Source organism: Dermacentor andersoni, chromosome 6 (genome assembly GCF_023375885.2).
Source record: "Dermacentor andersoni chromosome 6, qqDerAnde1_hic_scaffold, whole genome shotgun sequence".
NCBI lineage: Eukaryota > Metazoa > Arthropoda > Arachnida > Ixodida > Ixodidae > Dermacentor > Dermacentor andersoni.
The window spans coordinates 115,204,140-115,309,475 of record NC_092819.1 but is presented as its reverse complement, the minus strand read 5'-3'; the positions used below and the strand labels follow the sequence as shown (position 1 = coordinate 115,309,475).

General features: G+C 47.9%; 1 protein-coding gene across 1 annotated transcript; it reads right to left on the bottom strand.

Moving 5' to 3' along the window:
• Nucleotides 1-9,298: 9,298 nt before the first annotated feature.
• LOC126522267 (decapping and exoribonuclease protein-like) lies at nt 9,299-68,805 on the bottom strand. Its single transcript, XM_050170986.3, has 6 exons — nt 68,235-68,805; nt 55,142-55,371; nt 33,942-34,164; nt 15,131-15,266; nt 12,024-12,109; nt 9,299-9,640 (listed from the first exon to the last, which is right to left on the bottom strand). Exons 1-6 carry the CDS (start codon nt 68,648-68,650, stop codon nt 9,520-9,522), a joined length of 1,212 nt encoding a protein of 403 aa, XP_050026943.1. The 5' UTR covers nt 68,651-68,805; the 3' UTR covers nt 9,299-9,519.
• Nucleotides 68,806-105,336: the final 36,531 nt, after the last annotated feature.

Genomic DNA, 105,336 nt, shown 5'->3' with positions numbered 1-105,336 from the left:
CCGGACCAGGCACACCTTCGGGCATGGCTTATACAATGCTGGCAGTTGCCAGAGTATTCTTCTGTCACAGCAACTCACGCGCATGAAAGAAAACCGCTGTTTAAGATTATTGTAGTTATACGCGCTGTATTTGTCTGTTCTCCACATTTTCTACCATGTTGCTGTTCCACCTTCATAATATAGCCTCAATGCCGGCTAACAGATATCGAAGGCCAAAATAGCTGCCTACATAACTAAAGGCCTCGCGCAAAACTCCTCACATTTACTTACGTTCAAGGGTGTCGCGACTGTCAAGGACATCATTAAGTAGTGCTGGCGATTCGAGGAAGGTGACAGTTCGTACGTGAGATAATTTGTTCGCCTCATCATGGCGCGACAATCGGTACCAGCCGTCGAAGGATGACACTGTAGAGTGCATTGTATTTCATGTGATGGAGTCCGGGTCCCAATTTTCAGACCCGACTCACCCTGTAGCGACTGACGACCACGCATCTCGCTTATATGTGCAGTTGCCCGACTTGAAGAATTTATTGAACACTTAACCAAAATAAAGCAGAAAATTAACTACGGGATAAAGGTACTTCTAAATTACGAAACATATTTACCCTCAATTATTACTATCATTATATTTTCATTTATTCCTTTCCGCATTGACTACTGCGTTACTTGCTGGGGAAACACTGACGTAAGCCATTTAAACTCATTGCAAATCCTACAGAATCAGGCGATGAGTATAATTGCATTTGCCCTTATAACAACAACGCCTCATATCTTTTACGAACTAATTACATTCTTTCTATCACACAACTCATTAAAGATAACCTAGGTACCCTTTTTGTTCCGTCACATCAATTACACAAGATGTGACAGCTTCATACCACAGTATTCTCTAATAAATACTAATATTACCAGGTTTGCAATAAATAGGAACTTCATTTTACCCAAAATGCACACTAATTATGGAAGCAGAGCGCCCATTTTTCATCTATCGCATTCTGGAACACACTACCTTTAGATATAAAAACACTTAAAATTCACGAATTCAAGAAACAACTAAAAGAATACATTCCGTCAAATACTAATGCCTACTTCATACTTACAATCATTCTTCAGGGTGCCTTCATTTCTTTTTCGTTGTCATACCATAATGTTTCTGTTTCTGCCTTGCATATTCATTCGAGTTAGCAAATTATACTGTGTTCGTCACGTCACTTACGCTGTCACGTTATTACTTGTGAACGAGTTTTTTTTTCATGACATTTATGCACATGTAATTCTTCACTCATGCTACTCATGCTAAGACCTGTAATTCTTCCATGTTAACGACTTGTTGAAACGGCTGTAATTTGTGTTTTACTTTGTAAAGGAGTTCCCATTGCAGTCTTTGACTTCGGGACCTTCTGTATATTAACATCTCGTAATCTTTCTAATCATCTCAATAAAAACCGATTCTGATTCTTATGTTTGACACTAGTATTTCAAACACAGGGGACAGGAGCTTTAGGGCTATCTTTGCCTTAAAGCAAATTCTGGATGATATAAGTTTGAGTAAACGACCCCAACTCGAAGATATATCTAATCAAAATTAACGATAATTTTTTCAAATAAAAATTTCTATCTTGGGTGAAGCATGTTTTTTGTAATAAATTATATCAGGGTTTCATTGAATGGTAAGACAATTTAAATTGGCGTAAGCAGCAAATATTTAACGACAGTTCAGTTGCAATACTCTCAAGGACCCTATATTGAGGATGGTATTGCAGTAGCAACTACTTTCTACGAAATGTTCTCCTTGACAACCTTACTGGGCTTTTGGACTTATTCAGAGGGGAGATAGAAGAAGCTGGGTTCAATGGGTACCGGCTCCCTTTCTGAACCCATGTGTAGAATTAAATGTTTGTGTTGAAGTGCAAGTCTAGCGTAGGCTGTTGGCCAGGATTCGAGGACGACTCGGAGGTCTCGTGGGTGTCTTGCGAGATAGACACGCCAGCGTAATTTTTCTCTTTAACTTCTCTATTAGGTCGCAGTGTAGAGGTGTCGGAAGTTGGTACTGGAGTTATCTGCAGATTAGAAATCCGCGTACTGACCACTTGAGATATGCATTTTGATATGTTAGCTACTAATCGCTACATTGTGCTTGCTTTTTGAACTGCATCGTCAAGTGCCTGCGAAATAGTCGTGCCTGTGAAAGAAGGCTAACGTGCTGAAATGCCAGCGTACCCGAGAGCCCTCTCTTAACAGTGGCAATTTCGTCGCTTCTAAAGCAACTCCTCTTGTCAATTATTTCTAACACTTGCGTTTCTTGCACTCGAGCTGGGCAGTTTCAATAGCCAGCAGGGTGTGATCCACCAAACAGATAACACTTCTCATCTTTGCCCGTACAGTCACCGTTAGAGTGGCCCTCAAGTGTGCAGCATCGTGAAGCAGATTTCCAGCCGCCAGCACTATGGCCATATCCCCAGCGATTCCAGCATTGTAGGGGACGTGACGCCAGAAGATCGACTCTGAACGCTGAAAGCCACTCTTTAAGTTCCTATGGACAAGGAGTTCAGGCTGAAGTCGCAATCACTGACTCAGTGCAGATTCTATTCTTGTCCACAACGCGATTGCAGATATACGCAGCTACTACGCCTGCCGTAGACAGCTACTCCAAAGTACAAGATTGGCTTAGTGGCGAGTTGACACCACGCACAATGCCCTTTGGGCATGCGAGGTCTGGTGGAATATACGCAATCACCGAGATGGATGCAAACGAGGAACACTTCAGCAGGTTCACTACACATGCCTAGATGGACGATCTATGCACTATCCCACCTGGACCAAACTGCCGGACATCAGTGATGCTCTGGTACTTAGGAGTGACCGCATTTAGTTCTTGGAGAGATTTAGGGTTGTTGAACCTGATTGAGTCCCCACCCGGAGCCACCAGCATGACAGGAATGCTGCTCACTACGCTGCGGACAAAGAGGTAAAGAGATAGCGCATAATTTTGAAGAGTGGCTATCCAAAGGCAACTACATTGTCCAGTACAATTCCTGGACATCAGTGTGATCTCAAATACAACAAAAGGAAGAAAGATGGCTGCGTCCACCTAAAATGACAAAATAAAAAAGTAAACGCAGTAATCAATAATCTAACTAACACTACCCGGTACTTAACCAACCCGGCCCAAAGTGCAAGCCAAGAGGAGCTAGGTCTGACACGTCAGCATCCGGCCTATTCTTACACCCCGGAGAACGAAATAGAATCGTTTTCGTTTTCCCGGTTACGGTATAGTTGCTGGAACGGTAAAATAATTTCTCGACAAATAATTTAACTCGTAAAGAGGAAAACGCTTTCTCGCCCAAAAGATAGTACATCTTGTACAAAGAGATAGAGAAAGGAAGGCGCAGACAAGAAGGGAGGTCAACCAGACGAGCGTCCGTTTTCCTACTGGGGGTGGCAAACCCCAGTGTTACAATGCAGTGCGCTGCAATGTATTGCACAATAACGCGTCAATAAGCTCTTGTGCAGTGCTAATTTGGGCTTGCTGGTGCATGTAATGAATGGATAAGGAGTTGTGTCATAAATTCTTCTCATGGGTGATATAAAGCTCATGGAATAAATGGTGTTGTATGTTGGCTTAAAAAACAAGGTTGCAACATTACGCCAGCTGGGCACTGGGAGTGTCTCTTGTTTTTTTTTGTTTTTTTTTCTTCTTTTTTAGTACCCGCAGTACTAGGTCCCTCGTCTTCGGTCACCATCGTGTAGCTTGTACACAGTAAATATCGCGCACGTTCGCGAACTTTATTGTGCCATACAACAACATACGTGCTCGCCGGTCTTGTTTCAAAATAAAGTGCGCTAAAAGCTTGCGATTACATCTAACCGTAAGCATTGACAACACATGAACAGTGCAGACTATGCGTATTCTTGGTTTGCCAATGAATGCACATGTACACTTATTGACAGAGATGGGGTATGTTGAACTACTAAGTGGTGGTTGAAATCATATGCAACAACTGTACAGTGCATAATCTGTACAGTACACAATCACAAGATTGACTAGGACAATGCCACTGTTGTTGCCACAGAAAAGTTCATGTCATCCCGGTGGCTGCTAGAATCGCTAATCATTCAATCGACGCCAGCTACGACGAACCGGACACCAGGGACTATGCCTGCCATTTACGCACGTTCGTTACGCCACAAGCTGGCTACATAAGTGACGGCGATTTCCTGTCCAATTCAGTGAACAAGGAACCCGTACGCGGTTTAGAAACGTCGGATTATACATCAGACTTGGTCAGCGACCGTGATCCCCTTCATTTCTATGCCTGACCAGATGAACTTTCGTCGAACCCTTGATTATACTGTACTATGCAGTTCAGTAAAGCCATTTCACTCTTGCTTTTTATTATTATAGAGTTTTACGAGCCAAACCCACCGTCTTACTACGAGGCACGCCGTAGTGGGGGACTCTGGAAGTTAGGACCACGTGCGCTCCTTTAAGGTGCACCTAAATCAGATCTAATGTACACGCGTGCTTTCGTACTTCGCCCTCATCGAACACTCGGGTTGTTTCCGGCATTTAAAAATTTCACCTGGCCGCTGCACTTGGGTCGATAGGCCGCCAATTTTCTCCGAGACCAGTTGTTACTAAATGTAAACGCAATTATGGTCATTATACCACTCGCTGCGCTTCGGTACTTATTAATAGTGTACACGAACACCTGAGCGGCGCGAGTTTGTTTACATGGGCACGTATGCGCGCCTCTTTGTTTGCGTAAACATATATGCTGTATCTTAAACTGGAAAGCGCTGAAACCAAATAATGTAAAAATTGCAATTACACGCATACATTTGCCCATATGATCATCGTTACAAGGCCCGAGTGGACGGCCAACTGTGACCGGAATAGAAGGTGCAAAAACACAAGTTTGAAGATATGGTCGTTATGGCAGCTTTTGGCAGAAAGCTATAGCTCTCAAACGTTGTAGGTCTTTTCATAATGCGTACAGTTTGCGTGTTGAATAAAATAGTGTTAGATGAAACTGAGTACAAGTGCTCATCCAGAATGCGTGCAAGCTTCCCTCGCAAAAAAAAAAAAAAACAACAACAGATGTTCACATAGCAAGAAATGTGCGGTGGTTGAACACGGTTAACCCAATAAAGACCAGCGTGACCATATGGTCACGTTTCACTGCACAGTGGATTTCAATTATTTAAGATTGACAAAACGGCACCAAAATCACCTTTGACATGCCGTTAGACAGATGAGATTTCCCTTTATGGATATCAAGTGGCAGCAGGTGTCAGTCGTTTTGTGGGAGCCCCTCGCAAAGGCGGGAATAAGTGTTGTTGTGCGAGTAGCGTCACCATGCATCACTCCAAGGGGTAATGTGTTTTTTTTTTCACTACTTATTTAAGAAAAAGTCGGATATGCTTACCTCCATATTGCTCTTTCAATATGTGACCTTCGATGATCATTTGTGAAAGGTGAATGTTTGATTTATCCATGAACGAGCGTGTTATCTTGCGCGTTGCCATATGGACACGCTGGGCCTTTAGGCTACCTAAGTTTTTATTTTATTTTTAAACTGCATTCTCATCTCTTGAACGGCTACTGGCGCGTTCCCACAGTGGTTATTTCTTATGTTATTGTCTGAATATGTTGATGTTGGAATAAATAGCGAAGATACACGAAGAAGACGATGACGACGTGTCAGTGATTTATATCGACCCGCGAGAGGGTAGCACCTATACGGATGAAGAGTCGGCCGATGAAGACTCAGGCGGGCTCATCGACAATCTAATTGGGCGGCAGCTATGAGCCGGCGCTGAAACTGTTTTCTCTGACGGACGCCGCATTGGTGGATCCCACTCGGACGATGACGACCCCGGCAGGCAAGGTGAGGGAACATGAGAGGTTTCTTCTGCTGTAGCTGATGTGGCCATTTCTGCGAAATTATCCACTGCTTCTAAGTGGACGAACGGTGATCTCCAGAAAAGCCTTGGCATATTTCCCTACCCAAACATTGTTGCTTACAGGGACTTTTCACCTGTTGAGTTTTTCGAAATCTTTTTTGACGAAGCCGTCGTGGAGCTGCTAGTCGAACAAACAAGAAAGTATGCGTTATTTTTCAATATGCCCGATCCGGAGGTTACCAAAAAAGAACTAGGTTTTCATCTAGTGCTCGTTTTGTCCGGCTATAACCGCTTACCAGGGGAAAAGTGCTATTGGGACAGCGGCTATGATATGTGCAACACGATGGCCTAAATTGCTATGGGAAGAAATCGCTTCGTACAGATAATGCGATTCCTGCACTGTGCGAAATGCAAGCCTAACGCTTAGTGACAAGTTGGCAAAGTCACGTCCATTGATGGCATTATTGAAAGCAAGGTTTCTGGAGCACTTTCAACCTGTGCGTCACCTGAGCTATGACAAAAGTATGATTGAGTATTATGGTCGTCATGGCTGTAAACAGTTCATACGCGGAAAGCCTATCCGCTTCGGGTATAAAGTATGGTGCCTAAATGCCAAGAACGGATACCTTGTAAACTTCAAAGTGTATCAATGCAAGCAGGGCATCCCAAAACATCTGAAAAATATGAAAAGGACAACGCCACTTCTTCAAATGGTGGATGAACTCGCAGCAGAGACGCACGACGTTCCTTTCTTATTATATTTTGATAATTTATTCACAGGCATGCCGCTACTCAGGCATTTCAAGGCACAGGGCTACGAAGGTATGGGCACAGTGACGCAGAACCGTGTTCCCAACCGTGTTCCCGTGTTCCGCTGGATGGACAATTCTGTAGTAACGATCGTAAGCACCATTCACGGCGTAGATCCAGTGTCATCTGCAGACAGCTACTCTCGTGTTCAGAACAAGCAAATCAAGGTGGCCCTCAAAAACACTGTTGCTCAGTACAAGTTTTATGGGCAGTATGGACCAGATGGATGCAAATGTAGGCGCCCACAGAATTGTAATCTATGGCAAAATGTGGTGGTGGCCAATTTTCACTTGACTTTGTGATGTATCTATCAGCAACGCTTGGACGCTAATTCGTAGAACAGGGTTCAACGTCACGCAGCTGGAATTCCGCAGGCAAATTGCACAAAGCTACGTGATGCGATGGGATCATAAGCATAGAGGACCTGGTCAACGCAGAATCCCAAGGACTGGTGATGTCCTGAATGGTACACGGTATGAACAAGTGGCCCACTTTGTTGCACCAATACCTAATGACAAGAGGTGGAGGTGTGCATGAGATAATTGCAACAGCGCCGTGCACACACAATGCACAAAGTGTGACGACGGCATGTGTATTCCATGATTTAAACCATATCACACTAAATAAGTTCTCGCCTATTCGCTATGTATGTTTTTGTGACGTTTCTTGGCTTGAAATAAATGTTTTTCACTTCGCGTATTTTGCTGTAGCGTAAGGGCCCAGTGTGACCATATGGTCACGGGCTATATTTCAAAAATTAGGCAAGAGTAATAATTTTTTGCATGTGAATTATTAGTATAAAGGTAAGTTAATATATTAGATTTATTTCAATATAGCAAGAAAAAGAAGAAACCGGTCCCTAATGGGTTAAACCAAGTTTGTAGAGTGATAGCACGGTTTTGTTTGCCTTGGGAAAGGACACAGGCGTTGCTCGGCGCCGTCAGCAACTACCGCATCTACAATTTCACCACAACACACAGACGCTGCTCGGAGCGGCAGCAGCAGCAAGCGAATTCCCCTTCATGCTGCGTCTCGCTTCAGCGCGAGATATGCGTGGAAAGCACAGAGCGTACGAAGCTACCAGCGCCCGAACTTCGTACAAATCGCAAATCGCTTTGGAAATGAGGCCCGCGTGACCGCACCCTTTGTCTGCGTCGCAGATCGCTTTCAAGATATGGGCGCCCACGTGCGTACGCAGGAGCCGCCGGTAGTGGCAGCCTAAGTCCCAGTTTGACGTTGGCCGAGCTTGAAGGTCAGATTTACGGAACCACGTGTTTTCCGAGTTTGTACCTGGAGTAGAAGTGCGATCGCTCTAAAATACAAAATTCTGCCTGCTTCATGCAGAATAGCGTAGCGGACGGGTGAAGCATACCAAAACTTAAAACTTTTCAGCATTTCAGTATTTTAACGGAAACGTTTGCAGTATTTTCAGAAAACGACATTTTTCGTATTTTTACCTGCAGTTCCTCTGTATAACGACGGGAATTTTTTACACTACACTGTGTAGGAGAGCTGCCGCTGGCATAAACCATGCGGGGTAGACGGCAATGAAAGCGTTGAAATACAAGCAGGAAATCGCTTGGGAAAATAGAACCTACAATCTGACAATAGAAATTGATATTGAACAATGAATCATGCCTACGTAATCGACTATAAAACTGGGAAGATCGAAGAATATAAGGAATTCGTTTATGGCCTACCCAGATTACCAAAAGGAGTTTGATTTAGTAAAGGTACCAGCAGCCATGACAGTCGCAGAATTATAGCATATTGAACGCTTAGAGGATTACAATTTCACGTGGCGCAGAACAATCGCCTAACTTATTTCATTACGTATTCTGTTCTCCGATTACAAGAAAAATCTTTCTTACTTGCGGCACAAACTTGTCGCAGCGTTGACAGGTTGTAGTGTAAGCTGCCAAACACCGAAAACGAGACAGCTTTCTCAAGGTGCGTATTTTGTGCGCGCCTTGAACCGCCTGGCACAAGGCAATCTCAACTTCATTGTGGTACACCAACCCCTAACCTACCGTGCATAATTGCAGAATCGATTTCGGGGAGCTAATGAAATCCGATACGCAAAAATATGGTTCCATATAACTCAAACTTGTCAAACGTAGTGCAATTCTTGCAATTAAAACCAGTCCAACGTAGCGCCCGTACACCACGAACACTGGTAGTTCCAGGGAAGAGAGAGCACACTTGTGACATGTTAAACACGTCGACGCTTTTTCACGCAAACCATTCCTCAAGGCACAGTATACTTAAGCATTACTGTGAAATAACTGTTAGCTTCGTAGGCGCCCTTCCTCACCCCCCACCTTCCACACACACACAGATAAACAAAGTCGGGGGCTCTTATAAGAATCAATTATTAATTTTATTTTCACCAGTCGGATTTGGTAGAAGGATGCAGAAAATTATGCGTAAACATTCCGTAGTTAACAGAATCATTGGCTGGTTTCAGGGCGTTGGCGATCGAGTTGCCACATTAATAACCCGAGGTCCTCGGAACATTATATATATATATATATATATATATATATATATATATATATATATATATACATATATATATATATATATATATATATTAAAGAAAAATAAATTACACAGAAAAATATCTAATTTTGTGAGAAATCACAAGAAGCCAGCGTTACGAGCAGCAAAGTTACGGTAAGCTGTTATGAACTATAAGGGCACAATAAAGTTTTTTCTCCGGAAGATGTAAATGTTTCGTAAGGGCTGCTACTATCAAATGCATCATGTCGGGTGCGGCGACTCGGAGCTGGAGTGAACACTTCAGCAGCCTTCGAACGCCTCCAGAAACCAATCCGGCAAAGCAAAGAGCTTCCCGGGATCTGTCAGACGCGTGCAGACAACCTCGCATGATGACGGCACATACTCGAAGCAGTAGACAGTCCTGCGGGTAAGGAAACACGAAAAGCGGAGACTACGTTACTGGTAAAGCGCCATTCACGTCTGTCCCTGTTCACTCTCTGGAGATTGTCTCTCCCGTAACACAAGCGACATATCCATGCTGTACCATGGCCTCAGCGAAGACATCTTCATAGACAAGGCATAAGACATCTTCCGGACAACAGAATGTCAGCGCATTTTTAGCTTCTCAAGGTCAGTACTGTTGGGGTTCCTTTCTGCGTGCGGTAGCGTTTAAGGCGAACTCCTGATCTAGCCCCACACAGTCGCTCCGGGGTACTCCCCAACCCGTAGCGCGGGAATCGCGGCTACGTCTGATTAAAACGAATAAGGCTACGAGTGGCGTCAACTCTAACAACGTTGATTGCTACAAGCAGTATAAAGATCACTGGCAGAGGGAAGGCCTCTCTCTAATGACTAATAATACGCTGGCCTCGTTGCCCGGGATAGTAATGCAAACTGGGTGACTCAGGGGGTGGCGGCAGGTACTCCATTCCCGCAGGTTGGGGGTCCGGTGTTAGAGGGCGAAGGTCTCCCCCAGTGGCGCTGTTTCATACTTTTTTACCTCTGCGAGGGAAATGTCCTCCTCGCCCGTCAAATACCTTCACGCGAGCTTGGGAGGAAGGGTTCGTGCGTCGTGAGAGCGAGGGAGAACAGGGAAAGGACGTAGTGCACCGCTCCGGTGTCTACGCCGGCTCTCGACGCGACCGCGACGAGGCGGGGAAAGATGGACGCGTGTGTTCCCCACAGCACTAAATACCATTCCTCGAAGCCCCCTCTCAAAATTAACACTCAGTGTCAAAAGATCACTATGACTTAAGGCTGCTTATGAAATTGTATTCATTATTTACAAATCACCGTCAGAAACAACAGAAGGAAAGTGCAGCGCGAGTAGTTGCAGCCACTTACGGCAATTTCCACACTGCGCGGGGATTTTTTCTCAGACCTGTGGAAAAACATTTATGTAGCACGTATTCAGCACTAGAAAAAAAATTAAATTATGGGGTTTTACGTCTGATTACGAGGCACGCCGTAGTGGAGGATTCCGGAAATTTCGACCATCTGGGGTTTTTTAACGTGCACCTAAAGCTAAGTGCACGAGTGATTAAGCACTAGAAAGTTGGATGAGAAAATTTTCAGGATGGTCTACTGCAATTTTCTCATTATTACTTTTGTTCTGCATATAATATTTGAGAAGTGGGTTACCTAATACTGTTCACGAAATTAGGCCAAATGCAGGTAATAGTCGGACCTGCACCAAGCTACGGCAAAACAAGGAACGAACGAACGAACGAACGAACGCACACGCACACGCACACGCACACGCACACGCACACGCACACACACAGGGTGTCCCAGCTAACTTGGACCGAGGTGTTAAAAATACCCAAGAGCTCTAGAGAAATCGTTCCAACTACATAGTAGCCGTAGTCGTATGTACTTACGGCCAGTCTTTTTTCATCGCTAAGTAATAAATTACTTTTAAATAATTAACTTTCTAATTAATGCTTGAATCGCAAACATATCAATTGCAAAGTTGTAAGGCACCTTAAATAACCTCCGAATCAAACATTTATTTCGGACTGAAGTGGTCCTGGTTGTTTTTTCGAATAAAAAACAAAATCCCGCGAATTACGCCAAATATGAAATAGATGCGCACTCGCACGCCTCTACTCAAGCACCTACAAGCAACCATTGAAAGATATACGGCCGCATTCTCTTATTGCCGCATCCTACAAGGCTCCACTACACTTATCAATGCGTCAGCGGCGTGTTTTCTTGATGCCGCGACCATCACATGGCGTGAAACCCTGTATCGAGCTGCCGCCGCTGGTAAAGCCGTGTATCCTTGGCTATTCGCTTGGGAGCGCTTGAGTAGGGGCGCGCGAGCGCGTATCTATTTCTTATATTGGATGTTTTACGCACTTCTTTTTTTCTCGGAAAAACAAACGAGACAAAGCTGAGCACTAAACAAATGCTTGATTCGGTGGTTATTTTAGGTGCTCTACAAATTTGTAATTGATATGTTTGCGATTCAAGCAATAATTTATAAGTTCACTCATTAAAAGTAATTAAGTAATACTTTGTGATGAAAAATATATTGGCCGTATGTACGTACAACTACGGCTACTATGCAGTCAGTACAATTTCTCTAGAGCTCTTGAATAGTTTTAAAATCTTGGTCCAAGTTAACTGAGATACCCTGTATATATATATATATACACCTTGCTGCTGTCCAGCTACGGTCGCACTTGTACATTTTTAACTTGGGACGCGTAGTATTAGCAGACATAACGTCGGAGGCACGGTGAAAGCAGGCATGCAAGCTAGAACGAAATAGGACAAAGAGAGTGGCAATACTCTCTCACCTTCCGTCATCCCCTTCAACGTGTTCTTTAATAAAGGAAAGCAGCCGGTCGCAGAATTGCATGCAGACGTCTTCTGACCACTGCCCCTGTAATAATAAGGGAAAAATTGACGTTTTACAGCCGACATTTTATACTACAGACTTTACAGACGAAAAGTAAAACACTGCTATGAAAATACAATCTTGTAAAAAAAATACCTGAAATTAAAAGTCCAACGCTCCTGCCTAAATTGAAAAATTCCTCTATGTGCTGCTAAAATATGCATTAACCTCATACCAAGCGTTCTGCGGTCCATTCGCAGTGTTTACTGACTGGTTCCTTTTGAAGACTCATTTCTCTTCCTTGGTGAGTTACTGCGAGTTATCCTTGTAGGGTAGGCCTGTTTCTAAATTTTGATCCTAGCCTCTTTCGTGGGACGATCCCGAAGATTGTCCGGTCCAGGGTTGCCAGATTGGGATAATAATAGCCAAAGTGGGCTACTTTTTCTCCGAGTTGGCGTCCGAATATTCCTTTTGGCTATGTGGCTATTGTCGGGCTACATTTTTTTCCTGGGTTAAAAAAAGTAAATATAGTTAAGCAGAAATGAAAAGCACGTTGGAATCAAAACGCAGACGACAGCAGGTTATAGAAATTGAGCGCGTCTGCTACAAAATGAAAATTTGCAAGTTTTGTGTGAGAGAACACATATGCACGTCAAAACGCCAAGGATCGAGGCCTTTTGATAACTTTAATTAGGAAAGCTGGTCTCAGGAAACACGTCTTCATCCGCGAACTAACGCTACCCTTGCGCGCGTCAGCGAACATAGACTATTCCTGTCTCCACATGTTTAAAACGTAGAACGCCGAAAGCTTACATGAGAAATTTTTAGCTCCCGTTGACGCTGCGCCGACGGGGGAACTCGGCACCAGAACGGAGGGAGAACACCGAACAGAACCTAATCGAAATTTGCCGAATTTTTCTGCCTGCCGCATGGCGCCTACGTGGCAATTCGCTCGGACCCTTCCAGCCCAAATTGCCCCTGCTGCAAGGCCAATGTAGAACATATCCTCTTCCGTTGCCCCACAGCCATCCGTTCCCTACACAGCTCCAAACCTTCCTCCTGTCTTTGCTATCACTACCCGTATCAAATGCCGCCGTCGAACGAATGCTTAGCCAGGTCTCGCTCATTAAAACAGACCATCGAAATAGAATGTCGAACGAGACATTGGTAGCGCTCCTCCACGTGAAGTCTGGCCTGGCCAGGAACGGAAGCTGCCGCAATGATTTTAAACCGGGCAAAGAATTTTTGTCCCGTTTCAGCTCTGACATTTTGTCGGACCAAGCAGTTCCACTTCGCAATAAGCTCGTGATGCTTAATCATAACATACTTTTTATGTCTATATGTTGTGCTGGATTTTGTACCAACCGCCATCTATTGTGTTAGACTGTCTTGCAATTTTGGTAGTTTTTAGTTTAGTGCATTGTGTGGTGCTAAGCGAAATTATCATGAGCTGTAAGTAATAATACTGAACGCGTGAATACATGCCATTGCTTAGCGAGTTTAGTGCGCGGTGCTATTTGTGTGTTGTTCTTTTCGTGATTTTTTGGTGCTCTGGGAAAAATAAAACAGTGCATTTGCAATGAAGACCGCATTTGCCTTATGAATTTGCTTGCATGCCGGCGTTCCTGCGCTTGTGCAGCATCTGTTTTCCTTGCCGCATTCCCTCCGTGACGATGCGCACTCAGGTCATGCGTGGTCAAGCGTGGTAATCTTGGTAATATGTAGGTAAGCGTGGTAATATGTAAGCGTGGTAATATGTAGGTAATCTTACCTACATATATGCTTAAGAAATAACTTCACAAAAATACAAAGCTTTTTGGCTACTTTTGGGCTACCCAAAAGTTTCGCTTGTGGCTACATTTGGGCTACTGCGGAGGCCAATTTGGCTACCTGTGGTTGGAGCGATCTGGCAACCCTGGTCCAGTCTCAACATGTGACAAATCTCATGACGATGGCTGATGATGAGCTAGATAATTTATAATGAGCGCTGATGATGACTATGATGAAGATGATAAGTGATGAGAAATTTTGAAGGCGATGAAAGCCCAAGTTGATGCAAATCAAACGCTGCAGCTTCAGCGTGGCTCTTCCACTAAATATATGCTTCATAAGGTCATTGTATCCCCAACACCAATGGAAGAAATTTTTAAATTTTTTTTATTTCATTTCACAATAACCATAAGGACCTTCTACAGAGGGTATTACATGGTATAAAGGTTACATCAGTGGGGCAAAAAACAGTGCATAAATCTAAATACAACACAAAAACAAAATTGAGAATAAATAATTACAGTCTCTCAACGTAAAAACATGGAAGAAACCAAATAAAAATAGTTATCAGTACAGCAACGTTACACGATTTGCCCAAACAATGACAACGTCACGGAGACTGGTTATCAATGTATGGAAAAAAAGATTCAGTTTACAAATCAGAGAGTGAAACATACATTAGGTATGCACGTTACTGCGCAGAGCGTCTTTAAATTCCGAGGTATTTGTTTCCGTGACAATGCGCGATGTCAGATTATTCCACTCTATCGCAGAGCGACGTATAAATGAATCACCAAATGCGAGCGAACGACACATGATGCATTCGACTTTGTAAGAATTATCACGACGCGGAAAAATGGCTGATGGTTCACACATGAACTCGTTATGGAGAGATACTAGATAGTAAAGCTTATGGAATAGTGTTAAACGAGATATATAACGACCAATGGATAAAGCTTCAAACTCGGCGCGCTTTTTTAATGCTGTTATTTTGTCTGTGCAATACTGCTCTTCATCGTCTACAACTTAGAAGTGAAATCATCATTACGGTTTTAGAAAGTTCATTCCGGCACTGAGGCTGCAACTTTTGTATTGTATACAATATTTAAAGAAGTATATGCCTTCCAGAAAAATATCTAATGAATATTCCGACCTCACCATCTCCAGACACCCACCTACAGTTTTGACTCTACGTAGCAAGGTGTCTATGGAGCAACATGGCTGACGGACCTTCTTTAGTGATTGGCGCGGCTCTACGCGTGTACGGAATTGCGTCCGAAGCGGAAATTAACGTACCTCGGCCTTGTCTGGCATCGTCATGACGTCGAACTCCTTGATATTCATCAGCCAGCCTTCGTCATCGCGGAAACCGCACAGCGCCCTCGGGACGCCTCCGAGGCGCGACTGGGCCCACCAGCTGAGCAGCTTGTGCCTGCCGTGGAAAGGACGCAAGAAACAGGCAAATCTGTTGACGACTAAAGTTAGGGGTGTGACATCACTGCGCGTACACACGTAAATGGGCAATGGAACAGATATCGTCATGAAAAGAAAGACCTAGTAGGAAATAGAGTAATTACAGATCTTAGCATGAATAGATATTCAGAGTCACACAAAACATTGAATTATTTAACACAGAATTACACAGAAGCCTATTTAATGAGAGTGTCACATTTGTTTCAAATGTGAAATAATTGTGTCACATAACGTTCATGTGAAACAAAATTGGCCTTTTACGAAAAAGCGATTTGCAGGCACACAATCCAGGGGTGAGCTAAATAATATAAACGATTTCTAAGTGTTGCACAGAATGACCATACGTGTCACATACGCAGCCTCGGTAGCCCACTGTTTACCACGCCTGAGCCGTATAAATAAAGAACATGTAGGGTCATCGATATGAAGTGTGGACGCTTTCCCAATAAACCGCCTTCCCAGCTTCAGCCACTAATTAATACTTGTGTTTAAAATTCAATGGTGTTCTTTGTCTGTTCATGCGGACCACAATTTCGTACATGAAGTTTTGACTTTTAATTGTTTTCCCTGTCTACTCGGTACAGGAGTTTCAGTTGTCAACGCAGACTAAACGGCGCACCATATACCTGATACAAACGATTATAAAACTGTGAGCTTTTGAGCATCATAAATGTCAGCTGTTGTGAATACACTCAGATATTTCCCAGGCTGATGGCTCTCTTCAACATCTGCGCAACTTTTGAGAGCAGATATTACTGATTAAGTTGGTAGGCTGTACAAATTTTTTATATAAATAGGAAGGCAGCCTTCGCACGTTATTGCAGGAAATAACCAGGGGCGGAATTCTCGAATTGAACTTACGAACAAATGTTGGCGTCAGAAAAATCTTACAAAAGAAAAACTGAGCGCCATTCCACTTTGTGATGAAGGATGACCAGCGAAGCAGTCTATGTGAGCGCCGTAATGACAAACTGCACCTCGGCCGCGGGTCGTTCCGGCATTGCACTATCTTCGAGTTGGGTCTACGTATAGGGAGTGCTTAACGCCTTCTTTTCCTGCGCCTCTGTTTGGTCCGGTATTGCACTATCTTCGGGATCGGTCCACGTATAGGGAGTGTTTACGCTTCAATCACCTCCGTCTCGGGTCAGCCGGCATTGCACTATCTTCTGAATTGGCCCACGTATGAATAGATTGAAACATTGAAACAAAAATTACTGGTCTCCAAAATCGCTTAGATTTACTTGAAGAAAAATCTAAAAACGTCGACCAAGTAACCAAAGCAATCTCAGAAGTAAATGACAAGGTAAACAGTACGACCTGTCGCTTGGAAGCGCTTGACTTACGCCTCGTTGACATTGAAGACAGATCGCGCCGTGATAACCTAATATTTCGCGGTATCCCTGACACAAAAGAATCATGGCAAGAAACCGAGACCAAGCTAATATCAACGATTAAATCATTCTTCGATACATTTCCTGATGACGCCCTCCATCGCGCACATCGCCTCGGCCCTTTCGATCCTAACAAGTGTCGCCCCATAGTTGCAAAGTTTTCACATTCGAAAACCCGGGAGAAAGTGTTCGCGCTGCGCGATCAATTCAAACAAAATAACCTTACTATTAGCGAAGACTTCTCGGTTCCCACCCGCGTTGCTCGCAAAAAGTTAATCGAGTTCGGCACCAGTCACCCCGGTTCCCCCAACTTTAAACTCCGCTACAATAAATTGTTTCTGAACAGTAAATGTTATATTTACGACGCATCTACCTATAGCGTCCGTGAAAGAGCGCAGAGTGCATCTGGCACATTACAGAATCATTCGGTTCCACTACGTGCGTTACAATAGGGAAGCGTAAGGGGTAGTGGCCTAACATCACAAAAAGCTTTACCTTACTTGCCTATTCTTTTTACAAATATAAGAAGTCTTGTGAATAAATTTCATTCTTTATCTTCGGCAATCGACACGTGCGATGCAAAAATTATTGCCTTGACAGAAACTTGGCTTCCTGCACATGTGCGCGATTATGATACTTTCTGTGGCGCCGGCAATTTCGCTGTCTACCGCTGTGACCGATCTGCACGTCGAGGAGGAGGCGTCCGTCTCGCAATTTCTAAAGATATTCCATCAGTTCATATAAATATTAACACTGAACTTGAAACCACGTGGGCTTGCCTAACTCTCGGTCACACAAAGATAATCCTCGGCGTTTGCTACCGCTCACCCTCGTCATCTGCCACTTTCACGGAACAGCTACACGATGCTATTAATCTAATTTTTTCCCGTTTTCCTACAACACCGTTATTCTTACTTGGCGATTTTAATTTTCCAAATTTAATATGGAATACGCATCCACCCACCGTAAAGCCTTTTTCCGTTCAGGCTAAAGATTTCTGTGAACTGTGTTCCCTATTTTCATTTTCCCAACTTGTGACTCAGCCTACCAGATCATCAATCAGAACCGCTAATACGCTTGATTTAATCCTAACTAATCGACCAGAACTTCCTTCCTCTATAACATACCTACCTGGTATTAGCGACCATACCTTACTGACATTCGGTTTAAAAGTCTGCTATCCCAAAAGGATAAAAGTTAAGAAAGTAATACGCGATTACAAGAAAGCCAACTTTGAAGCCATTAACAATGAACTATCGTCATTTATTCAAACATTTTTTGTTGATTTTGAGAACCGTACGGTCCAGTCAAATTGGGATATATTTGTAGACCAAGTACGCCTATTAACTGAAAAGTTCATTCCTAATCGCATCATCACTTCTAATCCTCAATCCCCTTGGTATAACTCTTATATAAAGCGTCTATCTAACAGAAAAAAACGTCTCTATCGCTTAGCTAAATCATCTGCAAGTAAAACAACTTGGAAAACCTATAACGTTGCCAATCATCTATACTTAACTGCGCTAAAAAATGCTAAAGACAATTACTTATCCCATACATTACCTGACATGTTTACGACAGATATCCGAAAGTTTTGGCGCCTCATTAACCCGTCTTCTGATAGCTCGATCACCTTGAAAGATGCGTCTGGTGAAGTTATTCCAAATGAAGCTTGCGCAAACATTCTCTGTGAATCATTTGCAAACAATTTTTCCACTTCATCGCACATTGATCTACCACACACAGAGCACTACAACTATCTCATTATGCAACCCATAGCCCTTGACTTTGCAGGTATTGCTAGGCTGATTGATGATTTGCCTTTAAACTCAGCTCCCGGTTATGACACCATTAATAGTAAATTTTTGAAAAACACTAACACATACTGTTCTGTAATACTTGCTAATATTTTCCAGCAATCAATAAACACTTGTACTCTGCCTGCTCAATGGAAAATAGGGAAGGTGGTTCCGTTGCACAAGTCTGGTAACAAAAACTCACCCCTGAATTACCGCCCGATTTCGCTTACCAGCACCTGTTGCAAACTTCTTGAACATGTTATATTTACTAATCTCGTTAACTTTCTTGACTCGAACACATTTTTTACCTCTGCTCAACATGGTTTTCGCAAAACATTCTCATGTGAAACCCAACTAATATCTTTCACTCATAGATTACACTGTATTTTAGACCGCGCCTCCTGTGCCGACTGTATATTTTTAGACTTTAGCAAAGCATTCGACAAGGTTTGCCACAAACTGCTCCTATTCAAGCTGAGTCTTTTAAACCTTGACAGTAACCTGCTGAAATGGATTGAGTGTTTTCTTACTAACCGTCATCAATTTGTTACTGCGAATAATTATGATTCATCATTGACTGAGGTTCGTTCTGGTGTGCCTCAGGGATCAGTACTAGGGCCCCTACTTTTCCTGATTTATATTAATGACCTACCTTCTTCATTGACATCTCATATTCACTTGTTTGCTGACGATTGTGTGATATATCGTGAAATAATTACTAACGACGACACTAATGCTCTTCAGTCTGACTTGGACTATGTGATTGATTGGTGTAACACTTGGCTCATGGAACTTAATAATAATAAATGTAAAATGCGCGTGCAGAGGAACACCAGTACTCTTCCTACTTACTATCTAGATAATATTCCTCTAGAACCCGTTAACTCATACAAATACTTAGGAGTTCATATAACAGCAAAACTAACCTGGAACATTCACATTCAGTACATAATAAGTAAAGCTAATAGCATGCTCGGTTACTTACGCCACAAGTTTTCCAAAGCTCCATCATCCTTAAAATTATTACTTTACCAGTCATTAGTGCGTCCTAAATTAGAATACTGACACGTGTACTTATTTTTATCGGGCAACCACGTTTCGCCGCTTAACAACTGTAATCGCACAGCGAGGGACGCGCCTGCATGTATCCGACGTTTCTGGAAAGTTATCGACGCTTCTATCCGCGTGTCTGTTGTCGCCGAACCTTGTGTTATCAGATTTCATCGCGTGACACGAATGGTGTAGAACTTTGTGGAAGACACGCGGGTCCCATCAGTTAATCTGGAACATTCGACGACTGATCTATAAAAGCCGACGCGCTTGACCCGCTAATCAGTTTTTCCGACGATCGCCGACCGTGTTCGCCGCTATCGTTGTGCTATAAGTGTAGCCTGTTTTTGTGGGCACAGGTTCGCCCAATAAAAGCTAGTTTTGTATTCCACCGTATTGCTTCTTTCTTCACCGTCACTACCACGTGACATCTGGTGGAGGTGCTTTTCGTCCATGTACAGGACGCCCCCGACAAGCCGTGATCCCAGCCCAGACCACAAAGAGAACACCAACGTAGTCCCGGACCACCGAGCAAGCCGCCGTCTTCAACAGCTGCCCCCGGAGCATGGACTTCTACCTGAGAAGACCAAGAAGATTGTGGCCAAGGCAACCGCAATGGCAGCCCCAGCGTCCCCCATCGTGCTGCAGCAGCCCAGGGAACCACCAACGTTCCGCGGTTCCACATTTGAGGACCCGGAAACCTGGCTGGAAACGTATGAGAGGGTCGCTACGTTTAACAACTGGGCAAGCGACGACAAGCTACGACATGTCTATTTCGCATTGGAGGACACCGCCAAGACGTGGTTCGAGAATCGAGAAGCCACCTTGACGACGTGGGACCTCTTCCGAAGCGGCTTCCTGCAAACATTTCAAAGCGTCGTGCGAAAAGAGCGAGCCCAAGCTCTACTGGAGACAAGAGCGCAGCTGCCGAATGAGACGATCGCGATTTTCACTGAGGAAATGAGCCGTCTGTTCCGCCACGCCGACCCAGAAATGTCCGAGGAGAAGAAAGTACGTCTACTGATGCGTGGTGTAAAGGAGGAACTTTTCGCCGGTATGGTAAGAAGCCCACCGAAGACCGTCGACGAGTTTCTTCGTGAGGCGACGAGCATCGAGAAGACACTGGAATTGCGGAACCGGCAATTTGACCGACGCACCAAGCCAACAAGCTACTCCGGAATTCAATCACTGGCCACGGACGATTTATGCGAGACCATCAGGGCCATCGTGCGCGAAGAACTGCGCAAGGTCTTGCCATCGTCGCAGCCTCAAGTGGCCTCGATCGCCGACATCGTGAAGGAAGAGGTGCACCGATCGCTAGGAGTTCCTGAGGTGCAACCACAATTACCGCAGCCCCAGCCAGAAGCGATGACTTACGCCGCCGTCGCACGCCGTCAAGCTCCCCCTCCGCGACAACGCCAGGGCCCTGTAACGCCACAATTCCGTCGTCCACCGCCGCCGCCGCCAGCACGCCCACCCGTCGCCCAGCGCACCTACGCGAGGAAGACGGACATTTGGCGCGCCCCCGACCACCGCCCGCTCTGCTACCACTGCGGCGAAGCCGGCCACGTGTACCGCCGATGCCCATACCGCGACCTGGGATTGCGAGGCTTCGCCGTGAACGCACAGCGCCCGAGGGAAGGTGAACGCCCTCGTGACATCGCCGACTACCTCGCCGCTACTCAGTGGAGCCCTCGACGACCGTCCCGTTCGCCGTCACCAGGTCGCTACCTGTCGCCGCAGCACCGACCATACACCGGCCCAGCCCGGGGCCGCTCTGCGAGCCCATATCCGGAAAACTAAAAGCAGCAACCGATGGAGGTGCGGTTGCTGTTCGTCGAACTGACGAAGATCCTCCGCCGCCGACGAAGACGACGACGAAGAAACCATCTCGACGACCTAATGATGACACGCCGCCGTCCCGACGAAGTCAGGAAGCCAAGACTACACCGACGAAAGACGACTTGACGAAGCGACGTTCCAGCTTCAGTTCAACACGATGCAGCCGTGATCCGATGCCACGACCTAACTGCAACGCCAGACAAAGAACCACCGACCTTGACGTGCTTCTCGACGGCCACGCAGTCACTGCCTTAGTCGACACAGGGGCCGATTACTCCGTAATGAGTGGACACATCGCCGCCCAGTTGAAGAAGGTTAAGACTGTATGGGAGGGCCCCCAAATTCGGACCGCTGGAGGACACCTCATTACGCCGACTGGAGTCTGCACGGCAAGAATTACCATTCATGACCGGACTTACCCTGCCACCTTCGTTATTCTGCAACAGTGTTCACGAGACGTCATTCTCGGCATGGACTTCCTGAACCAACACGGCGCAATCATCGACCTGAAGTCGCAGTCAATAACGCTGTCGGAAGATCAAGCGATACCATCGGAGAGCCCTTGTAGTCACCACGCCTTGAGTGTGCTCGAAGATCAAGTGAGCATCCCGCCTCGCTCCAGCATCGTTATTTCGGTCGGCACCGAAGCACCCGCTGATGTAGAAGGCGTCATCGAAGGCGACCAACGTCTACTGCTCGAAATTTGCGTCGCAAGAGGGATCGCTCGACTGCATGGAGGGAAAACTGAAGTGTTGCTGACAAACTTCAGCCAGGAGTTCAAGCACATCAACAAGGGCACGACGATCGCATTCATCGAGGAAATACAGGAAACCAGCGATGCCTTTGTCCTCTCGGATTCTGTTGCATCTACCCCGACGACCGCAGTTCCCGAGCCAGACTTCAACATAAATCCAAGTCTCCCCGTGATTAAGCAGCAACAGCTCAGAAGTCTGCTTCGACGATACAAAGACTGCTTTTCGACGTCATCAAGGATTCGACAAACACCAGTCGCAAAGCATCGCATAATCACCGAAGAGAGCGCTCGACCACTACGCCAGAGCCCTTACCGAGTTTCGACGCGAGAACGCGAAGCTATAAGACAACAAGTCGACGAAATGCTGCGCGACGACATCATCCAGCCGTCGAAAAGCCCGTGGGCGTCTCCAGTTGTTTTAGTGAAGAAAAAGGACGGAACCCTACGTTTCTGCGTCGATTATCGTCGACTGAACAAAATCACGAAGAAAGACGTATACCCCCTCCCACGGATAGACGACGCATTAGATCGGCTCTGCAATGCTAAATACTTCTCATCGATGGACCTCAAGTCTGGCTACTGGCAAATAGAAGTCGACGAAAGGGATCGCGAAAAGACCGCCTTCATCACGCCAGACGGCCTCTATGAATTCAAGGTTATGCCATTTGGACTGTGCTCGGCGCCTGCAACGTTTCAGCGCGTGATGGACACGGTTTTAGCAGGATTGAAGTGGCAGACCTGTCTTGTTTACTTGGATGACGTCGTCGTGTTCGCCGGAAATTTCGACGATCACCTTAAGCGGCTTGCGACAGTATTAGAGGCCATCAAGTCATCAGGGCTCACCCTGAAGCCGGAAAAGTGTCGCTTCGCTTACGATGAGCTTCTATTCCTAGGCCATGTCATCAGCAAATCTGGAGTGCGCCCCGACCCGCAGAAGACAGCTGCCATCGCAAAGTTCCCGCAGCCAATCGACAAGAAGGCAGTGCGCAGATTCCTTGGCATGTGTGCCTACTATAGGCGCTTTGTCAAGGACTTTTCGCGCATCGCGGAGCCGCTAACACATCTAACGAAATCTGATGTCGAGTTCAATTGGGAAACGCCGCAGGCCGACGCATTTCAAGAACTCAAACGACGCATGCAGTCGCCGCCGGTACTTGCACACTTCGACGAGGACGCCGATACTGAATTCCACACTGACGCCAGTAGCCTAGGCCTCGGTGCCGTCCTAGTCCAGAGGAAACAAGGACTTGAACGGGTGATATCGTATGCTAGCCGGTCGCTGTCAAAAGCGGAAAGTAATTATTCTACGACTGAAAAGGAATGCCTCGCCATCATTTGGGCTACACCTAAATTCCGCCCTTACCTCTATGGCAGGCCATTCAAAGTCGTCAGCGACCACCACGCGTTGTGTTGGCTAGCTAACTTAAAGGACCCTTCAGGACGGCTGGCGCGGTGGAGCCTCAGACTACAAGAATATGACGTAACGGTAATATACAAGTCCGGAAGAAAACACTCCGACGCCGACTGCTTATCACGCGCCCCAATCGATCCCCCGCCGCAAGACGACGTGGACGACGACGCCTTCCTTGGGATAATAAGCGCAGAAGATTTCACTAAACAGCAACGAGCAGACCCGGAGCTAAAAGGCCTCGTCGAGTATTTGAAAGGGAACACCGACGTTGTCCCTAGGGCATTTAAGCGCGTGTTGTCTTCGTTCACGCTACGAAACAACCTGCTCGTGAAGAAGAACTTCTCACCAGTCCACGCCAGCTACCTTCTTGTGGTGCCGTCAGCGCTCGGTCCAGAAATACTGCACGCCCTACACGACGATCCAACCGCTGGGCACCTCGGATTCTCCCGGACGCTGTCGAGGATACAGGAAAAGTATTACTGGCCGCGTCTGACCGCCGACGTCGCCCGTTACGTCAAGACATACAGAGACTGTCAACGACGCAAGACGCCACCGACAAGGCCAGCAGGATTACTACAGCCGATCGAACCTCCTCGTCGACCATTCCAGCAGATTGGGATGGATTTGTTGGGGCCGTTTCCGATGTCAACATCCAGGAATAAGTGGATCATCGTGGCGACGGACTATCTCACCCGCTTTGCTGAAACCAAAGCTCTACCAAAAGGCAGCGCAGCCGAAGTGGCGAAATTTTTCGTCGAGAACATCCTGCTGCGACATGGTGCCCCAGAAGTCCTCATCACCGACAGAGGAACGGCTTTTACAGCAGAGCTCACCGAAGCCATTCTGCAGTACAGCCAGACGAGCCACAGGAGGACAACTGCCTACCATCCGCAGACGAATGGTCTCACGGAGCGCCTGAACAAGACCCTCGCCGACATGCTAGCAATGTACGTCAACGTCGAGCACAAGACGTGGGACGCGGTCCTGCCGTATGTCACCTTCGCCTACAACACGGCGGTGCAAGAAACAACACAGATCACGCCATTCAAGTTGGTTTACGGCAGGAACCCCACGACGACGCTCGACGCCATGCTGCCGCACGTCACTGACGAGGAGAATCTTGACGTCGCTACCTATCTCCAGCGCGCCGAAGAAGCCCGACAGCTCGCCCGCCTACGGATCAAGACCCAGCAGCGTACCGACAGCCGACACTACAACCTCCGACGACGCTTCGTGGAGTACCAGCCCGGCGACCGTGTTTGGGTATGGACCCCGATACGCCGGCGAGGACTCAGTGAGAAGCTGCTGCGACGCTATTTCGGACCCTACAAGGTCATCCGACGTATTGGCGCACTAGACTATGAGGTCGTGCCAGACGGCATTTCGCACTCACAGCGGCGCCGCGCACGATCTGAAGTGGTCCACGTGGTGCGCCTTAAACCATTTTACGGACGCTGATGAACTTCCTTAGTTTGTTGTTTTCTTTGCTACGAGTGCTTTTCTTTGTTACTTTCGTTTGTTAGCAGCATCGGGTCGATGCTTTTTAAGAGGGGGGTAACGACACGTGTACTTATCTTTATCGGGCAACCACGTTTCGCCGCTTAACAACTGTAATCGCACAGCGAGGGACGCGCCTGCATGTATCCGACGTTTCTGGAAAGTTATCGACGCTTCTATCCGCGTGTCTGTTGTCGCCGAACCTTGTGTTATCAGATTTCATCGCGTGACACGAATGGTGTAGAACTTTGTGGAAGACACGCGGGTCCCATCAGTTAATCTGGAACATTCGACGACTGATCTATAAAAGCCGACGCGCTTGACCCGCTAATCAGTTTTTCCGACGATCGCCGACCGTGTTCGCCGCTTTCGTTGTGCTATAAGTGTAGCCTGTTTTTGTGGGCACAGGTTCGCCCAATAAAAGCTAGTTTTGTATTCCACCGTATTGCTTCTTTCTTCACCGTCACTACCACGTGACAATACGCTGCAGCTGTGTGGGACCCATACCATGAAAACCTTATTTCTTCACTCGAGCTTGTCCAAAATAACTCAGTCCGATTCATATTTTCAAATTATAACCGTAACGCTAGCGTAACATCAATGAAAGACAATCTATCTCTTCCATCACTTGCATCTCGTAGAACAATAGCACGTTTGACACTGTTTCACAAATTTTATTACCATTCCTCCCTTCACAGTAACTTCATTTCTCAACCTCATTACCTATCGAGCCGCATCGATCATCACCATAAGGTCAGACTTCAAACAGGCAACACTAACACTTTCAGTCAATCTTTCTTTCCCAGATCATCACGGCAGTGGAACCACCTTCCCTGTGAAATTGTATCTATTGTCGACAACAAACTGTTTCGTAAGGCTTTAGCTAACATTGTATAATTAGGAATTATTAACATGTTATTTCATTTACTTGCCGTACTTACAAGTGACTAAGGACGACACTGGTTAACATTGTAAGAACAGGAATTATCAAGATGCTACTTTTTTTACATTGTCTGTCGTACTTACAAATTTTGGGCAAGATATTACATAGTATTGTATAATTAGTAATTACTAACACACTGTATTGTTTATTTTCCGTACTTTATTGTTATACTTCCCGTTTTCCCACTCCCCTCTGTAATGCCTTCGGGCCTTGAGGGTACCATAAATAAATAAATAAATAAATAAAATAAATAGGGAGTGCAATACCGGACCGCGAGTCGGTCCGGTATTGCACTACCTTTGAAATTGGCCCACATATAGGGAGTGCTTAACACCTGCTTCATCTCCGCCGCGAGTCGGCTGGCATTGCACTGTCTTCGGAATTGGCCCACGTATAGGAAGTGCTTAACGCCTGCTTCACTTCCGCCGCGGTCGGTCCGGTATTGCACTATCTTCGGAATGGGCCCACGAATAGGGAGTGCTTAACGCCTGCTTCACCTGCGCCGCGAGTCGGTCCGGTGTTGCACTACCTTCGGAATCGGCCCACATATAGGCAGTGCTTAACGCCTGCTTCCCCTCCGCCTCGGGTCAGCCGGCATTGCATTATCTTCGGAATTGGCCCAGTGGTTCAGTGGTTGAGGATGCAGTGCAAAACTAGAAGTTGCGATTCCGACTCCAGGAACAGCAGCCACGTCCTTGTTATTCTTTATAGACCCATGCGAGAAGCTTTGAGTGCTGCGTGGATAAAGGTTTCGGTTTACCGCCGTCATTATGGGATCAGCGATTGTTTATTGGAAACCCGAAGTATTTAATAGCAGCCCAGTGATCCGGGACGACAAAGACGAAGTGACTGCGAGCCAGAACGCTAATTTTCTAGCTCAGCTATTTTCGATTGCAGCAAGCTGCCAGGAGCGTGCTGGTATCAAGTTTCAAGGTGGGAAACGTTTTTTGGCTACTTTAGAAAGCGCTTCCGCCCGAGCAACGCCGACGCCGCGCTCAGACGCTGGGCTCGCCTGGAGGCAAGCCTAGGCGAGCTACCGCCCGCCAGGCCTAACAATACCCAAGCCCTAAGAATCACTTTTTGCCAAGCATGGAGGTCCAGGTCGAAGGAGAGGAGATGTCTCCCGAGGAATTCGGTGAAGATGCCGGCTGGTGCATGATCGGCTCCAAAAGCCGGTCCGGCCCCAGCGCATCGCGGGATAGACCTAAGAACGAAGCCTACTCCCGCACCGGCGAGGGAGACGGTCGACAACCGCCACGACGCTCACGGAACGTAAAACAACAAATACTCAAGGCCAGCAGAATGCCGGCTCTCCCGAGGAACGACATCAAGACCGTCGTTAGACCCAGGGGCGGCCTCAACACCGCAACGATCGGCGCAGTCAGGATTGCGTCAGCTATATACCGGGCTGCAGGAGTGTCCGATCAAGACGCCAGCGAAGACACCGTCTGCCCCAACACCCACCAACATATCGTCGTTATCAGCACACCCAGCAGCACCAACGCAGAAAAATACAGGAAGCTCGAGGTCATCAGGATCGGCGACCGCCAATACGAGGTCAACGCGTATGAAACGGCGCCCGATCATACGGCCAAGGGGGTCATCCGAGGCATACCTCTCGAAGAAGACTCCAGGACAATTAACTCCAAGATCGTGAACGACAGGAACCCGACAGCCCTGGCAGCCAAGCGTCTTAGCAACACGACCACAGTCATCATCGCCTTCGAAGGCCTAAAAGTGCCCACTCTCGTCAGGTACGGAGGCACTCTGCTTCGCTGTTCGCTGTACAGGAAGCAGGTCGACATCTGTCACCAATGCGGTAGACTGGGGCACCGTATGGACGTCTGCCCAAATCCCCAGGACAAGATCTGCAGGGGCTGCGGTGCCAAGAACCCAGACCCCAATCACCAGTGCACGCCAAACTGCCGCTTATGCGGAGGGAAACACCCTACGGCAGACAAATCCTGCCGAGCAAAGTTCAAGACCCCGTATATAGTCAAGAAACGAAGATGGGAAAGGAAAAGAGCCGAAGCGGAAGCAGAACTCGAGGCGGTCAAGGAATCCGGAGAAGATCAAGCCCCCACCCTGCAAAAGCCAAGATCCAGATCCAGAGGCCGGGCCAGGTCCAGATCGACGTCGGCTACCGGGACCCCTCGTTCCCGCCAGCACAGCCAGTCGAGGAGCAGAGCTCGCAGTCGCACCCCAGGACCGGGCCGAGCGAGGTCCAGATCCATCCAGGCCCTCCCAGAAAAGGTGAGCTGGGCAGGCGCGGTCAAGGGTGCGCCGAGGCGCGGGGTCTACGGAGTAACTGCCTCAGAACCGCAAGTCACAAAGAACATAGACAATGAGATTATTGCAGAAATAAAACGTGAGAACGCCATGCTCAGGAGCCTTGTACAACAGCTAACCCAAGAGGTACGCGAACTGAGAAAGGTCGCGCCTCCCGCGCAAATCCCCAGACCCACTCCCGTCAGTACTCCTGCTCCGAGCAACAATGGCGAGGAACAGGACAAAGCAACCCCACCCGCGAAAAAGCGAGCCGTACAAAGCCAAGACACCAGCCGCGCCGAACAGGCGAGATCAGAAATAAAAGCCATGCTTACCGAACTACAAAGTGCAATCGGCAATGTGTCTTCCGCCATATCCGGCCTCACAGCCAGGGTGGTCAAGCTCGAAGAATGTGCGATGTGGGCACCGTCTCTGTCGCAATCACCACAGCCAAACATGGGAAATCATAATATAAATCCCGTAATCTCAGACGCTCCCATGTTGGCACCGCCCCCCGTGCACCGCTCCAGTTTTTCAACAGCTTCTTCTTCAAGACTCCAGGATGGCCAGACACGATAAAGAGTTATTGGTCTGGCAGTGGAACTGCAGAGGTATAGCCGGGAAAAAACCTGTCCTACAACAATACGTAAGAAACATCCAACCCAAACCCGATGTGATAATGCTACAAGAAACCGTGGGCGCGTCGGCCAACATCCCGGGCTACCACGCCCTCGTCCCTAAATTCCAAAACGATAGGGGCATCGCCACACTAATCAGAAAGGGTCTAGTACCCATTGAACATGAGATTAAAGGGTCGCAGGCCGAGCATATAATGATAGAAATTATTCCTAACAGAACGCAAAAGAATAGCATCTTCATATTGAAGATATACAGTAGCCCATCGAAAAGACGGCAGCGTTTTCTCTCCCTGCTCAAAAAGGCAGCCGAGCTCGCCGGCCTGAACCCGCTAATAGTGGGTGGGGACTTCAACGCGCCGTGCCATGCCTGGGGATACGGCCACACCACAACCAAGGGCAAACAGTTATGGCAGGACTCGCAAGACTTGGAATACACGCTCATCACGGATTCCAGCGCCCCAACGCGTATGGGCAATTCGGTTGCAAGAGATACCACACCGGACTTAACAATGGTCAAAAACATCGAGAGGGCTACCTGGAGAAACACCCTAGAAGACCTAGGTAGCGACCACATGATCATCGAGATCACGATCCCCCGAGCGGGAACCACCCTCCCAGTCAAAAGCTTCAAATGGACAGACTGGGACAAGTTCCGCAAGCACCGGGATATCAGGCAAGACGACGGGCCAATCGGTGACATTGACAGATGGATCGCAGACTTGACCAGGGATGTCGGGGAGGCCACGCAAACCATCACTCCCGATTTCCTGACGGAGAAGATGGACAGTCGCCTCGCCCACCTCTGGGAAGCCAAGAAATCCATACAAACCCGATGGCGAGGCCAGCGGTTCAATCGAAAGCTGAGAAAAAAGATAGCCGACTTAAACAAACAAATCGAAGAGCACTGCAACACCTTGAGCAAGCAACAGTGGGACGAAGTTTGCAATGCCGCGGATGGCCAACTCCACAACGGAAATACGTGGCGACTGCTGAGGCACCTGCTGGGCGAAACCCAGTGCAAATCCAAGCAAAGAGCCGACATGCAGAGACTTCTGCACAAAGAAAAAGGGGCGGCGAGCGAGAAGCAAATCGTCATGAAACTCTGCGACGAATACCTCCCGCAACGACCGACGGTCGAGCACGGCCGGTACACTGGCAGTCCTAGTCCCAAGTTAGATGAAGACTTCAGTGAGGCGGAAATCAGAACGGCACTCCAAGGACTCAACAGTAAGTCAGCCCCAGGACCGGATAGGATTAACAACAAAACGCTCAAAAACCTGGACGACAAATCTGTTACCAAACTCACGGGCTATATGAACAAGTGCTGGAAAGAAGGCCGCATCCCGGAGCAGTGGAAGAGGTCCAAGGCTATCCTCATACCCAAGCACGGAAAGCCGTTGAGTTTGGAGAACCTACGCCCAATATTTCTCACGTCGTGCGTGGGTAAGGTCTTGGAACACGCCTTCCTGCACCGTATCAACAGCCATCTAGAAGAGACGGAAGCCTACCCCCACACCATGATAGGCTTCCGATCCCGCCTGTCCACGCAGGACGTCATGTTACAACTAAAGAACCAGATCCTTGACGACAAGACAAGAAACACCAGAGCCATCCTAGGACTAGACCTGGAGAAAGCATTCGACAACGTCGCTCACGAGTCGATCCTTAAACAAGTGTCTAATCTGAACCTGGGGGAAAGGTCCTACAACTACGTGAGGGACTTTCTGAACGATCGCAAAGCCACCCTCACGGTTGGCGACCTCGAGTCCGAAGAACGAACCCAGGGAAGTGCAGGTACCCCCCAGGGCTCAGTTATATCTCCGCTCCTTTTCAACTTAGTCATGCTGGGTCTCCCCAGCAAACTACGTGAAATCGAAGGAATCCACCACGCTATATACGCAGATGATATAACGATATGGGCAGACCGCGGCAGTGATGGGCAAATTGAACACGCACTACAAACGGCCATTCACAAAGTGGAAGAGTACCTCGAAGGAACGGGCCTCAAATGCTCCCCGAGCAAGTCCGAACTACTCCTTTACCGGCCCAAAGAGCTACACAGGACCCCGGGAGTACGAGAAAATCGGCCTGTACACCCAAGACGGAAACGCAATCCCCAAAGTAAACAAGATTAAAATCCTCGGAATGGTCATTGAGGCCAACGGAGCTAACGGTGAAACCGTGAGGAAGATCAACGGCAAAGTCATCAGCGCCACGAGACTCATAAAGAGAGTAACCAATAGACACGCGGGCATGAAGGAAGACAACGTCATTCGACTGATCCACTCATTCGTTATCAGCCACATCGCCTATGTAGCCGCCTACCACAACTGGTACGTCGCGGAAAAGAACAAGATTAACACGCTCATAAGGAAAACGTACAAGATAGCCCTGGGCCTACCGGAATCGACAAGTACCGAGCTCCTGACTCAGCTGGGCATATACAACACCATAGAAGAAATAGCCGAAGCACAACGCATCTCGCAGCTCGAACGCCTGTCGACCACCACGACGGGAAGACACATTATGAACACGCTCGGCATAACGTACCACAACCAGCACGGCCAGAAAATGCAAATCCCCAACAAAATCAGAGAGACCATTACGGTGGCAACCATCCCAAGAAACGTGCACCCCGATTACAACCGAGGTAGAAGAAAGGCAAGAGCCCAGGCTCTGCTCCGTTCATTCGGCAGGGAGAGAAACGCGCGCTTTGTCGACGCAGCCGAATATGCGAACGGCCAAACATACGCCGCCGTAGTCGTAGACGCAGAGTCAAAAATCAGAACCGCATGCAGTGTATACACCAAACACTCGGAAATAGCGGAGGAAGTAGCGATTGCGCTGGCCCTCACAGAACAGGAATGCGAAGTTGTACTCAGTGACTCGCAAACGGCAATAAAGAATTATGCCAAAGGTCGAATTTCCAAGGAAGCCCTGTCTATTCTGGCCAAAGCGGGCAGATCCAAAACCGCGAGCTCGAGGATCATATGGTTCCCCGCGCACGTCACCACGGAAGGCGACGCGCTCCCGAACCTAAACGAGACGGCGCACCGGACGGCGCGAGACATGACCCGCCGCGCTGAACAGGGCAACGCCTCTCGCACAATAGCGAACGCTTCTCGAGCAGAACGGGACAGGCTCACCAGATACAACGACATCACCAGTGCATATTTGAACGCCAGAAGGATATACCCACCGCCGAGTCCCAAATTGAACAGGAGGCAGGCCGTCGCCTGGCGACAACTCCAGACAAACATGTTCCCTAATCCATTCCGTCACAAACGTATCTTCCCAGATAAGCATCAGGACGACACGTGCAAATTGTGCCAGGAAGGACCAGCAGCACTCAAACACATGCTGTGAGAGTGCAATGTAGTTATAGGAGGGATGGCAGTTACTCCGGAGACCCTGTCGTCGAGGTGGGCCGCCGCTCTGCGCAGCTCAGACCTCGGAATTCAGATGTGGGCAGTCCAGCAAGCCCGTGAAGCGGCGTTGAGGCAGGGCCTTGACGTTCCTCCGTGGGAGACCTGAGCGCGGGTCGCGTTAAACCTTGCCGGACATACAAGAAAGTTGTATCCATCCATCCATCCATCCATCCATCCCAGTGATCCTTACAAGAATCAGTGGAGACGTATTTTGCTGTCAAATGCAGCTTATGAATGAATTGCTCAGATGCAGCAGGAGAAAGAGAGAGAGAGCGAGAAAAGGGAAGGAAAGACAGGGAGGTTAGCCTGTGCAAGTACCGGCAGGCTACTCTGTACTGGGGAAAGGGGTAAAGGGAATAAAAGAAGAAAAAGGAAGAAAACGAAGGAAAATTCACACAGCAAAATTTCAAGGGCATATTCAAAACAGAGTTTATTAATTAGAAACATCATGAATGTATGCACACGGCATGCATAGCTTGGACGCCTCACTACCTTCAAAGCGGCATAATCAGTAAGTTGCTCTGTCTCTCCGGGTATTTATTATTAGATTCGTGATCGGCGAAACGTGGTGCATAGGCTGTGGTTTCGTAGTCAGCGCGATTTCATATTGTATCACAAACATTGTAACTCCAAACTATCAGTCCCAAGCAAAGAGGCCGATATTTGACCTCTCGATCAATTAGCTGCTTCTTTAGAGAAGCAAATCAGCGCCTAGATGCTTCAGCACGATCAACAACGAGAGTTTATGCTAAACTGCAAACGGATCGTTTTTGCGCAACTGCGCTGGGCGGGCAGTCTAGCACTTTTCAAGGACGGACAAAGTCAAAATCACGTTCACTGTGCCTTGATAAAGTTGTGCACAGGTCGTTGTGGTCCTTCTAGTCTCCAACCATACGTTGTATCACCATTAGTAATAAATACAAACCTAACGTGCCTTCTACAGCTACGGCTGCCAAGCACTAAGAAAGCGACGCCATTTATCAGCGACTCGTATCTTGGTTAGGCGCATCCGCGTACCTACTACCACTCGTTTTAACCTGGTCGAGGACACCGAGCTTTCTTCGTTCCCTGTGTCCTCCTCGCATATGTGTGTTTTGCGGCAGATCTAGTTTCAGTAATGAGCTTTCCTACCTCTTTATGGCCAGCTTTTTGACCTCTTATGTAGCGCTGGAATGGGGAACCTCAACAAAAATGTTGAGTCAGCGGAGCCCCAGGAGCAATGTTTCGTCCACAGCACACAAAGGGCATGGCTGAATTCAGAAGTGCAAGCGTATCCGCCGACGTGGCAGTAGTTACTGGCCCATACCCAACGTTTGTACCTACTCTTCCCCACAATGTAATTTTTAGCCGTGATAATCTGCCACGTTGGCGTGCTGACTGAATAAGTTGTTTGAAAAAATGGCGAACATATTGAGTGCCTACAACGGTCCTATATGTCTGAACCATCATTTTTTCCTGTACACATTATATTCGACAACACTTAATAAATAACGGTTCCGATTTATTTCCGAGAAAATTGTGATTAGGCTAACCTTTTCCGCTAGGGTTCTTTTTCGACATCCAGGTCGCAACGGATGTTAAGAAAACTGATATTCAATACGGTGGACACTTACCTGTAGAAGTCGGAACGATGCCAAGGAGGAGATAATACGCGATTCGTCTTAAACTCCACGTAGCCAGCCGTGGAACCCGACTCGCATTTAACAGAAGGGTCCACAGCTTTCACTTCTGTGGCCATCAGCAACGAGTGCGACCCAAGCTGGCCGCGGAGGACGGCGTTGTATGTGTCTCCTTCCCTGACCAGCTCGTCTTCATCGGGAACAACCTCTGGGTCGGCTGCATCGCAGAAAAATGTGCCTGCTGTATTTTAAATGCCGAGCATTTCTTGGCGAACATTTCCCGCTTTCACAGTATCTATCCACATCTACGTCTATCTACATCTACTTCTATCTACATCTACTTCTATCTACATCTACGTCTATCTACATCTACGTCTATCTACATCTACGTCTATCTACATCTACGTCTATCTACATCTACGTCTATCTACATCTACGTCTATCTACATCTACGTCTATCTACATCTACGTCTATCTACATCTACGTCTATCTACATCTACGTCTATCTACATCTACGTCTATCTACATCTACGTCTATCTACATCTACGTCTATCTACATCTACGTCTATCTACATCTACGTCTATCTACATCTACGTCTATCTACATCTACGTCTATCTACATCTACGTCTATCTACATCTACGTCTATCTACATCTACGTCTATCTACATCTACGTCTATCTACATCTACGTCTATCTACATCTACGTCTATCTACATCTACGTCTATCTACATCTACGTCTATCTACATCTACGTCTATCTACATCTACGTCTATCTACATCTACGTCTATCTACATCTACGTCTATCTACATCTACGTCTATCTACATCTACGTCTATCTACATCTACGTCTATCTACATCTACGTCTATCTACATCTACGTCTATCTACATCTACGTCTATCTACATCTACGTCTATCTACATCTACGTCTATCTACATCTACGTCTATCTACATCTACGTCTATCTACATCTACGCCTATCTATATCTACGTCTATCTATATCTACGTCTATCTATATCTAGATACGTCTACGCTACGTCTAGCTATCTAGCCGCATACGTCATGGTTGTGCTCTCATTTGCGTTTCGTTACATTGGTATGTACCTAAATTGGCATGGTATGACAAGAGTATGACGAAAATAAATCACTGTTCATGGCATGAATATCATGATGATAATTTATGGCGTTTATTGGCGCGAGGGCCAGCTATGGCCAAAGAGCGCCATGGCATATGGTAATGGGTTCTTTAAGTAATATATATGAAACGATCAAATTGAGCTGTAAATGTAGATGTTATGTGGTTGTAAGGAGGCCAAAAAAACGAGTCACTGTAAACTGCGTAAAATATATAAGCAGCAGAGTAATGACAATGACTCAAGATAAAAAAGGGCCTAAACGTTTCAGTGTGAAGCCATATGAAAGGATGCATACACCCTCCACAGGGCTGTCGGTGTAAAGCAAGAACTGGGAGGCAGGTGCTACAGAAACTTATGCCAGTGAAACTACAGCTTCAAAGGCCAGGCTGTACTAAACACGACCTGGTTCAATGATTTATAAGATGCAAACTTCATATAAAGAAGTAAAAACTGTTTCCAGGCTAAAATGCGGTTCGTCTTTTTTTAAAAATGCTGGGTCAAGTAGGAAACGCTGATGATTCGCAGAACGAAAATACCTTTTACGCTCAGTTTCTATTTCTCTGCACTGGACCAGGACACGGAGAACTGTAAGGCTGTCGCCACGCCTTCGACATGAGGCAGGATCACTTACATTAAGCAAAAGTGGTTGCCGAAGGTATGACCCATTAGACGACAAAGAAGCACTTCCTTGTGTCGTGTCGTTTCCTCGAATATCCAGTGCCCTAACTTGGGTTTGATCAAGTGCAGCTTATTGAGCACCTGGGAATTCCACTCTTTCTTTTAGTGTTTCCTTAGCTTGTGACGTAAGCATGGTTTAAGGTCCTTGGCTGGAATGGGTAGGTTTGTGTCGGTGTCCCTAAAAGCTACTGAGGTGGCGTTCTCGACAGCAGCTTGATTAGACAGACTGGGTGCCACTGTAGACAGGCACCCAGCAAAGGACCACGACTTGTTTATCCGTATAAGCAGAGTGTAGCAATGAATACAGTTGATTAAAAATATTGTTTTTGCGTTTTCGTCAACTCATTATTGTTCAGACTACACTCAATGAGTCCGTAAATACCACAGCCCTAGTGAGACTTGTCTGTTTATTATGTTTAACTACAGAGAGGATCGCGTGTGCATCCGCCGTAAAATATACTACTATATGGATATGATGTACCGGTTATTAAAATCGATGGTCCAAGAGCTGCATAAGCAACACCATGAGGAGACTTCGAAGCATCTGTATAAAACTGACGACAAGAATACCTCTCCCTAAGTTCAACAAAATGCGAATGTATGTGTGCCTGAGTTGCTCCTTTTGATACTTCTGAAAAAGAGGTGTCGCACTGGATAGACTGTCACCCGTAAGGCATAAGAAGCCTATTAGGAGCGATTAGAACATTCTCTAAAAGAGGGACGCATGTTTCGTCTGACTGCTTCCAATCGAAGGGACAAATGAGGCTTAGTGGCTGAGGTGTTACGGAACAGCCTACCCGTGGACAAGTGAATGATTGAATGACATGAATGCCCTACAGCTGATTTTACCATCAAGGCGTAGGAAAAGCTTCAATATGTCCTTTGGAAATATGAAGACCATTTCTTAGATTAAACGTACAGGCTTTGCACAGGACTAGTCGTGAGGGCGCCTAGATTTTCAAAGTACTAGGCATAGCAGAATTATATTCTATGGCTCCGTAGTGAAGACGTGATAATATTAGACTTTGTACAAGCTTACAAAGAATATCCTGTCGCTTCTTCATGGTTGTGCGTGACAATAATTTTAGCAAATTCACAGTCTTGAGGCACTTTGCCTTAAGATACTTCAGATGCGGGAGAAAACCTAACTTGCTGTCAAAAAGGATCCATAAAAACTTGTATTCACGGCTCACGGAGAGCCGTTCTCCATTGAGATCTATTACTGTGTCTGGCAGTGTACCTCTCTTGTTAGAGACCAAAACGCACGTACTTTTTTGAGGGTTTAGTTTAAAACGGTTCTCGTCTGCCCACTTAAACAATTTAAGCGAAGCTGTACTTACCAGTCGCAGATACTTAGATTACATTATTTCTATTACATTACATGATTACATGTCATCCACACATACAAAATAAAACAGTACGGTGTTTGACAGCATGGAGCGAGTTCATTTTGAGAATAAAAAGAGCACCTTAGCACACCACCTTGTGGAAAACCAACCTCTTGCGTAAAAGCACGATAAAGAACGTTACTTACCCTAACACGGAACGTGTGATGGGAGAGGTAACTCTGAATCACATTCAGTAAGTTGCCTAGGATTCCCGTTCCAGTGAGATCACGGAGGATTCCGAAGCGCCAAGTTCTGTCCTATGCCTTTTCCGTATCTAAAGACGCTGCCAAAAATCTTTCGTGGGCAAAAACTTCATGAATTTGTGTCTGAATACGTATCAAATGGTTAGTGGTGGATCGGCCCTCGCGAAACCCGCCCTGGCATGGGTCAAGCAGCTTGCTCGATTCTAGGAAATGCAGTAGGAGGCGGTTTATCATTTTTTCGAAGGCTTTTCAGGGGCAGCTTGTCAGTGCTGGAGGCCCGTAATTTAGAAACAGACGACGGATCATTTCCCTCTTTCAGAACAACAATTGTAATGGCCCCAATACAGCGTTGTAGAGGGAAAGGAGGGTTTTTCATGTTTCAGGGCGTACGTGCTACATTATTTCATATGTTACACGGTCGGCGCCTAGGGCAGATTTATTGGAGCTGTTTATTGATGCCTATAGCTCAGATAAACAGAATGGCTCATGACATGCTTTGCATGTTTTGCATTTTCTTTCCGGCTTATCTTTTTTTTATTCTGGCTTTGTATCGTTTAGATGTTTCAGATTAGTGCGATGAGCTATGTTTAAAATGTGGGCCCTGGAAGTTTGCTTGGTCTTCCAAGCTATCGCCCAGTGTGTTTACCAAAGTGAGTGAATATGTTTGTCACCCTCTTACTTTATTAACCCTGTTCCAGACGTTCGCCTCATCTGTATACCAGCTGACACCCGATGAAAGCTTCCAACTCTCTCTTCTGGCCTGTCGATGCGTTCTCCTTTCTTGGGACTTTACCTTCTTAAAATTGATAAGCTTGTGCGCAGTGGGCGTTCCCACATTCATCGTTCCACCACGGGATACGCCGTTTGGACGCCACACCACTTACTTCAGATATGCATTTAGAAGAGGCACCTATTATGAAGGCTATAAAATACTCCACAGCAGCAGCAGTTCCTAATGAAGACATGTGAGCCCATTAGATAATAGTAAGAGTTCGAAATTTCTCCCAATCAGCTGTATCGACCTTCCACTTCGCCTGCGGTGCAGATTCGTTTACTTTGGATGTACTCAGTAGCATTGGGCGATGATCACTCTCGCAAGCATTTTCGGTAACTTCTCAATTAGGTTCAGGTAATACAGGCGAGGAAACAATGCTAAGGTCAATAGAGGAATAGGTTCTGTGTGCTAGACACTCATATGTAGGTTGCTTATTATTCAGGAGACACGCACAAGGGTAGAAGTGGAACTGTTCAACAAGACGATCTCGCACATCGACACGAGTGTCGCCCCACAAACTGATTCGCGCATTCATATTGCGAAGAACGCGATAACGTTGTAGCAATTAATCCAGAAAGAACTGAAATTCATCATTGGGTAATTGGTAATGGGGGAGTATGTAATGCGAGCAAATGGTGATGAATTTGTTTAGCAGAGCAACGCAAACTGCCACTGACTAAAGGGGCGCTTCTAGATGTAAACCTTGACACGCTATGCTTTTATGATTTACAGTGGCAACACCGCATGATGATGCGAAAGCATCGTCGGGATCTTTACGGAATGTAACATAGTCGGAGGAAATTTGTGTGTTTTGATTTTAAGTACGTTTCCTGCATACGCAGCACTTTTGCATTCTGTTTATCGATAAGTCCTTGTACATAACAGAAGTTTCTAACAATACCTCTGACGTATGACTGTATAGTTTGGTTATTCATACTGAAATTAAATTGGTGTTGTGTGTACAAAAAAGGAAGTCTTGCCATAGATCACAAAGCCCTTTCGAGGGCCTGTAACGCGGGGTTTGTGTTTACCGGAGCGGTCGAGGGGGCCTCGCTGCTCCTTAGGCGCTTGGTGCGCCTTGAGGATAGGTGTAGTGTTCATTTCCTCTTCTTAGGCGCCGGACCCGCGCTCTTGCAAGCGAGAAGTTCCCTGAGAGTCTCGCCTCAGAGGACGAGACCCCTGTCTTCCCCAGCCCGGAGGTCAATGGGGCTGCCTTTGGGTCTGAGCTGCGCTGGCTATTGCCAGCGCCAGGTGGGGCTGGAGAGGGTGAGACAGTTTTGACTGCGCCCATCGCGATGGCTCCTGGTAGTCCTGCGGGATCACTACGGCTAGTGCAGGTTGGCGCCGAAACATTTGTGGTGCTGGCCACCCTAGCGGAGCCGGGCCTGTTTGCTGGTTAAGTGAAGTATGCTGAACTACTGCCACCCCGGAGGAGGAGCCACAAGTGACAGCTCGCTACGCCGGCACTAGGCTGTGGCCGCTGTGACGCTGCCCCCCGACGCGCCGCATCAGCTTAAAGGGGTGGAGACATCACAATTTTCGTTCATGCGTTTGTTGATTCAAACGTTGTGTCATGCTTCAGGGAGCACGATACACACAGCGGGATTCATATATATCCGATAAATAATTTAATAGCATTATTATACCGAGCGATTTCGGTTTCGGTTTCTGGGCTTCGGGGGATGCTATGACGTCACAGAGGAGGAAACTCAACATGGCTTGGTCACGTGGGCCACAAAAAATAGTGACGTAAAACTATGCTGCGTCGTATGCTTGCGCATACGCGTGCTCTGCCAGCAGATGTCAACAACTGGCGATTCGAAGTGCATGTCGCGATTATTATAATTATTGCGAAGAGCGACAACAACGGTAAGAAAATATTGCGGCTTGTGAGAGTCGGTGATTCAATCCGAAGCGCCGTACGCTTTAGCTTTGAAGTGAACCGGAAAAGGCCTAGCGACGATATCGGCGGCGCCGAACGATCAGAGGCGGTGAAGCTGCCCTCGGTGCCAGAGTGACCACTCCTTGGTTGCTGACTGGCCGCTTCGCCGTACGGCTGGCGCACAAATGGGTCCCGGGCCCGTCCTCTCTACGGCAAGGAAATCTCGCCGTTCGCGAGCGAAACCGCCTTCGCGTGTGGTCGCGTGCACGGGGGCCCGCGAACGGCAAACGGCGTGCGGCGAGTTTCCGTGCCGGTAACGTGGACAGGCCCTCACATTGAGAAAGGCCAAGCGAACGAGAGACCGCTCCGAGCTGCCGAACTATGCGACTATGCGAAGAGAGAAGCGGACAACACGAACGCCGCATACGTCCCTTTCGGACTCGGCCGGCTCAAACGTAGGCCCGTCCGCTCGGCAACTCGCCGCACGCAGTTTGCCGTTCGCGGGCCGCCGTGCGGCGCTCGTGTTGTCCACTTCTCTCCTCTTGTGTCCGTGCCTGCACGCCTTACTCTTTCTTTGCATTAAGAAAGGATTTCTATATGCCTGTAGCTCGGTCATAGTGGAGGCTATGCTTGGTCGCTCGGCTCAGCATGCTCCGTAATCGGCATTTCATCGCTACTCATCATACGTCACGTTTTTGTGCTAGTGTGCTATGACGTCAATATTTTCGTTCCTCCTCTGTGACGTAGTAACTGCCGCGCTAGCGATGGGTCTCGACTACGAGAAGGAGTTTTTAATGACTTTTTGGAGCTGAATTAAAATTATTTTAAAATGTTTGCAGCGTCCAATACTTCGTTCTGGGTGTCCTTGCATACGGAAGCAGCCTACAACATGCTTTTTATAGCCTCAAAATTTGGTGTCCCAACCCCTTTAAGGTGTGCTGTGGAAAGGTGAGCACCGCTTACGGGCTTCCTTGAAAGAAATATTTTCCTTGACTTGTAGGCTGATTCTCTTCTTTTATTTTTTTGCAGTTTGGACAGGAACGTGAGCAGGCTGCATGGTCGCGAGTGAAGTTTACACAGTGAGGTGTGCCACATCACTTCTTGGACGGGTTGCCCTCGACTCCACACTTTGCACAAGTTATTTGACGACGACAGCTCTGCAAGCCATGACTAGAGTTTGGAGTATATGGTCAAAGAGTTAAATTAATGTACCCTGTGTCAATGGTTTCAGGCGAAATGCTAGACACAAATGTTAGGATAAGATATATGGTGGAGATTCCTTTGTTGTCCTATCTAATGATGATACATTTGCATTGGTGACATTTTGATATTTTCACCCTTCCAGGAGTTCAATTAGGAGGTCGGCTTCTGATGCGTCTCCGCGTGAGCTATTCATTGATCGGTGTGGTGTGACAGAAATTGGTATGTTGCCAAACTTCACAAGATTATTGAGCTTCTCGTACTCTCGTTTCTGAGGAATCAAGATGAAGGTCACCGCGAGTCATTTTAATCACTTTATAACCGGACCCTTATACTTCGGTCAAAAGTTTAGAAACTCTGAGTGACGAAATGAATTTCGCCTGTTTTTCAGAGTTCTCACTGTGTACAACATGGAATTTCGGATAGGTCTCTTGCTTGGTTGAAGCATCTGCTTAGCTCATCGGTGCGGCCCCTCTTTAGGGTGACGATCAAGTAGGCGGGGAAATGCGGGTGTTCCCATAGTACCTCGGTTTCTTTTCGGCAGCAATAGCGGCCACCCACCATGGAGACCAACTAAGGGACGCTGCAACGCTTAACACCTAAGGCTGCAGGCACCAACGCCTGTTGGCACCTTGTTGGTGATTTTAATAATGATCTGCTATTACTTAGCCCGCATAATAGACAATTTTTAGATGTCATTGAGTCATTCTCGTGCACAAACTTAATAGGATTACCCACCAGAATAACAACTGTAAGTGAAACCCTACTAGACCTATGTATAACCACGATAGAAATGAAGTCAATGCTGGTGTGCTAACAACTGATCTGAGCGATCATTTATCAGTGTATTGTTTTTTCACTGCGACAAAGAAAGAAAAAATGATGTTAACGATGCTCCTGTTGCATATCGCTCCTTCAATAGTATGCCTTGTCTGCATTTTATGCTAGTATTGAAAGTATAGACCGGAATGATGTGTACAGTGACCAAAACCCTAACTTATCGTATTATCTGTTCCTACAACATGTAAAGAACTGCTATTATGCTGCCTTCCCACTGCAACACTACAAAAGGCACAGCAAGTCCAGGAAACCATGGATTAACAGAGGTCTTTACAATAGAATTAGAGAACGAGATAAACTATACCATAACTTCATTAGACTAAGATACATATCTATTACATGAATACAAAAAAGTTCGCAACAAATGAAACTCAAGTTTGAAGAGAGCTCGTATTCAATATTATCAGGTAAGATTTGCTGGGGTCTGCTGCAATCCCAGAAAAGCTTGGAACTTGGCACGTCTGCTCATAAGAAAAACAAAGGCTAGCCTTCCTACCACACTAACCATTGACGGCGTTGAGTTCACTCAAGCCGACCTAGCGGACAAATTCAATAATCATTTCCTAACTTCTCGTGCAGCAGGTAAGACAAATAATACAATAAATGACTCGGAACAATACATTTCTTCTTCCTGCTCACATTCTATTTTCTTGACTCTATGTAGGGAATTAGAAATAGTTATATACCGGAAATCGTTAATTAAAAATACTGCCGCTTAGACGTTTAGACGCTGGCTATGATGACATTAAGGCTGACCAAATTAAACATGTTGCTGAATTACTGTGTGGCCCACTTCAGCACATCTGCAATCAAGCGTTCGCCACGGGTACCTTTCCTGAAGGCATGAGGATAGCCAGAGTAGTAGTCATTCACAAAGGTGGCTCTCCTAATGACTCGAATAACTATCGGCCTATATCTGTGCTACCTTTATTTTCGAAAGTGCTGGAATATACATTAAATCACGAATAATGACGTTTATTCGTAACCACCAAGTGATTTCCAAGCAGCAATTTGGCTTCCGTGAAAAGAAAGCAACCGAAACGGCGCTCTTAAATATTAAAAAAAAATTAGTTAATATTGACAATAAGCAATATATTCTTGGATTATTTCTAGACTTTAAGAAGGCGTTCGATTCTATTAAGCATCCCATTTTGTTTCACAAACTCCCACACGACGGTGTTAGAGGTTTGGTATTAAACCTGATACGCAGTTATCTATCCTACAGGGCGCAATTTACTGGCATAAATGGTTACCGTTCCCAATTACAGTCGATAAAATATGGCTTACCGCAAGGCTTTATCCTTGGACCATTATTCTTTATTCTTCATATAAATGATCTTGTGAGCATATTTCCCTGACATATTTGCCTATGCAGAAGACAAGTATTTTTTTAAAGGTAAACACTTATTTGAACTTGAAAAGGCAGCTAATAGATGTTTATCTAATATATCAAACTGGTTGCATTGTAATCAACTTGAACTAAATGTAAAAAAGACTAAGTATATTATTTTCAAAAGCCGTAATAAGCCTAATGACTATAGTACCTGTATTAGATTTAAAAATTCTGCTATCGAACGGGTTTCTGCGTATAAGTTTCTAGGTGTCGTCTTTGAAGAAAACTTGAGCTGGACACTACATCTAAACAAGGTACATGCAAATAGTGCAGGTCAATTTATATATTGTATAATACCAGAACCTTGGTGCCAAAATGGTTAGAACTATAGCTATACTATGCCCTTGTTCATTCACATATACATTATTGTCTACTAATCTGGGGTACAACTACTAAGACTAATTTAGATAGGTTAATAATCCCACAAAAAAGAGCCGTGCGTTGCATAGAAAACCTTCAACCTAGTGATTACACTGCACCACACTTTTCTAAGCTAAACATACTCGGAACAGATCATCTATTCCAACTAAGGCTTGCTATGTATACACATAGGGAAATTCTGCATTACCCAAATACCCTCTCCACATTTTTGCCATCCGACAATTCACAATATCACCTTAAACATAACAGACTTAGAACATCTACGTTTAAAACCAAATATGGTACCCACACACTCGCTTACCTAGTACCTCATTTCCAAAATAATAATCCAGAAATCGCTACTGTGATTCAGGAATGCAGATATACTCAGCCTAAAGAAAAAGGTTAGGAATTATCTTTTGCTAAGTTCCTAATGGTACTTAAGTGTCCTTGCGGTCTCGATAACTTTTCTTTTGATTTTAGTCGTTTTTTCTGGCATAATTTTCTCCTATTTGCTAATAATGTTTTGTAGCATTGATCAGTATTATTTGCTTGTTTAAATATTTCCATGTTTTCGCGCATTACTGATGATATATTATGTATAAAATGTAACAATCTTACTTCTTTGTATACTTGATTGCTTGCTGCATATATTTTGTTCTTTTTCTTGTTTCTTTGTTGCACTGTATTTCCATAATGTTCCACCCCCTGAGCAATTACGGGTAGGGGGGCCTTTGTCAGGCAGTTGCATCTGCCTTTAGCCCCTACATCCCAGACAATGTATTGTCGAAATAAAGCATTCATTCATTCATATATTGTCACTATAACCGACTATATTATACCGAAAGGAAAGGCACATACGCGAGGTTAACCCAAGCCGACTAGAAAAATTAGGAATTGACGAAAGAGACGATAGGAGAGTAAAAGAAAGAAGATGCGAAACAGAAAGATTGAAGAGGGGGACAGAAAAGGCGTGTGCCGGTTTCCTCCAGGTGAGTCTGTCCGGAGGAGCTGTCCACGTGAAGCAGAGGCCAAAGAGATGTGTTGCCTCCACCAATGGGCCTTCACTGTCAGAGCGCCGGGCATCGGCTCAACCCCCAGAATGCCCCTTTCCCCGGACACGGCTAAGCCGAATACGGCTACACGCGGGAGGGTCCAACCCTCGTGTGCTCAGGTACGTGGTGCTGCAACACACCAAACGCCTGCTGACGCAGACGCCCCAGCAGGAATGGCATGAATATAATGACATGTGTGTCATGCAGGTAATGAAGTAACCTCTTACGTATTGGTGCTCTCATGGTCGTTTCATTAACTTGGTATGTACCAAAATTGGCGTAGTAGGACGAGAGTGTTTGACGAACATAAATGTTAGATCATGACATGCGTGTCATGTAGATCATGAAACGGCCGCCTACGTCTTAGTATGTGCCAGAATTGGCATAATATGACGAGTGCATGAGGAACCTAAATGCTTGATCTTCACATGAAAGACATTGCATGCGTGTCATGTAGGTCACGGAACAGCCGCCCACGTCTTGTTGCTCTCATGGTTATTTCGTTAACTTGCTAGGCTCCCCACACACTGCTTCGCGTTAACATCAATTCCCGCTGGGCATGGGATCTGCCGGCACTTCTTTATTTATTGAAAGAAAACGAAACGTCATCCCATGGCAATTCATTTCAAACCAACGTGCTCCTTTAGTCACAAGACCATGCTTGGTCAAGTGTTGCCAACGTTACCTGAAAATTTTGAGATAGCTTATGTCAGAGACACTAGAATACACCACCTTTTGCTTTTAAACCAATATAACTTGATATGTGTTATCAGTTTACGAATGTTTCTGGTCTCCTTACTTACCGAAGCCGACATCTTCTTAGGGTCCGCTATTATGATCTTAATCAACTTTCGTCGTTCTTACTGCTAGCCATCGAAAATGGGACGTCATAGATACTTTAAAATTTCAATATGATGAGACTCTTTCTACAAATTTTTGACAGGGAGCTATGTACAAATGAGAATTACATCTGGTACCTAACTATCGGTAAGGGGGAACGTGCCGCTTCATCCAGAATATTCGTTAAGGGTCGAGAACTCAGTTTAAAACATGGTTGCTATCCCGAACAATCGCACAACAAATACCAACACGCCAGTAACGTGATCACACAATATATTGCGTGCATGCTAGGTACCTGTGGCCTGATCGGGTCACTGTGCATTGGCATGCATACAATATCGACACGTGGACTTGTTTATCTTTTTAGAGTGAGCGCTTTTCACCGTCTAACAAATGTTATCATCCAGCGCGGGACGTGCCTGCATGTATAGTAAGTTTCTGGAACGTTATCGATTGTTCTATCCTCTGTCTGTTGTCAGCGAACCTCGTGTAATACGATTGCATGTATGCGCGACGCGAACGGCCTAGAACTTTCTGGAAGACACGCGGGCACCAGCGAATTGTCTGGGAGGTTCAATTGCTCGTGTATAATAGCCGACGCGCTTGACCGGTAGATCGGATTTCGACGATTGCCGACTGTGTTCGCCGCTATCGTTGTGATTTATGTACAACCTATTCTTGTGGGCACAGGTTCTACCAATAAAAGTTAGTGTCGTCGTTCACCGCATTGCTACTCTGTTGTTTACCGTCACAACCGTGTGACAATATAGTTTCGCTCTTCACTGTCTAGAACGCTGCCAGAAAAAGTGTCCAAATACCTCTAATTAAAGATATTAATTATGAAGTATTACGCTCCAAGGCCACGGTCTCATCTTGGAACACGGCAAAGTGGAGGACTCCAAAATATTTCTGACCACCTGGTGTTCTGTAATGTGCACCAAAATCTAAGCGCACAAGAGCACGGACACGTCCCTGAAGTATTGCCACTCACGTCAATACTCGGAGGCCTTAAAAACATGAAAGGCCCTTTCTTAAAGAAATATGGATGAGCGCAAAGCTTTACCCCAATGTAAACTGAATCGAAGTCCAAAGCCAACGACAACGCAACGAAGACAAGAAATGCTGAGAGAACCGATGCTATGCATATGTGATTTGATTGCTCGCTTAGCATTGCATCTATTGTCAACGACCACGCAATGAACCTAAGAAATGCTGAGCGACCCGATGCTATGCATATGTGATTTAGTTACTTGTTTAGGATTGAATTTTTCAGATCCTAAGATGAGCCCGCGTTCTCCTGCACTTGCTGTCTCCGAGAAGCAGGGAAGCTCAGGTAATCGCGACGTGAGTGGTGTCATGCCAAGCAGAGGCAACTTGCGCTTCCAGAGAACTTTGTGCGCATGCGCTAGTCTTGCTCAGCTGGTCGCTTCGCGCCTTTATCAGGCACAGACCGGCCAGCCAGTCGACCCTGGCGTGGTACAGCAAATGTAAATTATAGTGTGCGACACAGATGTGTTAGTTGGCTTTCCTGCAGTGCGTTTTCGGCGCTCGTGGACAAATCAATGATGCATAGCAAGCTTCGCTTTGGAAAAAACTTGCTTATTGTTGCGGAACGTGAGAACGCGGGAGCCTCTGCTACCCAGACTATATGAGAGGTGTTTGTATCAATATTGTTACGGGGATATTGCGAGTATTGGAAGACTATATCTACAATATATATACAGGCTGAGTCAGAGTGGTTAAGATGGCTGACCACCAACAACACGAAGCAGCCGGCGTCTCCGATCTTCTTCGTCCTCTCTCATCTTTCATCCTTCCGTAACAGGACCCCCGGGTGGCGAAGCGCCGTCTCGGCGCATGGGTCGGGAACAATTGCGAGCGAAGTATGGATGCAGCCGCGAAACATGCGCGACGAAAATAGGCGTCTGACTTGAGGATGCATCAAAGTGTAGCGTCGAAATCTCATAATTTGCGTCGTTAACTTGGCGTAGGACTTCATAAGGCCTTGTGTAACGAGAGGGAAGCTTCTGGGAGAAGGCAACCCTACGACATGGTGACCAGAGGAGCACCCAAGCACCCGGCGGGAACTTAACATCGCGATGGCAGCGGTCGTAACGCTCTTTTTGTATATGCTGCGAGGCTAATAAACGAGATCGGGAGACTTGACATGCGATGTGAGCGCGATCGATGACTTTACGGGCGTACTCAGTTGCAACACGCGGCACAGAAGGGAGGATGGTGTAAAACGGCAATGTGGGGTCGCGACCATACAAAAGATAAAAGGGTGAATATATTGCGGTGTCATGTCGGGGCGAGTTATACGCGAACGTCACGTAAGCTAGCGTGGCGTCCCAGTCGCGGTGATCGTTGGAGACGTACATCGACAGTATCTCTGGTTGTTCGGTTGAGACGTTCCGTAAGGCCGATCGTTTGTGGGTGGTAGGCGCTGGACAGCTTGTTCTCAGTGGCACAAAAGCAGAGGAGGTCGTCGACATCTAGAGATAAGAACGAGAGGCCGCGGTCGGTAAGTAACTGTCGAGGTGCACCGTGGTGGAGAATCACGTCGTGGAGGAGAAAATCGGCGACATCTGTTGCACAACTAGTCGGCAACACCTTTGCTATCACGTAGCGTGTCGCGTACTCAGTAGTGACGGCGATCCACTTATTCTCTCTATTCGTCATTGGAAAAGGGCCAAGCAGGTCAAGGCCTGCGCGAAAGAACGGTTCAGAGGGAACTTCAGTTGGATGGAGTCGTCCGACAGGTGCCAGGGGAGGTTTCTTCCGGCCCTGATACAATTTGCAAGTTGCGACATAACGACGCACAGAGATGTAGAGAGCCGGCCAGAAGAACCGGCATCGTACGCGGTCATGTATACGCAAAATTCCAAGGTGTCCCGCCGTCGGTGCATCGTGAAGTTTCTTGAGAACGATGGATCGCAGATAACGAGGAACATGCGGCACGTGCCGTCGGTGCAGCCAGATTGCACTCCGGCGATTATGTACTGTAAGGATGCGTCGCGTTGTTGCTCAGCGTGCATGTCTGTCTTGTCAGCGAAAGCCATCACGCAGGTCACCGGATCATGCGCAACTGGGTTGGGAGGATCCGCGGGGTGACGCGAGAGGCAGTCAGCGTCCTTGTGGAGGCGTCCAGTCTTCTAATGGACACTAAATGAAAATTCCTTGAGCCGCAAAGCCCAGCTACCAAGCCGTCCAGTCGGGTCCCGAAGGGAAGACAGCCAAACAGATCACCGTGATGATCTGTGACGACCGAAAGCGTGCGGCCGTACAAATATGGACGGAACTTGGCCACAGCCCAAACTAAAGCCAAGTACTCCCGCTCGGTGATGGAGTAATTTCTCTCGGCAGGTGACAGCAGGCGGCGGGCGTAAGCTATCACGCACTCGGTACCACTCTGTTGTGGGGCGAGAACAGCACCGATGCCATGGCCGCTTGCGTCAGTGTGAACTTCGGTCGGTGCAGATGGATCAAAGTGGGCAAGTATGGGAGGGGTGGTCAGAATCCAGTTGAGAGCGGCGAACGCCTGAGCCTGCTCCGGGCGCTATGAGAATGGCATGTTCTTCGTTAGAAGATCTGTCAAAGGCCGAGGAACGTCGGCGAAATTTTTGACGAAACGACGAAAGTAACAACACAGGCGGACAAAGCAGCGCACGTCAGAAGCAGAACGTGGCACAATGGCACTCCGTAAGGCGCGAACTTTTTCTGAATCTGGTTGGACACCGGATGTGTCAACGAGGTGTCCCAACACGGTAATCTAACGGCACCCGAATTGACACTTCATGGAGTTCAGTTGAAGTTCGGCTTTCCTGAAGACCGCAATAATTGCTGCGATTCGGGTAAGGTGGCTGCCGCACGTAGGAGAAAAAACAACGTCGTCAAGGTACCAAAGACAGGTGGCCCATTTGCAGCCTCGCAGAAGAGAGTCCATCATACGATCAAATGTCGCAGAAGCAGTGCATAAGCCAAAGGGCATGACTTTAAACTGATATAAGCCATCCGGCGTGATGAAGGCCGTTTTCTCGCGCTCCATTTCATCAACTGAAATCTGCCAGTATCCAGATCGAATATTGGTGGACGAGAAGTATTTAGCTCTGTGCAAGCAGTCAAGGGCGTCATCGATGGCTGGTAGTGGGTAGACGTCTTTTCGCGTGATCTTGCTTAAGCGGTGATACTCGACGCAAAAACGCCAGGTACCATCTTTCTTTTTCACAAACACGATAGGCGAAGCCCAAAGGATGGCTCACGGCTCGATGACCCCTTCGCGGAGCATTTTGTGTCCTTCTGATTGGATGACTCGACGTTCAGCATGCGATACACGACAGGGACGCCGACGAATAGGATTCGCATCTCCAGTGTTTATACCGTGGTGAACAACAGATGTTGGCCTAAAGGCCTGTCACCGAAATCAAAGATGTGACTGTACAATTCAAGAAGGTGACGTATGTCCGTGCCCTGTGCAGAGGTGAGGCCAGGTGCAATCATTTTCGCGAAGTCATCCATTAAGGAACCAGAGCTGTGAGCTGCAAGTGGCGCTAATAAGCCACTCGGCATTGAGACTTTCAATGTCAAATTCGGAATCACTAGAAACGCTGGCCAAGACCATGGCGGCCGGAATCACTTGAGGGCACAGGCTGAAATTCAGAAGCGGTAGAACGACGTTGTTATTAGCAAGCGCGAACAACGTATGCGGAACAGCAACGTTCCGGTTCAAAAGCACGTCGACGATCGGGCGAAGCACATATTCACCGTCAGGAACCTGTGGCTTGGCGGTCTAAGTGACGTAAGTAACTGCCTCGGGTGAAAGACGCACATCGTGAAGCGAGCACAAGTGCGGCGGGGCGGTGCTCGGAGCATCGGCGAGTTGAGGCAGTCCCAACTGAATAACGCCAGTCGCGCAGTCGATGAGAGCAGTATGAGTGGATAAAAAGTCAAATCCAAGGATAACGTCGTGAGCGCAGTTGTCGATCACAGCAAAGAGAACAGAAGTAGGGCGGCCGGCTATAAATAAACGTGAAGTAAACATTCCAAGAACGACCAGCACGCCGCCGTTGGCCACACGAAGCACTCGGGCAGCTGCTGGGATGAGGACCCTCTTTAAACATCTATGTAGGCTAGCACTCATCATAGATATGTGGGCTCCTGTGTCGATGAGTGCTTGGACAGGTACGCCGTCTATTTTAACTCGTATTACACTTCTCCGTGTGGGCACAGACAGAGTATTTGCTGCGGTAGTAGGCAATGCAGCACCAGCTCCGAGGGCTGCATTTCTTAATTTTCCGAAAGGGTGCGGCCAAACGCCACAGGAGACGAAAGGCGACGTGGCTCTGGCAAGCGGAAAGATGGACGTCTTTGTGCTGAACGAGACTGGTGTCCGCGCGGCGACGGTGAGCGACTGTACCATGATATCCTGGCAGAGTTGTCGCCGCTGTTAGACTCGGTAGTGGGCGAAACATTGCGGGCATTTGCACCAAAACGGCTCAGCTTCGTCGGCGTGCGAGGTGTTGAGGGCCACGAGTTGCGACAGTATCGGGTGACATGACCGATGCGGCGACAGGGAAGCAGATAGGCTGGTCGTCCACAGTTGTCCACTCAGTCGGGATGCGATAACGCGAAGAGAAGCGTCGGTGTGGAGCGAAAATAGTAGATGGGCATTCGTTAGCTCTGGTATTGGCGACAGCACATACAAAATGTAAACCGATGTTTTCAAGTTCTTGGCGAACAATGGCTTGTACGAGAGGAACGGAAGAAGTGGTAGCATCAGGGCGGCGCGAACAGAAAGCTGCGGGCGCCATCGCATGTATGAGTCCTGGATGTATGAGACATAGGACTGCGTGGGGGATTGGGCAGGGGAGGCCAGTTCCTGCTTTGCGGCACTTTGACTACCGGTTGGTTTGCCAAACAACTCTGTCAACTTCTATTTGCATTTGTCTCAGCTGGTTAGCTCATCTTCTTGGTTTTCATACCATACCTTGGCCGTTCCGCTTAGGTAGAACAACAGGTTAGCTAGCATTAGCGTTGGGTCCCATGTGTTGATTCCACTGACGCGTTCGTACATAGCCACCCACTCTTCGACATCGGCGCCATCGGTCCCGCATAAAGTTCTAGGATCCTTGGGTTGCACAACCACAACTGAAGGTGACAGCGATGTAGCTGGAGATGATGACGTTGGAGGCGGCAACGACGTTGATCCCGCGTGCTCACCATCATTCATAATGCGGACGGTGATGCGACGTCCACTGCGGAGCTCCGTTTCCAGCCGTAGTACCCCGCCCCTCCACCAATATGTTACGGCGTTGTTGCGAGTATTGAAAGACTATATTTACAATATGTATACAGGCTGAGTCAGAGTGGTTAAGATGGCTGACCACCAACAACGCGCAACAGCCGGCGTCTCCAATCTTCTTCGTCCTCTCTCTGCTTTTATTCTTCCGTAACAATATATGTGACACTGGTTGTATTACGGTCAAGCATTGGAGAAATGCTAAACCATTTTTTACCCATAGAAGAGTGGCAAGCGCTAAGTTACACACAGTTACCTGAGTTGGCGTCACATGGGTTCATTGAAGAGGCATGTCCGAAAAATTGGGCGTCTGCAAAATGGGTTGTTAACAGTACTCTAGGAACTCCTCGAGCCGATGACACGGCGTCAATGACGATTCGTTGCAATTCCCATGTTATTGGAGCCAACATTAACGCGACTTTCCTACCCTTTCAATAACATTAGTTAATTTTCTCTGATAGAAGCACAAATTTTCCGAATTTTCCCGGAGTATTTGCTAACTATTCGAATTCCCTGAGAAGTCCCGCTTTTCCAGGTTGGTAGACATTCTGCATCCAGATGGTCACCTAGGGGAAAGGACAAGAGAAGCTGGCAACGCAAACACAGCATCGCATCGCAGGCGTCCGAGGACAGAAATTACTTGAGAATACCGCCGGTGGCCCTCGGATCCTCAGTCTAAAAACCCAAAAACTGCTCAAGAACCACGCCAGGAATTGCAGTTGTCGCGCGCTACAAAAAACTATGTCATGTTCAGTGCGCATGCGCGAGCGCCAAAGCTTTTCCGTCAGTTGTGGTCCACAAACGCCAAGCGATCACCGACGAAACTACCAAAGCAGCGGCTAGTGATGTTCTCCAAGCAACAGGCTTCATCGTTGCTGCCTCGGCCTTGAATTAATAACTTCGCGGACATCCCTCCAGTGGAAGTGGTGCTCTTAGAGTCGCTATCACAATTGCTGAGGTTGGGCCGGCATGGACATCAACAGTGGGGAGCGCGTCTGACATCATCGCGTTGAATACCAAACGAACCTGGAAAATAACAGCCATCCAGAAGTCACAGCTGTCGAAGAGAGGTCCACCGCTACCACACATGTCACTGATGTTGCCGGCTTTGCAAGAGCCAGATGAGCCACAAATATCGCAGGCAGAACGGGCCGTCACAGGTAGGGTCCCATTTGAATAGATCTGGCTGTTCTGCGCCGTGGCATTGGCGACGCTGTTGCTACCATTATGACTGGTCATCTACCTGCTCACTCCCATGCTCACTCCAGGCTTAACGAAACTGACAATGCCATCGTTTACCCTGGCCGAGTGGCAGACCCAGCCGGTTGTAGATGCCTGGGCAGACGTGGCTCACTCTTGCCGCGGGTAACCATTCGTAAGCGACGACAATCTGCAAGTAGTGCCACAGAAGTCCCTTCATAGGCGCATTCGGCTGATGTGGATTTGTTCTGCCTGTACAACTCGGCGTTCTTCAGAGGCTCCTCGCTCGCCTTCTTGCACGACAATATGCCTTCCTGGATCTGCTTGTACGTCGTTTCCTGTTAGTTCGGGCTCATCGATGCTGTTCCGGTGAGCAGGGCACCGACAGTCGACAATATTTACGGCCAGGTCAAGCTAAGAAACATCCTGAGAAATGCAGGCGCCGCACCCATCAAGTGCTCGCCGTGGGTGGCTACGTCGAGGACAACTTGCAGTACTGTTTGCTGGGTAGGGGCGCGATGCGTCTGTCCACCTCCTAACGACATCGACGGCTTCACCGTACACTAACCCGCCATTGAATGCGGGTGCCGATACAAAAGCCACGACGACCATCTGATGCTGCATGCCATTATGGCGGGCCTACGCAGAATCTTCGAGATGAACGGTTTTCCCGAAACTGTCGTCGTCCTCCTGCTGAAGCAAGTGCCCAGTGCGATAATCGAATACGCCATCGATGTTGTTGACTTCATCTTTCTAAAGATGCACAAGGCGCCACTAGTGCCCGGACCGTGTCATCTGCAAGAGGGTTACGGGGTGATAATTAAAAATCTTGAAACGCGCGCCCGTTATCTTGGCAGTGAGTACAAGATGTACATCACCTTCATCGTGTCAACTTGAATTACTGGAGCACAGCTATGGATGGGACTAGACTATCATCTGAACCTGTCAAAACGCTCGAGCTTCGGAAATGCTTCTTGATTTGGCAGCCTCTTTGAAATGTGCATATCGAACCCGTGTGGTGTCAGAATGTAATGTCAGGAAATATGCGTCGTTTGGAGTCTCTTTATAGCCTACTGCTACACGTGGCAGCAGATAAGGACTAAATAGATAAATGTGAAGTAAATGCACGCTACGGTACATTTCTACTATTTGTCAACAACAAACATTACGCAATAAGATAGAAAGTTGGGCGAGTCGGTACGGTAACAAAAAAAAGCCTCGTGCACTTTGTTCTGCGGGAGTGCCGACACAAAGCGGCATTAAAGCAGCACAGCGCCAAGACGGCCCTACGCAAACAGCTGCCAAACAAATCAACACTGTTGTAACCACCGCGATGTCTTACCGGCCATGGCGTTGCTCGAGATCACGGGTTTGGTGCCGACCTTGGCAACCACATATCAACGGGGGTGAATTGCATAAACGCTCGTATACATTGGCTTTGGTGCCCGCTAACAAACTCCAGGCGCTAAAATTTTATCCAAAGTCCACTACCACTGCATGCGTGATAATCAGATTGTAGCTTTGGGATGGAAATCATGATACTTTAATTAAAGTTTAACATTTATCCAACATGCAATGCACCGTGTGAGGCAATGACAGGGCTAACTTTCTTGCAGGTTGTGAACAATGCTCCACAACTACGCCTCAAGTAAACAAGTCTCACTGTCTGTTTTGCGTCCTACCTGGACCCACACAAGGGTGGAACTGTAGGAACGTCCGCTCTTCACACTCTTAATGTAGCAACCGCTCAATAACCTAAACATTCACTATCAATATCCCCACCACCTGCCAATTACCGGAAACTCTTCAGAAAGCTTCGCGTACACGAATCCCCACACCACGCGGGCTCTTCGTAAACTTTTTTTTACTTTACTCATTCTGTGTTGCGATTATGTCAAACAACCGTGATGGGAGATATAGGTGGATGCTTGACACTCACTTGTGGTCATGCCGCGGTGGAACTTGACTCCCCAGTACGTCCTACGCTCCAGCTTCTTGTTGCCTCTCTCCTTGAGATATTTATGAACTTCAGCCTGTATAGGATGGTCATGCATGTACACGATGCCTTGGTGTCGGCATGCCACCAGCCGCCAGGCTAGTTTCTCCTCGAAAGGCGTGCACATAAGCTCTTTCAAACACCTCCGGTTGCAGATAAAATCCGTAGACATGCTGCGCAGAAAGCAGGGACGTGAAGGTACTGCACAGGTAATACAACTTTCTATCGGCAATTGCCCGTGTGACGGGAAGGATGAGTCATGACCGGTGGGCCTATCCATTAGTAAATATTGATTCACTGAGTGCCCTCAGAGCCTTAAATAAGTGAAAACTTTACGTTGAAGGCAATTTATTGATTGCGATTGCAAATTATTACATAACTATAGCAAGTAAGGTCGGTCGTCTTACGAGCTGCATAACCTGCCGTGAACACTCGTTCACTAAGTACATTAACAAGCAAGTTGGCATGCGCGCACAGGCAATGAGGAATACATCTCATTCGATCACAGCGGACACTCGCTGCCAGAACGCTGGCACGATGCAGCAGCCGCGGCGAGCGAATTCCACTTCCTGCTCACTCCCTTCACCACGAACAAGGTGCGCGAGAACACAGTCTACACGAAGCCATGAGGCATCTTTCGTTCATCAGCCTTCGAACCCGCCGCAGCTTTACAACGTGAAAGACGCGCGGCCACGCTGAGCTGCCGCAGCAGGAGAAGAGAAAATGCGCCACTAACCTGCACCCTTCATCGCCTCTCCCAGCGAGAGCTCGCCTCCCCGCTCTCCCTCGGGTGCGTGAGAAGATGGAGCGCACCTTCCCTACCTTCCTCCCTCCCTGTTCTTCCGAGAGTTGCCTTTCTTTCATTTTTTCGTGCTCTTATGCGCACTATTTTTTTTTAACATTCATAGAATTTCTTTTGCACTTCGTTTCATGATACGCGAAGGTTAAAGCTTTGCCGAGCGCCTCATGATCGAGCTCAAACATTCTCGCGTGCGCAGATGCTGACGCCTATCGCACCACTCTAGTTAGCTGGCGCAGTCTCTCGAGCCATCCTACATGACGAAGCCTTGGACGATGCAGTGATAAACGAATGCAGCTCTATCTTGGAAGCGCTTGAGTAGCGGCGCTCGAGCGTGCATCTATCTATTTCTTATTTCAAGCATTTCGCGGGATATTGGTTTTTTTTCTTGTAAAAAACAACCAGGCACCCTTCAGCACGATACAAATACTTGATTCGGAGGTTACTTTGTAACCTACAACTTTGTAATTGACATGTTTGCGATTCAAGCAATAATTAAATCAATTACTAATTAAAAGCAATTACTAATTCGTGATGAAAAAATTCTGGCTGTTAAATACGCACGACTGGCACCACCATGCAGTAGGTAGGAATTCTCTAGAGCTCTTGCATTATTTTAAAATCTTGGTCGGAGTTAACTGGAACTCCCGGCATATCTGCGTTGCATTACGCGCGTCACGCAATGCATTGCCGGCCGTCACCCTGGGTAGGCCGCGGGTGCAGCGCACGGCAGCATAGGCTGCCGCACGCGAGCGCAAGCACGAGCGCGATCGTGCCCTAACGCCTATCCCGTGTATCGGCAACGGCATGCAGAAGCCATCTTGGGATACGCTTGTGCTGTTGAGATGGCAACTAGTCTTGTGATCGTCCGCGTGTACATCGAACGGAACACGTCTCGTTCTGACGCGGAAAGGTTCCTGGCAGAAACGATGAAGACCTTAAAGCGACATAGTACGCAGATCCTCGTGTGTGACGACTTTAACATCGATGTGGCGAAAGAGCACGGCAAACGGATCGAGAGTTTCATGCTAGATCGCTACTCGTTGAAGCTGAAAACGCTACAGAGACCCACGACGCAACACCGTTCCTGCATTGATCTCGCGTTTGCAAGCAGGCTGTGTCATGCTACGATGGCAGAGCCTCTGACCATCTACCGCAGCGATCACAAAGCAATAGTCTGCAAGTGTAGAGTCGTCCGTGAGAGTGAGTGTGTGCGGTAATCAGCAGTACATGACCTAAAGTAAAGCCTATGCAACTTAAATGTTTCTTCGTTCAACTGCAGCGTTAAATAAATACAATCCTAAACAAGCAATCAAATCGCACATGCATAGCATCGGGTCGCTCAATATCTCTTGGGCTCGTATGTTCGTTGGCCTTTGACTTTTATTCAGTTTGCATTGAGGGAATGCTTCGCGTTTATTCATATTTCTTTAAGAAGCGGCCTTTGATTTTTTCGCAGTGCAGTTGGTTTATAATTTGCGATGTCTTCTACTGAATAACTGTTTCATCAAGAACAAGTTGAACTTGTCGATGAAATGTTACGCCAGGTCAAACATTATTCGTTTGCCTTTGTGCTCCTTGTATGCGACGGAATGTTTCAGTCGTGAGCGAAACCGATGCGCGGTGGCAGAGTCACACAAACGTGCCCCTGCGCTGATTTGGCTGCGAAAAGGTTCTCAACTGTGACGCCATTCATGTAATAGTGACGTTCTCATTTGCAACATAATTGTACGAGACGTGCTTTTACATCGAAATACATGATGCCTACAGACATTTTTCATTTATGGCGTGCTATATATGTTATATCAAGAGCGAACCGCGAGGGAATTGTTGCCAGACTTCGCAACGTTGACGCTGTGTGACGGCCACCGACGACTACGACTGCAGAAAAAGGAGATACCAGCGCGTGAACACGAAAATATCAGAAGGGACCACACCATAGAAAAATAAACGCATAACCGAGAAAAGATCAAAGTAAAGCAGCCCAAATTTATATATAGCAAAAACTCGATGCTACTGCTGAGCTGCTACTCTTCTGATGGAGAAAGAGAAGAGGAGAATAGCAGACGAGAACTTCATGAGGACAGGTGATAGGAAGCAATTATACACACGTTTGTGTTCGAAGAACTCGGTCATAGGCTTGAATCTAGGCTTATCTTAAAGGGGCCCCTGACCACTGTTTATCGAAGTCGAGAAAGGAATTCGAAGTTCATATAGGCTATTTCAGATATACTTCGCCGCAAAAACTATTTCAATACGTTTAGTAGAAGCGGAGTTATTGGCAATCAAACATGGCCTTGGCCTTTCTTCGGCTCCTCTTTCGATGCCCTGTGCTGAGAAGGCTACTTCGCATTGGGGCGTGCCCACAAAGCTGCGCCTTCTAATTGTCATTGGGGCGCGCAGTCCAGATTTGATTTCGGATGTTAACATAGGCGCCAGTAATTCCGATTATGGCGCCTACAATGCGCTAAACGTAAAGCCCCGCCATGCGCAAACCAAACGTGGCTGTCTCCAGCGGGCCGCACTGCGCTTGTAGCTAGTGGACTCGTCGCGGCCGCCCACGGTGGCCGCGGTATCTACGCTACGTAGCACACCGCAGCTACATGCAATTGAAGTGCCTGTGCCCAGCGTTTGTTTGTACACGACAGGTATTGAGTGCGTGCTCGCGCCCAAATGCTCCAGTCTGCCCTTGCTACGTGGTGCGGACCGGCTTTGTCATTTACCAGCTTGACCTACGGACAGTAGCCACAACCATCTTGCGCATTTTTGAAGTGTGATCCATAAGTCTGCCAAGACGCCTAACCAGGAGCGGCCTGGAGCCAGCGCACGCTGGAAAGCGTGCGTGTCGTCAGACTATAAGTTTCACGTGGTTGGAGTCTAGTTGAGCGTTCAGAACTAGGAGAAATTACAGAGACCCGACTGCTACGACACCGATAAGCAAGGTAGCCAATTGTTAATGCTTACGCGGGCGACCGTGACCGAGCGCGAGCAAACGACAGTCTGCTTCTTCCGGAAGTAGGCAATTATTATTGCGAATGTAGGGGCACTCCTGGCGCATTTCTGCTGTCACCGTCAGGTTCCGTATAAAGCCTAAGGGTGATAAAATGGTCGCCGCGCGCCTATGCTGTAGATGCGAGGGAAAGCTTGCGAGGGTGAGCCGTGGAACGCGGCTCAATCTCGCGTGTACCAGCGAGGAACGCATACCATAAGCGTCCCTCTCCTGTCACGCGTGAGGCATGGGTGTGAGGCGAGAAAAGGGGGGCGTTATTTTCCCCGGCGTCTACCGCTTACGGTGCGGCCGTGCGGCCGTCGTATCTTGAAAGCGACCAGCGACGCGGCCAAAGTGCGTGCCCGCGCGGCCCTAATCTGCACAGCGATCTGCTATGTTTGAAGCGTGCGCGTAGTGCCGGTAGTTTCGAATGCGCTGTTCTTTCGACGTTTCGTTCGCGTTGGAGCAAGAGGTGTACGATTCAATCGCTGCTGCTGCCCCGATTCCTCACTCCAGCATTCTGACAGCGAGCTTCCGCGCTCATCGAGCAAGATGTGTTCATGTTTACTTGTGTGTGCGTGACGCCGTGCTTGTTAATTTAGTTAAAACTCGTTGGGGGCCTAGTTGGTTGGAATCCATGATAAAATGTGTAAGCGTGACTGAACATGGACCTTAGAAAGAAAGAGGCACACAGAGACAGGGCTGCTTCTGTGCGTATTTCTACGTCCTCGTACTGTCGCGCTCTCTCGATGTGTTTTTTGCGCGTCCTCATTCAGTGGCACTTATACAATATATCATTGTTAATTTAGTTAGTAAGCTAATATTTACTAGTCTATACGGCCGGTGAAAAGTACGCAAATACTAAGTTATCCCCTAAGGACTTTAGAGTTTGCTTACGCTAAGCTAAAGCACGAAAATAGTGGGGTGTACAAAGAACGCAGAAAGGTGTACATGAGAACCCCGAATGTGTATAAAAGAACGCAAGCGGCACGTGGCGCTCTGCGCGCACAAAGGCGCCCTTGTTCACCCGAACCCGCGCGCTATGGTCTGAGTACTTTGGACGCATCACAGTCTGGGGAGTCCACGCGCTGAAAGAGAGGTAGCACATCTTCGTAAGGAAAGAACTGTTTTATTTCCTAGCAATACAGGAGCTGGCCGGTCGGCTACGCGCAACAGAATGTTCAGGCTTCAGAATGCGCACGACGGCGTGCATCGACCAGAGGGAAGCCGCTCCCCGCTATGGAGTAACGCGATACGCCGCCTGTGCCGTTCGGCCGTGTTCCACTTCAACAAGCGTGAACTGGGTAGTGCGTCTTCCTGGACAGCTTAACAACAACGTAGGTAGCAGGACGGTGTTTAGTTCTTTTCCAACTTTCCACTTCTTTAAGGATATATCTCTATCCATCCATCCCATTCATCCATCCATCCATCTATCCCCCCCCCTCTCTCTCTCTCTCTCTCTCTCTCTCTCTATATATATATATATATATATATATATATATATATATATTAACATTAAATTGTGGGGTTGTACGTGCCAAAACCACTTTCTGATTATGAGGCACGCTGTAGTGGAGGGCTCGGGAAATTTCGGCCACCTGGGGTTCTTTAACGTGCCCCTAAATCTAAGTACACGGGTGTTTTCGCATTTCGCCCCCATCGAAATGCGGCCGCCGTGGCCGGGATTCGATCCCGCTACCTCGTGCTGTGCAGCCTAACACCACAGTCACGGAGCAACCACGGCGGGTATAATATATATATATATATATATATATATATATATATATATATATATATATATATATATATATATATATATATATATAAACGCCAGTGCTCTCGGGTTAACCTAACACCTATAGTCTGCACACAGAAGCAATGCGGTGAAAACCGTACTAACGGTGCTGGCACTTTTAAAATCACAGGATTATGGTGCGTATTTACAAACGACGAAGCCTAGTTACGAAACAAATAGAGGCATAACTTGGGTCGAGAGCTCCACAAAAAAAAAGAAAAAAAAAAGAAGAAAGAGAGGTACCTAGCTTGAACTGAAACCAGTTATTTTTTCCCTTCGAGTTCGCTCCGTAGTGAAAAATATCGTAACGTTCCAGTTCGATTCCTTTTCGAGCTAAAATATTGTGTTTTTCCCTCGGTTTCCAGTTCATTTCAGCTTTGATACTCTGCGCAGTAGGCCTTGCAAAATCTCGCAACAGCGATTACAAACCGCCAGATAGGACGCGAATAGCACACATGAGCGCGCCCCGAGCTATGCTTGATAGCAAGATTCACGGGATAAAAAAAATGGTAAGCGACCTTAATGTCGACTTAGGTGGCGCTTAGTGGTACTCGCACCTCGGCGTTGGTGTTCTTTAGGTTATGCGAGCGAACGTCTTTCCACTGCATGGTGCGATATGCGGGTGAGGAGTGAAATAGGGCGAGAAGGAATGGCAGCGCGAGCGACCTGGCGGGGCTTAGGATGGATGGATGGATATTATGAGCGTCCCCTTTGGAACGGGGCGGTAGGTTGCGCCACCAAGCTCTTGCTACTGTACTGCCTAATATCTTACCTAGGTTAAACAATGAAAAAAAAAAAAAACACTCTGAACTACTACGCCCATATTTTCTGATCCCCTATTGCGAACTGTGCTTTTGTGCATCTCCGTCTTTTGTCGTTTCCCTACTTTTCTTCCACCAATCCTCCAGTCGCCTCTTACTAATGTCTATTGCGGACATGTTTGCTTTACCACTGCTCCCTCTGAACCCAAGGGCTTCAAGGAGCCCAGTGGTGCCTAAATCAACCGCTGGGTAGACGTCTTCACATTCTAATAAAACATGCTCCGTAGTTTCCGTAGCTTTAGCGCAGCAAGCACATGCTTCTTCCTTCTTATATCTCGCTTTATAGGTGCGTGTTCTAAGGCATTCCGATCTCGCTTCGAAAAGTAATGAGCTTCCCTTTGAGTTATCATAAATGGCTTAGCCCCCTAGCGAGCAGCGCTCCAAGCTAGAGTCACTGGAAAAAATTCTAGTGACTCTACTCCAAGCGCACCTTACGCGCCCTCTACGGTGCTGACGTCAGCGCATGTAACGTGCGCGCGCGCGCAGCTACTGCGAGCAAGCGAGCAGGTGCGCGCCGGGAGAGAAGCGAGAGAGCAGGGAGTGACGTCGCATCCGCTCTGCTAGGGAGATTTTAAGTCTATCCCAGACAACTGTTTTTCATGAATTAGCCGGTTAAATATCCCGCCACCTTCTTGCGTATGACGTCATTACTTCCGCTTTCTACTTTCGGGTTTCCAGGAATTTCGCCAAAATCATGCTTTGGTGACGGGTCTCTTAAAGTATACAATTATCTGCTTTGGTGTGCGGTAATCAGTGATATTGAATTCTGCTTACTTTGGACACTTCAGTAACTAAGCTTGTAACTAAATTTATGCTCCGGATATTCTATAATGACACCCATGAATATTGTTTTGTACTACTTTTTTCAATGCTTCGTTTATTTAGTTTGAATTTTATTCCGGTCGTCACAGGAGCTGCACCGGAAGCGCTGAGCAAGAAACAAGAGTGTCACTCGATGCTCGTGCCACTAGAAAAGGAATAAAGAAATCGGGTACGCTAAATCAGGGCGGGAACCACAGTGGGTACGGTACATGAAACGTCTTGTGCGTGCTGGGGACGGCGTATGGGCACTATGGTACAGAAATTACGTAACCAAGTTCCCGAATTCATTTGTGCATTATGATTACTCACAGCGCGCACTAAAAAGACGGACATAATAATAATACGGAGTAATAATAATGCAGATGTACCCAATCGCCAAGCTAGCTACCGTACTACAGTTTATTTGTTCACGCAGTAAAAACGCCACATGCCTAACGTATATGAGAGCTAGTGGGCGTCTTTTGTCATTGCACTTTGCCACTGCACTCGCTCGCTATTCCTAGTGGGCCGACTTTGACGCTATCCGAGCCAGCGTGAAATGTTTTGCTACATATTGTACGTTTATAGGCATTGCAACTCGTTCTTAAATAAATAATGGGGTTTTACGTGCCAAAACCACGCTCTGATTGTGAGTGACGCTGTACTGGAGGACTCCGAAAATTTGGACCACCTGGGGTTCTTTAGCGTGCACCTAAATCTCAGCACCACAGGTGTTTCCGCATTTCTCCCCCATCAAAATGCGGTCACCGTGGCCGGGATTCGATCCCGCGACTTCATGCTCAGCAGTCCAACATCATGACCACATAGCAGCCTCGGCGGGTACTGCAACAGGCGATTAACACCAGTTTCAGCTTGATAAGGTATACCTACGATGGCAAAATGAGCTTTCGTGACCATTTCTGCTCGCAGTAGGCGAACGTATTGCCGAGCTACGGCTCTCTGAACGCTGTGCACGAGGATAAATATAGGTCCGATTGCGTCGCGCTGTTGCGCCACAGCAGCTTCATCCGCGCACTCGAGACGTGCATTGGTCGAGTAACGGCTTTCTTTCGCTCTGCGCGACCGCAAGAAAGTAAGGGGCGTGGATAGTACGATTGCAAAGAGATAATGCTGTAACTTGCTTTCGTCACATCAGTTTCAACAAGCGATCCTCGATGATTTTTTCACAGACCATTCACGTCAAAAAGAAGAAAAAAGAAATCCGAGACATTCTGCTCTTTGAAGGTGGATGACCAGCGGAACTGTATATATGGCGAAAGATATGTTGATAAATATGTGACGTGAAATTCGAAGACACATACCACAATTATTTCTTTTTCACGATTTGCTTGCTTTATTAAATTGCATACTCATTGCCGTGTTTTATTTCTATGCTTCTTTTGTTTGCTTTTTTTATTTATTATTTGGTCGCCAAGGTGACTATCGCTTTATGATCGCTCTAATATATGGCCAGTGGCTCTGTGGCGACACTGGAAAGTTCTCGGCCAATGTGAGATCTATACACGACCGATGACGCGTCGTGAGCACACTGATGTTTGGGTAGCGTTGCATGCCGAACTTTTCCAAGAGAAATGCTACGAACCGCTTTCTGTCTGGCTGTTTGTCACCCACAGTTACGATGCGAGTGGAGTCCGTAGGAGTGATCAAACCAAATGTTCATACGCTAGGTGTTTGGGGCACGATCTTCGTCCGTTTACGTGCCGCCCGCCGTCGCCGCACACATTCAGGCTTCTGTTCACTACAGTGTTCTTCGCAGACGCGCTGTTCTTCCGCACTCATAACCTGCCGCGGCCTACCCATTGCACGGAGCGAAGGGAACTGAGATAAGGTTACGTGCTTTGCCTCTAGAGCGTGTGACGTAAAACCGCAATCAATAGTAAACAATGTCTATCCCGGATTTACTTTTACAGGAAAGCTGTATATGTCCAGCTCATTCGTTCGTCCGTCCGTCAGTCTGTCGCCTGTACAACGAAAACTCCTGCAGTCCGACGCCATGCGCGAAAAAAAAAATAGGCGACCGATTGGCTTCGCCATCCGTGACGTCATTGCTTTCCGTCACAGCCGAGCGCGCTCTCAGCATTTTTTCTCCGTCTCCGAATTGGGTAGGCCGCGAGTCATGCGCGCTGCTGAGGAGCAGACAGCTTTCAATCAGCAACGCCGCGAGCACAACCGTGAACGAGCTCCTCGTCTACGCCGTGCCGATGCTGCAGCCCGGGCACAAGAACCGGCTCCGGCAGCCATGCGCAAGCAGCAGCTGCGTACCGACGATCCGGCCGTCTACCAAGCCATCGTTTAATGAACCGTCGGGATGAACCCAGTGACAAACACGGGGGCCGCACGTTTCAGCTTCGCTGGTTAACCATCGGTACGGAGTGCTTGGGCGGAGATTTTTATTGCGAAAGCAATACTGCTCGCACTTTCGGCCCATGGGTGGTCGTGGCGCCGCCTTACACAGCTGCGCGCCACGTGACCGTGTGATGTCACGCCAGACCGAGAGACGGGGCCCCAGCTCGCGGCATCGATGGTGGAGGCGAAGCCTTGCGCGCCGCTGCTGCGGCGCTACCGAGAGAGGGCGCTCCTGGTGTGACGTCACGCCAGACCGAGAGACGGGGCCCCAGCTCGCGGCATCGATGGTGGAGGCGAAGCCTTGCGCGCCGCTGCTGCGGCTCTACCGAGAGAGGGCACTCGCTGGTGTGACGTCTTGCTAGGAGGATAACTGGGGCTACAGCTCGCAGTGGTCGGCGCGCTGCCTTGCGCTATGTCGGATGACGTATAGCTATAAATTTAACAAAGGGCAACCATGTCTACACCATCAGCCGAACCAATGCGCAGCCAAGGGTATTGCTTTCGCAATCTTCTAGGCTTAACCAAGCTAAGCCTTCAGCCAATTTTTTCTACCTACGCACACAAACCGCCAGAACTTAGCGTATAATAGCTCCGCTGTAAAAAAAAGCTTGAAGTGCATGACACCTCTCGTATCGCACCATCTCGCAAGGCGGAACGGGCTTCAGAAGGTAACGACTATAGAAGCTAGCCGATGTCAGCAAATACTCAAGCTCCTGCGTCGCAATCGGTCGAATCCAGACTAAGATGGCCGCGAGCGCTCATCGTCTTTATATCGTCTGCTATCCACAGAATTACATTATTTCTGCTATCCAGAAACTCGTCCTGGCAGGTTTTGGCAGCCTGCGGTTAGCCAGAACCATCAAAGTCAGGAAAAACGAGCGCCCGACCTAAGTGCGCCGAACGTTGAGCTATGCAACTTGATAAAAATGTGAGCAGTTTGCAGTAGTTGTGCAAGCCTGTGTCACGGTGGAGCTAGTTTCGGCTTTTGCCGAGTTTTGCGAAGTTATACATGGCTCCGGTAGATTCATACTAAGTTTTGCGAGGTTATGCGTGGCTTGGCTAGGTTTGCACTAAGTATTGCTTGGTTTTGCTAAGTTTAGCGACGTTATGCATGGCTTGGCTACTCGGGTTATTTGGCTCGGCGACGGCGTTTGTCGGTGGCGGCCTCGGCGCGGTGTGCAGGATCGGCTCTCCTTCGTCGATCGTAGTCCCGCTGAGCCGCGCGCCGAGCTTCCTTGTAGACCCAGGGCTTTCTAGCATATCAGTGACGTCACGGCTAAGCAAACACTCGCTTGTCCTCGGCGGGGGAAAGGGAAGCGTTCGCATGCCGCGGCGAGACTGCGCCGTGTGGGAAGCGAGGAGGTTGCTTAGCTCGGCGACGCACAGCTAGACTGAGTTTTCTGCCGGCACGAAACGGACTTACCAAAAGCTTAACATCTCCGCTTATAAAACGAGGTCAGGCTGCGCGCTGTGGCAGCTTGCTGGTAGTGGGAAATCAAAGAGGCCCTGTGTAAGGCACAATTGTCGAATTAGCAAATGTTTCGGGTCGTAACCTTGAAGGATGCTTGTTTTATCCGCGCGGCTTTTTAAGCCATACTAGCCATTTTTCAGTGGCTTAGTAAAAGCACCTGATAACCTTTCGTCAGCTTTCAAACTCTCTACCTCACTAGAGAAAAATCTTTACTTAGCGGTTATCCCACAGGAGAGCTGGATTTCTTATTGACAAAGACGCTTTACTGATTTACGCCAATGCGCGAAATATAATTTACATACTTGGCCATAATAGTAGTCTGACTAGCTCCAAATAAAAGTGAATGGTACTACGTTGATTTTACCTCGTTTCAGGCAATTTGTGCTACTTCAAGGCTTGGGGCAAATAAATTGGGCAGTGCATTTAGGCTCTTAAAGAAGAAGAATGCAGTGAAAAACTGAAAGCGGGAGGTATTGCCAAAATGACAGTATTTGCATCTTTTTGGGGCACTAGCTCCCTGCGTGAAGCAGCACACACGTAAATGGCAAAATGAAGCTTCATGTAGTCTAACGAGACTCCAACGTGATTAGAAGTTACCCGGAAGAAAACTTTTTGCGTCACAGCCCGTCACCAAAATACGCCCACTGCACAGGAAAAAAAAACGAAAAAAAAACCATCGGGTATCATTCGAACCAGATTGATGGTAACTACATGAAGCGATCCATACTTCAGTCTTGGCGTGATGATAAAATCAGAGGGTCTGACTCTTTTTTCAATTTCTTCATAGCCGAACCACGGCTCCAAATTAGTCACCAGCCGTACTCATGGGGAGGTAACATATTGGCCTAGTCATAACATAGCTTGCACCAGAATTTTTTAGTGGTGGCAGCTTAAGAGATAAAAATGAATGATATTAAGTGAGTGGGCTAACAAGTTAATTGATATACCATGACTGCCGCAAACACGCGGTCACTCTACACAATTGACGGGCATGCGAATTTTTGTAAGCTGAATGGAATATACTTCAAATATTACCAGAAACGAATCGATTACTTCTCGAACAATGAGCAGTCGTTATCGCTATCATTATACAACAATTTCACGTAATCATTTATACAGAACGTTAGTAGGTGTCTGTGATTACAATGCAAATTATGCAGCGTTGATTATTAAAACCTGAAATAATGCTGCACGTTCAGGTACTCAGGGCTCCTGAATGAGGGTGACCGATCGCTGTTTAGCGGGAAGCAACTGTCTCCCTGCGCTACGTATAGATTACGGCACTGCGTACAGGTGCGGAAGAAAAATCAACGCAGGATTTTGGAGCGAATTGCATCCTTGAGCCCTGGTGCCGTAGTTGGGGTCAAGTAGAAATCACACCTGTCAATATGTTTCTCTGCAAGTAGATGGGAGCGTTGTTCGCTCATTTTGCAGCTTAATAGCCGCCCAATTCCGGCGTTGATAGCTTAGCTACACGGGTGTGTATCACGGGGGTGTGTCTAGTGCGTCCGAAATGCAGAAACTGAATTGTTAACGGCGTCGTCAGGCTGGCGAGTGCGCGGCTGCAGAAGCTGAAAACGACGTCCCTGTCCAGCGTGTAAAGCTCAAGAACCAATGAGCGCTGGCCTGCGTGCGTGATTAGATTTCTACCTTTAGTCCTAGGCTGCTATAGAGCACAGTGGCATGCCGTTTGGCTATATCTCACGTGTTCTAAATATAATTGTAAGCACCTGCCCCATCAAATGTTTTGAGTCTCCTGCGGCCGCCGTTATTCAATTTATCGTATTTCTGCTACAATTTTACACTTGACGGATGTTAGTTGAGGGTCTGGAAAGTTATTGGGGAAATATTGGTATTTACTAATAGTGACGAATAAATTCGTATACATAATCGAATTTGCGATTGTTAGGTTGGTTATTTAAGCTGTCTCGAATATTGGCACACCTCTACAAGCGGCAAAGTTTTCGACGTCGAAAGAGAATAGGACACTCACCTCTTCGTTTCTAGCCCCGACGACGGTGCCTCCACGTTAGAAGAGCGCGTCGTCACCTTGTCTCTGTTGAGAAGAACCCAGCGGAGTAGACTTTCGGTGGGCGCCAGTTTACCGGTTATCCAGTTTACCCGCACTGCCTCCGTGTATCCGGTGTTCAGATTCAGCATGGATTCCCACGGAATCGGAGTGAGCAGGTACCTCTTTAAAGCGGCGCCGTCGATGTACTCGAACTCTTCCCTTTCACCTCGCACGGAGTAGTGGCCGATCTCGCCGAGCACGTCATACCTGGGACAGTCGCCACTCAGCGACGAAACAGCATCTCGCACGTTTAAGGCCGCAACGTTCTCGCCGGCGGGAACAACACACCACTCGTGCCAATGCGCGTCCACCGCTGAACTTTCGCAACCACCACCCATTTCTACGCCAACTTCCCTGGCCTGTGTCTCGTGAACCACTGACCGCTGTGCCCATGTAACTTCCAAGATGTATGAAAACTGGTAGCGAAGCTTCCTAGAAGCCCACGAGTCAAGAAAATTGGCCTCGTTGTAACCGCCGCCATCTACGTATCGTGGGGACAACTAACAGCAAGCAAAAAATGAAAAAGAAAGAAAGTTACGTCACAACCGGCATTAACAGTGACGTCAAGATCTTGCGCTGCTTGGCGCGAATGTTTGAATTCCTGTTGCGTCAGGTATGACGGCCGCTACGACCGCAGTTATTTTTCTTTTTTGGCTGAGTCGAGCTTGCGACTTACCCCAGCTGAAACGCCAGTCTGTCCTTTCATTATTAGGAGTGGCGTATGTCCTAATGTGAACGTAATTAGGCTGTTATTGACGGCAATTGCTCCAATAGCTTCCTAGGAAGCTGAGCGAATAGGATAGAAATAAATGACATCGTCAAAGAGCTTTCAAAAAAAAAAATTCACATTTATTTGTCTTGAATAATCCAGCAAATATACTGACCAAACAAAACATGTTTCAGTGATCAAAAGTACTGTGGCCAGCTCACAGTCGTAATGCATAGCAACCTATGAGAAACGTTAACACAGAATAATTTGCAATTCCGTACCACACCATGTATTCATATACAACAGTTATCAGACAAGACAACATTGCCCCACATTGTCATTTAGAAAACATTACAATTACTACTCTTGCCGCCCGTCGGACACTCATACCCTGTGGTACGGAGAGTAAACGAACCTAGCGCGACGTTTCTTCGCGGGGTGTTCCGCATTTATTGCGACGACGAGACAAGCGCGTCGGATGCTGCAGCGTGAACGTTCCATGATAACGAAAAACCTGCACTCACACCTTTCACCAACGAATGCAGTGCGCTCGGTCAGGCAAAATTTGAAGTGAAGCGCACACCGCAGTTTGAAGAAACACGCGAGAAAATAATAATAATAATAATTGTAATAATAATAAAAAACTCCGACAAAACCGCCGTGTTCAAGCGAGAAACGCCATTCCTCACAACGTAACAGCTGGCATGCATAGCCTCGCCAAGTCTTGCGCCAGAATCACTGGTGGGTAAGGATCGCCAAGAAAGAACTAATAGATTGTGAAATATAAAAGAATGACATTTGTTTTTTAGTGAAAAAAAAATATCTGAAGCGACTTAGCGTGGAAGCTTGGGCATTTTGGTGATTCATTGGAAAAGGACAGAGCACAAAAATTACAACAAAAGAAAGCGATACGCACACAACGCTATCTTGCAGCAGTTTATTCATAAAGCAACGAAGGAATAAATATATAGGGTGTTACCATGTGCAATATGGCAATGGTCGGCAAAAAACCTGGAATATCATTTGAAATGCTGGTAATGATAGCCATGTACATTCAGAGCGCACGAAATGCTTGACATTCAAACCCTGTACACATACGCCATTTCCAGAGATGAAAGTACAATCGAAGGAGAACTGATGCGCGAGCTATCAAACTTCCTAATGAAATCTGTCTCAATGATTTTACGTGCCAGCTGTGTACTATGTTTAGCCAGCAGTTCGGGCTTTTTTCAAAGTAGGGATTACACGCGTGGTTGCGGCAATGAATACCCAGATGGTCCTGTACCGTGTTGCGCACATTGTTATGGTGCTCCCTGAGACGATCATTTAAGCAACTTCCTGTCTGTCCCACGCAGTTTTTTTTTTCAAAAGACAGAGGAATAGCATGCACCACGCCAGTGATGCAGGGCTCTAAACCCTTCCTGTGTTTCGCAGTACAATGGCCACGCCTGGCTTGTGAAGCAAACTTGCAAAGCTTTGCTAGTTTTTCTGGAGCGGGAAAAACCATCGGAACACCAGCACGTTGTCCTACCCTCTTCAGTTTTTTGAAGGAACACACACACACACACACATATATATATATATATAGTGTGCTATCATGTACAGTATTGAATGATGGGCAAGAACTGAAGAGGGTAGGGCAACCCGCTGCTGTTGCGGTGGATTTCCCGCTCCAGAAAAACTAGCAAAGCTTTGCAAGTTTGCTTCACAAGCCAGGCGTGCCCATTGTACTGTGAAACACAGGAGGGGTTTAGTGCCCTGCATCCCTGGCATGGTGTATGTTATTCCTCTCTCTTCTGGAAAAAAGTGCGTGGGACAGACAGGAAGGTGCTTAAGTGATCGTCTCAGAGAGCACCATAAAAATTCATATAACATGGTACAGGGCCATCCGGGCCTTTATTGCCGCGACCACGGGTGTGAGCTTTACTTTGAAATAAGAGAAGTGCTGGCTAAACCTAGTACACAGCTGACACGTGAAATCATGAGGCAGATTTTATTAGGAAGTTTGATAGCTCGCGCGTCAGTTCTCCTTTGATTGCCCTTTCATCTTGGGAAATGGCGTATGTGGACAGGGTTTGAATGACAAGCATCTCGTGTGCTCTGTATGTACGTGGCTATCCTTATCAGCCTTGCGAATGATATTCCAGGTATTTTGCTGATCATTTACATGTTGCGCATGGTAACACCTTATATATTTATTCTTTCGTTGCTTCAGGAATAAACTGTTTTAAGTCAGCGCTTGTGCGTGTCGCTCTCTCGTGTCGTTGCCTTCTTTTTTCTCTCTGTGCTTTTCCAAAAATATCTGAAACGGAAAATTTACCCTCATGCCAGCAATCTGAATAAAAATTCTCGACCATTTTCTTTTTCACATGGGTTTCCTAGTTTCAGGGCCGTTATCGATATGCAGATCAGACCCAATGCCCTCGACAACTCTGTCATCGCTGCACAAGGGACAGTTAGCCGCTATTAGATCTTGCTGTTGAGTGCGAGAGTTCGCCGACGTTGAAGAGGATTTTGAAAACTGAAGGATTATTTACATTATTTACAGTCATAACACAAAGTAATGAACAATCATAAAGTCATCGACGGCCGGCAGCAAATCGGACGCTGCGGCCCGTGGCAAGAAGAACAAAAAGAACTCTTCCCCCTGTCTCTCGCTTTTAACCCCTTCGGTGACTCGGGCTCATGTCATTTTCGGTCAGCCGTCGAGCCAGCTCAGGTGTCGTCGTTTTCCTCCAATGGTAGGCGCCCGTGCAAGTGCCGTCACATTCGGTCAGTGGGGACGCTCAAAGGGCTCCATTGTCTGAGGGTTGACTTGCCCCTGGCGTCGCCTCCTTGCCTGGAAGCGCTCAGCTGGAGGAGACGGGTGGTTCTCGAACGACCTACCAGAGCCGCAAAACAGCTTTGCTCTGGACCAAAATCAACTACCTGGAACCGTGCCAGCCTCCCGTTGCACTTTCGGGAAGAGTCAAGCAGGGGGGGGGGGGGGGGGAGACAATAGCTCGACGTGTGGAGCATGAGGTGGGGGTCACCAACCTGTCGGACGGGTCCGGTAACGTGGTAGACGCGCCCCGGCAAACCATAATTGGAATGCGACGGTGATTGGATGTGGTAAGGGAACTTTAGTGATGCCAGGAAAAGGGTCCGTATCCAACAGCTGCTCCTCACCCCGGAAGTTCGGAACGGCCGGTGAACTCAATTTGCTGGTCAGGAGGAACTCTGATAGAACATGTAGGGCACTGGTGACGAGCCTCATGTGACGAATTTCTGGATCCCGGGCCCTGGAGAACGTACGCCAAACAAACAAAACAACATAGCGCTGCGCCACGTGCAAGTGCAGGCTCTTCACCCCTGACTCGCCAGGCTCTTACTATGTCAAAATCAACACTGGGTGCTTTTTTTTCTGTTCCCAATTCTAATAAAACAGTTCCAACCACCTTTCTAAACAGCTCTCCATACCTCCCCCAATGCCGACAAGGCCAGAGTGATATGGTCGATGCAAAAGAAACGGGAGAAACTTCAACAAATAATGAAAACAACTTTTATAACTATACACAAGCAAAGTTTTGAAACTACACGTATGACTTCCAGCCCATAATAACACTTCCTCCCTCGTTAGTCAAATGAAGGAAGGTAATAAGTCGGTTTACCGAAACAGCCGGCTCAAACCATCCGCGTTCCCATTTACCTTCCCCCTTTTGTAACGCACGGTGAAGTTATAGTCCTGCAGAATTAGACTCCAGGATTATAGACTATAGACTCCAGGACTATAGATGTAGAGGACTTATATTATTCTGTGCCGCGAGATGGCTTGATGTGCGCTGTGCGCAATAGGATAGAAGATTTTGGAGAAGTTAACTTTCAGAATTCTGTAGGTGTCAAGAGCGAAAATTTTTTAACGCATTTAGATTTTTATCTTCATTCATCTGCTCTTAAAATGATGACCAATCCTACATCCAACGCACTGGCATCTGTATAGGATTAGCCATAGCCCCCATTTTATGTGACATTTTCTTATCCTCGGTTGACAATGTAATTTCTGCTAAGTTGGAGGACACGCCGGTAACGCGAGTGTTTAGATATGTTGACGACTACTTAATTGTTATGAAGAAAGATACCTGCATGCATTTTGATGACGCGGTAGAAGGAATTTTGGAATTGTTCATCAACTCATCGGGAGGACTTATATTAAGTTCACGTATGAATTGCCAATTAATAACCGTATTCAGTTTCTAGACATTAAATTGTCGTTTTCTTTGGACGAGCATGTATGCTGGGGATAACATCCCAGATCCAAGAAAACCTTGTTGCGCTACGACAGCGCACACTCTAAATTGATTGAGAGAAGCATAGCAACCACGTGCATTAAGGCAGCACTTAGTAAGTCGTGTGAGCATGAGTGCCATCAAAGTTTTTAAAATCAGACAGCGCGATTACAGAACGCAGGCTTTTCAAGTTCTGTGATCACTTCAGTATGCGAAGCCATCGTGCAGAAAGAGAAAAGAAGTTCCGAAACTTCCCAAAAAGAAAGAAATAAAGACAAGAGACAAGCGCACGTGGTGCCATACTTGCACAAGTTGTCATACAATTTGAAGGAAGTTTCCAGTAGACATAAAATTAATTTGCTTTTCAGTGCTCCGTGTAAGCTGTCCTTGATATGTAATCGTATGAAAAAGCGCGAAAGGCCCTTGTGCACCACAAATCATAAATCCCGTTTCACTGAGTGCAGGAGCAACGTTATGTATCAGATACCGCTCAGCTGTGCAAAAACTTATATAGGTCAAATGGGACAGTGTTTCAATGAAAGAGGTCGTCAGCACAGCAGCAACCTGAAGAATGGCTATGGGAGTCATTTAGCAGGACATTGCAACAAGTGTCACTGCACTCCCATATTTGAAAAAGAAAACAAAATTCATAGGGAAAGGAAAAGGGAATGGTAGAGGCTTATCACACTAGAAAAGAAGGGGATAAATGTGTAAGCACTCCCTCTCTTGCCTTGTCGGGAAAAGAAATAGCATTTTTGGATGAACGAAGTAGGTAAAGGCAAGGCGCAGAAGACCAGGACTTAGGAAGAAGAACACAAACGACAAGACGGGCGCCACTCACAACTAAGTTTATTTACGCAACAAGCCTGCCTTATGTAGGTCATTCACGCCGAGTCACGCACAACCTTTAGAAGGAAAAATAAGACAGCAATCTATCGACCATTCAGGAATGTTATCTGCGCAGCTATCGACAGAGCAAACAAGAACCACACGTGGATCAGCACAGGATCCAACTGATCTAGTAAGGAAGAAGAACACAAACGACAAGACGGGCGCCACTCACAACTAAGTTTATTTTCGCAACAAGCCTGCCTTATGTAGGTCATTCACGCCGAGTCACGCACAACCTTTAGAAGGAAAAATAAGACAGCAATCTATCGACCATTCAGGAATGTTATCTGCGCAGCTATCGACAGAGCAAACAAGAACCACACGTGGATCAGCACAGGATCCAACTGCTGATCCACGTGTGGTTCTTGTTTGCTCTGTCGATAGCTGCGCAGATAACATTCCTGAATGGTCGATAGATTGCTGTCTTATTTTTCCTTCTAAAGGTTGTGCGTGACTCGGCGTGAATGACCTACATAAGGCAGGCTTGTTGCGAAAATAAACTTGGTTGTGAGTGGCGCCCGTCTTGTCGTTTGTGTTCTTCTTCCTAAGTCCTGGTCTTCTGCGCCTTGCCTTTACCTCCTTCAAGCATGAACCAACTAGCCCAAGCAAGAGTTTTACTTTGATGAACGATTATGATGTTGGTGATTGGCAGATGTTCTTGCGACTGTGTGCGCATGCCTATGCTGAATAAGGTATAAATGGCTGGTGAATTTCAAATAAGCTTCCAGTTGGTAGTCAGCGCTTGTCTTTGTTTCCTTGTGTCCTTGTTTTATTCGCGATGTTTAACCTCAGTTCCATCTGAGCAAGCGTCCGTTATAAGGGGACATGTGTCTGAGTGTGATGTGTGGTGCGCGTCATAGGGCGGTGATCGCGACGGTCAAGAGCAGAGAAGGAGATTCTAGATGATGGGGAGGAAAGGTTGGGGTAAAGTGCAGCGCAGTAACTGTCTCTCAGCAGAGGACACCTCAACCGCTACGACACTGAGTGCACGCGCGCCGAGGTGGAAGAAGGAAAACAACGACGACGAAGAGCGTCCGGCACGAGAACGCGCGGCGCATGAAAGACAACTAAAAGAAGAAAAGCCTCACCAATCAAGAAAGACCACGGAGCGTCGGGCAGCCAATCCGAAAATGCCAAATCGGCCAGACCAAAAGAAAAAGCGTGGTGCGCCGGCAGAACGGGGGGACACGGAAGAGGACACGCAGGGAGACGCCAGGAGAGTCCCAGGAAGCGACGGCAGGAGGAGGTCAACCACCGGAGCGGGCGTTGAAGACGGGCCGTCGGGTTCCGGACCCGAGCCCACCAGGACTTCACCCACCCGGGGCCTCCTGCCAACCTGTTCCTGTGCGTCGCCCGTCTACCCGAGCGTGCCGTCAGCTGCTCAACGCCGGTGAGCTTCTACGCCAGTGGGCAGGACGAGAACAGTCGGGCTACGGGCCCGAGTTCTACGCCAGCTGCCCGGCCAGATCGCCACCCCGTCTGCCGTGCCGCCTGCTGCCCGAGGCCGGCGTTCGAGCTTCCGTGCCCGTGGGCGAGACAGGAGCAGTCGGGCTACGGGCCCGAGTTCTACGCCAGCTGCCCGGCCAGAACGCCGCCGCCGTTCACTCCTGCCACCAAGCCGCCCACTTTTCCTCGCCTAGCCAGAGCTGGCGCGCTCCGGTCGACCGGTCGGTCAGCCTACACCGCGACCTATGGTGAGACCGGCATCACTCCTTTCGCCTGCTCGTCGCCGCATCGCCGCGTCGAGACTGTGATGCGTCCCCGCCCTCGTGGAAAGCCCGGACTCGTGCACTCGTTAACCACATGCAAGCCCTATATGTGTTCGTTGCCGCAATGTCCTCGTGAGTGTTTATTTTAGGCGTGTTTTCTATTTTCTTCTATTTATCTTAAGCCTTTTTAGTTTGATTCAAAGTATTTGTGTGTGTGTGTTCAAACCAACGGCTTTGTCCTCAATTGGGTTCTCGGAGGCTCCGCCTAAGAGAACCAACCGAACCATTGAGTACACGAACCTTTGCCCCCATAAGTGGGTCGTCACACTGAGCCAGGTCAGAGGACAGGGGTCGGTCTCAAAAGTGAATTTCGCTACGTATAGATAACAAGATAATTTCTGGACCACCCAAACTAAGCAGGTGCATTCTTTTGTGGAAGCTGTGGGAGATACGGGGTTCTTCTCCGTACTCTTGGGACAAAGGAACGACAACACAGTAGTGCAAACAGTCACAAGGGCATTTATTGCACCTTTCATAGATCAATGCCTGCTAGCCGAGTTGATATCCCCAAAACATGCCGATGGGCGCGCGACAAATCTAGAAGTCCGACTTACCGCGACCGCATTGCGAGCGAATACGTTCGCCCCATGCTGGATCCCAACGCCTGGTCGTTCGCGTGTACAGTCACGCCAACGGTGTCCAAGGCGGCCACGCGAGACGGTCTCGCAGAAGCATGGTCGGCGCGGCACGTCCGTCGCGCTCGCTTCCCGAACCCAAAGAGGACGCGCCTTGCCCTTCGGCGCCCAAGTAACCTCGCCTGTCGGCGGCGTTAGCAGCTGCGCAACACTAGCGCCATCTCTCGCACTGCGCTTCAACCACTCCGACCGCCGCGGCCCACGCGGCGACGCCGCACGGAGACGGGGGCTATGCGGGAAAACAAGATATCAGGGGAGGCGCGACGGTCGCGCATCCCCACATCCCCCCAACCTTAAATCACTTCTTATTGCGGCGAAACATGTGACACGGTCTAACATTAACCCGTGCTTCGCGAACAAGATAGTACATGCAACAGTGGCCGCGCTGAGGAAATGTCCACACGCTGTCCATAACATGCGAGCCGAGTGTCCTTGGGGTACACCGCTGGCGTCCGCCGGTCACAGCAGCAGCTTTGCGACTCGACGGCACGATCCCAGGCCAGGACTCCGGAGACGACGACGCAGTAGTCTGTACGAGCAAGCGTCGCTCGCGCCGACGCGCCCTGCTGGCAAGAGCCGCCGTAGCTGTCGGTGACCGCTGGCTCCTTTGTCCGCCGCCGAGGGTTGTGAGCTGGATACAGGAGGCCGCCGAAGTCGCCGCGCCGAACTGGCCACAGCATCACCATCGCCCGGGGTGGCTCGATCGTAGTCCGGAGCAGCAGCGCAGACGATGTGCAGGTGACAGCAAGCCAGGGGTGACTCCATTCACGCTGCGTACACTTAACACACTCGGCAAACACTAAAGTAGTGCAAGGGAGAGGAATTCTGCATGCGCATCGCCCACGTGGTACGATGTTCAACTCGGCTAGCAAAAGATCTGGCAGCTACTCAGATGCTAAGTTCACGTGAACGAAGCTCGCTTCCTTGAGCCGAACGAGTAATTTCAATTCGTGCGAGGCTAAATAGAATGAGGGAAGCAAATTGCAACGCCTCAACGCCACGGTCCACCAGGTTGTGTCCCTCCACGCGCGACAGGCAGCTTCGTAAAGCCTTAGGCCTAAAGCGTCGCTACTCTGACAACAACCGGCATCCAAAAACAACACCCAAAAATGAGCGCAAAACAGGCAGCCGCGAGGAGACGTCAGCTCTGTGAGGTGGTCCTACTCCGCTCGGTGCACACAGCATCCGAGTTGACGGCGCCCACCGTCCCAGACGGTGTCGGAGCGCCCGGTGCCAGGCCGCAATACCAGTCAGCCCGTCGTGGCACCCGTGGCCCGCGGCCACCCGGCTCCCAGAGCCGCGACTTCATCCGAGTCAAAGAGATAGAAGAAGCTATTTACATAAGAAATTCGGACCACCCACGAGGCTTCCGTACTCACTCGCTTCAGGCTTGCCACTGCTCCGCGGGCGCTCAGCCTCGCTCTCCCAGGATGCAGACCACGTGGCTCTCGTACTGACGAATGTCATTAAAAAACACTTGCGAAAAGGCTTAGCATGTTGATAAGTTCAAACACACTACAGCCACCGTCGCCTCGCTCAAGAAAGCACGCCGCCGACGCTAGCGATCAAAATCCACGCTAGGCCTACGCTTCGGTTCAAACAAAGGTCTCGAACGAAGCAAAACTGCGAACTCTATCGTCCGATGCCCCAAGAGGCCCCACGTTGGGCGCCAGATGTGGGAGATACGGGGTTCTCCTCCATACTCTTGGGACAAAGGAACGACAACACAGTAGTGCAAACAGTCACAAGGGCATTTATTGCACCTTTCATAGATCAATGCCTGCTAGCCGAGTTGATATCCCCAAAACATGCCGATGGGCGCGCGACAAATCTAGAAGTCCGACTTACCGCGACCGCTTTGCGAGCGAATATGTTCGCCCCATGCTGGATCCCAACGCCTGGTCGTTCGCGTGTACAGTCACGCCAACGGTGTCCAAGGCGGCCACGCGAGACGGTCTCGCAGAAGCATGGTCGGCGCGGCACGTCCGTCGCGCTCGCTTCCCGAACCCAAAGAGGACGCGCCTTGCCCCTCGGCGCCCGAGTAACCTCGCCTGTCGGCGGCGTTAGCAGCTGCGCAACACTAGCGCCATCTCTCGCACTGCGCTTCAACCACTCCGACCGCCGCGGCCCACGCAGCGACGCCGCACGGAGACGGGGGCTATGCGGGAAAACAAGATATCAGGGGAGGCGCGACGGTCGCGCATCCCCACATCCCCCCAACCTTAAATCACTTCTTATTGCGGCGAAACATGTGACACGGTCTAACATTAACCCGTGCTTCGCGAACAAGATAGTACATGCAACAGTGGCCGCGCTGAGGAAATGTCCACACGCTGTCCATAACATGCGAGCCGAGTGTCCTTGGGGTACACCGCTGGCGTCCGCCGGTCACAGCAGCAGCTTTGCGACTCGACGGCACGATCCCAGGCCAGGACTCCGGAGACGACGACGCAGTAGTCTGTACGAGCAAGCGTCGCTCGCGCCGACGCGCCCTGCTGGCAAGAGCCGCCGTAGCTGTCGGTGACCGCTGGCTCCTTTGTCCGCCGCCGAGGGTTGTGAGCTGGATACAGGAGGCCGCCGAAGTCGCCGCGCCGAAGTCGCCGCGCCGAACTGGCCACAGCATCACCATCGCCCGGGGTGGCTCGATCGTAGTCCGGAGCAGCAGCGCAGACGATGTGCAGGTGACAGCAAGCCAGGGGTGACTCCATTCACGCTGCGTACACTTAACACACTCGGCAAACACTAAAGTAGTGCAAGGGAGAGGAATTCTGCATGCGCATCGCCCACGTGGTACGATGTTCAACTCGGCTAGCAAAAGATCTGGCAGCTACTCAGATGCTAAGTTCACGTGAACGAAGCTCGCTTCCTTGAGCCGAACGAGTAATTTCAATTCGTGCGAGGCTAAATAGAATGAGGGAAGCAAATTGCAACGCCTCAACGCCACGGTCCACCAGGTTGTGTCCCTCCACGCGCGACAGGCAGCTTCGTAAAGCCTTAGGCCTAAAGCGTCGCTACTCTGACAACAACCGGCATCCAAAAACAACACCCAAAAATGAGCGCAAAACAGGCAGCCGCGAGGAGACGTCAGCTCTGTGAGGTGGTCCTACTCCGCTCGGTGCACACAGCATCCGAGTTGACGGCGCCCACCGTCCCAGACGGTGTCGGAGCGCCCGGTGCCAGGCCGCAATACCAGTCAGCCCGTCGTGGCACCCGTGGCCCGCGGCCACCCGGCTCCCAGAGCCGCGACTTCATCCGAGTCAAAGAGATAGAAGAAGCTATTTACATAAGAAATTCGGACCACCCACGAGGCTTCCGTACTCACTCGCTTCAGGCTTGCCACTGCTCCGCGGGCGCTCAGCCTCGCTCTCCCAGGATGCAGACCACGTGGCTCTCGTACTGACGAATGTCATTAAAAAACACTTGCGAAAAGGCTTAGCATGTTGATAAGTTCAAACACACTACAGCCACCGTCGCCTCGCTCAAGAAAGCACGCCGCCGACGCTAGCGATCAAAATCCACGCTAGGCCTACGCTTCGGTTCAAACAAAGGTCTCGAACGAAGCAAAACTGCGAACTCTATCGTCCGATGCCCCAAGAGGCCCCACGTTGGGCGCCAGATGTGGGAGATACGGGGTTCTCCTCCATACTCTTGGGACAAAGGAACGACAACACAGTAGTGCAAACAGTCACAAGGGCATTTATTGCACCTTTCATAGATCAATGCCTGCTAGCCGAGTTGATATCCCCAAAACATGCCGATGGGCGCGCGACAAATCTAGAAGTCCGACTTACCGCGACCGCATTGCGAGCGAATATGTTCGCCCCATGCTGGATCCCAACGCCTGGTCGTTCGCGTGTACAGTCACGCCAACGGTGTCCAAGGCGGCCACGCGAGACGGTCTCGCAGAAGCATGGTCGGCGCGGCACGTCCGTCGCGCTCGCTTCCCGAACCCAAAGAGGACGCGCCTTGCCCCTCGGCGCCCGAGTAACCTCGCCTGTCGGCGGCGTTAGCAGCTGCGCAACACTAGCGCCATCTCTCGCACTGCGCTTCAACCACTCCGACCGCCGCGGCCCACGCAGCGACGCCGCACGGAGACGGGGGCTATGCGGGAAAACAAGATATCAGGGGAGGCGCGACGGTCGCGCATCCCCACATCCCCCCAACCTTAAATCACTTCTTATTGCGGCGAAACATGTGACACGGTCTAACATTAACCCGTGCTTCGCGAACAAGATAGTACATGCAACAGTGGCCGCGCTGAGGAAATGTCCACACGCTGTCCATAACATGCGAGCCGAGTGTCCTTGGGGTACACCGCTGGCGTCCGCCGGTCACAGCAGCAGCTTTGCGACTCGACGGCACGATCCCAGGCCAGGACTCCGGAGACGACGACGCAGTAGTCTGTACGAGCAAGCGTCGCTCGCGCCGACGCGCCCTGCTGGCAAGAGCCGCCGTAGCTGTCGGTGACCGCTGGCTCCTTTGTCCGCCGCCGAGGGTTGTGAGCTGGATACAGGAGGCCGCCGAAGTCGCCGCGCCGAAGTCGCCGCGCCGAAGTCGCCGCGCCGAACTGGCCACAGCATCACCATCGCCCGGGGTGGCTCGATCGTAGTCCGGAGCAGCAGCGCAGACGATGTGCAGGTGACAGCAAGCCAGGGGTGACTCCATTCACGCTGCGTACACTTAACACACTCGGCAAACACTAAAGTAGTGCAAGGGAGAGGAATTCTGCATGCGCATCGCCCACGTGGTACGATGTTCAACTCGGCTAGCAAAAGATCTGGCAGCTACTCAGATGCTAAGTTCACGTGAACGAAGCTCGCTTCCTTGAGCCGAACGAGTAATTTCAATTCGCGCGAGGCTAAATAGAATGAGGGAAGCAAATTGCAACGCCTCAACGCCACGGTCCACCAGGTTGTGTCCCTCCACGCGCGACAGGCAGCTTCGTAAAGCCTTAGGCCTAAAGCGTCGCTACTCTGACAACAACCGGCATCCAAAAACAACACCCAAAAATGAGCGCAAAACAGGCAGCCGCGAGGAGACGTCAGCTCTGTGAGGTGGTCCTACTCCGCTCGGTGCACACAGCATCCGAGTTGACGGCGCCCACCGTCCCAGACGGTGTCGGAGCGCCCGGTGCCAGGCCGCAATACCAGTCAGCCCGTCGTGGCACCCGTGGCCCGCGGCCACCCGGCTCCCAGAGCCGCGACTTCATCCGAGTCAAAGAGATAGAAGAAGCTATTTACATAAGAAATTCGGACCACCCACGAGGCTTCCGTACTCACTCGCTTCAGGCTTGCCACTGCTCCGCGGGCGCTCAGCCTCGCTCTCCCAGGATGCAGACCACGTGGCTCTCGTACTGACGAATGTCATTAAAAAAAACACTTGCGAAAAGGCTTGGCATGTTGATAAGTTCAAACACACTACAGCCACCGTCGCCTCGCTCAAGAAAGCACGCCGCCGACGCTAGCGATCAAAATCCACGCTAGGCCTACGCTTCGGTTCAAACAAAGGTCTCGAACGAAGCAAAACTGCTAACTCTATCGTCCGATGCCCCAAGAGGCCCCACGTTGGGCGCCAGATGTGGGAGATACGGGGTTCTCCTCCATACTCTTGGGACAAAGGAACGACAACACAGTAGTGCAAACAGTCACAAGGGCATTTATTGCACCTTTCATAGATCAATGCCTGCTAGCCGAGTTGATATCCCCAAAACATGCCGATGGGCGCGCGACAAATCTAGAAGTCCGACTTACCGCGACCGCATTGCGAGCGAATATGTTCGCCCCATGCTGGATCCCAACGCCTGGTCGTTCGCGTGTACAGTCACGCCAACGGTGTCCAAGGCGGCCACGCGAGACGGTCTCGCAGAAGCATGGTCGGCGCGGCACGTCCGTCGCGCTCGCTTCCCGAACCCAAAGAGGACGCGCCTTGCCCCTCGGCGCCCGAGTAACCTCGCCTGTCGGCGGCGTTAGCAGCTGCGCAACACTAGCGCCATCTCTCGCACTGCGCTTCAACCACTCCGACCGCCGCGGCCCACGCGGCGACGCCGCACAGAGACGGGGGCTATGCGGGAAAACAAGATATCAGGGGAGGCGCGACGGTCGCGCATCCCCACAAAGCGCTGTACGCTTCTTCTATGCACGTTAATTTGCGGCTAGTATACAGTACCGGATGCTCATCCGCGTGTTCGTCCACCTCGCTGAGGACGACTCCCAACACTCTGCCGCTAGCGTAGCGCTGCATGATAAGTTCCTTAGAATAATCGGGGGTCCGAAGCAGTGGTCTTTAGCTCAGAACATCTTTCAGGTCCTGAAATGCGTTTTTTTGCCTCATTCTATCGAACTTTTTCGGGCTCTCCCTTTCGGAGGGTCTCTGTTGGGGGCTTGCTATGTGTGAGAAATTTGGAATGTACCGCTGGTAATATCCGACGAGCCCCAGAAAGGCTCTGACATCCGTCTCAGTTCGCGGTTCAGGAAAGTTATTGATAGGCCCTATCTTTAGTTCGGAGGGCCACCGTGTTCCTTGTCCTACGACATGCCCTAGGTAGGTAACTTGTGAACACCCGAAGTTGCACTTTTCGGCCTTTACCGTGAGACCCGCGTCTCGTAGACGTGCCAGCACGTTCCTTAAGTGCTCAATGTGATCGTTCCAGCGGTTCGAAAAGATGGCCACATCATCTAAGTAGGGTATCGCGTAATCTTGTAGGTCTTTCAAAACAATATTCATCAGCTTAAGGAAAGCTAAACGGTGCGTTCTTAAGCCCGAAACTTAACATTAGTGGTCGAAATGTGCCAAGCGGGGAAATGAACGCTGCGTAGCGACTTGAGCTTTCTGACATGGGCACCTGCCAGTACCCCTAAGGCGTTTGCTGAAATATACTGGGCTTCGCTTCCCCGTTCAGCTCGTTCTTCTATGTTAGGTATAGGGTAAAGTTGGTCTCTTGTAATCGCGTTCGATTTCCTATACTCCACCCATCGACGCGGCTCTTTCTCGCTCGCCTTTACGAGAAACGTCGGGGAAGTGTAATCACTGTCTGCTGGCTCAATGATTCCTAACTCAAGCATTCGTTTGATCTCTGCTTCCATTATTTCTCGCAGACGAGGTGAGACCCGGTGCGATTTGGATTGGACGGGCTCGTCTGATGGTAACTCAATCTCATAATTAATGAGCGTCATTCTCCCCGGCCGGCTACTGAAGCACTGGCGAAATTCCTCGTAGAGTTTCCGGAGGTCGCTTACTTGATCGGCCTCGAGAGCCAGTCGGTTTACAAACATATTCAGGTTGTTCTTTAGGGAGCTTTCCGCATCGGTCATTGTCGCTGAAACTGGAAGTTCGACCGCTACTTCTTCAGACGCGTTTACCACCATGTTTGCAACAACTTGCACAACAAGGTTTCATTAAATTGCAGTGGTAAATTATTCCTTTATTCCTGTTTCCTGGAACTCTAGGGTGTAGTTAGTCTCCGATATCTTCTGGGTAATATTTACGGGTCCATCCCACTGTACCTCAAGTTTTTTTTTTTCGTGATGGCCTTAGGATCATGACCCTGTCGCCTGCCTTAAATGTTCGCCTACGCGCATTTATGTCATAGTACGCCTTCGCGGTTTCCTGGGCCTCTTTTAGGTTTTTTTCAAGCAGTTCTAGCGAGACACTTAAGCGATCCAGCAATGTTAAAACGTAACTCCCCACCGTCTGACTTTCACCTGTTCTTTCCATATTCTGAGGGGGGAACGGATCGACCGACCTTACACGAGCTCGGAAGGAGTGAACTCCGTTGCCCTATGTGGGACCATTCTGAACGCGAACAGGGTTGCGGGTAAACAGTCCTCCCAGTCTGCTTTGTGTTCATGGCACAATGCACGTAACACTCTCTTAAGTACCGAGTGCATCTTCTCAACGCTGTTTGATTGTGCATGGTACACGGAGCTGTGTCTCAGCCGTACACCACACCTTTCTAGGAACGTCGTGGTTAAAGCAATTGTAAATACCTCCCCCTGGTGAGCCCGAATCTCTGCAGGAGATACGATTCGCCCAAACGCAGACAACAGAGCGTCAACTATCTCGGTGTAGCTCAGTTACCTCAAAGGTACCGCTTCAGGAAACTTTGTCGCGGGACCGAGCGTGGTCGAAAGCTACTTGCACCCTGATCAGCTCAGCAGCAAAGTTCCGACTGTGTCGATCACCAGCCGACGGAATGGCTCTGTGATTGAGCGAACCAACTTTAAAGGTGCCTTGCGTTTATCACCCGGCTTCCCAACGCGCTGACACGCCCGTCACAGGACCGTACCTAATTTTCCACATCCTTAAACCATCCTGGCCAGTAATATTCTAACAGAGCCTCTCCTTCGTTTTGTTGATTCCTAGATGGCCCGACCCGCCATTTCCGTGACACAGTCAGGAGATCCGCCCGATACCTCTCCGGAACGATTAACTCATCAGGGATATGGCCCTTACGATCTCGGTAGTGTCTATACAGCATTCCTCCCTTTCCATGGATGGTGAGAGAGAGAGAAAATGATAAATGAAAGGTAGGGAGGTTAACCAGGACTGAGCCCGGTTGGCTACCCTACACAGTAGAAAGGGAAAGGGGAGGGAAATATTAAAAGAAGAGAAAGTCCACTGGGGATATCAGTCGGTCACTCAGTCCGGATCACAGACGCTGACTCAATCCGGTATCTTTCAAATATCGCAGCAGTGCTTTTGTGGCCTTTTGTAGCTGCGATATGCGAGGCCATGGTCCCAAGATCTTGTTCAAGGTGAATGGTAATGTTGCGTGTAGCTATGTCCTTTTTCGCGCTGTAGTGTAAACGTGTCAGAGCCTGGTCCCTCTGTTGTCCACACTGGGCAACTCCCTGTCCACCTGGCGAAGCCTGTCAATGCCTTCAGAGGCAGGTGAAATTACAGAGCCGCTCTCCCTTTCTGTTACTTGTACTGACAACCTTCCTTCGCTACGCGAGTTTTCTACGGGGATCATTTTAATTGGCACCTCTGCTGTAACACTGTTTTCTTTTTCCTCCTTTGTCCGAGGGTCTACTCTTGAATGCGCTTCCTCGTGTTCTGCCACCGCTGGGCTGGGGTCCTCGGTCAGCTGAGCGGCGATTTGGCGTGCTCGCGAGTGCGTTAATGCCTGCACTCTTTCTTCTCCGAACTCCTGACCACGCTACCGTAACAAAGGCTCCGAATGCTTTGAAAAGAGATACGGGTATTCCATTGGTAGCGCCTTCAAAACACCTGCCTCTGTCTCTAGTTCTCTGAAAGGACCGGAAATTGTCACTCGTGCTATTGGCAGACAAACGTTGTGTTCCTCTAGCACTGACTTGATCCAAGTTAACCTCCCTGTATAGTCCTCGGCGTTTACAAAAGAAGGGTGAACTAGGTCCATGGTTGCTCCATTGTCCCTTAATACCTTACACGTTTTTCTGCAAATCCGTAGCTCCTGGAGGTAGGACCGGAGAAGCTCCAAGCTTTCTTCGCTTCCGCCCACGTAGGAAAGCACTACCGGCTTTTTTTGCAATTCAAGGCGTAGTGACCTAGGCCTTGGCACTGATAACATCGGACCGGTCGCCTCTTCGCAAACTCTCGCGTATCAACTTTCTTTGTCCCCTTTTCCGGAGGGCTGCTAGCTCCTTTATCGTTGTTCCCTTCCTGAGTTTTTTTCATCGATTCAGCCCTCTCAGTAGCTTTTACCTGTGTCTGTTTTTTGTGATGGATATACCTTCTCGGATTATCCTTTCCATTTGAACGCTCATCGTCAGCAGTCAGTTTTCGTCGCATCATGTACTCATCGGCTAGCCGAGCCGCCTTATCTACAATGTCTACGGCATATCTATCCTGCGCGCAAAACCTCGCTGACTCTGGAATGCTGTGGTAGAATTGTTCGAGACAAATACACTCTATAATTTCGTCTCTACTTTCTTAGACTTTGGCACCCTTAAGCCACTCAACAAGGTTTGTTTTCAACCCGTACGCAAACTCTGAGTAGCCCTCGTCGCTCTTCTTGCTCGCTTCTCTGAATCGCTACCTAAATGCTTCCGGGGAAATTCGGTACCTCCTGAACAGCGCTGCCTTTACTTTCCCGTAGTTTTCCGCATCATTCGCCGTTAATCTTGTGACTACGTTCGCTGCCTCACAAGGCAACAAAGTCGCCAACCGCTGTGACCAGGTGCCCAGAGCGAAATTACACCTTTCACAAGTTCTCTCGAAATGAACCAGGAATAAGGCAATGTCCTCTCCAGCCTTGTGTGGTTTCATCCACTGGTCCATCCGACATGGCTCGACCTCGCTTGATCTGCTACAGTTGTCCTCTTCACTGCCCGCCGCAGGACGCAATTTCTGAAGTTACACCTGTAGCTCTGCCATCTCTTTCTCGTGCTTTTCCCGTTCTCGCTTACGCTCACGCTCACTCTCACGTTCTTGGCGCTCACGCTCCCGTGTTTCTTGTATCACCTTCCAAGCAATCTTAATTCTCTCATCATCATTGCCACTATCTTGAATTGCCTTTTGGATAGCTGGCTCTTTCATCTTTTCGACCGCCTCCACTCCAAACTCGCCGCACAATAACAACAAATCTGACCTTGTCAACCGTCTAAGATCCATGGCAGCTTCCCCGACTGGTGGTTAGAACTGTTTTCCTTAAATAATCTGTGCAAAAACAAAATATACAACAAATTCACGATTTCTAGAACCATCAAAATAAACACGAATTATTTGAAGTCTGGCGAATCAAAAAAAAAAAAAAACACGCGCTCACTCACGTAAGAAGCACCACGCCATCCGGTTCATTGGTCCGCTGTTCCCGGTTCCACAGGACTCCCTGGGTCGAAGGCTCTTTTTTCTTCGCTGTTTCCAGTTCCTCAGGACTTTTTGACGAAGGTTCATCCTTACCGCTGCCACCAGTTATTAGATCTTGCCGTTGAGTGCGAGAGTTGGCCGACGTTGAGGAGGATTTTCAGAACTCAAGGTTTACTTACATTATTTACAGCAATAACATAAAGAACAGTCATAAAGTCATCGACGGCCGGCAGTAAATCGGACGCTGGGGCCCTGGGCAAGAAGAACGAAAAGAACTATTCCCCCCTGTCTCTCGCTTTTAACCCCTTCGGTCTCTCGGGCTCATGTCATTTTCGGCCAGTCGTCGAGCCAGCTCAGGTGTCCTCATTTTCCTTCAATGGTAGGCGCCCGCGCAAGTGCCGTCACATTCGGCCAGTGGGGACGCTCAAAGCGCTCCATTGTCTGAGGGTTGACTTGCCTCCGGCGTCGCCTCCTCGCCTGGAAGCGCTCAGCTGGAGGAAACGGGTTGTTCTCGAACTACCTGCCAGCGCCGCAAAACAGCTTTGCTCGGGACCAAAATCAACTACCTGGAACTGTGCCAGACTTCTGTAGCACTTTCGCGAATAGTCCAGCAGGGGGGGGGGGGCGGAACACAATAGCTCGACGTGGGGCGAATGAGGTGGGGGTCGCCAACCTGTCTGACAGGTCAGGTAACGTTGTAGACGCGCCCCGGCACACCATAATTGGAATGCGACGGCGATTGGATGTGGTAGGGGAACTTGTGTGTTGCCAAGAAAAAGGTCCCTATCCTACACTGCTTAAACCCAGCACAATAATCACACACAGTAACGCTATGCATTGCCTCCTTCCCTTGACAGGTGCCTCCTCTAAGCCATGAATTGCACGGAACAATCACACGTGATGGAGAAGGGGATTCATTGCTTCTCCTAGAGACTCGGATTCCGCCACGGTATGCGTAGGGTAGCCGAAGAGTTCGCTAACAAAGGCCAAAGAGCGATGGCGCATCACCGGATCGGCAGCAAACGCGCAAAAAGGCTCTAGATGTTGTTCTTTAGCTTAAAGTGTTTTGAGCTCTTGTACACCGGCATTCGCCTTCCAAAGTGGATGTGCCTTGTAATGAAGCTCTCCTTTTGTCAACACTAAGACGTTAAGGATCGTCACATCACGCTGTTCAATCAATAGTTCTTGTTTGATGGAAGTGCTGCGTAGACCACGCTGAACGACCGAGATATAGTAAACCTTCGATTCATCAAACGGCTGGCCGTGGTACCACCGGGAGACGATGCCATGAGGGATTCAGACGTAGGCGACGTTCGCGAGGAAACCGCGGAAGAGAGCATTCGCCGAAGGCAAGCTGGCTACTGGACACCTCATTGAGAAGCCCGCAAAGTCTCAGGCAAAGCTAATTAGGACGTCGAAGACTGGTTGACGCACGAACAGTAGGTGAGCCGCCACAATGAATGGAGCGCGTCTGTGCAGCTCTCTAACGTTGTCTTTTTCCTCGCCGGAATCGCTCTTATGTGGTTCGACAATGAAGAGGGCTCGCTCACAACTTGGGACAGCTTCGTCGAAGAGACAAAAAATGGTTTAGCGATTCGCTTTCAATAAATAAAAGGGCTGAGCAGACACTTTCACGACGAGCGCAATTAGGCGTGAACTACCTACATTGACGAAATCCTAAAACTTTGCGGAATTGTGAACGCAAGTGTGTCAGACCAGGACAAGGTTGAACACCTACTCATACGAATTGCTGAAGATGTATACAATTTTTTTTCTTTCAGGAAGACCTCACTACCCTTCCCGACCTACATCGTCACTGTCGTAGGCTTGAAGCTCTTAAAACACGCCTCATTCTTATTATACTTGGTGGGCTGGACAACGTGACCAACGTAGAAGTATGGACGTATTTGTCTCTGACGACCTTACTGCTAAAGTAGCACGAGTTATCAGAGATGAGCTGGCTTATTTGCAAGGACAAGATGCCAGCCGCATGTGCCACGAATGCTCTCATCAAGAAGGCTAGTATGACGCACCGGCAGCTCGGCCACGGCCTGCCTCAAGCGACCATTCCGTTCATGACAACACCCCTGCCCAGAGAATCACGGTCCAGCCGCAGCGTGCGAGTTTTGAACGTCGACATGACAGACAGCCACGACGTGCGTCTCCCGTCCACAGCACGCCTTGGATATCTCTGCCCAACTTCAATGAAAATCGCAGGCTATATACCTGCTTGCTGCAGCTGCGGGGCTCAGGGACACATTACGAGCTATTGCTGCCATCGCCCACAGCGTGCTCCGTGAGATTGCACATATTCGACCATAATCGTACGGCCACCACTTCACGATAGTGACAGACCATCATTACATTACATGTCCTGCCCATGCTCATTTGTTTTTTCTTGATTTCAACTAAGGTGTCATTAACACGCGTTTGTTCCCTCACCCAATCTGTTCTTTTCTTATCCCTTAACGTCACACCCATCATTCTTCTTTCCATAGCTCGTTGCGTCGTCCTCAATTTAAGTAGAACCCTTTTCGTAAGCCTCCAGGTTTCTGCCTCGTACATGAGTACTGGTAAGACACAGCTGTTATACACTTTTCTCTTGAGGGATAATGGTAACCTGCTGTTCATGATCTGAGAATGCCTGCCAAACGCACCCCAGCCCATTCTTATTCTTCCGATTATTTCCGTCTCATGATCCGGATCCGCCGTCACTACCTGCCCTAAGTAGATGTATTCCCTTACGACTTCCAGTGCCTCACTGCCTAATGTAAATTGCTGTTCTCTTCCGAGACTGTTAAACATTACTTTAGTTTTCTGCAGATTAATTTTTAGACCCACTCTTCTGCTTCGCCTCTCCAGGTCAGTGAGCATGCATTGCAATTGTTCCCCTGAGTTACTAAGCAAGGCAATATCATCAGCAAATCGCAAGTTACTAAGGTATTCTCCATTAACTTTTATCCCCAATTCTTCCCAATCCAGGTCTCTGAATACCTCCTGTAAACACGCTGTGAATAGCATTGGAGAGATCGTATCTCCCTGCCTGACGCCTTTCTTTATTGGGATTTTGTCGCTTTCTTTATGGAGGACTACAGTGGCTGTGGAGTCGCTATAGATATCTTTTAGTATTTTTACATACGGCTCGTCTACACCCTGATTCTGTAATGCCTCCACGACTGCTGAGGTTTCGAATGAATCAAACGCTTCCTTGTAATCAATGAAAGCTATATATAATTAGTTATATTCCGCACATTTCTCTATCACCTGTTTGATAGCGTGAATATGGTCTATTGTTGAGTAGCCTTTACGAAATCCTGCCTGGTCCTTTGGTTGACAGAAGTCTAAGGTGTTCCTCATTCTATTTGCGATTACCTTAGTAAATACTTTGCAGGCAACGGACAATAAGGTGATTGGTCTATAATTTTTCAACTCTTTGGCGTCCCCTTTCTTATGGATTAAGATTATGTTGGCGTTCTTTTCAGATTCCGGTGTTATTGGCCAGTTGGCCAAGAGCACCGGAATGTTGGCCAGTTTTTCTAGAAAACTCTGCCCACCATCCTTCAACAAATTTGTTGTTCCCTGATCCTCGCCAGCTGCCTTCGCCCTTTGCATAGCTCCCAAGGCTTTCTCTACTTCTGTCGTTACTTGTGGGATTTCACATTCCTCTAGACTATTCTCTCTTCCGTTATCATCATGGGTGCCACTTGTACTATATAAATCTCTATAGAACTCCTCAGCCACTTGATCTATCTCCACCATATTAGTAATGATATTGCCGGCTTTGTCTCTGAACGCATACATATGATTTTTGCCAATTCCTAGTTTCTTCTTCACTGCTTTTAGGCTTCCTCCGTTCCTTAGAGCATGTTCAATTCTATTCATAATATACTTCCTTATGTCAGCTGTCTTACGCTTGTTGGTTCACTTCGAAAGTTCTGCCAGTTCTAATCTTGCTGTAGGGTTAGAGGCTTTCATATATTGGCGTTTTTTGATCAGCTCTTTCGTCTCCTGCGATAGCTTACTGGTATCCTGTCTAACGGAGTTACCACAGACTTCTATTGCTTACTCCCTAATGATGCCCACAAGATTGAAGTTCATTACTTCAACACTAAGGTCCTCTTCCTGAGTTAAAACCGAATACCTGTTCTTTAGCTTGATCTGGAAATCCTCTATTTTCCTTCTTACCGGTAACTCATTGACCGGCTTCTTATGTACCAGTTTCTTCCGTTCCCTCCTCAGGTCTAGGCTAATTCGAGTTCTTACCATACTATGGTCACTGCAGCGCACCTTGCTGAGCACGTCCACATCTTGTATGATGCCAGGGTTAGCGCAGAGTACGAAGTCTATTTTATTTCTAGTCTCGTCATTCCGGCTCCTCCACGTCCACTTTCGTCTATCCCGCTTGCGGAAGAAGGTATTTATTATACGCGTATTATTCTGTTCTGCAAAGTATACTAATAACTCTCCCCTGCTATTCCTAGTGCCTATGCCATATTCCCCCACTGACTTGTCTCCAGCCTGCTTCTTGCCTACCCTGGCATTGAAGTCGGCCATCAGTATGGTGTATTTTGTTCTGACTTTACCCATCGCCGATTCCACGTCTTCGTGGAAGCTTTCGACTTCCTGGTCATCATGACTGCATGTAGGGGCGTAGACCTGTACGACCTTCAATTTGTACCTCTTATTAAGATTCACAACACGACCTGCCACCCTCTCGTTATAGCTATAGAATTCCTGTATGTTACCAGCTATATCCTTATTAATCAGGAATCCGACTCCTAGTTCTCGTCTCTCCGCTTAGCCCCGGTAGCACAGGACGTGCCCGCTTTTTAGCACTGTATGTGCTTCTTTTGGCCTCCTAACTTCACTGAGCGCTATTATATCCCATTTACTACCCTCTAATTCCTCTAATAGCACTGCTAGAGTCGCCTCACTAGATAACGTTCTAGCGTTAAACGTTGCCAGGTTCATATTCCAATGGCGGCCTGTCCGGAGCCAGGGATTCTTAGCACCCTCCGCTGAGTCGCAGGTCTGACCGCCGCCGTGGTCAGTCGCTTCAACGTTCTTCATCAGGTGAAGAAGCGTTAGGAGAAAAAAAAGTACCCCTCATATGGTGTGGCACACTGGAGAAGCCAGCGCGCACTTCGCTACCATTCAGCGCATGCAGTCGTCATTCAGAGAAGGCTACGGGGTTTAGCCATTCGAATGTCTTGCTTGGATTTTTGCTGCCCATGACTCTTTTTTTCATTCCTTGAAAAAAGAATCAAGTCCCCAGCCAAATGGGGGACGGCCGTTCGAAAGCATCTGCGCTCAGGGCTTGAAACATGATGTTTGTTTTTTGTTGCTTGAAAATGTTGTTGTAGCCAATTGCAGGATACATGAAATCCCAGTGCAGAAAAAGGAACATAAGGGGAACGGCTGGTTCAAAGTGTTTAAGAGATCGTGAAGATAGTTCTAAAACGTGTCAAAGGAAGGGTGTCGGTGGTAACATGTGCAGAAACTAAATTCCTTGTATTCAATGCTTATTCGGGCAGGCGTAGCTTATAAATTAGCAGGAAGAACCATTTCAGCACAACGTATTGTATCTCATGGGGCAGCGAGCAAACAACTAGGAGAAAAATTGTCACGGTGATGACCCAAGAATTTATAGTTGCTGCAACATTCACATTTTTATTGTCGGTAATTTGTTTAGAAAGTCATGTTTCAGTTAGAACGATATCAGCCAAACAGGAGTCGATTAGAGAAGATAAATATTCATGATTGTTGCACACGCTGCGTACATTAGAACAAAACACGCAAATACGCCGCCGCTTCTGGCGCATTACTATGCTACGGTGAAAGTGTGGGCTCAGTTCGTGCAGGTGCGAGGAAACTGGTTTTGTTTTCAATGGAAATTTCGAGTGGTTCAGTATCGCAAACTTAATTTGTTGCGGAACAATACATTCAGCTTTTATTATTCATGTATAGGTTGTTGAGACGGAGAGTGTATTTTTGGCCCTCTCGTTTTGCAAAGTTCTATAAGCTTTTTTCGAGACTGATGCGTAGCTCTACAAATAGTCTTCAGAAAGTCAGATTTCTTTCTCACGAAATTTGTCGCGCTGGGAAAGTATGCTTTATATTATTTTGAGGAAGAAAAATTCACTTTTATCCGTCGCAGTTTGATAGCAATGTAAACGCCTGATTTGTTTGTGTGCAGATGCTCTCATCCGGGAAATTGAACCTTAGAATTCAACACAAGGGCCTCGCGTGCACAGAGCTTAAACTGCGACCTGTTTCCGGCGGTACCTTTAGAAAAACCGTAAAAAACTTAGATTTCGCGTCGGAGTTAATCTTGCAGTTCAAAAAGTCTGGGCCCTTTAACAACAGTCTCGTTTTAAAGGCCTCACTCACAGCGCCAAGCAGATGCGTTTTATGCTTGGAAAAACCAAATAATTGAACAACAAGATGTAGTGCCGTGAGCACGGTTAGGTCAGACGCTCACTTTTAAAGCTGCCTGGTTATCTCTAACAACACGCAGCAACTGAATCATTATTGCATTACCCGCATCAACTTTCGCTGACGCAGCGGCAGTCGCACTTAGAATGTCGTTATTTTTCACAGACACAATATTGTTCACAGCAACGGGAGTTCCTTTGACATCCCCAGTAAGCGCCTGTAACGTTACAACATGCGCACAATTCCCAAACGACCTCTAGAAGCACGACTGGACTTGAGAAGAGTAACAGGCACACATTGTTGGAAGGCTTAACATGTCATGAAGAATATTTATTTACCCGCGGAGTGAATCAGATTAGATTTTGAGCAGACCGCATTGCTGCTGCTCTTCCGTGCCACCAAATCAGAGCGGGAACAACACGCAGTTTAAATCATTGGCATAAAGTGATGCTGCAGTGAATGAGGCTTGCCTTCTGCGGTGCAGCGAAATCCCGAATCTCACTCCGAGCAGCGAGAAATCGTTCACAGCAAACTGCGCCGAAACCCAGGTGAAAAATGACGTTGTGATGAAATCTTGTTCATTAGTAAACTTGGAGTTTTGTTGCGGACGATTGAGCCAAGATGTGTACAATAAAGCAGGAAGGGCTTAAGGAGGCCACATAGCTTCCGCGCTTCCGTCCTCACCCAAGTTGTAACAGAGTGGCTCTGACGAATATCTTAGAGGGGCTTTCGAAAGCTATATGTACACTGGAAAGAAGAAGCATAGTTTTGGTCTTTAGTTTTTGTCACAGTCAACTGTTATTTTGATCACTTCGCGTGTTGCTTGGCGACATGAGTTGGTGAAATTGGCGCCACATGTAGGTCCATTAGCTTGGTTAATATTGACCAAGAACGGAACGCTAAATTATCCTTTTCTACTTCACACATTTTCATTACCCGCACGGAACACTAGAGGTGCAACAAGCAGTCCCCTAAAACTGCCTATTTGCAAAATTGCATTCTTCCAGAGAATCCCTGGGTACAATCGTACAAGCGTCTGGACTACTTTTACTTATGATATCGAAATCACAAAAAAAAAAATAAACTTTTCAACTTCATACAAAACTTTTCGCCGAATGCGCATTGCACAAGCTAAAATGTCTTTTCCCATCTAGGTTCCTGACTTTGCCTATTTTACTTCCAATTTTTAATTTCACTTTATACGCATGCTGCTAGAAGTGCAGTTGTCATACATGAACGCTGTACTCTTCGGGGTGATGGAAGAAACCCACAATACTTCGGGAATGACATGTAATACCATTGACTTAATAGTCAAGGAACGAAGAGATCGGAAAATTCAATATTAGTGTGTGTGAGAGAGGCAATTTACATCATGTTAAAAGAAAGCGAAATGTCATACGCCACTCGTGCACATATGCTAAAAATCATTGAGGATGAAGCTTACAGTTTTCTTTTCGCTATCAGCGTTGTCATTAGAATAAGTAAACAAGAATGTTTCCTTGTTTCAGAATACCATAATGGGCGGTAAATGTCCGCAAAAGCTGTTAAAAATGGAAAGTTTGTTCAACCGTGAATTCATGCTCTATTTTCGTAGATGAAGCTGAAACCGAACATAAACTGTAACAGTATTGGGTGGAAGTCATAAATTTTATACAGTTGTCCGCGTTTCTGCCTCTGGCTTGAGCACTTTTGCCTTGCATGTACCACATATTAGCAGTTGAAACCGATAAAGGCGTGTACCAACTTCTTCCAAGCGTAGCCAATTCCTGCGTCTCTGATAGCAAAGCATGCTGCACTAGACCTTGTTACGGTTGAACTGCACGGCTCGCGTTATGTATTGAAGAACGTTAATGTGCGGAACGAAACACAGGGAACATGTAGTCCACTTGTTCGTGCTAGCTACAGTTAGGCAGAGTGAGCCAAATGTTTTTGATTCATGCAGATTGTGTTGAATGTGCAGCGGTGGCGTAGAGGTAGACCATCCGCCTCACTTGCAAGAGAACCTTGGTTCGAATCCCGGTGCCGCGCAATCTTACACCGGATTTAAAAAAAAAATCTGTGTGTTGATAAAATTGCATAAAAAGGCCTGGAGTGCGGCCTGATCGCGGTGACCAGAACCGGTAACGCACTCCCTCACCAGAGCAGGATTGGCCACCCTGGTACAGTACTTGGCCACAACCTCCTATATGAATACAACAATCAAACCCCGGCCCTCAGTCACCAGCAGCTGCGAAGCAACTGACCACGGCGGCGGTCAGACCTGTGACGCAATAGAGGGTGCTAAGAATCCCTGGATCCGGACAGGACACCATTGGAATCTGAACCTGGCAACGTTTAACGCTAGAACGTTATCTGGTCCGTTATCTAGAACGTTATCCGGACAGGGGGCAGTAAATGGGATATGACAGGGCTGATTGAAGTTAGGCGGATAAATGAAGCATATTAAGTGCGAAAAAGGGGGCACGTCCTGTGCTACCGGGGCTTAGCGGAGAGAGGAGACCTGGGAGTCGGATTCCTGATTAATAAGAATATAGCTGGTAACATGCAGCAACTCCATAGCATTAACGAGGGTGGCAGATCTTGCTGTGAAACTCAATAACAGGTACAAATTGAAGGGCGTACAGGTCTAGCTACGACTTTACATGCAGTCATGATGACCAGGAAGTCGAAAGCTGCCATTGAGGAAGTGGAATCGGCAATGGGTAAACTCAAAACAAAGTACACTATACTGATGGGCGACTTTATAGCCAAAGTAGGCAAGAAGCAGGCTGGAGACAACTCAGCGGGGGAATATGGCATAGGCACTAGGAATAGCAGGGGAGAGTTATTAGTAGATCCTGCAGAACAGAATAATATGCGGATAATGAATACCTCTTCCCGCAAGCGGGATAGCCGAAAGTGGACGTGGAGGAGCCCGAATAACGAGACTAGAAATGAAATAGACCTTACACTCTGCGCTTAACCCTGGCATCATACAAGATGTGGACGTGCTCGGCAAGGTGCGCTGTGGTGACCATGGGATGGTAAGAACTCGAATTAGCCGAGACCTGAGGAGAGAACGGAAGGAACTCGTACATGAGAAGCCGATCACTGAGTTAGCGGTAAGAGGGAAAGTAGTGTAATTCCGGATTAAGCTACAGAACAGCTATTCAGCTTTAACTCAGGAAGAGGACCTTAGTGTTGAAACAATGAACGGCAATCTTACAGGCATCATTAAGGAGTGTGCAATAGAAGTCGGTGGTAACTCCGTTAGATAAGATACCAGTAAGCTATAGCAAGAGACGAAAGATCTGATCAAGAAAAGTCACTGTATGAAAGCCTCTAACATTACAGCTAGAATAGAACTGGCAGAACTTTTGAAGTTAATGAACAAGCGCACGACAGCTGAAATAAGGAAGTATAATATGGACAGAATGGGACGTGCTCTCAGGAACGGAGGAAGCCTAAAAGCAGTGAAGAAGAAACTAGAAATTGGCAAGAATAAGATGTATGCGTTAAGAGACAAAGCCGGCAATATCATCACTGACATGGATGAGATAGTTCAAGTGGCCGAGGAGTTCTATAGAGATTTATACAGTACCAGTAGCACCCACGACGATAATGGAAGAGAAATTAGTCTAGAGGAATTTGAAATCCCACAAGTAACGCCGGAAGAAGTAAAGAAAGCCTTTGGAGCTATGCAAAGGGGGGAGGCAGCTGGGGAGGATCAGGTAACAGCAGATTTGTTGAAGGATGGTGGGCAGATTGTTCTAGAAAGACTGGCCACCCTGTATATGCAATGCCTCATGTCCTCGAGCGTACCGGAATCTTGGAAGAACACTAGCATAATCCTAATCCATAAGAAAGGGGACGCCAAGGACTTGAAAAATTACAGACCGATCAGCTTACTGTCCGTTGCCTACAAAGTATTTACTAAGGCAATCGCAAATAGAATCAGGGACACCTTAGAGTTCTGTCAACCAAAGGACCAGGCAGGATTCCATAAAGGCAGCGTAGAGGCGTCTGCGTCAGCAGGCGTTTGGTGGGTTGCGACACCACGTACCCGAGCACACGAGGATTGGCGGCTCCCGCGTGTAGCCGTGCGCGGCTTGGCCGTGTCTGGGGGACGGGGGATCATTGAGCTGATGCTGGGCGTTTGGACCTTAAGGCTCCCGGCGGAGGCAATGCACCTCTTCGCCTCTGCTTCACATAGACGGCACCTCCAGGCTGACCCACGTGGAGGAAATCGGCAGTCGCCTTTTCCTCTCCTCCTCTCCAATTCTTCGTCTTTCTCTCCCACTTATCCATCTTTCCTGTCTTCTGTTCATTTCTTTTACCTTCCTATTTCCTGGCGGCAAGGGTTAACCTCGTGTAATATATCCAGCGTTGGGTATATATACGTTAGGTTATAGTAGGAACGTACCACTGGTGCACGCAGAATAGAATTTTTCTAATCCTGTGACGTCCCCAGGTTGGGCTCCGAGGTGGACGGCGGGCATTCCTGCCGAATACAGTAATCCTATGTATGGCTTCAAATTTCCCTCCACTCCCTGATCGGTCTCTGAAGAGGGGGTGCACCGATGAAACCTTCAACTTTCTCTTAAAACCAAAAGAAATATTTCCCAAGTACCATGTAATACATAGTCAACACGAAACCTTGACAGTCCGTACAGTATCCCCATCTGTGGTCGCAAAATGTCTGACAGAAGCAATCGGCTCTGGTTACAAAGTAATTAAGATGGGAAGCGGCGACCTTCTTCTGGAAATGCCTGACAAGCTCCAATACAGCAAACTGACCAAACTTGTTGCGTTTGGTGACATTCCTGTTTCTGTGGGCCCCCACCGGTCAATGAACACTGCACGTGGTGTCATTTCTTATGACGACCTCCTTGAACTTAGTGAGAGCGAGCTGTTGGAAGGATGGCAAGAGCAAAACGTGGTAAAGGTGCAGCGAATTAAGGCGCGATGACAAGGAAATTCCAACAAAGCATCTAATAATAACATTTGGAACAAGGTTTCATTAGAGACGGGATGTTGTAAACTACGTGTACGACCGTATATTCCCAATCATCGCCGATGCTTCAAGTATCAGCGTTTTGGGCATGGGCCTCGGAGCTGCCGAGGGCATACTACTTGTGCAAAATGTGCATCTAAAGACCGCACATCAGACACCTGTTCTTCTACAACCCACTGCGGTAACTGTGACGGAGACCACCTCGCCTATTCGCGATCGTGCCCGTCATGGAAGAAAGAAAAACAAATAATCGAACTGAAGGTCAAACTAAACATTTCTTTTCCAGAAGCGCGCAAGCGTTTTCTGTCCACAACCAACCGAATCCGTCCTACAGTGATGCGACACGCCGGGGGGGCAGTGCCACATCCCCTGGCGGCCGCGCAAGTCACACGGAGTGTGATGGCGGTTACGCCATCGGCCCCCCTGGCGGGAGTAGCCACTGCTCTTCCGCCCCCTACCACGAAGGGCCAGCAGACCTCCGGGCCTGCCGGTCCCAGGGCCACTGCTCGTGCAGGCAGGCCCGAAAAACCTCCGAGAGCGCCCGCTGAGCAGGCGTCTTCCAGCGCCTCTGACGAGGTGATGTGTGTAAGAAAAACTTCTCCGGCGTCTCAGACGCCGAAGAAACGGCGTTGCTCCCTGGAGCGCGCCAACAAAAAAGAAATACCCCGCATCAAGGGACCTGGAAAGGTCTCGTGAGACAACTTAAATGATATGTCTTGACACGCACAATAAAACACTTCCAATATGGCCACACAGACAATGCATTGGAATGTGAGAGGTCTAATACACAATCTTGATAACATTAAGGAACTCCTTCGCAAGTTTATTCCAAGGGTGCTGTGTGTGCAAGAGAGACACCTCAATCCTTCAAATACTAACTTGGAAATCGTCGAACTTCATTACAGTGCCGAGTTAAGTGCCCACGTGATCACCTTTCAATGGGTGCCTAGCCATTGTGGTGTTTTTGGCAAAGAACTCGGCCTACTTTTCCTCTGATGAAGTACGGATTGCTTACTCGCGACCTGACACCAACTCCATGATCAAGGCACTCATGCAGGACCTTACAAAAGCTTACAGAGCCAACTATAAGAACATTCACAGACGTCTACATATGATTGACCCAGACGGTAAATTCTGTTTGCCCCCGAAGCTTACACGGAGCAAAACATCATTGCTACACAGGATTCGGCTCGGTGTTGCTTTCACCCGTCGCTACGCACACCTCATCGGCCAATCGAACAGCCCTGATTGTGAACACTGCCAGATGCCCGAAACACTGCAACACGTACTGTGCTACTGCCCAGTATATATGCTGGAGCGAAGGACGTTAGAGAGTTTCCTAGCCAGCGTTGGCAGACAACTACTGTCGGAGGAAGCTATCCTCGGCCCATGGCCTGACACTGCAATTTCAATGCGTGCAACAAAAGTATTGTTGAAGTTTCTGCAGGACACCAAGCTCGACGAGCGGCTCTAGCGAGACAAGCACATAAGCACTCACCACTTCTCTTATCATCATCATCATCCATCCCAATACTTTCACTCCCCTTCCCTCTTTCCCAGTGCAGAGTAGCAGATTAGAGCGCACTAGCTCAGGTCGACCTCTCTGTCTTTCCTATCAATAAATTCTATTCATTCAATTCTCACACAATATGCCATTTACCTCAAAGATCGCAGTGATGCTTACGCCTCGTCAGGCGGTGTTGCTATTATAGTTGATAAGGGCATCGCCTGCCAGCATTTACATCCGCAAACGCCCCTTGAGGCAGTGGCAATCAGAGCCGTGCTATTTGATAAGCTAGTCACAGTTAGCTCTCTCTACATTCCTCCGAGCCATCAACTTTTCAGAACAGAATTCGAGAGCTTTATCGCAGAACTCCCCGAACCGTACATTGTAGTAGGCAATTTAAATGCACACAACACCTTCTGGGGAGGTTCTCGTTGTGATAAGAGAAGGCGCTTATGAGAAAACTTCCTTTTATCTTCCAATGCATGCTTACTAAACAAGAAAGAACCCAGATTCTACAGCGTCGCGAACAAAACGTTTTCATCTATTAACTTAAGTATAACATCAAGTACACTAGTGCCACACCTGGAGTGAAACGTGATCAAAAATCCTTATGGGAGTGACTATTTCCCAAATGTCTTAAAATTAACAAAGAGCGATAAGTTTTCTCCACATCTGCCCCGTTGGAAGGTCGACTGTGCTGACGGGAAACGATATAGAGAGCTGACACATTTGACCTGGGATGACATCTGTACTCTCTCAATCGATGATAGAGTGTTATATTTGACGGCATTTCTAACTGATGCTGCATCAATATGTATCCCTGAAACGAATGGATCACCCTCTAAACGACGTATTCCTTGGTGGAATGAGCAGTGTAACGAAGCCCTCAAAAATCAAAATAAGGCTTGCAGTCGCCTTCGCGACTGCCCAACTACCGAGAACTTGATCAGCTTCAAGAAAATAAAATCAGAAGGTAGAAGAACGCACCGCCTTGCCAAAAGGGGAAGTTGGCAAAAATACATCTCTAGTATTAATTCATATACAGACGAAAGAAAAGTCTGGATCTGAGTAAACAAAATGAAATGCCGCGAAACTCATCAATTACAATTAGTAAACACACAAGCAGACACTCTTGAGGACCAAGCTGATTGTCCAGGTGCACATTTTGAGCACATTTCCAATAGATCTTATTACACAGATACATTCCTAAAATACCAGCGACTACCAGAACAGCTGCATTTGGGTCGGAAAAGCACATGAAATGACGTGTACAATCGTCCATTTGGAATGGCTGAGTTCCAGGCCTCACTGAACTGTTGCAACAAGTCCGCTCCAGGAAGTGACAGAATGTATGAGATGATCAGACACTTACACCCTGAAACCCAAAAAACACTACTGTCACTCTTCAATTCCATATTCTCTGCCGGCTACATTCTTTCTGTCTGGAAAGAAGCAATCGTTATCTCTAGTCTCAAAGAGGTAAAGGACCCTTCCTCACCCAAGAGTTATAGGCCTATAGCTCTGACTAGTTGTCTGTGCAATTTGAGAAGATGAGTAACCGTCACCTCATCCATTTTCTTGAAAGCAACAAGATACTCGATCCCTTTCAGTGCGGTTTTACGGAGGGTAGATCCACAACAGATCACCTTGTCCGCATCGAGACAAATATCCGTAATGCCTTTGTCCACAAACAGTTTTTCCTGTCAGTATTTTTAGATATGGAAAAGGCATACGACACAACCTGGCGCTTTGGAATCATCCGTGACCTGTCTGACATGGGAGTTCGAGGCAACTTGCTGAACGTGATTCAGAGTTTCCTCTCCAATCGCATGCTCCGTGTTAGAGTTGGTAACGTTCTGCCTTGTCCATTTACGCAAGAGGCTGGTGTTCCACAAGGTGGTGTGCTGAGCTGCACGGTTTTTATTGTCAAAATCAACTCGATCCAGACTGCCATACCACATACTATGTTTTATTCTGTATATGTGGATGACGTCCAGATAGGTTTCAAATCATGTAACCTAAGTATCTGCGAGTGACAAGTACAGCTTTGCATAAATAAATTATCTAAGTAGGCTGACCGAAACGGTTTCAAGCTGAACCCACAAAAAAGTACATGCGTCCTGTTTTGTTACAAGAGAGGCATACGTGCGGGCCCCGCAATACATCTAAATGGAGAATGGCTATCTGTGAGCCATGAAAACAAATTTCCAGGAATCCTTTTAGACAGTAAGCTGACTTCTGAAGCTGACACCTGAAGCATCTGAAATCAAAGTGCCTTAAGACTATGGATCTGCTGAAGCTCTTGTCACGCAGATCTTGGGGAAGCGACAGGCGGTGCCTTTTAAAACTTTATAAAAGTCTAATATTAACACGGCTTCACTACGGAGCAATAGTCTATAATTCTGCTGCACCTAGCGCTTTGAAAATCGTAGATCCTATTCACCACTTAGGCATCCGCCTTGCTACAGGCGCCTTTAGGACTAGCGCTGTGCAAAGCCTCTACGTCGAATCAAACGAATGGTCATTGCACTACCGAAGGGCACATTTAACTTTGTCCTACGCCCTGAAATTTAACTCAGATGTTAAACATCCTTGTCATTCTACTATATGCGAGTTGTCCACTGCTAGGCTGCTTCGTAACCGCCCAGCCACTAGGCCTCCTCTATCTCTCCGGTCGGAAGCACTCTCAGAAAAAACAGGGGTCCCTCTTTTACACAAGGTCCTAATGGCTCCTACACGGCTTCCACCGCCTTGGGAGTGGAAGACTATCCAGTGTGACATCTCTTTTTTAGAAATATCGAAACAAGCCCCGGAGGCGCACATATATTCGTATTTACTGGAACTTAAGGAAAAGTACTCCTGTGATGAATTTTATACAGATGATTCGAAGTCTCCTGCTGGTGTTGCTTACGCAGCTCTAGGACCCTCATTTTTTACGTCTGGAGCACTAAACCCACACACCAGTATCTTTACCGTGGAAGGATACGCTATACTTAAGGCTATCCAACAACTACGGCTCACAAATATCGCTAAGGCTATTGTCTTCACAGACTCATTAACTTTAGTGAGAGCTCTAATTAGCCTACGAAAACCCAAGAACTCCGTTTTGAATGAACTATATACCTTGTCGTGCTCTGCAAATGTATGCAACCAAGCGATCGTCTTATGCTGGGTACCTGGACACAGTGGTATAGAAGGCAATCTGACTGCTGGCGAAATGGCTACGTCAGTGAGTTTTAGCGACAAAGATGGAAATACACCCATCCGTGCCACAGACCTAAAGCCTTTTCTGCACCGTAAATTGAGGAATCATTGGCAAGGCGATTGGTATACACAAGCAATGAATAAGATTCACATTGTACAACCAAAACTGGGGAACTGGATAAGTGGAAAAACAGCACGGCACAAGGAAGTACTTCGTTGCCGATTAAAGATAGGCCACACATACGATACTCAATCTTACCTCTTGACTGGGGGTGATCCTCCAACTTGCATTAAGTGCGGCAATAGTCTCAGTAACCCATGTTCTTATTCAGTGCCCTGCCATAGAAACAGAGAGGAAAAAGTATTTCCCTGCTGCATATTGGGAGAACATACCCCTTCACTCTGCATTTTTTCTTAGCGATGAACCGCTTTTTAATCTGCAAACAGTCTTAGATTTTTAGCCGAAACCGACAGCCTGAAAATCATTTGGCCAGGCAACTTTTAGCACACGACTAACGGCCCTTCCATTCAAGGGCTCTCTTGAAACTCTGGTGTCAGTGTTATGTTTTATTGCATAATGGTTTAACGAAAGCCCATTGTCATAGCCCACATCACTGCATAGTCGCTGTGATTATTTTAGCACATATATGTCCTACGACACTTACAGCTATAGGTTTTAGGCCCTTTTACAGCCACGTCACATCTACCATGAGGAATTCATTGTGCACGCCATCCACAATACATCGTCAACATTACCACTTGTCATGGCTCTCTTTGGCCAAACCTGGCCCTTGCGCCATAAAACACCAGACATCATCATTCCGTAAAGGCTACTCAACAGTAGACCATATTCACACTATCAATCAGGTGATAGAGAAATGGGCGGAATATAACCAACCCTTATAGATAGCTTTCATTGATTACAAGAAAGTGTTTGATTCAGCCGAAATCTCAGCAGTCATGGAGGCATTACGGAATCAGGGTGTAGACGAGCCGTAAGTAAAAATGCTAAAGATACTATAGCAGCTCCACAGCCACCGTAGTCCTACACAAAGAAAGCGACAAAATCCTAATAAAGAAAGGTGTCAGGCAGGGAGATACGATCTCTCCAATGCTATTCACAGCGTGTTTACAGGAGGTATTCAGAGACCTGGATTGGGAAGAATTGGGGATAAGAGTTAATGGAGAATACCTTAGTAACTTGCTATTCGCTGATGATATTTCCTTGCTTAGTAACTCAGGGGACCGATTGAAATGCATGCTGACTGATCAGGAGAGGCAAAGCAGAAGGGTGGGTCTAAAAATTAATCTGCAGAAAACTAAAGTAATGTTTAACAGTCTCGGAAGAGAACAGGAATTTACTATAGGTAGTGAGGCACTGGAAGTGGTAAGGGAATACATCTACTTAGGGCAGGTAGTGACTGCGGATCCGGATCATGAGACCGAAATAATCAGAAGAATAAGAATGGGCTGGGGTGCGTTTGGCAGGCATTCTCAGATCATGAACAGCAGGTTGTCATTATCCCTCAAGAGAAAAGTATATAACAGCTTTGCTTAGCAGTACTCACGTACGGGGCAGAAACCTGGAGGCTTACGAAAAGGGTTTTACTTAAACTGAGGACGATGCAACGAGCTATGGAAAGAAGAATGATTGGTGTAACGTTATCATCATCATCATCAGCCTGATTACGCCCACTGCAGGGCAAAGGCCTCTCCCATACTTCTCCAACTACCCCGGTCATGTACTAATTGTGGCCATGTTGACCCTCCAAACTTCCTAATCTCATCTGCCCACCTAACTTTCTGTCGCCCCCTGCTACGCTTCCCT

Excerpts from the sequence above, each read along its gene's own strand:
- LOC126522267 (XM_050170986.3), bottom strand. The coding sequence starts at position 68,650 with ATGGGTGGTGGTTGCGAAAGTTCAGCGGTGGACGCGCATTGGCACGAG. Across the intron at positions 55,372-68,234 it reads TCGGGGCTAGAAACGAAGAG|CATGTCTACGGATTTTATCT; the intron begins GTGAGTGTCCTA and ends CTTTCTGCGCAG. Across the intron at positions 34,165-55,141 it reads CCACCGCGGCATGACCACAA|CCGACCCAGAGGTTGTTCCC; the intron begins GTGAGTGTCAAG and ends TCTGCGATGCAG.